At 40.9% G+C, this 107,800-nt stretch overlaps 1 long non-coding RNA gene across 15 annotated transcripts; it reads right to left on the reverse strand.

Moving 5' to 3' along the window:
* Positions 1-31,953: 31,953 nt before the first annotated feature.
* Positions 31,954-104,886, reverse strand: LOC111931644 (uncharacterized). Of its 15 annotated transcripts, XR_015289925.1 has the most exons (12): positions 103,816-104,886; positions 83,071-83,187; positions 80,146-80,374; positions 79,974-80,034; positions 78,828-78,882; positions 49,636-49,809; positions 47,649-47,864; positions 47,123-47,264; positions 46,012-46,115; positions 37,137-37,204; positions 33,801-33,946; positions 31,954-33,425 (listed from the first exon to the last, which is right to left on the reverse strand). It is a non-coding gene; the product is annotated as an uncharacterized LOC111931644 (long non-coding RNA). The 15 variants fall into 15 exon arrangements; XR_015289934.1 differs by lacking the exon at positions 46,012-46,115; XR_015289936.1 differs by lacking the exons at positions 47,649-47,864; positions 49,636-49,809 and having other exon boundaries at positions 33,852-33,946.
* Between the last annotated feature and the right edge of the window lie 2,914 nt (positions 104,887-107,800).

Raw genomic sequence — 107,800 nt, forward strand, 5'->3', positions numbered from 1 at the left:
TTCACGGAAGGAGTAGTAAAGTACTTGAATGGCCTGCCTGAGAAGGTGGTAGAATCACCATCCCTGAATGTGTTCAAAAAAAGACTCAGTACCATGATTTAGTTGAGGTGTAAGGGTATGGGTATGGACTTAATGATCTTGAAGGTCTCTTCCAACCTAGTCATTCTGTGAATTCTGTGGGCTTGGATAAACATCACACAAATGGTAACTCCAGGAACACACAGCCCTGATTCTTCAGGGCTTGACAGGTTTCCTTCCAAGCACCTGGTTCATTTACAGATGCTTTAACTGGATCTAAGGCAGAGGCTGGAAAGGCCCTTTTTGGGTGGGCTGTGGCCCATGGGGGAAGACCTGCCAAGGATGTATCCTAGCTCCATCCCTATTCACATGCCCATTCTCATTCCCATCCCCCTTTCTGTTCCCATGCCCATCACCCTCCCCATTCCCTTCTGCATACACTCCCTATTCCCATCCCCATCCCCATCCCCATCCCCATTCCCATCCCCATCCCCATCCCCATCCCCATCCCCATCCCCATCCCCATCCCCATTCCCATCCCCATTCCCATCCCCGTACTGCTCTCCATTCCCATTAGTATCCCTTTCCCCCTTCCCACTCTCACTCCCCACCACCTCCATTCCCCTGATCCTTTCCTTCTCCCCATTCCACTCCCATCCCCATCCCTTTTCCCAGTCCCGTTCCCGTCCCCGCCGGGCGCGGAGGCGGTGCGGGAGCGCCCCCTGGTGTCCCGCGGCCGCAGTCCAGGTGAACGCAGGGGGAGCAGCAGACGAGAGCCAGGGGAGCACCAGGGGAGCACAAAGAATGTGCCAGGGGAGCACAAAGAATGTGCCAGGGGAGCACCAGGGGAGCACAAAGAATGTGCCAGGGGAGCACAAAGAATGTGCCAGGGGAGCACCAGGGGAGCACAAAGAATGTGCCAGGGGAGCACCAGGGGAGCACAAAGAATGTGCCAGGGGAGCACCAGGGGAGCACAAGGATGTGCCAGGTGAGCACCAGGGGAGCACGAGGTGTGCAGGGTGCATTTCCAGGAATTCCCTGTCCCCATGTATGGCTGGAACTTAGCCACAATGCCATTTTCGTCCCTTCCCTTCCTGCTTTCCTGTTCCTCCAGGGGCTGAGAAAGGCTGAGCAAGGTGTGTATCACCGAGTTCTCCCTGTGCAGAAACCCCCCGTCTCTCCATCTCGGTGAGTTCCTGTTAAAGAACTTTCAGAAACGCAGAGATCTTGAGCATGCAGCACCCTTAGCATGGTTCCACCCTCTGCCCTCCAACTCAGTGGGCACACGGAATTTAAGCCTCTCCTCCCTTTCCTCACCCCCAGCCAGATAGAGGGGACACACATCCAACACAGCTGACACCTTCCTGCTCTCAGGAATCCAAAGTTTTGCAAGGAAGTACAATATTTTCATAGTCAAATTCTTATAAAAGAAGTTCATCTTATGATTCATTCTAAAATGTAGAAATCTTCTACTGAAACTGTAAATTTATTGAGAAAACAGCTAAACCGTTTCAGAGTGAAATCCTCAGCCTGAGTCTCTCTTGTTTCTATTACACGGATGAGAAAGTGTGACTGTTGTGCATAAGTAAAAGGTAAGTCATCTTCATAAATATCTCCAAAAGGCCTTTTAGCTCCATCAGCAAATGAGGGAAATGAGCTATTTAGCATAATTTAGTGAGTGAGTTTTCATTTCAAGGTTGAATAATGGCTTAAAAAAGAAAAACAAAAGAGGCTTTGAAACTTCTCCTAACCTTCAGCTCCACTAAACATGAAAACTGACTGATGAATTCAGTGGAAGTGACCTATTTCTCAATACTTCAAAAAGCTTAAAATTGTGCAAATGACATTGACAAAACCATGTTACTAAGTTTCCTTTACACAATGTGGTGAAAAACAAGTAGAATATTAATTCTATTATAGACAAAGGGCCTAAAGAACAGAGCTTCCAGAAGGAATGCATTTGCCCTAAACTTATTCTTGATTTTATTTCTTCTTTTATAGCATCTCCCCAATGTATGTTATGAAGAACTGAGCCTCGTGTAGTCAAAATACGTCCATTTGATGGTGGGGTCAGTTACAATTACAAAATGAATTCAGAAGTTTTCCCTGATCTTGCACTTCAGTCAGAATTTTTCACCCAGCACTGCCACCACCAGGAGAAAAAGAATGATACATTCAACATTTTACCTCATGTTGACTTAAGTAAAAGCCAGACTTGAATACAAAGTGCAGAGTTCACACCGAGGCACTCAGGTTATCTGATGCTTTCCTGAAACACTAAAATACCTGGGTTTTCAGAAGCCCCTAAGAAACTAACCCCAAACCATTATCTACACTATTGGTCTTCTTAGCAATGTTTTGTCAAAATCAGCCATGAGAAGTGATGGAAATTAATTGAATTAAAGTACTTTCTATTAAAAGTTGGCTAATTTTCACAGTAACTAGCAAGCCTTTCTCCAATTCAGGCTTAGTACCACACAAGATCTCTAGCAGCTCCAGTTCTCTAAAGATGTCCAGGGATATTTTTTAATTTTGAATGAAATAGCAGATACAATCTTCTTACCCTAAATTCCCCGGTATTCTTTTTTTCCCATCTGATATCACCCTTCCCAGGTCTTATTCACAGAAAGAAACTCTGGAAGCTGGAGTCTTATCGAAAACACAGTAAAAATGACTGAGAGTTAGAAAAAAACAATGCAAGCTTGAAGTCAGTGCTCAGAACTGGGTTTTTAGAGGTGAAACATGGCACAGGCAGAGGCAGAGAGTTTTGTGTGATTCCCCTTTTCCTGCAGCAGGAAGGTGTGTCTGTGCAGGGTAGGGAGTCCTGAGTTTGCTTTTTTTCCTTCCCCAGCACCACTCATGTTTTGCTCAAGCATAATTTCTCTGGTAACCACACAGGCTAGTGCAGAAATTGTCAAATTTGGCTTCCTAATGCCACCCTACCCTTGTTCACAGCCAAAATAGTCAGGATTAAAACCCGAGAGCTCTAGGTTCTCCCCAAGAAGGCAGATCTGGGAGGAAAGAAATGCAGCTGCAAACCCAAATCTTGGGCTTCAAATCGTTTTCTGGGACATTCCTCCAGGGGAACTCTGAGCTCCTCCAGCTGGGGCCATGTCCAGTGGGGATTCCCAGCACTGTAAGGATGGTGCTACTCAGGAAATCACCTTTCCCTCATGTTCAAACGACAGTCCTGATACAGCAGGATGAACTCTTTTTTGTTTACTTCTTCATTAGCCTTTAATTAGAGGTTAGACCTGTAAGAAAACTAGCGTTCTCTGAGCTTTAGTTACTTTCTAGAGCTTTCAGAAAAAGAGTTTATTAAGATGAGGCTCAGATTGGAAACATTGTTGAGTGTTGCTTATAGCTGTGCCTTACCTTCCTCAGAAAGATGTCTGAAGAGAAACGCTTTGGCTCTTCCAAGTTTGTTTTGATTTTATGTAACTGCTCATTTTAATGAGCTTTCTCCTGAAAATACAATCGGATCACACTGATGTCCATAGCCTCAGGCAGTCCAAATTTCCTGGCACAACAATATTACAAGATGGAGAGAAAAAAGCCGTAAGTTCTTTGTCACCTGCAAATGAAAGAGCAATCATAGAAACATGGAATGGTTTGGGCTGAAGGGACCTTAAACCCAGTCCAGTGCCACCCCTGCCATGGGCAAAGACACCTTCCACTGTCCCAGGCTGCTCCAAGCCCCAAAGTCCAACCTGGCCTTGGGCACTTCCAGGGATCCAGGGGCAGCCACAGCTGCTCTGGGCACCCTGTGCCAGGGCCTGCCCACCCTCCCAGGGAACAATTCCTGCCCAATATCCCATCTGTCCCTGCCATCTGCCAGTGGGAAACCATTCCCTGTGTCCTGTCCCTCCATCCCTTGTCCCCAGTCCCTCTCCAGCTCTCCTGGAGCCCCTTTAGGCACTGGCAGGGGCTCTGAGCTCTCCCTGGAGCCTTCTTTTCTCCAGGTGAGCACCCCCAGCTCTCCCAGCCTGCCTGCAGAGCAGAGGGGCTCCAGCCCTTAGAGTAGCTCGATTACCTCCTCCAGGCTCACTCCAACTACTCCAGGTCCTCCCTGTGCTGAGCCCTAGGGCTGGAGACAGCTCTTCCAGGGGGTCTCACCTGAGCAGAGCAGAAGTGTAGAATCACCCCCTCCCTGAGATCCCCATGTGAAAGACACAGGTTCCACTTGGACTGAGATGCCCCTCAGTGGCAGCTGAATCAATATTGTTGTCATTGAAGTGTATAGACCCCCTCAGTGGAAAAGCATCAACTGCTCTGGTGCCCTTCAGCTCCCAGCTGGCACCTTTGAGACACACAGCTTCTGGGATCTGTGGATAAGTGAAGCACAGAACCAGGAAGAGCTTCTTAGCCTGTTTTTCCCACACTAATTTCTTAACACACTGATGATTTTCCATTAGATTTGCCAGAGAGACTGAGACCTTTAATGCAGTTACACTCCTGCAGGATTCATGCAAATCACAGGCAGGTGAGAGACCCTTTAGCCCTTAAATTAAGTCTATAGAACTTTGATAGTACTCAGAAAAACAGAGGTCATGAAGCTTGTAAAATGACCACACAAGTTTAAAGAAAGTCAATTATGAATGATAGGAAGAAATCAGGAAAATATTTTGTTTCTGTGCATAAATTAATTCCTTCATTTTTTCTTACAATTATAAAAATGCACTGTTTGAATATTTACAGAAAGCACATTTTAGTTGTACATTCAATAAGCAGATCATCCCAATTTAATTAGGAAGGGTAATGCACACCTTCAGAGGAGCTCAGCAGGCTTTCAGAGAAACTGAGGAGAAAAGCAGCTGGCATTACTGATAGTTCTAGGATAAATTAAAGTACCCTTCTTTGAAAACAAACACTTTGATAACCACTTTTCAGAGCAAAGAGCATCTAGAAACCTCATCACTTTTTGACAGACTGTTTTGCAAAATCCCTTCCATGTCACTTGTTATATGATGTATGTACATATCTCACCACAGCCAGTGATACATCATCTGTATCACTGCAGCCAGTGCTGCTTTGTTTGTATAAAAGCTTGGTTGTGGACTGAAATGATAAAAAGATGAACATTAACCACTGTTTACAGATAAGAGTGCAACAGTGCTTCAGAAGAGACAGAATGTCTTTGAAGTTGCTGAGAAAGTTGAACAAATGTAAAACCAAAACCCAGAAGCCCCCCAGCCCCACCTGCCACACTTTTTTTTGTCTTCTCCCCTGCTGTGTACACAGAGAAAAATACAACAGTTCAACAATAAGCAACAGTCCTTTCACATCAATCAACATTTATGCTTTGAAATCGTGTGGGAATATTAATTCCTCAAAGCCAGACATTAGACCAAATACTCCTTGCAAAGAAAGCTGTGATGTCTTACAGACGCCCTTCAAAAGCCAAGAGCAGTGCATGAAAATAAATGAATATTAAGAGTTCAAAACTCCTCATTCTTGTAGACATGAGGAGAAAGTACATGAAATAAAATGTTTAGAGTTTTTAGGCTGCACTTGCAAACACACAAGGTGCGAAGATGAATTTTTCATCTGCTTAAGGAAAGAATGTGTTTGACCATTTTCTTGGAGGATGGAAAAAATTTCTTTCAATCAAACTGGAAATGAAGCCATTGTCACATTACAGATAAAATATGCATGTGATGCTCTGAAAGAAGAGTTTGCCACGTCCTCATTAACGATCCATCTCCTGGTGTGACAACCACTCAAAACAGAAAGAGGGAGCTGGATTTCTTTTCTGATTCATGAGTGTAAATTTCTAAGGGCAGAATAAGGAGAAGATCCACTGTAGAAAATACATCCATTTTGGCAAAGAATATGTTTCAAAAATCAGGATTTTATTCCTGTCTGGATGGGGCAGCCTGCTCTAGTGTATAAATTCTATCATTCTCTAGTGTTATCATCAGGACTTCCCAGGATTACAACAGTTTGGAGGACACTGTAGAATCCACAGTCACTAAATTGCAGTCTGGGAAAACTGCTTCACAAAATGCACTGATCCTGTTCGCTTCAAATGTAAGCCAATGAATAACTCATTTTGGCACATGTTTGACATGTGCTAGAAAAGTAAATCCTATTTTCCATTCCTGCCAATGACTTTCACAGCCACCTCAAGAGCCTGAGCTCCTTGTTGAGCGTTGGCTGGCTTGTTCTCAATGTCCATCACACCTCATCCTCAATGTCCATTACTCTTCATCCTCTGTTTCAAGCAAAATGAGATCAACCTGACACAAGCAGGACAACTTAAGTGAGGCCAAATGTTGTGGGAATCTCCTCCAGAATGCAGTCAGGAAGCATCCTTCTGCTGACTGTCATCAGAACAGTATCAGAACAGACCTTGAATGCCTTAATTCCTGCAGGAAAAATTTCCTATATGACCCTGTGCTGGTTTTACACTGATTGACATTTAGGGAAGAAGAAAGAAACCACCCACAAAAATGAGTTTTCTGAGAGAGTCTCCTTTATGCATGGGGAAAGGCCAATAGCTGGCTAGTTCTGAGAACTGAAACATTTTGCACCTTTTAGAAATCAGATCCACCTTTGTGAATGCCACATTTTAAAAACAGCAAGCTCAGAAACTCTCTGTTTGCTTCTGGCCTCAGAAGGTAACTGAGCTCTGGTGAGGCTGGCCCTGCGGCCTGTGCAGCCTGGGGGCGGCAGGCTGGGTCGGACCCCAGCAGCTCCTGGGTGGGGGATGGAGGCCAGGGGGCCTTGGCCCCAGGCTGGGCCAGGCCATAGCTGCTGACATCTTGCCAACACTAAGCTTCCCCACCCTGGCCCACACAGATGGCTCCACGTGGAACCAGGACTGCCCACCCTCCCCCAGTGGCTGCCAGGCAGAGGGAGAGGCCCAGCACAGCCTGAAATCCATCATCATGACTGCTGTGGCCGCTGCCCATGACCATCTGCAGGCCTGGCAAGATTTAATTCTTTCACAACACAGATGAGACCTGCAGGTGAGATACCCACAGATGAGAGAAAAGGACAAAGTGAAGACATGTAGAAGATGATGTGACAACACTGAGATTGGTAAAGAGTCAAGCCCTAGATGGTAGCTGAATGAGGTGATGCCTTAGTGTTGAGCTGAAAAATTCTTTTGATAAGGCTGTGGAGATACACTGAAATATGATACAGTGATACACTGAAATATGCCCTTTAATTAAGGAGAGAGTATGGGAGGATGAAGAGTTCAAACTGTAGATGTGAGCAGAGGCATCCATTGATGAAGCCAAGCAGATGTTGGAGTAGCTGTGATCCCATGAGACATTTGAACAGAGAAAGTTGATGAAGACCCTTTGCCCCAAGGGAGGGAAGAAGAAAACCTCTGTTCCCAGAGATGATCACAGAGACAGATGGAGAGAACCTTTGCCTTTGAACAACTCATCCTTAAAATAATACCCCATGAGTTCATGGCCCATGGACACACTTCTAGGAGGACTGTGAAAATAGGAAGAATTTCACAAGTGCAGAATTTTTTCTGGGCAGCTGCCATGCATGGAAATGAAAAGCCACGAGAAAACTGTTTCTTGTGGAGAAGTCTCCATGGCATGGCAAGAGAAAACTCCTCTCCTTACAAGAACTGATGAAAGACTATTGTAGAGGTGGTAACTGATTGAAAATCCCGGGTTTTGTCCCTACGTTGTCAGCTGGGAAATGAAAGAAGTTGGGCAAGGGGAGGAAAAGCGTTCTAGAAATTTTATTCTGATGCTTCTTATTCTTGTAGTCCTGTTAATAAAGTTTCTTTATACCTTTTAAGGTTTGAGCCTGTTTTTCCCTTCTCCTAATCCATATCTCACAGCAAGAAATGAGTAAGTGTACTGGTGATTTTTGGCCAGCGCTGAAATCCACATTATTTGGTGCATTGGCTGGGAAACCCAAACTGGTGAATGTAAACCACTATAGATCCTTGGCTCTATAAACAATTCCTTCTAGACATATGTCTCACCCCAGAGATTAAACTTTTACAATTCTTTATTTTCCCCTGCTTTTTCACCTGGATTACAAATATAATTTCAGTTTCTATTTGAGTTCTCTGAAACCTCAAGGACACCATGGAAAAACATCTCCCTCCCACAGATTGTTTAGAGCTGGCTCCAGAACTTCCCATCTTGGGTCAGGGGACTATTTGCCAGCCAGGTGACCATTACTGAGGTGTCTTTAAGAGCATTCTTTGATTTCTGATACTCCCCTGTCATCTCCAATTCCATTTCACATAGCACAATCTATTAGTAGCATGACAATCTTTTCTGTTCTCCCCACTGTACCTTTTTTGCATGCCTTTTCATTTAGATCAAATTAAAGCAGGACTATTCCTTTGTATCTGGGGTTTTTGACATGTAAGAAAAATGTATCTTCCCTTTATTTTCATAGGATATATATAAATTTAAAGTGTAAATTTTACTTACTTGCTCAAGTATAGTGAGTACCAAAACTAATTATTTCTCTTACACATTCTATACAAAGCACAGAGAAAAAAAAAAACAACCGAAAATTCCATTTATTCATGTAAATTACACAGAGAAAATTTATAAGAATTTGGTAAATATTACCAAATAGAACCATAGAATCACAGTTTTACTTAAATAATTTTAATAGGACAAATTCAAAGAAGTGGTATCTAATTTATGAAAACAGATTCAATGGTAGCTGACACTGCTACCTCAAATTCACACTTGCAGATTAGTCACTTTACCAACTTTGTTCAATAATGTCTGAAGGATTCCATGGACTCTGGTATGATTCTATTATGCCATGACTCACAGCTGATGAATGTTCTTCCAATTCTCACTTCTGCAGAAATAAAATTCATGAATGAAGTGATTAGTTCCTAAAAAAGATTTTTCTTTCTAGTATTGTGTAATCATTTTAAAACAGACCTCAATTAAACTGTCAATGAGCTAATAAATACGGTTACTTTGAATTTATTAACTAGAACCTGGCTACACAAAGTAATTAATCTTGGTTATATATATATATATACAGACATATAGAAGATATAGCATATATTCTATTGAATTATTTAATTAACTTAACAAGGAAGGAGAAAAAAACACAGCTACCTCTACCTTCTACCAATCACAGAGAAAATTCTTCAAATGTTATTTGAACAGCCATAGAATTCTGTGAAATAAAATCCTGAAACATGGGCAGTGGGCTACCTATCCATTTTGGGAACACACCATCAAGTCCAGACAAACAAGGTTTCTTAGGAGTATTTTTGCCAGATTCCATCTCTGTTCAAGTGCTCCAACTTCATGGGATAAAACTGTAAAAAATAATAATTTTTTGCTGTTCTGATAGAAAAGAAAGAAAAGCAAGAAAAAAAAATTTCTTACTACATTTTAAGGCTTAACCTTTGTCAATAACTCAGTCAATAATAAGATTCAATCCAAACTGTATGACTGAGGGGTGAGAATATGAGTTTTGTTTTGCTTCTGAGCGCTTCCATTTTTCGGTCATTACTAAGAGCTTTGTTAACAAGTGACCTCATCAGAGGATTTCCTGTCTCTCCAGATGGCTCATACACTTCCCAGAAATTCCTGCAGCTCTCTACCGACTACAGACTTTTAGTATCACTTCAGTTTTTCAGTCCACCAAATCCTGGTTTTTTCCACCAGCTCAAAGGAAATTATCAATGCTTCAGTGAAATCAAAATACACAAAACCTGACAGTTAAAAAAACCCCAACCAAACATCTCCCTATGCCAAACACACTTTGCAAATTACTGAATTTGTCTTTATTTCCAGTTTCAGCAGCTGAATTTTCCTCTGTGCTTGCCAGCCATGTAGAAAACCCCAGCACCACTGCTTCATTTCTGCACTTAATTAGCAGCAAAAAATCGAAAATCACCTCTCAAGCTGCTCTTTGGTGAACTGTTTTTATTGTGAATACATTCCCCTAACAAGTACCAACAACTGAGTTAAAATTTCTGTTCTAAAGCACACATGTATCCCCTGTGCACCTGCACAAAGCCTTTTGAAAAAGTTAAAAATTAGCAATATATTTTGTTTTAATTACAAGAAGCAGCAAAACTATTAACTTTTTATCAAATCTGCCACAAATAAGTCTATTTTTTATTTTGACAAGGCTTAACTGAGCTATGAAAAGTCCACTTTGCCCTACATTGCCCTGAAAGGTTTAACCAAAGAACATTTGTGTAAGTAATAGCTTGGATGGACTTAAACCCCTACCAATTTGCAATCCAAATGCAATAATAACATCCTTTCCCTGTTTATTTTAATTAAGTATTAGAATATCCCAAAATTACTCCTAAAGTCACTTCTAGAACACTGCAGTAGGAGCATTAATAACGTTTAAGCGAAGTTCTGTGTTGCCAAAAACACTGAAGTAACATTTTATCACCAACTTTCTCTACAAGAGCAATGGGGGCAATTATAATTCAATTACAGACAAAGGCAGGATGGGTACAAGGGACATTCTGTTTTGTTTCTTCTAGAAGAAATCAGATCTGACTGTGGAGGCCTTGTACAAATGAGAGAAAATTACATCTGTGTGTTACTTGCTTTTGTTTTCTTCATCACCACCACACTGAGCAGCCCCTGACTATGTGCTCTACATAACAGGCAGAACTTCCTTTTTCAATCACATTTCCTAATAAATCCCCACATAAAGTCAGTCTGCTGTGCTGGCAGACTAGCTGCTTTCCAGTGCCCTTTCCATTGTACAATGACATGGGTCTTGAATTTGTTGAAAAATACTCCACCTTGAGAGTGCAGAGAGCTCAGTGCCCAGCCCACAGTGCAGGGAAATTCCTGTGGCATAGTCCTTTTCCCAGTGTTCCTACACATTTCCTACAGCCACAGGTGTACATGGGTTTGTACTATTACCACTGAGTTGCTTCAGAGGATTTTGCTTCTTCTGCTGTTTTTCATGAAGTAATATTACACTCGTAGACTGTGTGTGTTATGAACTGTTTCTTTACTGAATACCTACCCCTCCAATCAAAATTATTTTCTCCGTGATCTCATCAGCATCATTAGAAATACACCAGACTGATTTTGTCCTTTGTAAGGCCCCTGGGATCCCAGTGCTCTCCTGAGCTGCAGGATGTACTGTTTGTGCTGGCTGATGCAGGTGCAGAGGACACAGGGTAACCAACACTCAGCTGTCAAAAGGAAAAAAAAGGTACCTGCAGAATTCTGATGCCTGGAAAAACAAACTGGTTACTGGGAAAAATTGGTCACCTTGGAAGACTTAATGTTTTGTTGTTAAAATGGATAATACTCTCACAGGGCTGAGATAATTCTCACTATTTTTTGACAGTGAATTCACCAAGATTTGATTAAGTTTAGTAATCATTTCTCCAGAATTAATGAAATTCTTAAATGCAGGAGATTGCTGAACAACATGTTCCAGCAAGAAAGAAACTCTCTCAGTCTTTCCAGCAGAAGCTGAACTGTACAGCTCATTTTCCAACATTTGTGATAAACCCGTTACCTTTTCCTCATGACAATCAGACAATGCCTGTATGTGAATGAAGCCTAGGACAACCTCCCCCTCCAAGGGAGAAGCAGCAATGCTGGATTCCCACCAGAAAAGCTCCTTAGGTCAACTCTGCTCAAGCAGAGAAGAGTTTCACTTCCAATTCACTACAATTTCCAACCTAGTTCATACCAGCAGAAGATATCTGGGATGTTCTCTGCAGAAAAGCCTTTTTATGTGTATTCCCTGCTAGTAAAAACACCAATCCACCCAATGCCAGCTGTACTGACAGCACAGAAATGTTCTGCAGACAGAAATGAGACCAAATGAGGTGAAGCACTGGAGGCTTTCAGGGAGAAAAATTATAGGATGTTATTTCTGCAACAGAAACAACTTCTTTTCAATGAGAATAAAATAAGAGTGAGAAAAACCCTCTGTTTCTAATGACTTTCATCACAACTGTGAGACATATTCATTTGTAAGGCCATCTTTGTAAAAACATGTACTTTAAAGCATGCAGAAGACAGTCAACCTTTAAAGAGAGAGCAGTTCAGAACCTTATCACAGTGGAACTGGTGATCTGCCTGTAATAATCACAAATTTTTCTTTGCTGGCTCTGAAAAACCAGAGAAAGCTAATTATAAGGATGACTGGTTCTTTGGTTTCTGTGCTTAAATACCTAACTGAAGAAGCAGTTTGCTAACCAAGGAAAAGAGTACTACTTCAGGTTGATACACACACTATCAGGCATGGCAGGGTGTTAGGGAAAGCAAGATTTTTATTATGACCCTGATCAATTCAACGAAACCTGTTAAGGACTGGACCTTAAAATATCATTACAAAGTATTAGCATAAGTTTTTGCAGTAGCTACTTTTAATTTAACTTCAAATGTTAATTGTCATCATATGTTTTTATGTCAAAGTTATCACTGGCTTTCCTCATTATTGAAATATTGAGAATATATCTATATATGTAGTCAAACTACACATATCAATTTGAGCTATCTTGTTAAATACATGCCTCTCAAACCTAATGACAGAAAAACAAAACCCCACTGTACAAATACATTAATCATACACAATAACAAGTATCTTCCTTAACAGCAGGAAGGAGAGGTATTAAGGAGGAATGAGTAGAGGGGAGCAGCAATACCTGCTCTTACTTGTAATATAAGAACATCTATAAAACACAAAGACTAAGTAACTGGCAAAAATACTTTAACACTTCTGAATTAAATAAAATTTTTCTCTTTATTGGCTTCAACAGTGAAAGAGATCTGCCTAATTTAAACTCAGGCTTTTTTGTTTTTTATAAAGCCAAATCAGTGCCATAAGTACTGGAAGCCCTGGGTTAGCACTCTGCTTGTGCTTTTCCATGTGGCCTGGGTGCAATGAGGAAGTCTCTGTCTTCCTCATCTGATTGCCAGAAGAACTGTGCTGACATCCTGAGGAGAAAGAAAAGAAATCAGACAACACAAGGCTCTGAACACAAACACTCATAAGAAAGGCAGAAAGAAAGAAATACAAGGAAAAAGTTTCCCACTCTCTCTGTATCTCTCATTCTCTCACTTCAGCTATTTTTGCTTTTACATCCAGCCCTGTGACTTCTCCCTGCAACTTCCCAATGAGGCTCATCCATCCAGTGGTATTTTCCTGCCTTTTGACCAAATGCAGCTGGGATAAGACATCACTTTTTCTTCCTCTTCAGTCAGTTGGTAGCACATACAGAACAATTCTTTGTAAATTTTCATTGAAAATAGAGTGGATGGCCTTCAGAATAGACTTGCTGTGAGACCCTGAACAGGGCTCAAGCACAACCATAGGCTCCACTGAATATACAGCAGCTACAATCAAGGCAAAGGCATTTTTATTCTTGAAGGGACAACCTTGTAACAACTGAAATATCAGGGAGTATTTTAGACCTTGCTTGCTCAGACTTTCTCCTATGCTGTATGAAGCTTTGTATGGAGAAAGTTGACATAGAAAAAAATGGTACAGTAATCTTTCTTTTGAGAATGGACAGGGGAAACTTTTGTCTTGTTTCATATTAATTGGGTTGCTGCATTTGAAAACAACACAGTTTTGTGCAGTGTACTCAAAATGGTTTCATTTAATTATCACACTACCACAGCAAAGCCCCTCACACCTTGTGAGTGAATCCCTGTGAAAGTCTTACAGACTAATTTCAATGTATGATTGAAATGCAGAAATTGTATTTTGTTAGATCTACAGAGCCTAGTGGTTCATGAAAATCAGTGAGTCCAAATTGAAACTGGAAGGTATGAACGAAAACTGCACGCTAAACTATAAATGCGCAAAACACAGGATACTACAAATTATTTTCCACTGATGAAACAAGGCACCCAAGTTTCTGAGTCAGAAGCACAAACTCATGAAAAAAGGGTAGGTTTTCAATTTGGCAACTAAAAAGTAATTAAAGAATATCCTAAAATCTAATATGGCATAATAGCTACCAACTAAAGAGACTACAAATGTTCTTTTGCAGTAAACTCCTACTTTTAATGATCATGAAGTTATAAAATCCACAGTATTCTGCTGCTTATGCTGCAGAATCAAATCTTTTCTTGGTCTCCAGGTGATGTTAATGAGGAGAATGTATTCTCTTACTGTCGAGTTCAATTTGAAAGAAATTCCATCTTTACTTTAAACCAAATCAAATTTTTAGTTCTTTCACTGTTACTTCCTCCTATCAAAACCAAGGAAAAAAAAATAGCTTGTTCACAGGGGCCAGAGAAGAAAAAGCCCCACAGAGCAGTCAGCCTCACCTCGATGGACAGAACTAAAAATTAATGCAGAAATACCAATTGCAGGTCATTACAAAAAAAAAAAAAAAAATAACAAATAAAACCGGGTCTACAGAAGATGAGTCACACAGAAAAATCAAATCCCTTGATGGGAGAACCACTGGGGTAGTGGCTGACTGCAGCCATTGAGACATAAAGTGCCTTGGCTCTTCTGGAAATGTGTTTCTAGCCTACAGCAGTCCAGAGGATCTTTGGAAATCTTTAGAGTTGATGTGTAATAGTATAGACAAAGAACAAATTGTTCTGATGAGCCTGTTCACTTCTAGTACAAAAGTTCAGGCTTCCTTAGAGGTTAATAACAAACGTGATATTCTAGATGTGGCATTTTATACAGAAATATTTTTAGCTTAAAGAAAAACAGCATTGCTGAAGCAGATTGTTAAAAAGAAAATTCATCCACATTTTTGTAAGCTAAACCAACAGCAATGAAATGAAACAAAGTGGTGACTCCAATCAGTTATTTCAGAGCAGGGTGCCCAAGGAAAGGATTATCCCTTTCAATGCTAATGGACTGATCACACAGGTACATGGACATTCTGGCAGGTGACAAATAAAAAGGCTTTGTATATTATGCATTCCATTTAGGAATATTTTATACACACATATATAACCCCAGGAGGTTCACATTTCCTATTGGTAATTTAAAAGCTTTTCCCTTTTAGACAAATTATACTGGGTAGAAATTAAGATTTCAAAAAGAGAAGAGAGCCATAGGATGACAGCAACACTTTCCCTCAAGGACATAGCAATCAGTCCAAATCAGGTCACCTGAAGATACATACAAACTGCACGTGTAAGAAATTACTTATTTTATTTCTTTCTTCACTACTGTCACCAAAACCCCAGAAAAGGCAAGAAGTGCAATCACTCATCACTCTTCATCACTGTGCACACCCAAACCCCAATGTACAGAATCCTAAATGAACTGAATTAAACACAAAAGAAAATAATGTAGAGAAGTAACCAGGTTTTAACTACATCCTTGAGAATGAAGTGAATCAATCAGGAACTTTCACCAAAAGAGGCAAGTCTACAGAATCTTACAGAAAGAGAATACCACCAATATAAAGTACCATGTACACTGTCCCTCGGTAAGATAAGGTTTATGTCCTGCTTCCTGTCCACTGTGACACTGAAAAACTCCAGGGACCAAAGCTGAAATGTGGGCACAGAAAGCACTGTTCCTAGCAATGAACTCCCAGTTCAGAACAGTGAGGCTCCCAGGTTCCTAATGATGGTGATCTGGACAGATACATCCCTCAGACAGTACAGGACTCGATCCTGGAAGGTCAAACTCAAGCAGGAAAGATGTGGCACTTCCTCATACATCAGCCTGAGATGCTCTTACAGAGGAGTTCATTGAGTGAAAATTTCACTACTAAATGTGAATGGATTTCTGCAATCCATGAGTCAGAGTCAGGAATGGAAAACAGATTTACTTTGGAACAACAGGAGTTAGACTGAGACACCTTTCAGTCTGCACGAGCCACCCACCTATCTCTCAGCCAGGAATATCTGAGGAAGAAAGGAAAACCATGAATTTCCCCCCAGTTCTCAGGCAATGTTATTACTCTACACTGACTCAGGGGAAGCTACAGCTTTTCTACATGTCTCATGTGCATGGTTGGAAAGCCCTGAAAAACTATTAAGCACCAGGAGGAGAGCACAGACTGACAGAAATTAAATTCCTTCCTTTTTTTTTTTTTCCTTCAATTTAGCAACTACCTCCTCCACTGGACAAATAATGTTCCTTCAACACCCCATCTGAACAGTTAATATCCAGCTTGGCTTCATGTGGTCCACCCTGTCTAAAATCCTTTTGCCTTGGGGAGTCTATTTCCAGAACAAATAGCATCTTCTCTTCAGAACTGGGTTTCTTTTCTGCAACACAGCTTCTCAGTCTCTACCTGCCAGAGCTTCCCAGACTAATTAAGGGGAAAATATTAAGATTTTAAAGCACAAAATGAAGACCTGGGTGTTCAGTTGCTTGCTATTGAATTTCCCAGGTTCCTCAAAGGGTCTGTAGGTGGCTGTGGTGGGTGGGCTACTGCATTCAAGAAGAATCTCAACTTCCAATTCAAAATCTTTCAGGACAATTATTTTCAGGAGTAAGCACAATTCCTAGGGAGCCACAGAAGAAAGTTGCACGGGATTTCCAAGAGTTCAGCAGTCATTTTCCAGACAGACAGCATCTTGTTTACCTGACAGCAGTGAAGGGAACATCTGTACTGTGCTCTGTGTCCCCAGTTGTCTCCAGTCCAAGATGCTGCAGGTGTCCCATTCCGATAATACAGACATTTATTAGCTGCTTTTATAACACAGAAAAAGAGAAAGTCTCTGCTGAAGATGCCTGACATGCAGAAAATTTTCTTTTCAGTACCTCAATTAGAACACGTTTTAAAATTTCAGTCCATAACACACCAGACTGTTACAGTAAAGAAAGTCACTTCTACTTAATATATTCCCCAAAGAAAAGACTTAAAATCAAGGGGGAAATAACAAGGTAAATACAAAAGTAATCAGAAAGTCAGGAAGTGTTGCTACCTTTGAGAAATATGGGGACCATGGAGAACCTCCCAGGGTATTTTACCATGGGTAGAAGATCCTTAGGCAATTTGGTCCCACAGAAGGACAGATTCAGCTCTCTGATGAGAAGAAGTAGATGCATATCCTGCCTGGAAAGCTGGAAAACTGTCTGTAGCTTTGTGTCTTCCCACCTGATTTTAAAACCTGTTGCAATGTAGAATCTTCCATAATTTTATTGAAACTTTTATGTCTCACAAAATATAGATCAAGGAATGCCTTACGCTTAACCATACTGGGAAAACTGTAATGGCACAAAAGCAGTTGAAATGTTTTAAGCATTATTAGAAGATTGTTTTTATCAAAAAACTCATGGAAATGCAGAAAGCTGGTGGTTCTTGGGAATTAATTACTACAGAAAAAAACCTCTGGCTGTTTTGCAAAGGTATTCAGAATAAAGTCTCCAATTCTTTCCTTATCTTTGCTCTGTGGCTGAAGGAATTACCATGCAATTCTTAGAAAAAGAAAAGTGTGTTCGTGAAGAACATTTCACACACTGAGGTCTTTTTTGTAAATTATATTTTTCTATACACCAGGAAAACAGCTCACTTGACTTGAGAGCATTTGATCCCACTTGTCCCAAATATCACGACGTGGTGCCTAATACCAGAATTTTGAATTGTGAGTAACGGACTTTTCGCTCATTCCCATTCAGACTTTAATAACAATGGAAAATCTGGTATATTGCTGAAATATCAAGATGTGAAACACAGTGCAGAGGCTTTTTGATGCCTAACTAGGGATAAACTAAATAGGTTCTTTTTGTGAGTTCTCTTAAGTGACAGTAGAATCACACATCTGATTAATACAAGCATGAAACAATGTGATAATAAACAAGAAGACAAAACAGTACCTCAGAAGACCCAAAAATCTTTACAGTAGTGACTGTGATGCTGTTGTAATCAAAACTTGGCAGAGGTTAATAATATAATAATATATAATATTATAATAATAATTCATAATTATTATAATAATTATAATAATAATTATATTATTATAATCGTCTCATAATTCAGAACGAGCACCAAAGATGCAGTGACCTGAAGTAGAATTAATGTCCCAGACAGACAGAGGCAGTCACAGGCAGGACCAGCTGCTGAAAATTCAAGTGAAAGCCTTCTGCAACCAGGAGAGGCCAGAGGCCAGGCCATGGGCATAGGCCAGCACCTGCTTTGCAGGGAGGTTTAGTTTCAGACACTGAGAGGTGAAGGGCTTGGCAGCAAAATCTTGGGAATAAAATTTAATTTCAAGGCAGCCTCCTGACCAATCTGTCAGAGTTGGACAGGGAGGGCCTGCACAGCTCTCTTTAATATGTGAATGCTCCTGAAGAAAAAAAAAGCTAAAATAAGTGTGCATATTTGCTTAGGAATTGGGATTAATATACATTACTGATTTACTGGTCTTTGCAGCTTAAGGTAATTGTAATGTCTTTAAAAGATTGAAACAAAATTCTTTGTACTGAATAACTTATGCAAATATTGTAATAGAATTTAATTTCTATGCTAGTCAAATATAAAAGACTAAGCCAGTATTATGCTACTTCTGTCAACATGTTTATTCTTCAAAATTACCAATACAAAAGCATTCCCAGTTAACCAACCTGGTGTCCCAGGATCACCATCCCTCCCAGAGGATGTTTACTAGGAGTCCATAACATTGAGAGAAAATACCCTTTCACTGACCCCAGTCACAGAGTTACGGACATTTTCCACTATCCTAGCAACACATAAGTCACAGATTCCAGCCCTAAGTTTCTTGGCCATTTATGAGATGTAAAGCAAAAGGCACAGCACAAATGCTGTTGGACATGTTGAGTGTCCACCTACCTTAGTGAGTTTTCATCACAAATAGTGGAATTATGGAAAGCTAAGAGAAAAGGAATAGTTGGAGAAGCAAAGCCAGAAAGTGCAATGCACGTGATATCCCCACTCAGACATAACAGGGACTCACAGGCAGAGAGTCACCAGGAATCATAAGGGACACAGAAATGGGTACTATTAGAATATTTTTTTCCCTTAAACACAAGGATTGATGTGGAAAAAAATTTTAAATAAATAATTTATGAGTGAAGTGGCTGAGGAAAAAAAAAACTCAAGTGCAAGTGGGCTTTACAGAGAACTTTGTGTAAGGGGAAATTACTCTTAAAGCTTCACGCATATCTCTCGAGAATGAGGGAAGACAAGAGCTAAAGACAAAAGCCAAGATGGATAGAGCCTGGAGCAATCTAAAAGGGTGGAAGGTGGAGGTGTCCCTGCTCTAGCAGAGGGTTGGATTTACGTATTCTTTAAAGTCTGTCCCAACTCAAACCATTCTGTGATTCTATACAGGGGCTGGAGTCAAGATGATGTTCGTACAGTGGGAAAGAGAATGTACTGAAGAGTCCTGTAGAAGTTAAATCTGAGAACCCAGATGAGTTTGAATGAAAGAAGCAGGGACAATTCCAGCACAACAGTACTGCTCCTTTCTCCTGTGTGGAAGAGACAGGAAAGGTGATAAAATAATGAATGTAGTAGAGGACTGGAAAGGTTGGTGAGTGCCACCTGCAGTGACAGGTGCTTGGAGATGAAAGCAGCAGGATTTCAGGAAGATTTTGCCTGGGTTAATGATGTAACTTTTAACTCCTAATAATTATTTAAATTAGGATAATTTTCAATAGCTCCAGCAGGGTAAACCCAGAGCAACTACGATTTCCACTCCTCAGTTTCTTTGCCTCTGCCTTACTGTCCTCTCTCCCCCTTTTCTGTTGCCCTTTAGTTTCTCTCTTTTGCCTCACTTCCCTTGATCAGCCTCTACACAATCCAGTCAAAACACCAACCACCACCACCACAACCTCCGGGTCAGAAGGCAGCACATCAGTTTCCAAACCTAATCAATTTTTATTGAACTCTAGAAAACTGTGAGTTGTCAAGTTTACCTTCATTAGAGGAACCTTACCTCAGCATCCTCCTGAGTGCTGCAAACATCCTGCAAAGAGTTCCCCAAACAAGACTTGTTCTGCAGCCCTCTGTTCTGCAGTGGGAGAGGGAGTAGAGAGATTTACAACAGCCATAAACACATCTTTAAAAGGCCATTTTACATGTGACCTGTGGCAGTTCAGAGACTTGCTATGCCTCTGGTGTTAGATCCAGGGAAATAAATGGATGTAGTTTGTGGATGAAGCAGTAAGTGGCAAGTACAAAAGCATAAAGAATCGCTAAAGGAAGAGAATCTGGTAACTGGGTAAATACAGGGCTCGGTGTGGGAGCTCATGGCTTAAATAAATGCTGAGACACCCTGGTCAAACTGAACAACCCACATCTGGAAACAGATGTGTTTGCTTAATAAAATATCAGTGCTATAAAATGCCTTGAAAATGTATTGATTTTTTGCAGAAAACATTGAACAATAATCCCAAACCTTTATTTTCCTTTGGATTTCATATTGACAGATGAACTTTCCGTGTGCTTTTGCAAGTGACAATGGATAAAACACTTCCTTGTGCAAACCACATGAATTTATCTCTTCACTCACACTTAGTCTGAAGTAACACCAACCCTGTAAAAATAAAGTAAAATATCAAGAGAGTTATTTTTTTTTTAAGAGTACATTTATTCTGTGTATAGTAAATATTGAGACTCAACAAAATATGAGGTTTCTTTCCTAAACTTAAAAAATGGTTTTTTGTAGCTTCATGGCTGATGGGTCACAAGGCACCTTGTACTTCAGGACAGATGGAAAAACCCACAGTGCTCACTCCCTGCCCTGCCCAACATCTTAGCAGCATGAAGGACAACTGAAAAGCTGGGAAATAAGCCCAATGTTAAACTAAGGGTGGGTTCAAAATGCAGCTGCAATCAATGACGCAGACATGTGGCCTCACGCTACAGAATTCTGTTTATTCGCTTCAGAAGGAATATTGACTTAATTTATTTGACTAATATTGACTTAATTCATATGACTAGATGTAAGGCAAAGCATGACTTCAGCCACTGTCATAGTTTAACTCCAGCCACCATGCCCCCCACAGCCACTCACTCCTTTTCCCAGGACAGCAGGGCCTCATCCCATGTAACAGGGACCTGGGAAGACAGACAGTATCACTTAGAACTTCCCCCCTTTCTCCTTTGTCCCCCCAACTTTGTCACACTGAACACAATGTCACATGGTCTGGAGCATCCATTGGGCCGGCTGGGGTCACCTGCCCCAGCTATGTGGAAGGCCCCAGGCCTTCCAGGCCTCCCAGCCCCTCCCCAGCAGGGCCAGACAGAGAGGCAGGAGAGGCCTTGGTTCTGTGCAAGCTCAGCAAGATGAGAAACATCTCTGTGCTATCAGCCCTGTGCTCAGCGCAAACCCAAACACAGCCCCAGACCAGCCATTGGGAAGAGAAAATGCCCTATCCCTGTCAAAGCTCAAAAACAAGCAGCTTCTGGATTTACTCTCCCTCCAATGGGAGCACTGAGTGTAACATGTGGTTGTCTTCAGCCATGAGACTCCCTTTTACTTTTGCAAGCCAGGGAACACCAGTATGAACATCCTTTCTCATCTTTCGAGTGGATCCTACTTCTGTGATCACAGAGAGCTGTAAAGCTCACAGGAATACAAGCCATGGATTTCCAGTGCCTGGATGTCTCAGTTTGGAAGACAGGTGTCTGGTAGGGAGGGCAGGAGCCTCCCTTGGAATGAAAATGTAAACCCCCTCCCTTCAAATTACTGTAATTCTGAAATCAAGGGGCTCTTAGGGAGAGGTCTGGGGATAGGAATAACAGTTCTTTACTAGTATGTATAACGAGGCAAACAAACAACAATAACTACAGCATTAACAACAAAACAGAACCAGGGACAGCCTTCTCAGCCGAGATGGGAAAGGATGGAGGAGAGGTTTTGCTTCATGTTATAAATTAAATCAGCCAAATTTTATCAGTAAGGATTTTATTGAAAAATTTGTAATATCGAATTTTGGAGCAGCCACAGTCAAGGTCAGCGTTGAGCCCGGGGTCGATGCTGGGTGAACTCAGAACCAGCCTCTGTCACACTGGCTCCCCCAAGTTCACTTGTTATCTTTCGGAGTGCTGAGTTTTATACAGTTTTTTCGGTCTGAGGCTATGCAGCTTCAGTTTCTTTCTCTTTCTTGTGTTGTTACATATTCATATTTCTGCTGCTGGTCTGTTGATGAGTTTTCCGAGAAGGGAAGAGAGTTTGAGTAGTTTATGTGTGGTCCTGAGGATTTCGACTAGATCAGTATCAGGCGTTATTTGCTGGGTCCTTAGTAGGCTGGTCTTGCTTGGGTGGACCCATCTCTTCTCAGTGTTATCTTAATTGCTGGGTCGTTCTCTTGCAAATTCCTGGGTTTCCAGCTGTTACCGCTGAAAATGAACAGATCATGAGGACACAGGTTGAGGTGTGGTGCAAGAAAGAGCAGAGTTTATTTTTCTTCCCAGGATTTATAGGCTTCTGACCATGGCCAGGGATTGGATGGTCAGGATAACACTTTCCCCCTGCACTGGCCCTGAGAGATGCCCATCACAAGACGTGGAACAGAAAGAATGTACACATATCTATGTTTACAGTTACTGTCCTGGGAAAGTCCTTAGAAAACTATGTTAGCAAGCTCAGAAGCTGAGTTTTCAGGGCGATATCCAGCAGCTGCTTTTGCAATCTCAAGTTGTTTGTGTTTTATACATAAAACATGCTTTTATACTTGATCTTATATGTGTACAATAAAACGTGAATTATACCAACATATATTACACTTCACAAATTCCCTCGGGCAGTCAGTCCCAGTGCTCCTGCAGGACTCAGCAGATGAGTGATTAGACCCAAACCTTTAGACTCGATATTTAGATAGCCATTGCATTTTTAAAAATGTATTTATTCTTAAAATAGTGCAACAAAATGTTTGCTATTGTCTGTCAAAAGAAATGTAAGTTAGATATGTTTTTCTCTTCTCCTTTAAATCAATTCACTAAAAGGTTAATATTTTTAGTAGCAGTTCATGGTAAGAACTTAATAGTTCTATTGCTGTATCTCTATGTGAAAAAAACAAATTGTTTAAACCCTTTCTTGTAATAGCTTATCAAGACAATTGGTTTCCATGTCTTTGCATTTCCAAGAGTTTCCAAATCCACTTTTCTACTAACAGAAAAAAATACAAGTGCAGGAGAGAAAGTGAGAGAGCAGGTAAAGACTTTAGAGCTCAGCTGCACTGCAAAACTGAGTTCACCACAGTACAGGTTTTGTTCTCCATATTCTCCAGGGGCAGCTGATTTGTGTTTGTCAGTCTCTGAGATCTGTAGCTGTCAAGGAAAGGGAATGAAATTCACTCTACCCTGGATATGGAGGCTGGTTTGTACAAAGATTGGAGCCTGTTTTTCCAGCCAGGGTCTATCCAGAGCTATCAGCACCTCGGGTTTGACCCAACCCAGCAATTATGCTCTGGTTGCATTTCAAACCCAGACTGGACAATTTCCATCCTCAGATGCAGCCCAGCTCCACAGCTGTGCACATCACCCACATGCAGTCACAGCCACAACGCTGTCCTGTGCAGGGACAAGGGTGACAGGAAGTCACAGCACTGCCTCCCATTCTGGGAGGGAGTTCAAACAGCTGCAGACTTGGGGGAATTTTTAGGCTCTATTTTGCAACTCACAAAGATGCCTCAAAGAAAAAAACTGCAGGGATGCAAGACCTATACTTATTTAGAATGTCAAGAAAAATATGGGCAGAGCACCCCTGGGACAGACCCTAATGGCTGTGCATGACTGACCAAGGTTATCAGTCACTCCATTTTATTCATACACTAAATAAATTTCATAGCTATCTTTAACAGGTTAAAACACAAAAAATCTCCAATAGATAAAGAAGAGCTCTTTCATGTGCCAGCTCAGATAATTATTCTTTTCAAAATCTGAATTGTCACGTATTTCCCGGATGAAATAAATTTTAATGTATTGCATTTAGAACAATCCCTTTACCATACCACATTGCAGCTCACAATATCATCCACATTTTCTTTATTCAGTTTTCCATAACCCTCCCTCAAATGCACAAAAAATCCCTGAGATGCAGAGCCTACACGCAAAATGTTCATCAATTGCAAAGAAAAAAATTAGCAATAAATATTTATACTTCTGCTGTGGATTCAGTACAGATCAGATTAAATACCAACAGATTCCACATGTAGCAGGAAAGCCACATTAAACTCGCAAACTGGAAAAGCATTCCCTCAGCTGAAGCCAACCTTTCAGAGCAAGGGAAGGACTTTTAGAAGACAGATGCAGCAGAGACTTTGACCTCTGTGTCTCTCTGCTGGAAAGAACAGATGCAATAGCTAAAAAAAAAAAAATAATTGAAACTTTGGAAATATTTGACAAAAAAAATAAATCCTTCAAGGGGAAATTGTTTTTCTCTCTGCGAAAAGCACAGACTGTTCAGAATGGCAGTGATCATATGCGCCTGTCACTGGATAAACCCTCATCTCAGGCAGGATGATGAATTCCTGTCTTCTTCATCTTTCAGCTGCTTCTTGATAAACAATCTGAGATTCCACCTCCTGAAGGCCCAGGCAGGAGGAATCAGGGGTGGCTCTTAGGTCCCTGCTGAGCCCTCACCCCTGTGGACTGTGCCCAGGGCATGTCTCCACCAGAGTCGAGGCACTCCCTGCTGTTTTGTCAAAGCCTTGGCTATCTCTGGCCATCCCCTTGTCACCAATGCAGCCATGCTCCTTGAGGTAATAAATTTATTGTGGCAGTAAAGGAGTTAAGAAACTTTTCCAACAAATTATTTCTTGGTTTTTTTTTTTTTTAAATAGAAGTAGAGCCATCTCTACTGTTATATTTAATTAAAATATCACTTTGCCAGAGCTTCCTTTGCAACTTTAATACTGAACAATACAACCACTATTTAATAAAGCTGAAAGAATGACAGTGCAGAGAAGCACCTGGAAAAAGAGGGTCTGTTGGCAAAGGCGTGAGAAGTAGGAGCAAAAGGGGCATAAAATAGGCTGAAGTTAGAAGAATTGCAAAGGAAATTTAATATTACCATAAGACAAACAGAGCCTGTATTTATTCAAATCTGATTTGAGTTAGTCACTCCCCTTTTGACAAGACCGAGTTATATTTAATTTCAGCTTTTTAGAGCCCGTGTCTTCTCCCACTCTGTTCTGCTGAGGCAAAGCTCATTAATCTACAGCTAACTCATTACCTTTCCTGGGAAGTTTTAGGTTGAGTATCAGGAAAAAGTTCTTCCCCCAGAGGGGCACTGAACAGGCTCCTCAGGGAATGGGCACAACCCCAAGGTTGCCAGAGCTCCAGGAGTATTTGGACAATGCTCTCAAGGATGCACAGAGTGGGACTGTTGGGGCCAAGAACTGGACTGGGTGATCCCAGTGGTTCCCCTCCAGCTCAGGATATTCTATGATTCTGTGATATACCAAAAGTTCTCATGGCAGGGAACAATGACAGGTAACTGAACCCCACAACTTCCTCCCCATCCTGCCAGCAGTAGGACAGCCAATATCTACAGACCACCTGAGCACCTGCCAAGTCACAGAAATCATTCTGGTTTAACAAAAAGTACCTTGCAGTAAGATATTTGTGAGGAATGCAAAAGTGAGCACAACTCAGATAGCCTAAAATATGACACTGCTGCGTTGACAATCAATAGCCCAGCAGAAATCTTGTGCAACAGCCTGGGGAGGAGGGGTGCTGCCACTGGCTCTGCATTCCCATGTGGACATCCATGCCTTAGCTGGGAAAGCAGGAATCAACCACAGAGCTGCACCTTATCCAAACATTTTGTTTCCTGTGCTGGAATCCAGTTGCCAGTGTGATTGGCCTCCTCCAGCCCTGGGGACTGAGCGAGGAACACTGTCTGGAGTGATTTGCAAAGGAGCAAAGAAAATCCTACCCTTAGAATACTTTGCTCCATCAAATCAAGCCCCACTTGATAAATAAGTGACCAGTTGCTCTGGGAGACTGAGTAGAGGTTCAGCACACAATGGGGGTGAAATGAAAAGCTTGAAGAGAGGTTGTCTTGGCAACACTGTCTGATTCGTATTTAAAGATACAATCACTCTCCAAAGCTAATGTAAAGTGGATGCCAGAGATAAGAAAAAAAAATGTAGACACTCATAACATCTTCATAGCAGAAAGTTCTGCCTTCTGCCAGTTGCCTGAATTGTTTTGGGACTGCTTGGTAGGGTTTCCTCTGTTCATTGTAAAACATTCTTTTTATAGAAACTGTTAAGGCAAACGAGTCTGGAAAAACACAGCATAAGCTCCTCCAAGACACCATGTGAAACAGCATGGTGCCTCAATAATGAAAATACCACCTTTTTTTTACATATATTAACACACAAGCAGACAACCATAACATTGCTGCATAGACATATTCCTACTATCTATTGGAGCAGGCAACTTGCACCAGTAGTCACCTTATAAAAAATAGAGACTGGTAAAGATTTTTCACTTTTTATTTTTTAACCACTCTTTGTATAGTGATTGATTTTAAGAGCCCTAAGTGTTGTGTGATTTCTTTTGTAAGGAATCTCATTAGCCCAGGGTCTGATGAGATGGGCAGGAAAACCCATGAAACCCTGACACAGAGCTGTCAAAACACAGGACAGAGTGGCAATGCCCCAGTGCTCCCTGCTACATCTTACCAGGTGTCTGGGAAACCCACCCAGGTGCTGCCTTCCAACAGTAATCTCTTAGGACAGAAATTCCAATTATTAATCATGTTCAAGAAATAACTTTGTTGATAAAATACTTTCCCTCTAATTTAATAAGAGTTCTACCTTAGAAGAATATAGACATTGATTGATGTTGCATTCTTTCTGTACTTCTGCCAGGATAATGAGAACAGAGCTAAACTGGAAGGTCCCAGATTATCTGTCTCTTTTTCAAGTAGTTAACACCAAAGGAAAAGACAAAGGGAATATAAAGGTAGCAAACCCTACATTTTTCTACATTTCCTTTCCTTCTGTTTTGCTTTAATGGATCATTGCACTCAGCCTAAAATTCAGCATGAAATCAATTCCAGCAGGAAATAAAAGAAAACTGTTTATAAGGTTTTGCTGCACCCCTTTAATCTCCCTTCTCAAAGATTTCAGAACCCAGTGAGGCTGGTGAGTTCCATCTTCAGGTCTCCTTAGATTCCCCCTTTTCTAGCTCTCAACTTGCTCCTGTGCTGTAAAGGACCCAGTGCCTCCCTGTCCCTTCTGGTCTCCACTGACCTTCCACCACCTTGTCCCCAGACAATAACAGCTGAGTGATTATCATTTTCTCATGTCATGAGCTTAAGACACTCTTTTTGTAACTTGACAGCCTCTGCTATTCCTACCTAATTACAACTTTTTCCATCCACCTGTCTCTCTTCTCCATTATCCTCCTGAACAGCCTCTTTAGACAACTGCTGCTGAAGTTGGAAGAATTGAGGTAAATTGCTGGAGAAGATTGATTTAAACACAGGTGATATCTTCATCACATCTTCCAGTCTATGAATAATAGATATTCCTTAATTCCCCTCCTAATGACCATTTCTCATTGCAGAGAGGCTCAGTGATCCCTCACTCCCAGGCTCAGCTGAGCACTACAGAAATGCCATTTTTCTATCAGCCACTCAGCACATTTTCAAAATGTGGAGACCTTTAGAGTAATTTCACCATTCTGACTTGAATTTCTTTTTTTATTAGCTATCTTACTTTTTTCAGTTCTGGCTTGTATCACTGCTCTGTTCCCTCACAAAGGACAAGTCACATTTATGAAGGATTTTCTTAATGGAAATAGAGAGGTGGCAGAGCAGGAGGATGCAACAATTGCTTTAGCTGGCTGGCAATAAAGAATGATCCCAAATACTGCTGTTAATGCAGTCTAAGTCTCAGCCTATACCTGAAAAGAAAGGGGGATGAATAAAAAATTTGAAAAAGGCAAACTCTGAAAGCTTTACCTGTGCCTGATGTAAGTGATACATCAGGCACAGGAACAGGTAATTAATTACCTATCTTAGTATCAGCAAAAATAGGGGATTTCAGGCCAAAACATTTCAGCTTTGAAGAAGTGAAAAGACTGAGAAGGTTACCGTCCTTGTTTAGGGCAAATGTGGGAGAAAACTTCTGAATAGGGTCCCTCCAGAAATCAAATTCAAATGGCCCCTCCCTTAACTGGTTTGGGAAAAATATTTCCTCGGAGAAAAGAGGAAAAAACTGTTTATTTAACAGAAATTGAGTAATATTAAACATAATCTTAACAATAATAATATTAAACGATATCTCACTGTTTGATGAGATGGCAAATCCAGAAAAGTCTTTTTCATGTGGAGTAGCTCGGCTCGCTCAGGTTCTTATCAGTCCCTGTGGTGCTGGGAAGCACCAAGCCCAGGCCCCAGTGGGCCACAGGCCTGAGCTCTTGGGGTTTGTTTGGGATTTCAGTCCAGAGCAGGTTTGAACAGATCCAAGAAAAAAGGGGAAAAAAGGCCCAGGGAGCTCCTCTGCCTCAGCTAGCTAAAACTAACTAAAAGCCAAAGAGAAGCTCTGTCCCGCTGTCTGTCCGTGCCGCAGACACCACAGTCCAGGAGCAGCATGCGGGGCAGTGAGTATCTTTCTCAACACAAACTGCACACTTCTTCCCCCACTTCACTCTCAGAACCAGTCTTAAAGGTGCAGAACCTAATATCCAGCATAAACAGAACAGAAGATTTGGGATACAACCATCACAAAGTCACCCCAGGACAGTTAGAAAGAAAGAACCAACACCAAAGTTTCTTTTGTATATATTTCAGAGCTAACAGCACTGGTTTTAGCTGCAGGAACATGAAGCCTACCTACGTAGGTAGGCAATATAGTGGGTTTTTTCATCTTGCCTCAGGAATATAAATAATGCATTAAAAAAGTCACTTACATATTAATTATGTCCTTTACAGAAGGGATGATGTCTTCCAGGCACAGGAAGCAGAGCAGGATTCCCTACCATGGCCTTACCTCCTCCTTTACACAGAGAAAAGTTCTGTGGAAGGATTTGGGACAGGAGTTCCTCAGGTGTTCAGATTTTTAATATTGCAGACATGGGTCTAACAGGACCCTCAAAAGAGTTTTGGAAGGGTAGAGTTTGTTCAGCCTGGAGAGGAGAAGAATCCAGGGAGACCCTAGAGTCACTTCCAGTGCTGAAAAGAGATCCAAGAGGGCTGGAGAGGGTCTTGGGACAAGGGATAGAGGGACAGGACACAGAGAATGGTTTCCCACTGCCAGAGGGCTGGGATAGATGGGATATTGGGAAGGAATTGTTCCCTGGGAGGGTGGGGAGGCTCTGGAACAGGCCCTGACACAGAGCAGCTGTGGCTGTCCCTGGATCCCTGGAAGTGTCCAAGGCCAGGCTGGACTTGGGGGCTTGGAGCAGCCTGGGATAGTGGAAGGTGTCCCTGCCTTTTGATAGGTGGGCTTTAAGGTACTTCCACCAAACCATTCTGGGATTGCTGATTCAATCTACAAATTAATGGGACTTCAGTGTATGTCCCACAAAATTGCATCTTCAGTATAGTGCTGTGGTCCAGCTTTGGGATTCAGTGCTGTCTTGGGATGATTTTATGATTGTACTCTATTCCCTAATGATCTCCTTTATATCCAGAAATGGGCATCATTTGTAGCTTTGAAGTGGGCCCAGAGTAGGGACAGGAGCCTTGGAGCTCCTGCCCAGAATTTATTCAAAGACTCTGTCCTCGGGTGTGAGGATTGGATGGCACTTTGTTGCTTTCTCTAGATTAGTTTTGTTATCTTAAGCAAGAGGTTTTCCTTTTTTTTCCCTTCTGCTGGCTTGGAGGCTGTACCAGGAATCCTTTTGGCAGCATTTTGGTTTCTTCTTTAACTATTTCGGGTTGGCATTTGGTTGGAGATCTGAATCACCAAGACTGTGGACCAGAAGCCTGCAGGGGGGCTGCTTCAAGCCTGAGACTCTGGGGAAAAGAAGCTGAACTGAGAAAGGACACCAAAATCCACCAACTTCATCTGCTGTGAAAAGGAGACCAAGGCCAGAGGTTCAGCAGGTTCCCACCTGTTTTGCCCAAGCCGCTGCAGGAAATTTTCCCTTCCCTGAAACAAAGCCAGCCACCATTTTTGCCTTCTCAGCCAAGCAGCCAGGTGGGGAACGGAGAGTAAAGTTCCGCAATTTCAATATCTAGCATTTATTCAATTTTTCTCCTTTCTTTTTATTTTTTTCCTGTGCCTTTTGGGCACCATGCTTTGTTCATAAACAGGAGTTTTTTCGCTTTCACGCACTGGTATTAATTTCTCATTGTCAAAAGGGATTACTGAAGCCCTTCTCTTTAGTAAAAACACTCATTCCAGGGTGTTTTTCTTCTCAACCTTGTCTCTAAACCAAGACACTTGCCTTCCCAGCAGAGCTCAGTAAAACATGGCACTTTCATCCCATTTAGGGGTTTTTAATTTGCTGTAATGAGCAGCTGTTTTCACCTTCAGTATGAAAAATACTCAGTTCTGACACTTTTCCTTCAAAGAATGGCTCCATCCTCCTTCCCTTAGGTCCACTGAGGCAGAACTGCAGCTCCTCCCCTGCCCTGAGTGCTGCCTGTGGGAGCAGCTCCACATAAATGGATGGCTCAGTTCTCCCCTCTGGCCTTGGCATTGCTTTCCAGGATGCAGTGTGGAGCTTAGCCCCAGGGAGGAATCGCACTGCATTAGGAGGGAAGGGTTTTGCAGAGAGCTCAGCTTAAGGCAGTACACAGGGGCACAAACTGAAGCATTGGTAACAAAACACTAATAGACAAAAGCTGTTCAATTGATATGACAGGAAATGTTTGTGATTTTCACAGACTCAGAAGTGAAAGATTGGAATTATGTTTTAAAAAAACCCAAGCGAAAATATTCTTACATTTATCTGATAAAAGAGTCCATGGTGGAAAAATCTCTTTCTGTGACAGAGGCTGCAGTGGTGCAGAGCCATAAGAAAAATTCTTCAACCAGCAGCCTTGGAAAACTTTTGAAAACTGATCTGTTTTATTGAAGGGTACATTAATTGCCATCAGAGCTTTCCAAGCCCTTCAGGGACAAAAGAAACCCAAACATACTCGTGTGATCAAGGATCTAAAACTCAATCCAGTGGGCAAGGTTTATGTACTTTGTCCAAAGCATGACTGTAGATAAGCTTCAGTATTCCTCTCCCCAGTTTCCCTTCTACAAATGGAAATAACCTGATTAAGGCTGGACAGGTTAAATGGAACTTAGGTTAAATTTTTCTTTTGAATCCTACATTAATCACCAACTTTCTCCTCGATTATGGTGGAGCGGTAACGTTAAGCAGGTACAAAACAACACATGCTGGACTCTCTGCTTGGGCTCTCTGACACTGACAGGGCTAGAGAAGGGACCCAGAGGCAGCTCCCAAGTACCCTGCTCACTCTCTATGGCCTATTTGAAACCTCACAGCAATGGGGCATCAGAAAGATTAGGAAAAACTTCTGGACTGCATTTACAGCATTTAAAAGGACTGGCAATTTTCTTTCCAGAAATAAAAATACTTAGCTTGTTCAATAAATAAATCCAGCGGTCAAATGATGGACCAAATTCTAAACTCTACAGCCAAAATTTTGTAATGATGCCAGTATTCTCTGTATACGCGCACATTTTCATTTTACAGAGCATAAAATGTTCTGTCTCAGTAAGCATATGAAAGGAGAAGTGTAACCAAACAGCACATCCTTGCCTAAGTTATGTAGTCCCCATTTTTCTGTGAATATCTGGATTTTTATGCATTTGGACTGGGGAATCATTGCGGGTCCTTTCCACCTGAACAACTCTGTTCTGTTTTAACTAAATTCTAGCTCATGTTCTCTCTTTTCATTTCCTGAATGACCACTGCTCTGGATTTTTTAAAATAAATTCCACATTTGAAACAGATTTTGGATGCAGAAATTGATCTCAGTTATCCCAGAAGGAAATTACTAAAGCAATGACAAACATCAAACACATCTGTGAGTGTCCCATATTGATATTCATTCCACAAACAGGTAAAAAAAATTGGTAAATAAACTCAAACCCATAGCAATATTCTTACCAATATCTTCAAACAGGAAAAGGAGACTGATGTTCACTTAATTAATTTATTATGTCTTGTGTATCTTAAACCACAAATGGTGTTTTAGTTTCATTGTGTGCTTGCCTGAACCAAGGATTAATCATCAGTAATAAGATATGGAACTGTCAGTTTAAACGTTGTCAAGACTCCAAGGTAGCAGGTTATTAAAAGTGAAAATAACTGCAACTGGGCAGATTAAAACACCGGCCTCATTCCCAGCGGAACATCCTTCAAAATATCAGCTGCCTTTGGAACTGAAAGATGCCGATGTCTATATACAATTTTGCTACAAATTAATCCAAGAGACAAACCAGTAGCTTTTTAATGGTTTTAAAAAATACATAAAACACTGCCCAGGGATATTTTATGAGGAAATGAAGAGGATATTTTTTATATATGCCAGCTTTATGATTTTGGGGTGTTTGCTCAGTGTAAGTATACAATAAAAAATAGGATGCTTCCTCTTAAGCAGACTCATGAAACCAAAATGTATGAAAATAAACCTCTGAAATTCTAGCACATTTCTGCCTAATAAATACCATTTGTGAAAGATAGTTGTCCAAATACTTTTCATTTTGTAGATACTTTTATGCAACATGTTAAACTAAAATACAGATTGTTTAGACTCAATTTAATAATTTTAACTTGTGTATTAACAAAATAACAGGATGAGAGAAAATGGCCTCAATTTGCACCAGGGAAGTTTTAGATTAAATTTGAGGAACGAAATTTTCTCTAATATTCAACCTGAGCCTCCCCTGGCACAGCTTGAGGCCGTTTCCCCTTGTCCTGTCCCTGTTCCCTGGCAGCAGAGCCCGACCCCCCCTGGCTGTCCCCTCCTGTCAGGGAGTTGTGCAGAGCCAGAAGGTTCCCCTGAGCCTCCTTTGCTCCAGGCTGAGCTGACATGTGTGGGATTGCAGGATTGATGTTTGGGATTGCAGCACAGCTGTGTGGGATTGCAAACACTATAGTTTTAATTTAAGCCATTGCTTCCACAAACTCCCCACTGAAGGTCCTTCTTTTAGCAATTTCTGTTTGGGACATTTGTATGGGAATGTCCATCTGAAAAGCCTTCCTCCACAATTAGGAGAACCAAGGAACAAAACACAGCTTTGCAAAGCAATACTGCACAGCTCTGAGCACAGATCAAACATTTTCCTGATGTGTTACCAAGCTCAGTCCTAGGTGTGGAAAAGACTACTCAGATTTTCTTGGTTGGCAATATTTTCTCACAAACAGAAAATAAACCTGGTGGCTCAGCTTTTCACAGCAGCTAAATCTGGAGACTGTGACACCATCATTGGCTTTCCATGCTGAGATGACTCCACTCCTGTCCCAGACAGTCCCTCACTCTGTCTGCTCTCTCATCCTTTTCAGCTGAAAATGCAGAAGAAAACTGGCAGGTTTTCATGACTGTTGGATGACTTCTTATATTTTTGTTATTGACCTTCTCCGCTGGAATGTATTTTCAATTGCAATAAACCTAGAGTTGACAGTAAATATTAAAATTTATTAAGTAACTAAGTAATGGTAATATATCATCTCTTAAAGTAACTACAAGACAACAAATAGATCACACATTTCTAGTAATCCTTAACATCACCTTACTTTCATTTCAGCCCTCTGTCATAAATTTTGCCTTTGAATTGAATCATGGACTTACAGAATTGTTTGGGTTGGAGGGACCTTAAAGATCATCTTGTTCTACCCTTCTGCCATATGCAGGGACACCTTCCACTATTCCAAGTTGGTCTAAGCCCTGTCCAACATGACCTTGGACACTGCCAGGGATGGGGGCCCACCAGCTTCCCTGGGTAACCTTTTCATGGTATGAAAAATTACAAAGTGATTCAGTTACCCGAGTACATAACCTGAGTGGCTCTTCAAACTTGAAAAAAGTCATAAAAACCTCACAAAAGTCAGTTCACATGTTTGCCCATGGTGGTGCAGTAATTCTGATCTGCCAGTCCAATAGGTATGCAAAGACTTCAGCCAGAGGATGAGCTGAAAGAGAACAAGAATCCGTTCAGTTTGTTTGTAAAAAAGCAAACAGATGCAAGAAGACAAATGAAAATAACATTAACTCCACGATTCAGGTATATTTGCAGAAAAGCCTAGGAATAAGTACTTCTAGATTAATGTTTCCCTCTTTGCTACACTGAAAGCTCTTTGGTATCACTTTCCCAAAGTATCATTTTTTTCCCCAGTGGTCAGTCATATTTCCTAGGATATGCCATTCAAATATCTTCTGCTTAGCTCTCCATTCATCAGATGAGAATCTGGCCCAAAACATCCATCTCCTGGAAACGGAGCTAAACAGGTTCAAACACATCCACTTCCCAAAACACAGAAGATCCTGTATTTTCTCTTTCTTCACTACTCTTTTGAAGTGAGATTTTGCCACTCAAGTATGGAGGAATAAACATATATTTTAGTTGGTCAAACATTACCACTAGAAAAACAAAGGAAACCCAAACATAAACACCTGCCAAAAGTTTCCAGACATGCATAACACAGAAAATGCCCTCCTGTGTGAGAGGCGGTGTTGAATGACAAGTCTTATATCACCAGAGTTTAGTGGGTAGGCTGCTCCTGGTTATAGTTAATCATATATTTAGCAGCATTAGCACATGTACTGTCAGTGATTGCCTGCCAAGGGAAGCAGTATGCAGAATCTAGCTGGGTGTTAGGAGCTGCTAACCAAACAATTTGAGACATCAACTATGGAATCACCCAAAATGTGGCAAAAAGGAATGGGCAAGGCAGGAACCCAGTGCAGACAGCATGAGAGGACATCACTCTTTTTGAAGGGCCATTGTTGGGTAGCTCTGTAGTAGCTGCAGAAATCTCGTACAAGCTGTGTTAAATACATTCCACTTTCAAAGGTAAGCCACAGCCTGGACTCCCACAGAGCTGACTGATAAAACCAAAGTTCCTAACTGCAGGGAACAAATTTTCCTTTCTTTCCTCACAGATCCATGGGCTCCTTCATTGCAACACAGCTGCCTCCCTGAGGAGCTCCACACTTTGTAAAGATTCAGCACACACCTTTTGCAGCAAAGTGGTTCACAATGTGCTGCCAAAACCTTGGAGAGGAAAGATAAAGAGGGGAACGGAGATGTGGTGAGCATGAGCTTGGCTTGAGGCCTTGAGCATTCCTCCTCCCAAGAGACTGACACATGAATGTGAAAACCAATCCTTCTCTCTGCCTTCCTCATTGTACCCTGAAACAACCATGCTTCGCCAGTGCTCTCCCCTGTGGTACAGACCTGCCTAGCTGGGGAAAATAAACTTCTCTCAGGAGATGCACATGGCACGTGAGTGGATTTCCTGCTGCTGGAAGCTCTTTAGAACATTTCAGTGTGTGTCCTGTGTCTACCTTCACCAAAGGTTACAGTCTTACTACAACGAGAAACCAAGGCAGGACCCTTGGTGTACCTGCTGCCTACCTAACAAAGCCTAAATGAAGGCACTGATGGACTTAAAGCACTCAGTGCTCAAGAGAAAATCCCTCACCTTTGAGGCTAAAGTAATTACTAGTAAATTTATTCTATTGTGACCTTCCTCTTCCTTGCTTGAATCTCATCAGATGCAGGATTTGTTCTCAAAGCTCTTTTCTGACCTTATTGATTCTTGATGATTAGAACATGCTTAAGTTTTAAGTTGTTTAATAATTTAAATGTTGGGCTCTTTTAAAGAAAATTTATATTCTGTCACTAAAGGAGGAGCCATAACATTAGCAGACTCTTGCTTATACTCATTTGTGCCAGGAAATGCAGCTTTTGCAACTTTCATTTTGATTAAACTTTTACAGTTTATTTATGAGAAGTTTCAAATGTGTGTGTTAGTTACTAAGACTTGCATTCTGTGTTTCAAAATGTCAATTACACTTTCTAATTAAAAGTCTTAAGTGACAAATTTTAACCCACTGCTCTATAAAGAGGAACCCAATAAATGCTCCTCAACCTGCAGGCCTTGAGAAGCACATCAGCAATGCCTGTGAGCACCGGTGCTGCTGCCTGTTGAAACAGGTCAGCTGCTCATGGTTCTGCTTCATTCCCCCTTCTTATTCTCCTTATTGGAATGTAATCCCTGGCTAGAGGCATGTTGCTTCCCAGTGTATATCTTCTGGATTATGTGTCGGGGCCAGGGATCATCTTGAACTCTTGAGAAGGGTGCAGGACAAAGCTAAACTTCACAGCATCCCAGAATGGTTTGGCTTTGGAGGAACCTTCAAAGTCATCTCATTCCACCCCTGCCATGGGCAGGGACACCTTCCACTGTCCCAGGCTGCTCCAAGCCCCAAAGTCCAACCTGGCCTTGGGCACTTCCAGGGATCCAGGGGCAGCCACAGCTTCTCTGGGCACCATGAGCAAGGCTCTTCCCTCCCTCCCAGGGAACAATTCCTTCCCAATATCCCATCCATCCCTGCCCACTGGCAGTGGAAAGCCATTCCCCTTGTCTCATCAATCCAGGGCCTTTAAGTAGTCTCTCTCCACTTTTCTTGTATGCTCATTTCATCTGCATTCCTTTTTTCAGGCTTCTCCATCAGTCTCCTCCTATTCCCTCCTATTCATCCCTTAAATTCCATACCACCAAACAAGTGCTAGTCTCCTCCTGGAACCAGCATGCTCACAGTGTAACCAAAATCCCAGAGCCCAGCTGGACAATTAAGAAATCAGAAAGTGCTTGTAGCCCTCTGAGCAAAAGAGGATAGTGATAGCATAGGATAAAACACTTGCTGACACTTCTGCTGCCAAATCTTTTCGGACTTGCCAAACCTTTCCTACAAAGAATTCCTAGTGAGTTTTTTTGGGTTTTTTGTTTTGTTTTGGGGTTTGGGTATTTTTTTTGTGGGGGGGGGGGGCAGGGGTTGGTTTTGTTGTTGTTTTGGTTTGGTTTTTTGTTGGTTTTTGCTTTCTTTTGTGGGTTTGTTTTCTTTTTGTTTTGGAATTCCTTTTCCCCTTCCCTTCCCTTCCCTTCCCTTCCCTTCCCTTCCCTTCCCTTCCCTTCCCTTCCCTTCCCTTCCCTTCCCTTCCCTTCCCTTCCCTTCCCTTCCCTTCCCTTCCCTTCCCTTCCCTTCCCTTCCCTTCCCTTCCCTTCCCTTCCCTTCCCTTCCCTTCCCTTCCTTTCCCTTTTTCTTTTTTATTGTTTTCAAGTGGATTGCTATTTTTTGTAGCCATTACAAATCTACCTGTCATATCCAGTTTACTGCATGGTTGGGTTTCTTTGTTGGACAAGTTTCTGAGTTGCCCATGTCAACTGTAAATAACAAGAGTATGCCAAGAACCTCAGAACCAAATCATCTCTGCTGCTAAAATCAAAAGACAGCAGAAAATGCAAACACCAGACACTAGTTCTTTGAGAAGGATATACTAAACTTCAAGAATTGTGTAAATTAAACACAACAGAAAGAGATAAATTATTCAACTTTTAAAAAAAAAAGACATTTAAGAAGAACAGGCCAAAGGGTGTCTGAACACATTTGCTGCTTTACCAAAGTTCATTAGTCCACTATAAATAGTAGGCTTGGATTGAATGGCCTACACCAGGAGCTCCTAAGAAGCACAAAGGGCTTCCTCAAGGCAGCCAAAAATAAGCCATACCTCCTTTTTTAAACTCTTAAAATTAAAATCAGTTTTCAGGTATGTAGTCCAAAGTTTGTATGAAACTTCCAATACTGTTTTATATATTATATATAGAGTGTAATATGTTAGATCCAGTTTATGCTCATATAAACTGTTTATATACTTATGAAGGAACATTTTTCAGAGATGGTGTTTCCATGAAGTGTATTGGATCCCTCTGATTAGGTTTTATACTATGTGAAGAAAACCTCTGATAGTACAGGAATTTTTCTTACAAACCATGGCACTGAAACACTAAGATGTTTCAAATATTGTGAGCATTTTTGGCTTTGATTTATTTGTAATGTTGTCACACCTGATATACAATGCCTATAAATAAGCAGTCTTTCAAAAAAAACTCACTACAAAAAGAAAAATCATTCTAATCTCTTAATCTCCATGAAGTCTTGAAACAGCTAAATTGTGGCCAAAACATGGAAAGAGTAAGCAATTTCCTTTTAAAAAGGTGTAAGGTCTCTCATTTTAAATTAATATCTCCAGCTCCTGCTACCATGGGAGAAGGAGCAAAGGCAAGGGGCCCCTCTGGGCTTCACAGTAACAAATGGTAAGAGACCTTTTCAGATCTGTTCTTATTTGCTACTTCTCCGTAGTGAACAGCATCAATCCCTTTGCTCTTTCATAAAGAAGTGTTTCCATATCCCTAATCTTTCTTGTTATCCCTCCCTGCTTACTGTGCTTTAACCTGGCAGAAAAACCCATGATATGCTCCAAAACTAAGTGGAATAACTTGGAAGTGCCCATTTTACACCCTGAGAGCAGACACCTGCCCAGCATACAGAGGGATGTTCTTGCTTTCTGGTTTCCATCTCACAAATGGGTACTTTTAGAGATAATTCAGTTCAGCATTATCAGATAAAACCCTTTAGCCATGGCTATAAAGAACATAAGAAAAGATTGCTATAATGATGCCTGAATATCAAAAATCTGTGACATCATCCTCAATCCAAGGCAGTTAGCAGGAAAACCTGCACATGGCATCCTTCTCCTGCACCCAAAAATCTGCCTGGCTTTTCAGAGGAAAAGAGGGAGACAAGCAGAAGAGTTTCTGCCTGGCTGCAAGAAACACAGTGATTTTTTAAATCTCAGTGTGGTGTCTTTCTGTACAAAATATTATGAATCAATGTGAGGGACATTTTTTCCTGCTTTCACACCTATTAGATTTTCTTTGCTGCATTGGTGCACACCTGGAAGAACTGCCCTGAACAAGCTGATGCAGGAACATGAACACAGTAATGATTGACATGGATGCATCAACCTGCAAATGCATTAGTATGAGGAAAATACAGAGCATTTTCAGTGACTGTTTGAGGGAATAAACAGCAGAATGACATCATTAGAAACAGTATTTCCCAATGCACAGGTACGAAAGGAATGGTCTTAAAGGCATTGACCACTGCAGCAGAGGAGGGAGAACAACATTAGCATTTTGAATAATGAAGAGTTTTTGAGGACTGTTGCCATAAGGCAGCTTAGCCCATTTGTGAGATAAGGGCAGCCTCTTGCCTTTGAAAAACCTCCTGCTGATAGAACCAAGAGTAGAAATCAAGGGACTTAAAAGCACCCTGAAGTGCTTTACTGAACAGGGACAGGCTTGTGTGTGCCTTAATGCTTCACACAACCCTTGTTGACAGGGACTGAAGAGTGCCAAAGTCCCTTAAATACCCACTTAGATATTTCCAACTAGTCCACAGTGATTATATTCCAGATTAGCTCTCCAGACACAGTTCCTCATGTTTCAGGAGGAAAACTGGGAGCCAAATCCAGTGCCCAGAAGTGGAAGAAGCTGCAGTCATGCTTAGGTCACAACCTGATTTTTCAAAATGCCTTCTTAGTTTTTCCCCCCACCACTCCTCTGCTGCCATTGATTGAAACAAATGGATGGAAGGAGGCAGATGCTGGATCCTTTGGGACCTGGGCAGGTGATCCAAGCACTTTGCTTTCTGACCATTTAAAAAGGCAGCTTCTGTAGCCAACCATAAACAGGGAGGTCAAGAAGTAATGTGGTTGGGTATTTCTTAACTTGAGGTATCTGCTGTATGCTGTTATCCCTCCTACCTTTTGTTTTGACAACATAGAATGGTTCAGACTGGAAGGGATCTTGAAAATCAGCCACACAAACATTTTGGACACCATCATTGTTAATGATGCTTCACAATTAATTACATTTTTTTTTGCTTTAAGCTTTTCATAATATTAAATGCTACCATGACTGTTTTAAAGAAGAGACCTCTATATGAACAGTAGCTTCATTTAGACAGAGATTACCTTCTCTGAATTTGTAAATAGATTAGAAGATAAATATTAATAAGATTAGTCTATATGGGGATTAGAAGGATCTATGAATAATGTTGCCCTGTATAACTGAACACACAGACCTGTCAGGTTATTAAGGGAACCTGATTACATCTGATGTGCAAAACTCCAGAGAGTAAAATAATCAAACTGATTAATAAATGAAGTGGGGCAAAGTTATCTGTTCTAAGCTCCTTGCTCTGTTCCACCAAAGCCTGGCATCCCTAGCACCGACATGCACAGCCACCTCCTCCTCCAATGCAAATATCTCAGTTGTGTTTACCCCTGCTCAGCAAAGATGAACAACATGCAACACTGTGGGATAGGCCAGGCTGACATGGAATACTTCAGTTCAGGGGAGTTATGGCACAGGATCTTTCCCATGTGCTTCAGAAGGGTTATGTAGCAGACTGCAGCAGAGCCAGAACAGGCCAATGCCAATGGCACCCATGCATGCAGACTTTCCCTGAATCCCACCAACTCGGGCATTAAGTGATCCTCAAGGCAGTAAAAAAGACCACTACGTATCTGTAGAAAACTGAGCAGTGTCTTAAGAAGATGTTTATTTCCTTTACAAGGTATTGACTGTTCAAGGAAACAATTAAAGTGTGCATGACTACAGCAGCAAGGAACATCAGAATTTTCCATTATCTTTATAATGAATTTAATTTCCTGACCTTGGTTTGGGTTTTTTATTTAATTTACTGACAGACACAATAGTCAGTGATGCCATCTTCATGTTCCTAAAAGTGAAGGAATTATGGCAGTTTTGCCATACTCTTTACCAGAGGCTGTTTATTAAGCATTTCCCTTTCAGGGACTTTATTTGCTACATGAAAGAAAATGAAAATGTAAACCTTGAGGGAAAAAAACAAAATAGGTAAGAAAAATGTTATGGTTTCAACTGCCATTAGCAATATCCTGGAATCTGAGCACTAGACCCATAGCAATGGGAAGGTCTTTAAGCAACTATTTTTTTAAATTTTAAAAATTTTTATTTATTTATTTATTTATTTATTCCTCTTTCTGAGATCCCTATACAAAGGTACAAAAGAGATCCTGCTTTGAAAGAAGTCTACCCTAAATGACCCCATTGTTTGCCTGTAGAAACCCTGTCTGGCTCGTTCCTGGTGGGTGTTGAATGATGCAGATGAGGCCGAGAAGGCAATGGTGCCTTGCTGTGAATGCAGCTGTGGAATGATGAGAAGAGCACAGGGAGGAATGGCTCAGAGACCTTTTTACAAAGGAGACTTTTCACAGAGGGCCACAGAGTTCTCTGGGTCTTGATGGGGCAAGTGGGCTGCTGCACAGCCAGTCTGTTCCTGCAGAGCTTACTTGGAGTATTTACCAGTAACCTTCTTCTACAGAATTATCCTGGGGACTCTACAGTATTAATATTGGTACTTTTCGCTTGTGCTTTTCATATCAGAAAATTAAATTCATAAAGCACTTCCATTTCATAATTGCTTGGTATCCTAATTTAGCAATCTGCAAACATCTACAAAGGGTACTATAATCTCCAAATATAGCAAAAGGGGTTTGAGTATTTTAATAAAGGCCCACTTTGAGCTAAAACCAGGCAGTTTAGAGCCATTAAACAAAGCGCTACAGCTGTTACAGAAAAATAGAATAGCAGTGACAAACATATGTGGCTTATGTTACTGAGGAGTCCTGTTGTGCACTTATCCTCTAAATTATATGCAGGAGTTATCTCTACTCTTAGGTAACAGTGTTTGGATTTATAGGTGGTACTCTGAGGCCACAGGAAACTTTCTCATTGCTTGCTCCAAAATGTTAAAGCTGACTGGGAGAGGAGGAGTGAGGTAGGACACTGCTCATACCAGTCATGACCCAAACCACAGGGGAGGAGACTGTCATATTTTCTTCTCTTCAATCAAACTAGATAATTTCTTCTCACATTTTGGTAGCCTTATATAAAGTCCTTGAAGAAGTCTAAACCATCACACAGAAATTAAAGCTCTTTGGGATACATACCACATTTTTTCATTTACTCAGGCTTTGTAAGTGTTGCCTTGACTAGACTTCGATCTCCATGGTGTTTTTGAATGTTACAGCAGCACAAACAGAAAATTATAACAGTCACTGCTCAAACATTGACTACAAAAGCAGAGGAATGGTAAAGTGAGACCCTGTGAGATGGGAAAAGCTACAACTCAAACTGAAAGAGCTCAATATTTCTGAGGATCCTGGCAGTTGCTGGATTCACAGAACGAGATGAAAAACCCCAAGCTGAATGAAGAGGGAAAGAGATGCAGCAAGACATCGAAATGAGACAGAAGCAGGAGGGAAAGAATTACACCAATAATGTGGAGCAATGCCAGTGAAACTGAGAGAAGGCGGATCTCCCTTACTGAAATCATCATATACAGGTTCCATCATTCAGCCAACTTTGCTTCTAAGAAAAGAGCTTTCTGTTCTTAATGTTTCTGGAAGAAGCTAAAACACAGATTTCTGGGGATATGACTGCAAAGACTGAGGATAACTCAAAATTTCTTTTAAAACCTGTATGTGTCACCCTGGTCTGGCTGAAGTTTGTAGTAGCAGCTTCACTGGTCTCCCAAGTGCACAAATTTTATCCAGTGATAGAAGAATCCTCACTGAGCCCTGAACTGTAATGTCCTAAAAAGACCCATACCCTTCCTGAAGCAGGAGATCTGGGTCTAGAGGGCACTGTTCTGAGCTGCACTGCCATGTTATGGAGAACATAAAATCAAGGACAAGTGCTGCTGTGGTCACACCCTGCACAAACAGGATATGGCATGTGGTGTTTGCCACTCTGCCCAGAGTCTTACAAAGACCTCCTGATGCAGATTGCTCAGGTTTCCATATCTGACATAATCTATGCTTTTCTGTCCCTCCTCATTCTGCTGAAGTTTTGCTTATTTAAATACATTTATTGTATGCATAAGGCAAAATCCATTCAATCCCTCTCATTTTGAAGAGTGTGGGAAGAAAAAAGAGTCAAGAAATAGAAGAGTGGTCTGCTGGAATCTACTGAAAAGGAGGAATGACAAAGGGAAAGGACAAGCTGGCCGACATTAACATGCTTGTTTTCATGAGTTTACTAAAATATATATATATATATTTTACAGACAATAACACAAATATATAATATAGTAGAAAATTACTTGATAAGGTATGAACTTACCACAAATCACCCACACATGTCTGTGTGCAGGCTCCTCCTAATCACAGCCAATAGCTTTCAGCATCAGGGTCAAAAGTCAAGAACCCAGAAATCTGAGGGGGAACCTTTATATAAATTCCTGCTTTCAAGTGTGAGCTGGGAAATGTTCCGAGGTCCCTGGTCAGTCAGGAGATGCTGTAACCTCTGAGAGTTACCTGACCTATTGCTAGGAGCCAAAACTAGAAAAGATGCTAGCCAGGCTGAGGCAGCCAGGTAGAACAGTGGGTGTCAGGGAGCAATAAGGTGTCATGAAACAAAAACCTCACAAAAACAGTTTAAACCAGGCAAGCCTGAACAATTCCAGGCTGCAGTCAGGGAAGAAAGCAGTTAGTCTGCTTCAGCAGATGAAGGTGCACTGGAAGTGCAGTGTGTACAAAAGAATCAGCAATGTCTGCTACTTTATCTGCCATGGTAAAATCTACTGCTGCCCTCCAGGGTAAATCTTTTTGCCAAGTTAATTTGAGCATTGTCATGGAGTTACTTTACCTTTAAGGGAGGTGGAGTTGCTGGGAACTGCCTGGAGTCTTTTCTCCTGACCAATTATCGGTCACTGCTGAGAACTGACAGCAGTTTAGGCCATTGAAAAGTGGGATCAACTTGTGAACCCTACCTTAAAGTGTAAAAGCAGAGCTCTCTGGGTTCTCTTTGTTTTCTGGCTGTGGAGGGTGGCGGAGCTCCAGGCCTCCCGTCCCTGCCCAGGCCATGTTGGGAGATTTGAAGCCTTGAGAGGCAATGAGAAAACTGTTGGGAGATTTGAAGCCTTGAGAGGCAATGAGAAAACTGTTGGGAGATTTGAAGCCTTGAGAGGCAATGAGAAAACTGTTTTCTGGTGAAGCTCACAGAAACAGATGAAGAAGACTTTTTTGCCTTTGAATAACTTATCCTTAAAAATGCCATCCCTAGACTCATGGCCCATACACACTTCAGAGTGATGTGAAAATGGGAGGAGTGAACTCTAATAATAGCAGCTCTGAGCAGCTACCATTAGGGCAATGGAAAACTATAACAAAAATAGTTTTCTTGTGAGAAACTCCATAAATTAACAGGAAGAAACTTCTGTTTCCCTACAGAGACTGGTGAAAAGACTGTGGCAAGAATTGGGACTGTTTTAACCATCAAAGTTCCAAAGTTTTTGTCTCTGTTGTCATATGAACAAGGGAATAGTGGGTAGATAGGGGATGAAAAGGTTTTTCTGGAAGTTTATTCTGGTGTTCTTATTATTGTAGTTTGTCAAGAAACCTTTTTTTTTCCCTTTTAAGTTTTATGCCTGTTTTGCTTTTGTTCTAATCCATATCTCACAGCAAAAAATAAGTAATTTTCTTAGTTATTGGTTTAAAACCACGACAAGCATGTAAGCACAGCAGATGAACCTATTGCCAGAGACAGAGGGGTTAATTTTCCTTGGATTTTTAGGCATAAGCTGAGCTCAAGCAGTCACAGAGCTGACCCAGTCTGAGCTCTGGACACTGCACACTGAGCACCAGCACAAAGCCCACCCATGCAAGTGCTCCCAGAGCACCCTCCAGCACTGGGGTTTTGCTTATTTTCCAGCTGGAGAGTTGGAATAAGGGATTTTATAGAGATCCCCACCCATCTAACATGATTCTGTTGCTGACAGCCACAGCCAAGCAGCAGAATACAAATCAGAAATGAGGAGAGGACAGAAGAGATGTAATTTTTATTTTTTTTCTTGAGTCTTAAGCCTAATGTTAGAAATCCAGACCTTTCTCAGAAGGTAGTGACTCCATGTCAGAAAACGGACTGCACATTTTTATAACAGCCATCCCACAGGAGGATGCCACAACTTTCATCACTCTTATCACTTCTCATCCTTTCCACTCATTTCTGCTTTGCTGCCAAGGGAGCAGGTGAATAAATTAGTTCCATTTTCAAACTCAGGCTGTGTAATTTTTCTTGAGAGTGTTAGTTCCTAATAGTATTTTCCTTTTTGTGATACCACTATCAATTTCTGTCCCAATTCTGAAATCAGAGAGAAGCACTCTTTACTGAAGTGAATGAAGCAACAGAGATGTATAATCCAAATCAAGCCCATTAAATAAAGAAGATAGAATTTGGTCTTTCCTCTGTCCCTTCTGAATAATACAAGGTACCAAATGGAGGATTTGGAGTGTCTAAAGAAAAGTTTGGTTCAATTGCAGCCCTGGAAGAGTTTATGGCATACAAAAACTCAATTGTACTCTGACTCTCACAGATGTGGATTTCAACCTCCTGTTTGCAGATCAAAACAGGTGAACTGGGGTTCACCTGACTATTTTCAAAAGATTCATTAAACCTTAAAAAATTGCTGAGGGAAGAAAGCAGAGAAGGTGTGGAAGAATATGTACAAATCAAATCAGGGGTATGTACAAACCAAAACAGCTCAACAATTACTTATTAATTCTATTACCTCATTTTTTTCACAATTTCTGTAAAGGTAACAGCTATAAGCAACACCTATATAAATATAAATAATATATTTCTATATCTTTATATTATTTATGTCTATTTATTCTGCTATTGTTTTTTGCTTTTGGAAGCAGGCATATTTCTAACCCATGGGACAGCAGTGTGGCAGTCATCCAGAGTGAGATCCAGTAAGGATGATTGCAGCACATAGCCACAAGCACTGCAGAAGCTGGATATCATAAAGCCACGCAGAGTTAAATTAATCCCTAGCCTGGGAAAAAAAAAAATGTTCAGCAGTCAGGAAATGTAGTGTGGAGTCACTGCCAAATCCTATTCTCCAAGATGCCATTCCACCCAATTCCAGTGATTCTACATGACTTTCCTCCACATTCACTCTGCCAGATCAGGGATCAACACTGACTTTTCAGACATCATCCAGTTCATAGTTTAAGCATAACATGGGTAACAAATTTACTGCCAGAGGCCAACACAGAAGCAGAGATCTCCTTTCTCACCTCATTCTGTCAAATAAATCTCTAGAGGAGATTTCCTGCTGCAGTGTTTTCAGATCAGAGGCCATCAGGCGCAGCTTTTGTGTGGTTGTGGTATATTCAGGAAGCTGCACATAGAGAAATAACCAGAAAAGAAAGCATAACTTCAAAACTTAACATAAAGCATAAAACCAGTCCACCAAGGCGGTGTTGCCTTGGTTTGGCTCTGTGTGTGTTTTTGGGATGGCTTTTAATAAGTATTTCTCAAGAGTTACATGTAAACCTTCCACCACAAATGGAAATTAGATTTTTTAAAAACTGAAATTATTACTCTACTCTCTGTAATAAAGCTGTGTTGCTATGCCAGATTTATGACTCGACTAAAGCCCATCCTTTGAAGAAAAGTTGTAATATAAGGACCTTCACCAACAACATTAGTTTTTCTCTGAAGCTATGTGGCCCATAAGGCTAAAACCAGTTTCAGTCCAAATCTCTATCACGTGTATGTTTACACATTAAAAATAGGTTTTCTGCAGAACTCTATTTGTATTTCTTTGCAGATATGCAAATTCATTAAAAAGCAGATGGAGTCTGACTCTACTTTCCAGAGCTAATGTTTCATTACAATTTTAGTACAGATCAAAATCTGAAAAAATCTCCAACCCCTTCAAATACTGCTCATGTTTCCCTGTCACCAACTCTGAGGAAGTTTTAGATAATTTTTTATGCAATCAGTGCTTTTTATGCTGTCAAATGTGAAGACAGCGTAGCTCCATTGATGATACTTGCTGAGGGGTGGTACAAGATTTGATTTACCAAGGCAGGTGCATTCCTATCACATACCCACCTGCAATCAGAAGAAGCAGTAAGAGAATATTCCAGAATCTTTCCCAAACCACACAAACAGCAAGCAACAGGAGACAGAAGGTAAATGTGTCATGAAACTTTGTTCACAAACCCAATACAATCCCTCAGCCAAAGCATCATTAGACACTCCAACTGAAGACTAAAGAGCAGTTTGGCATCTAACCCTGAGATAGACCTGCAGGGAAAAATCCATTTCCGTGGGTAGCACCCACTCAGAGAGCTCATATGACTCCTGCTCCTGGGTCTATGCAGTGAAGCCAGGGCTCACCTCCACTCATTTTTTTTCAAAAGGTGATGTGGAACTTAGACAAGTTCACAAGGGAAAACCATCCGAAATGCACATTTTCATCAGGCTGTGACTGTCATTACATTGCCAAGAAACTTGAGCTTTCAAGCAGCATCAGTAGCACCTGTTGGAACAGCAAAAGTATTGGCAAGGCTGATGCCAAAATGTTTTTCTTTTTATATATATTTTATATATTTGTAGCTCTGTAGACTACTATTGCACAATCATATAGTTTCTTAAGCTAAGTCCAGTACTTTGTTAGACAAAACACATTGCTGAAATCTTATTCTAATCTTGTTTCTTCAGCAAACCAACAACATTCCCATGTATGTAGACATAAACAATGTGGTGCTAGAATCAAGGAGGCTCCAATAGGGGTCTGAACCAAGAGGGGAATTGCTTCATTAACTGTACTTCAAACTGGGGATTCTTGTCAATTATGCTAATTTGCTAAATGTGTAAAAGTGCTGAAGCCCTATATCACATGTGCACTCTGCCATAAGCATACCTGGAGGACCTTCAATAAACCACTTTTCATCATTTTAATCTTGTCTGGCTTGTGATTTTAGGGCTGAAAAGGCATCAAGTCCACAGGCAGCTTCTTATGGTACAAAGACAGTGATATGAGCAAAATTATGGGGTTTGACAGTCACATTCAGACTCTGCATCTTGTATGACCTTGCACGGAGGTAGCCAGCCCCCATGGGAAATGCCATGGGACAACCTGTAATGGAGCATGAGAATGATGACTGTGACAAGCCAGGGGAAGGCAGGGAAAATGAGCTGGATTTGGAAGAATTATGTACACCTGTATCCTGGTTTAGGGCAAATTTTGGGAGGAAAACTCCAGGAAGCAGATTTCAGTGGCCCCTCCCCCAAGCAGTTCAGGAGATAATCTCCATGGAGAACAGTGGAAAAAACTTTATTTAACAAGCAAAGTGCTCACAAACATAAGAAAATTAATAATATTAAACAATAAAGCCTCCTGTTGCTCCGAAGAGATGGCAAATTCAGAAACTCCTTCAGTGGTTCAGAAAGAGTCCTTTTGTGGGGTGTGTCCCAGTTTGCTCAGTCCCTTTCAGTCCCTCTGGGGCTGGGACCTGATGTCCAGGCCTCAGAGCAGCTTGGAAGGCAGGCAGCCAGTCCTGGTGTTCTGGACTGAAGCCGAACAGTTCCAGAAAAAAACAGTCCTGGAAAAAACTTTCTAGCTATAGCTAATGAGGGAAACCATCAAAAAAACTCCAGGAAAGCTCCCCATTTCTCTCTGTCACTCTGCAGCAGAGAGCTCAGAGAGCACTGCCATGAGCTCTGAGAAAGCTGAACTCTTATCTCTATGTTTTGAACACAGCATGAAGCTTAAAGCTACGAGACACATTTCTGAGCAAAAAGACAGGTTATGGGAATACCAGCATCACAAAGTCACCCCAGGACAACCTGACATATGGACTGCTAACCTTCTTAGTCCTTGGCAAATTTATTTCCTTTTGAACATCAATGTTGAGCGTTCTGTTATGTCATTTGTTAATTAGAACTCTTTCCTACAGGTCCCCTTCTCAAATGTATGATACAGCCATCTGCACAGCCACTCAGCTGTGTTCACCTAACAACACACTTGGTTATCACACAACCTTTCTCAGCTAACAGTCTGGGGCTGTCACATACTCAGTACTATGGAAAAAGGCTTTCCTTGAACTATTACTAACTGTTTGTATAAGTGCCAATATTAATGCCATTATTAAATGTCAATATTAAATGTGATAAGTGAAATCTTCTTTAACAGCTTGCCTGGAGGTGCACTGTATAAACAGGGACTTCTCTGTATTTCATTACCTCTATAAGAGGCTGACCTTCCATTATCAGACAGGTGTTTGCTACTTAGAGCAGTATTGGAAACAAATTTTAAAAAGCACTATAGAATTTCAGAAAAAACTGTGCTGAATTCTAATGAAGTGAAACTAAGCAAAATTACTCTTTGCCTTAACATAGCTTGTGCCTGTCTGTTCAAACTAGTTGCCTTCTGGTGCAGGAGTTCAGGACCTCTGAACAGTGAATCAATATGATTTCGCAGAAGCTATTTATTGTTTACATTATGCACTTATTTATACATTCTAAAACTACTGTTCACGCATCTTTTCATTGGTGCCCCTATCCTGTCCACGCTCTCTGCACGCACCCCTCAGGGCACAGGATTGGTTACAGTCCAGGTGTACAACTGTCCTCTGTTATCTGACCCTTGTGGTCTTGTTTTCTTGTTTCTCAGCCTCTTCTTTCTTATTTTTAGAACAGCTTGTGTCTGAGCAACCTTGAGAAATTCCAGAGGGTCTGCTAAGAAACCCTACAGACAGTTTGGCTGGTGCACACTATGACTCAAGCTGTTCAGATGCATTGCTACATTTTGGGGCAGGGTAAAGAAGACAGTCTGAGACACCACTAAGTGTGCAGGTAAAGGACAGGGATCCAGAGGCACAAGGTAGAACAAGGGAACCTTTTTTTACCTCAGGTCATACACTGGAGCAGGGCTTCAGACCAACAGAGGAATTTCCATCCTTGGATATTCAGAGTTCACCTGGACAAGATCCTGAGCAACCTGAAGTATTAGGATTGCTCTAAGCAAGGGGTTGGAGAAGGAGCCCCCAGAAGTCTCTTCCCACCTCAATTATTCTTTAGTCCTACAATTTCAACAGAGGAAAGATTACCAAGAAAGAACACGTTGACTCCTTCATTCCCTCTTCTCAAGATGCACCTGAAACTAGGCAATGGAAATGGACTGCTTCCTTCCAGAACAGGTTTGAGTCAAGTTGTGATGTCTTTTTCTCTGGACCTAGAATCATGAGCCAGACACTGTGGAGGCTGTTGAGTTGGCCAACAGTGTAACCACTCTTCCCTGGAGAGAATGCCCTTAGGCTCCAGCTTGCCTTTTTCCCCCTAGGGGAGAAACCCTAGCTAATAGCCTTTGCAGTCGTGAAAAGGAGAAAGGAGTCAGCCCCTGCCCCCCCAACATGTCTTGCAGCCCATGGGAATTTTGTGTACCCCATGCAGATTCTATGAATACCACTGGTTCTCGTTTGCACTGCCCCTGAACCCTCAATTGATATATACCCCTCTTTCCTCTGACTCCCCAGAGACTTTTCATGGCTTTTCATCACAGGACTCCTCAGAGGAAGGAGCTGAATAAAACCTCCCAAGGGATTCCCTATGAAGGCTCTGTCTCTTTCCTTCCGTGTCACCTGAAGAGCTGAATTCACTCAACAGCCCTTTTCAGGGCTCAGAGCTGAAAATGCAGAGCAGCTGCAGACGTGCCTGTGCCTCCAGGATGTCCATCTAAGGATGCTTCTCTAGGAAGGTTGTGGCACCCAGACCACTGACCCAAGCTGCTACAAGACACAAGTTAGAGTGATAAAAAGGGGTTACCTTTATATAAGGATCCTTAGGTGTGCAATTTGTCAGGCAGAAAGTGCCAAAGATGCCCACATAACACGTGTACAATTTTCATAGACTTCACAAGTTAGCATATTTGACTAGAGTCCCTCATTAGAAGAATGCCCAGTGAAGTAATCTCCCCCAGCTCTAGCACCTTCTAAATCCTCCCCCCTCACATGGAGTCTAAGATCTCTTTATAAAAAATATGTCTCAAAGAGCTGGTTTCAACCTTGGTTTCTAAGGAGAACCAAGATAGCATAGGGGTCCTGGTACGTGTTTTGTCTTTCTGCCTAGGAAAATACTGAAGCTAAGTTACAATAAAAGACTACAAAGCTACAAATATAGAAAGTGTAAAGAATACAGAGAATATATAAAAGAAAAATACAAAATTCAAGATAGCATTTGAAAAACTATTTTTCACTCAAAATACTTTATAGAATGTACACATGTGAGGATGGGGGAAGAAAGAAGACAGAACAAAGTCTGTATATTGGTAACATTGAAGTAAGACTGCTGAAATTCAGAGGACAGAAAAGGAATGAAAAATATCTGGTAGAAATCTGAGAGCAGGTGGATATTTTCAAGAAAGCTATTACAGGACAGCTGTTAATAAAAGAGAAAAGTTTTCTGGACAGTTTTTATACAAGAAAAAAATGTTTCATCCTCTTTCATTACTACAGCCAGGGATTAGAGATGGACAAGATCATCTGTGAAACAGCAACATTTTAAACTGGATTCTCAGTGTGAATTGGAGCATTGCTCTTCTAGTGGAGACTAAGGACCAGCCTAGAAATATCATCAGGTGCCTTTGAGTGGAGAGAAGGGTTTCTCAAGGTTTTAAATGCCCCATTCCTTGAAATTAGACTCCAAAATACTGCAGATCTTTTAGAAGATTTTTAAAGGTGCTATTTTCTTGCTAGTCCCAAAGACCACAAATTAAAATACGCACAAAAATCTGCTCCTATGGACAGAAGCTCAAATACATGATGTAAAGAACACAATACAAAGTGAAACAGCTAGAACACATCTCTTTGATAAAACATATTCTTTGAGGATAACACTGTCTTTCCAAAGATAAAGGAAGAAGTGCAACAACTACTGAGCTTGAGAACAACCGGGAGCAGGTAAATGAAAAGGTCAATGAGCTACAGCTTCATTTAAAAATCATTTTTAAACCTTTACTGTTTCTGGAATGGAGGAATGAGAATTAACTGCTTCTCAAAATACCAAAATGGAAACCAGCTCCAGCCATCAGCACATCTGAGATGTTTTTAAACAAAGTAATGGTGGATTTTTAGCCTAGTTTTCCTGGGTTCTTCCTCCATTTCCTTTTTCAGCAATTTCTTTTTTTAACTCTCCTCCTCTTATTTGTCAGCATACAAGTGTGAATACAAGCCACTGGCAGGTCTGATGAAAGCATAACTCTGAATAGTATGGGTACTTTCTACAAACACAATTCCTTTCCTATGCTTTCATTTGAAAAAAAAAAACAACACAACAAAAAAAACCCACCAGCTGACAGCAGAAGAATACACGAGCCTGGTCTTAAACCAGAGGTGATGGCAGAATAAGACAAACTCCTTCCTCCCTGGAGTAACTCTGGCACATGGTTGGATAACTCCTTTGGTGAAGACAATGTGTGCTCACTGTGTAAGAGCCACTGCTCACACACTTCAGAGCTTGACAAGCAGAGTCTGTTTGCCACATACACCCACAGATTTCAGGCATGTCAAATAACTCAACATAAAAAGAAAGCAACTTTCAGCCCAGCTGAAATAATATAGCTCAATCCATCTCCTCTCCCCCATATAATCTCACTGAGAACAAACAAACAAAAAAATAGCCAAGGAATCGATTTTCTCCTGCTGTTGCTTCTCCAGTGCTATTGTCCTTTTAGCAACACCTCTGGAGACCTGAACAGCACATTCCTTTTTCAGCAAGACCTCTTCAGAAATCAATAACACCTATTCAAGGGATTTATAGCATGATTCTGCAAAATCCTTTCACAGTAGCTTGTGTAGCTTATTAGGGAAACTGTGTGCAGCATTATCTGTACAAGAGCTCTTCTGAGATTGAAAAAATAAGTCAGTGAAGGGATTGTAGAACAAGTACCACACAAATATGTAATGAATCAATACAAGATTTTAAGATAACTTTTAGAATGACAGAGGGGGCAAATTCTTGTTTCTTTGGCTTGGGGAAAGGCATTGACATTAAAGGCAAGATACCACTGCCACTTTATGTGACTAAGAACCTTGTATTTTTTTTAAGTTCTGTGTCACTGTATCAGAGGAAGGATGAAAAAACACTAAGATTTCTGATCAACAGCTGTCATCAGCAAATTCTCAGTGTGATGCAACTGAAAGGGATGAAACTGGTAATAAAACATTTAACAATTTGCCTTACTGAAGAACTAAACATGACCCAAGCACAGCAAAACCACAGACGAGTCCCAATTAGAGCACACCTGTTAATCAGCTCCAGTTCTTGGGCCATGTGCAGCACTGGAAAATCTCATCTGCAGAGCAGAACTGTTCTTGCTCTGCCTTTGACAGCATCCACAGCAACTGATGTTTAATGTTCAGTGTGCAATTGGAGGATTCCTCTGTTCTGAGCACAGTGACTGTTTCAAGTTACCTTTCAGATCCGTCTAGGTGACACCACAGAACACAAGCACAGAGGCAGATGCCATTCCCTCATTGCTGTGAAGCAATGTGAAGCACTGAGCTGGGCTACACCAACCACACAGGAGGTTGGTTTCTGTCTTCTTGTGCTGTTATATTAATAACATTTTTAACTCTGCCTCATGTGCACAGGCAATGCTGCTTTGACAGAATCAAGCATGGAAATTTATTAGGGGCTTAGTACAAAGCCAGTTAAAACCAAAGTCACAACATCTTAGTCACAGTCAGGATATTCAGCTTATTGCTGAGTGCTGGTGAACAATAAAACTATAGCTTGAGATAGGACGAAAAAATATCCCAAACGCCATAGAAACTGACACAGCCTGAATAAAATCATGGAATAAAATACTATTGAAGAAGAAATCTGAAGGGTTAGTGAATGCTGAAGGTCTTAAGAACACTTGTACCAGCAAAATGCTTTACTGGTGACCAAAGGAATTCTGATCTACAATGGTTCCATCAAGCTCAGGAAATAATCAGTGTTTTGATCTAGGCACTGGTTTCCTTCACTTCTAGCAATGGGTGGGAAAGGAAAACCTGCTCATAGACATATCCAAATTCTGAATGCCTCTCCTTGAATGAAGAGCAGAAAACCCAGGCCCCATCAGCTTCGTATTCTCAAATCTTGAATTTGCATGATGAGTCCAGCATTTGGAAATTGGAAGGGCTAAGACAGGGCTGTGCCCTGTCCTTGTGACCATTTTTAGAGGCTGGGACTGGGGGCCTGTCCAACCTCCAGCTCTGCCACCAACGATCCCAGATAGAAGTCCCAAGAATGAACAGCCATCCAGAGAGCTTCAGGCAGTTTCCAGCCAGAGGTTACCCTTAGGAGTGGTCTGAGACTTCACCTGATCAGCTCTTTTAGAAGTGGTTTTGGCTCTGTGATCAGCTCAGATCAGCCCAGCTCTGCTCATGGGTTACCCCAGCCAGCACACAGACAAGAGGCAGCAGACGGTGCAGCACTCCACAGAGTCTTTATTGTCAGGCTTCAGTGAAGGGGCCAGTGATGGTCACATCCACTGAACTGGGCAAAAGCCAGCCTTTTTATAAGGAAAGGGAGAACTGGGAAAGGGACCAATGGTCTATGACTGGGATAAGGTGACCAATAGTTAACAGGGAGATAACATGGGGTCCCAAAGCAGGAAGGGGTCCACAGCTTAGTCACCATGACTAGGTGGTTTTATCTTATCTTAGGGGATAGATCTCCAAGGAGGAAGCCTGTCAGAGGACTGGGCCTCCTCCACAACCATTCACTGGTCAATATAGAGGAAAGGGTCTCTCACAGGGCTCCACAGGGGTCACACATGGCCTTAAATCCCTGCTAAAGGCATCTCTGAAACATCTCCTGGGTACTGACCCCATGCTCAGCCCAGAGGTTCAGTGTTTTCATATTCCCTGCCTGAGAAAATGCTGGAGATGGAAGAGAGTAATCTGGCTAAATACTCTCCAAAAAGATAGGGTACAAGTTCCAGGCACAATCTTAAGCTGGGTGCTGATAATAAATACAGCTTTTGTAAACTCTATAGAAAACACCTTTCCAAAACTTGAATTGAAGCAATGACAGCCAATGCAGGGATCCAGTGCCAAGGGGATATCCACTGCAGAGCTTTGACAGCAATACATTCTTACTGGAGAACATCTGCTTCCATGAGAGGGTTCACTTTAGATGCTGCAACAAAAATCCCAGCAAACCTCTTTTTCAGGCCACTCACAACCCTGACACCAAACCTAACTAGTCAGGAGCAAAATTCAGACATCATTCTCTTCTTTAGCAAAGTACACCACATTTATTTAGCTACTGACAGCTCTTCTCCTCACCTGGATTTATTCTGTAAAATCTTACCTTTTCAGATTGCACCAATCACAAAGCATTCACAGTACCCTTCAGGTCTACAAAATACAACATTATTTTTCTAAAAAATACAAGATTACAAATGTATTATAAAACTATCAGAATTTATCATTAAGTATGATAGTTATTCCAAGACTGTTTTCAAGCAGAATAGAGCATGTTTCCAGGGTTTATTAAAAATATTTAGTTAATATTTAATTGTTCACATGAAGGAAACAAAACTTGTCAGTTAACTGGAGTTCCTCAGAGATACTTGGATGCTGGAATCATCACGTAATTTTTGATGCCTGAAGAGCTGATGGGCTAATATGTCATTTCCCAAGTCAAATGCTAAATCTAGAGGATGTCTTTTCCCTCCTTAGCTACCTCATCTCTTTTACAAGCATGGCAGGTTGCAAGCATCCTTCATTGCCAAAACAAACAAAACAAAGCCTAAACAATATTCACACAATGCTCTTTACTAAGTGCTTAAATAATTTTTTTTATAAAAAACTACCCTTAAAATAATGTGATGAGGAAACCATGGCAAGATCTGTTGACTTGGCTCGAAAAATAAGTGAATTCTGCGTCAAAGCTTGTGTAGGCATGGTGCAGCAACTGTGGAAATAGAAACACTTGCTAAATTTTAACCTTCAGCTAAATTAGCTAACTAAAGTTTAATGTATACATCATGAAGACAATATCTTGCATGAATAATTATTCTCTCCTCCTCCTTTTCAGTGTTCACACTGTGATCTTAAAGGTCTTTCGCAACCTCAACAATTCTGTGATACTCAGCAGTCTTGGTATTAATCAACTCAAGAGAACAGTATTGAGGAGGACAAGTAAATAATTAAAGGAACAACCAACAGAATTAGCAATATATGATATGATAAAGAATTTGAGATATTTGGCATATTTTCTGGAAGGATTTAAGCCTTAATTTGTAAAAGACTCTTCAATTTTAAAAGTCACATAAACTCACACAGCTCCTTTTTGTGTGAAGATAAAAGGAAAGTCTCATTTCCAAATATAAAGTAAACCCTTTTCATTTTCCAATCAAAGTATTTCCTTCCTTTATGGACATTTTAGAGAGCTTTGGGTCCAAGGACACATTGAACTGTTACCCAAGAAAGAGGGGATCAAACAAGACTCTGATAGATCGACTGCCTTGTTTAGAAAACATTTACTTAACAATTAAGACAGATTCTGCAATTAAGGCAACCATGTCTCTTTGAACTATGCTTTCATTAGTTTTGATGAGTTTATTCTAGAAACCACAGCCATTACACTTGGCTTAATGTATTTTAGCAAGAGAAAAAGTCTCATCACTTTTTCACAGGTGTTTTATTTAATTTTGATCAATTACTATTCAAACATCTTCACTGGCAGCAATTCCAACAAGGAGCTCCTGTTAGCAGTGACCACACAAACTCCCCTTCTTCTTCAAATAGGAACTTTCTGGTAAGCTGGGATCGTGAAAGAATCAAAATCTGCCTCAATAGTTCTCAGAAATTACCTTGCCCCTGTGCCCAATTTACCACATTTTAGAAGACATGCAGTGATATGTCTTCAGTGTAATTCAGGGAAAATAGAAAAAAGAATACTAGGACTCTTATTTTGGAAATAGGAGTTTTCAGGGGAATTCCCCTTTTAAATGAAGGTTTGGTGCCTTTGATGGAATCCACAAATTAAAAGGAAGCTGCCATTCCAAGCTTAGCCCCAGCACTGAGGCTTGTACAGTGTCGCATGTAGGTAAAACCTTACAAAAGGAAGGCCTTGTAAAATCATGGTTCAGATCTTGTTACTTTGGCTAAGTATAGCTAGCAGATAGCCTGATAAGTTCCCATGCAAGAACATCTTGAGAATGAAAAGTTTGTTAGCATAACAAACTATTCTTGGGGAGAAAAACAAGTGCACCTGTAATAACAAGGGACCTGTCCCATGAGAACCAGTAGAAAAAGTATTTCAACACTGTTGGACAGAAAAGTTTGGATTGACATGTACACTCACCATTACCAACCAGTGAACTGAGTTCCTAACCAAACTGGAATTAAGCACAGTGCCTTCTGATAACCATATCAATGTAACCTGTGTGCAGATTGGGCTATTGTGGAAGAAGAAACAGGTGTCCTTGTCCATCTCTACTGTGACAGTATAGAGCAGTCATATGGGCCAAGCAGGAGAAACAATACATTTTAAAACTTACTGTTGTTTTTCACCAAAGCACTAGTTCTTTTGTTCAGCTTTAATAGTTTATTATACCTTTAATTGTAACAGTTATTCCCATACCATTTTAACTTCAGAAAATTATCCTCTATGATGGGTGACTGAAATATTTAGTCACAGAGAAAACACTGGCTGAATGAGATTTGGGAATTCATTGTTGTGTAAATGAGGTCATGAAAGCCTCAATAGCTCCCTGCAGGAGGACTTTATAGTAGAATTGCTATTTTGAAATATACGTGCAGGTGATAATTCTGAAGCCACAGAACATTAGACCCAAAATACTGTCATGGTATTGTGATGGAAGAATCTGGTGAATTTACTAGAAGATAAACAGAAAGAAACTGCATGCAGATTGGTGTAATTACTCAAGATACAAAGAGAACATATTTTTGAAAAACATTGCTATGGAAATGTTTGTCTTAATGTGTATATTTATTTATATAATATTTATTTATATATTTATAAAGTAACATTTGGACAGTCTTCTTCAGACACCAATTTTTAATACAGTAAAGCTTCAGGACTGCTTTTCCATCTCTGATAGCAAGCTGAAGCACAGGTAGTGATTCCACCTAAAGCATGAACTCACAATTATACAAATGTTCTGCTTTTGCCATTGCTAAAGAGCCACAGGAGTTGATTTCTCAGGCTAATAAATCTCAGCACAAGAAATGCATTCAGCAAGCTACAGAATGGATCTAGAGTTGTGGACTATCCCAAACACAGAGAACTCCAGACTCTGGGCTCCTAGTGGTACTTTACATTGAGAATATCCCTATAACATCCCATTTCTTCCACTGCAGGTAGCATTGCTTCTGAGACTCCAAGAGCTTGGATGAACATTTCCCAAAGCTACAAAGGTCTTCCCAGGCAGAGCAGCTGAGCCTCTTTGTATGTGAACATATATTTTTTTCCCTTCCATCAATGTGATAAGCCTTGATCTCATGATCATTTACACTTGCCAGGAAAAACACACAAACCTTGGCTGCGAAGCTTCCTTGACCTTATGTAATCACTGTCACCTCTTTGCTGGTAGAGAAGGAATGGGCCCCAACTGCATAAAGACTCTGCAGGGAAAGCTCATTTTATTGCCTGTCCATAGGCCTCAAATACATTTACCCTTCAACCCCACCCAGACAACTATCTGTGACAACTTCTGCATCATCTTAATCAAATAACACTCCATGAAGACAAAGGTGATTGACTCTTTCCAAATCAAATACAGGCAGAGCTCCCTTTCATTTAGTGGGCTCTCATTCCTTCCAAACAGGGTAATATCTGGGAAAAAAAAAAAATCAGGGAAGGATATAGGAATAAAGGATAAAATCAATATGGATTAGGAAGAATTGAGATGGAAAAAAAAAAAAAAAATTGCGGCAGATAACAAGGCACAAGTACATTTCAATTGCAAGCTGCATGTCCTGACTGGACAGGAGCTCATCCTGAGCTCCAGATACTCAGTCTCTCTGACTCTCAGAAACATTTTCTTGTGTTCCTAGACAAAGACTTCCCTCAGGGTGGGGAGGGGATTAATTGTAGAAAAGGACTTTGTAGTTTGAGTGTAAGGGACAAAAAATCCCTTCCTGTGGGGGGCACAGGGATTCCAGGGACATAGAGGAATATCCAACCCTGGAAATACTCAAAACTCGGCTGGACAAAGCCCAGAACAAGCCAGTTTACATTTGAAATAAGCTGTGCCCTGAGAAATGGACTGGACTTCATTATCTTCAGACTTCACTTAGATTCTGTGACCTGACTGAGATGCTTTGGACCCATGGTGGAGGGCTGCCACCAGTATTTTCTATGGGCTGTGTGCAAATGGAATTAGAAGGAACAAACTCATTTTTTCAGGACAAACAAGATAATCTTTCCCAAACCATAAGGTTTGTACATCTTCTCTCTCTTGTCTCTCTTTTCTCCTCCTCTCTCATGCCCACAGTAAGGAAATGAGTTTGATTCTCAGCATCTAGATGGTTTTTGTGCTCTTGAGGGGGATGTAATTCCAATGGATTACTCTAACTCTTCGTCTCACGCTAACAGAAAAATATGTCACTGCAGTAAGGACCTGTTCATGTGCCCATTAACCAAGATACACAAGGTCACTGAATGAAGTAAACAAGTGATTGAAGGACAAAAACTCTGTATTCTGCTGCTGCTGTTTCCTTGCTTGCAAATGAGTCAGCAAAGATGACCAATTATTTTTATGTGAAATCAATGACAATCTCCTAACAGGCAGTAAAAATTTCACAAAAGAATATGAGACACTAACACTAATAAAGGATAAGAGAGATCCTGAGAACACGACTGTTCCAAATCTCAGTTACACAAAGAACTTTTTAACTACCAAATGAACTGAAAGCTAGATCCAATGTCTTCAATCAGCCAAGAGGGACACAGATCTCACCTTTGTGTTGCTGCAGACTGGCTGCCACATATTCAGCTGCTGCTGAATGTGCTGCAGCAATTTCTGTGGGACCCCAGATCTTTTAATGCCCACCAATGTAGTAGCAATTCTGGCAACCCCCAGATTTTCTGGAAATACAAAGTTGACACTGAAATAAAATGCTTTGTAACTATTTTTTTATCAGAAAAATCCAGAATGATATTTTAAAGGACAAAATGAGGTAATCTTACTAGTTCAGTGGCATCTTTCTTTCTCCCTCACTTTTTCATTTCCAGTTTAGGGTTTCCTGCCTGTAAGTCCAACAAAAAAGCATAAAGGACTTTCAGTCTATATACCAAATATGGTTGTGTTTATCTCCTTCTAGGCATCTTACACAGGAAGAGATAAATGATATTAAAGACAAAAGCTGAATATTGACACTTCAGGGAAGCAAATTTTTAACATTACTTGTAATTAGCCTGAGCTGCTCACTGACTTAAAGGATCAGTGGGGTCAACAGTTTTACCAGACCTAAAAGGAGGATTAGCCATTCATACAGGCACTAAGAATTTCCATGGTTCTTCTGAAATCATTAACATTTATAAAATATATTAATATTCGTATTTTGAGTATGACATAGCCACTTGCTGCCAAGGGTTGAGAAGGAGTTTGAGGGCCCTGAACACCAGAGATAATGAGCTCATGGCCCAGCTTTCTCTCTGAATTCCAGTACCAGAACAAACCACCTTTCTGCCCTCTCTGAAGTTTGTTTCTGCAAGGGTTTACCTTGATGGCCTGTAAGACAGCTTGGGAGTGTAAGCAAGAGATACCAACAGCAGTCAAAGTGGAAAAGGCATTGCAAATCACCCAAATGTTTGTGTGCACTCAGAGAGAGGAAGGTGACAATAAACTATCACTGACAAAGTCTTTCTAACTTGTTTTCAAAAAAAGCCAAGTCACAAAAGTGACAATGGAAACCTGCTGACCAAGGACACCAGAGGACCAGACCATTGTTCACACCAAGAGACAGAGTAAGAGGCTTTCCAGAACAAACCAACAAAGGACACTCCGTGGGTGAACCAAATTAACATAATCTTCAAAATCCTTGGAATACATTAAAGACATCTAGGAAGTGACAAAAAGGAAATTGAAAATGAAAATTTACCTGTAACACAAGGAGACAAGCATTTCTCACTCATATAGAACAATAATGTGATGGTTTTTGAGTCAGGACAAAAAGTAAAAAAATACATATTCCACATTTAGCAGTGAATGCCATCACACTGCCATTCATACAGCACAAAGAAGGTAACTTCCATACTAGGCTGTACAAAAAAGAGAATAAACTAAATAAATCTCATTCTTCTAACATCCAAGACCACTTACAAAATTCCATAGACCCACATCTGTCTGACAGTGGGCAGATTTCAGCACAAAGGCTGATGACATTTACTAAAAGAAAAACAATTGCCAAAAAAAAAAAAAAAAAAAAAAAAAAAAAAAGCCATGGCAAAAGAAGTCTTGCTTCTTAAGTCAAAACAGTGGCATTAAATCTCCTCATTGAGGAGACACACTGCTTCTTAAATAAAATCACCTGAAATTGAATGGGACTGAAATGGCTGGGCCTGTAGATGGTCAGATCCATCCTTGGATCTGACCCCAGTTTTGGAGCAAATAGCAATTTTGAGAGGTTCTAGCTGCTGAGGCCACCCACAAGAAGAGCCCTTTGGTCCTTTCTGGGGTAGGGTGGGCCAGACTGAGGAGGAAATTAAATAAGAAACCCTTACATCATTTCAAGGTGATTCCCAAGCTTAAAACATGGAAGAAAAAATGTCATTTAGCTTAGCAAGAGATAACCAGCATGAACAAACAAACTGAAAATTAACACCAGCAACATCATGTCCAGATACACATCAGAAAGCAAAAGAATTCAAGGCAGAAGTCAGTCTGTCAATCTACTCATCTCATTACTGATGTAAAATGTCAGTTTTTGTCAACAAATAATGGCATCTGTTACTAAGGCAGACAAAACACAGAAATTCACCAAGAAAAATTTCCTTACAGCATGGTTATACTGTATTTGTGGCCTGGCCTGAAATCCTGCTGAGTCTGCCAGCCCTTTCCTTTTGACAAAGCAGCTCCCTCTGTGCAGATCCCTGAGACACAGGGAAGGGAGAACAAACTCATTATTTGTGTCCATTGACAAAGACAAGCATTTACAAAAACAAGAAACCTATAAAGTATCTGATAAACACTTTTAGCATTGTGCTACAATTCACTTTATGTCTGTCACAGCTGCTGCATGAGGCTCTCCCACAACACTGATGGCTGAATCCAAATGGCCAGGTATTGCAATCCTCCTCCCGTGGGACCCCTCTGTCCCACCTCCGGTGGTGAGAGCCCTGCTCCTCTCAGAACACAGGCTGTGGAGGGGGTCCTGGAGTGGATACAACACAGACTCAAGGTATCTAGACACAGGAGGCTCAAACTTGCTGGAATAATCCCGGGTTTATTGTCTGTCATCCATCCGGGGCAAGAGAGAGAGCGAAATGCTCTGGGTCTTATCTCTTATACCAGGGGGCAGGGGTGATCAGGGGATGCAGGGAGGTCACAGCCATGGGAAGGTGGAAGGGAAAGAAGGTTTTCAGGTAGGAGCTAACATTACACAAACCAGAGGTGAGTTTTACCCTTGGGAGATACCAAGATTTTCAGATGCACTACAACAGCCAGGGACTCCCTAGGATAGAGGGAAAGGGCAGAACCAAGCAACAGGACAGTGCTAGGTAGGTCAGAAAATGGAGGTAGGAAGAAAGTTGATGACTCTGAAATTATATTCCATTATTCCATTTGAATTTAAAATCTGAGCTATACTCAGATTTAAAATATCAATAAGTTCTTCTAAGAAATCAAATTATAGACTCATGGTCCTACAATCCCAGAGAGTTTGGGTTGGAAGGATGGGTTGGATGTAAAGATCATATGCTTCCCACCTCCTACCATGGGCAGGGACACCTTCCACTATCCCAGAGTGTTCCAAGCCCTATCCAACCTGACCTTGGACATTTCCAAGGATCCAGGGGCAGCCACAGCTTCTCTGGGAATATGTTCCAGGGCCTCCCCACCCTCACAGGGAGCAATTCCTTCCCAATATCCCATCTATCCCTGCTCTCTGGCAATGGGGAGCCATTCCCCTTTGCTCTGGTACTGCATCCCTTTACTGTAAACAGTCTCTCTCCATCTTTCTTGCAGGGTCCCTTAAGGTATGTGATTATTATTTATACCTGAACACTCAAAAAAGCTGGAAATCTACTGGAAATAGGTGCAAACCTGAATTTTATCATTGATTCCTAGACCTACAACAATCTGTACGTTTGGTCACAAAAATAAAAAATATTGGTATGTATGTTAAATCCTCATCAAAACCGTTTCTGTCTAAAAATTTAAGCATTAAAATAATCTTCCTATTATAGGACAGATACTTCATGCAAATAACTGCATGGATTAAACATTGAATTGAAATAATATTCTGAAGTAACAAAATGTTTAAAAAGAAGTTACATAGAACTTCTATATTAATCTATAATTAATTTTATTAATTTCATAATTAATCTATATTAATGCAATAATTTCAATGCAGTTCACATATCTTCTCTCCAGATGCAGGCAGTATCGAAGACACAGGAAATCATGCAGTTTAAAAATTACCTACTTCCTAAAGATCTTTCTTCTCCAAGTCAAATAATTGGAGGCTGGCCAATCTTCAAAAAACAAGAACTACTTTTAGTCTTACATCACACTACTTAGTCTGAGTAAAAACTGGTAATATTATGTGTTTCTATTCCTTTGGTTGTTTTTTTCTCAGAACAAAAGGATTACATCATTCAACAGGTAGTATCAAAAAGCATGTGAGAAGATCCGTAGTATAATACAAGATACACACGAGGCTGAAGTGGCTGAAAGCAATAAAAGGGAGATTCTCTCTGGGAAAGTGACAAAATAGGCAACTTTCTGTTGCATGTTCAATGCTGGTCTTCACCCCTTCTGACATTAGATTAACTCAGTGTGGGGGTCTACATCTCTATCAGTGTTTTGGAGACACTGTAGAGTCAGTGGTATAGGTGGATTGCTTTATTTTGTTTTGTTTGTTTTGCTTAGTTTTTATGGTTTTTTTAGTTTTTAAACAAAAGCAACAAAAACAACAGGAACAACAAAAACAACAAAAAGCATATCACCCTTGTGATTCAAATTCTTGTCTTTGGTTTTTGCATGAATCAGGAACTGCAGAACATGGCAGCATTATCACTTAAAGTCACTTATAAGCCGCACCTTTAAATTGTATTTACAAGACAATAGAAAAGGCTGGTCTATAGAATGCAGCCCCTGGTACCACTCCACGTTCTAGGCAAATCAGAATTTACCCTCAGTAACTGAGTGCACTAAAACAAAACCATCCAAAAAGGTTGTTCCACAAATTTCCTTCCCTATAGTTACTGATTTATCTGCAAGAAGGAGCAGGCCTTTTATCAACTTTGTGATCATTTACAGGGTAATTATCAAGTAACTTAAAACTAAATCCTTTGAATATCTTTGCATACAAGACATTTTCCCTTTTTGCTCAGTAAAGACTTACGAACTATTGCAAGAAAAATCATTATTATAGTAATTAGGAATTCTCTATGGATTAAAATTTCTGGAACACCCTGTAATCCTTTTGTGAGCTAAACAAGTTTTCATTGTGTTGCATTCATATTTTGACTCATAGGCAGGAAAAGAAACCCTTCATCTCCTTGTGCCCCAGGGATGCATCCTTGTATCCTGGTACTTAGAATGGGCTCAGTCTGTCTAAGCATTTTCAAATGTATTAGAGAATAAAGTCATCTGATCCTAAAACCAGACTTCACTGTTATTTACAGGTAACACTGGCAGGATAAATCCACATACATCCTTCACCAAAAAAGGTGCTCTTGTGTCCCCAGCCACAATTACACTGAGAATTCCTTGAATCACCAGTGAGTTCCCTCAAAACATACATTTCCCATTCTCTGCTCCAGCTATGCACTCTTCTTCAGGTGATTTTTCCCACTGTATGACAAGAGGTAGAGTCTGCTAAGAGAAACTTTGGTGCAGTTCAATAGCTGAAAGCATCTTTTTAGATTTATTATATGCCATAGACTGTATGGCAACACTCCATACATAGAGATGTGTTTGGTCACATCACAACCCCCTGGGAAAGAGTGGGAAGGGGTTGTGATGTGATCAGCCTGCTTGTCCTAACAGACCTTACGTTAGATGAAGAAGAAAAGCAGGGGAACTTCAGCTTCTAGCAGGAACTGTGATTACAGCGTCACACCTAATAATTATTTTTGTTATTGGAAAACTCTCAAAAGAAGCAGCTTTTCTAAGATTTCTGAGTCAGATCATTTCCCAATGTCCCTGTGCATGATACTACAGGAATAAAAACATCTGACCATTTCATTTTGTTCCACTGTCTTTTAAACATTACAAACAAAATAGCATTTAACTACTTCCTATGAAGGAGACATTTGTGTCCTCAGCTCCCTAGATGCTGGCATGAGTAAGACTGACCCAGGAAATCTGCACAGTACTGGCCATATGTCTGTTCAGTGGCACTGTGCTTCATCCTGGTTGAACATTACAAAAAGTCTGTCAGTGAAACAGCTTCAAAAGGACCCCTCCTAGGGGTCTCAGTGTCTGATACATGTGGTGGGTTTTTCTGGCTCTCAGCTGAAGCCATACATATGTATCTGAGGACAGAATTTAAGAGCAACAGCAGATCAAAATAAAAGGTTTGAGAAGCTCCCTGGGAAGTCATACAAAAAGGAGAGTAAAACAAACCAAACATCATCAGCTGGATACCTTTCTTTATGTGCTGTAAATGCAGAGCAATCCACAAACCGACAGGTACCCATGTGGGGAGAGAGGCTTGAGGACTGCAAAGGAAGCTCCTTGAAAAATGAGTGCTTAACTGAAATGATAGGAAATGCCAGAGCACATTAAACAATGTTCAGGTTATAAAGGAAAAGAAGAACCTTAATAAAAACAGATTCACATGGATATAAAGCAACAGTACTAGGGAGCTGGATGAGTAGAATATTCAGTATCTACAAACAAGTCACAGCCACAGCAGAAAAGCACTTAACTCTTTCCACCTGAAAGAATCACCCCTGGAAACACCATCAATGAAACACCTGCAACCAAGACAAAGGACCTGAAACATCTCAGTTTCTCACACACCTTCCCCTTACACCAGGCTGATTCACCCCAGCAGAACTGCTTCCTGAAAGTGTAATAACAAGCCATGACCTCTCAGCTTCCTTCTTAGGTTTCCCAGGGACAAACCTCATTTACTGGTGAGTGACATGTAAATGTAGGAAAATGACATTATAAAATACAGAAGATACACAAAACAAATTATTGGAGTGTAAAAACGCTTGCTTGCAGTGAGAGATTTCTCCAGGGTCAAGCTGTTCAGGTATAAGCAGTTTATTATAAGGGTAAAAAGAGGGGAGACCCGTGTCCACCACCAGCCTTGGCATCCATGTGGTCCAGGGGAGGAGAGAGAGAACAGGTAGAGCAGGGGAGGTGAGTTTGGAAGGGGGAGGGAGGGAGTAAGAGCAACAGAGGGAAAGAGGGAAAAACCAGAGGGAGAGAGCAGGGAAGACGAGAGGGGTAGGAGCAGGGAGAGGGGGCTGAGAGTTAAGAGTGGGGGAGAGGGGTAAAGGGGTAAGAGGTAAGGGAGAGGGGTTCAGAGGTAAGAGCGGGGGAGAGGGGAGCTGAGAGAGGGGTAGGAGGGAAGAGGGAAGAGTTAAGAGCTGAGAGAGTGAAGTTCTTGTTACAATCCAATATATGCTTTCCTATAGTGAATATTCTAATTCTTAGTAACCAATCACCATGAGACACACCCACTAAAGAATTGACATCCAGCCTATGCGCTTCCCTATATTAACATACAGTGTTGCATTTTAGGCTCTACAAGCTTTACAAGTTCTTTCCTTGCTTCTTTACCTTTGGACTTTGTTTTATCAGAAGGACATTGTGTTATCAACAGGGATCCTCCTCTAGCTGGCTAGGCTATTGTTCTTTGGTTAACCAGTACTCAGTATCCTAGGACTCAAAGCAGGCTTTCATTTCTACTTTGATTCTAGCCTTCATATTTTCAGAATCTAGTGCCAAACAATCACATTCATAAGGTTTCCCTGTTTCATCCTTCCCCAACAACAAATGGTTGAGGTGTCTATTACATAAAATGGTAGAGTACTGCTTAATAATTAATTTAATAACTAATAGTTAATTGTGGCTCAAGTCGCATCTGTGATTTTTGCTGTTATTCCAGTCAGACACTAAGTTTAAATGTACTACACTTAAAAATCATAACAGGCATTTACATTTTGCCCTGTCACTAATCAATCCCATTTAACTTAAAGAGGCTTTGGAGAATGCTATCATTTGCCTGTGATGGAGTGGTCAGTCATCTGAACAGAATCCATTAATAATTTGATGAAATACAAAAAGCTGCAAGTGCTCCCCAGCCATCACTCTGAACTGTGCAAGAAGATGTAAAAGCAGCAGTAACACCCTGGCAAGAACAGGAGCTTAATAAAAATACAAACTCTGCACTAGGTATTACAATGAATAATCCAGAATTACAAAGTATAACAAACACAAGAGTATAAGAAACATGTTCAATATCCACTTCAACCCTCAACTTATTTTCATTGGTGATGTGTGACTTTCGGTATTAAGTAGAACTAATAACTAATACAGTAGGCATATCACACAAGGATTCCATGAAAATTTTCATTGTAAATGGAAAGGGGCCCAAAACATAATAACTAAAGAGAAATTAAAGTTACTTGATTGATTTATTTTCCATTTATAATTCATCTCAGAAGCTTCAGGATGTAAGACACATCCTCTTGGAAGTTTTATTCCTGGAGAAAGTTGTTAGTTATGCTGTTGCCTCCACCTGTGGTTTTGATGGTGAATTTATCAACAAGAGTTTTCCAGCTCCCTGGTAATTTTGCTAAAACCCTTTGCTTCCTCTTCTTCATCTCTTGCCTCTGCTCCTGGTCTACTCTCCCTTTTCTCTCTGATGCCTCGTGTTTTGTCTCTCAGATAGACTGATCATCAGACCAGGACACAGTAACCACAATGTTCTAGGATTAGTGGCAAGGCAGAGGGTACCTAAGTGTCAGCCAGAAAACACTAATTCAGCCCTGGGTCATGGCCAGGAAGGAAGCTCAGGCTGGACCACGGCACTGGCAGAGTAACGAGGAGAAATACAACAGAACTTCACAGCAGTGGGATGATGCACAAATTTCTGGTTTATTCAGTGCTTGGATTGGAGTGAAAAAACAGATACTTCTAATCCCTCTTCACATTTCAAATTTAATGCTGTCATAGCCATCAGAGTACAAGTATATAGCCATCATGTAAGAGTCGTGTGCAGTAGAACAGACACATCTCATGTTACCAGACCAACAGTCAAATGTATTTTCCATGTAAACCTCACTTGTCTGTCAAAAATATAAGTCCATGTCCTGGTCACACCAGAAAAGTCCACAAATCATATATTTACAGTTATTCTCTTCTCCCTGTGCTTCCTCTATGTACAGGAATTCTCACGAGGATGTTATCCAGCATCAAGAATTTATGTACCTGGTCATCACCACTCTTCTGTGTGGCACCAACAACAAACTTCCCTGAACTTCTGCAAGGGGTTTAATGCCACCAGATCTATGGAACACCTTCAGTCAGATTTGAATGGACTCTGCTTCCCTCCAAAAATACAATCTCTGGGTGCCAGGATGGCCTAACCACAGCTAGAGGCACTTCCTTAAAAATCAGGTTCTTTACACTGAGTTCTTTGTGAAGGTTGAGGGAGTTCCCTGATCCATTAACCCCAAATTCAGATGGACAGTACAGTGGATGCACCCTAGAAGGGCAACTCCATCAATACGGGAACCAGTACAGCAGTGGTCTGATCAACATGGAACAAGTTAATCTGAGGGTTTCCCAATATCTCAAGACAGATACTGATTTAAAAAAAAAAAAAACCACAAGGATTTGAGTTTTATCCACCTGAAAAGCACAAAATGTGTGGGGAATGAAACAGAGAGCACAATGGAACTGATGAAGGAGCCGACTATCTTAGGCCTAATCAAACAGAAACCATGGGAAAGACACACAGATAACTGCTCCCTGGGGCAGAAGTGACAAAGAGATATGTTGTGAAACTTTGTAAGGATTACCAGGTAACTGATGTCATGAAGAATGTATAACCAAAGGGAAATTGTTAGCAAAAACAGAACCCTATGTAAGTGCCATACAAGTAAAACCCTATATAAATGCCTTGTATGCTCAATAAAATTGGCTTCTGATCTTGACTCAGATGCCCCTGTCTCTCAATTGCTGATAAAAATGATTTTCAGTCATGTCTTCCAAAACCAACAATATAGCCATTTTATTTTCCACCTTTCCTGAAGAGGTACTCTACAAGTCCAAAGAAACATGCAGATACAAATAAAAGAACTCCTCTTTGCTCATCTCAACATTCAAACTGCCATATCAAAAGGAGGTTGGAACTTGCTACACTGGCCATTTATCAGAATTTTTCAAATTTTTGGTGAGAACATTGTGAAGTGTTTTCCATGGCTACTTTTCACAAACCACTTGCAACTTTCATCAAGTTTTCATGAAAATAACAAGAAATTGTTTTCTCCTGAGATGCAGCTTTGAATTGCTTTACACTGTCTTGATCATGTCCTCTGGGAATGATTTCTTTTATGGTTAGAATAACATAGCACGGGTATTCAATAGGGATGCCAAAATGTAGGCAATCAAGTAATCAGCCTTATTTTTCAAAGGGCTATGTACCAACAGCTCCTTTTGAAGTTACTTCTGAAAAATGTGACAATTTCAGGTCATAGCAATGAAAAACAGTCAGTTTACTCCTATGGAAACAGAAGAGGTCTTTATTTAGCTACATGCATTTTAACATTGTAACTGAAAATTGCTATCTGTGGCTGAACATCTATGTTATATTATCTATGGCAACAAATACTTAAAGCACTATTAAATTTATTTTTCACAAGTTTTTATTTTTAAACAGGCATTTTAAAGAGGATGGAGTAATTTTAAAGTGTGCCAACTATGCAATCAGTAGTACTCTACAGTGAGCTTTTTAATTTTAATTTACTTAAAATGGCTGTTGAACTCTGCTTTACAGATGAAGTAAATGTATTTTTCATTTCACTTGTACCAAAATGACTTTCCAGCTCCTTCATGTCTTTACTTCCACAAGTCCTACTGCATCAGCCTAATATCAAGCAAGGACCACAGCTGCCTCTTGACCATTTAAAAGCCACAAGATGATAGCAGTGCATGTAACCTTCAGTCACCATGGCTGGCACACAGGATCCTCTAAGCTGCACAGGATCATGGCAAGAGACCATGCAGGGAGTATTTGAAACAGGCTGATAAATTGTCTGCACAGCCTCACTTCCATTTAATATCATCTTCTGCTTTTTCAAACAGATTATCAACAGTTTGATACTGTCCAAATCTGCTGAGGGGTTTTGTTGAAAGAATGAGGGTTTCAATACAGTCCAAGAATATAAGTAATATTCAATTATCCCAAAGTGTCCAAGACAGAGGATAAAAAATATGTGTGCCACTTGAATGCCTTTACAGCTTCTCCTGCCAGTCCACCAGTCATTCTCTGACACTGCAGGGCTCCAAGATCCTGTGCCTACATATCCTACTCATAAGACAGAAAGCAGTCACTTAGAACCCTGCCAGGACAGGTTATGACACAGAATTTTTAAAAACAGTATAATCTGGTAATAAAATACTACTCATTAATTTCCTTCCAGAGACAGAATTCCATATACTAAGGTGCAACTAGAGGAATAAATCTTCAGAATTGTTGAAGATAAAATAGCTAAAAGTCTTTAGTATCTCTGCCAGTGTTGCAGTGTGTTTCTTGTTAATGGTATGTTCTGTTATTACCTAAGTTGATGGTTTGGTCCAAATGAGACCCTCCCAGTCCATGTTGTCAATCTACCCTGAGTCTCCTGTCAATCTGTCTTAGGTCCACTGCATGCTTGGAATTCCTTTTCAGAAATCCCCTAAACTTCAATGCTTGATTAGTCTGTGTGACCAAACTTTCCCCCCCTACCTCCCTCATTGGATGATGATTTTGTGAACCCTGCCTTTTACCCTCCCCAGTATATCTCTGATCAGCTGATGCTTTGTACCCTCCCTTGAACCACCTCCCTATTTCAGCTGTTGCATGCTCGCATTTTCTGTCTTTTGCCCCCAAGATTCCCCAGAGCAATAAATGCTCTGTTATCCCATGCAAAAGACCTCCCTCCTGTCCTTGTCTCCTCAGAGGGCAGACTGACAGCCAAAAAGCCACAGAGCAAGTGCTCCAGTCACAGCTGGGGTCATCCTGCTCCTGGGTGTGACCCACTCCTGTGCAGGCCAGAGTGACAGAGCCAGATCAGCTCCGGTGAGATGCGATATGCCAGATTCCTCAGTCTCATCTGTGGGTGCAGAGGAGCCTGCTGAGCCCGAGATCCTGGCTCTCCCCTGGAGACAAGATACTTCTCTGTAAGAGAGAGAAAATGTGTCACTCCCAGGGCTCTTTGAGTTAGTTATGTTAAATTGTTGTGCCCCATTGGTGTTCCCCCCTGCTGTCCCACCCCAATACAGGTATCTCGGGCTCCCCCTGCCCTTCTCCTCCCCTATAAATATCCCGGGTTTTCCCCTGTTCGGGAGATTAGCTGTTGCTGGCTCCCTTCACCAAAGCTCTGCCTGAATAAAGGATTGTGCTTAGCAGAACACTGGCCCAGCTTTCTCATCCCTTCTTGCCGTGTCACCTGCCCGCTGAGCTGAGCTGAGCTGAGCTGAGCTGAGCTGGAATCCCTCGCCTGCCCAATGCTGAGCTGAGCTGAGCTGGAATCCCTCGCCTGCCCGATGCTGAGCTGAGCTGAGCTGAGCTGGAATCCCTCGCCTGCCCGATGCTGAGCTGAGCTGAGCTGAGCTGAGCTGAGCTGAGCTGAGCTGAGCTGGAATCCCTCGCCTGCCCAATGCTGAGCTGAGCTGAGCTGAGCTGAGCTGAGCTGAGCTGAGCTGGAATCCCTCGCCTGCCCGATGCTGCTCACACGCGCTTCGGCCCAGCCCTTCTCAGGGCTGCTTCTCCAGGGAAGTCATGGTGCTCCGGGCCCTCCATCACCACGGCACTCATTAATCCATATGCAATATAAATTTGAAAATAAGATTCCTCTGATATTTTTTGCAATTGTGTTTGCTGAAGATTATGTGAAACACCCAGAATTTCACCAGCCACAGTGAGAGAGACACAGACTCCGAAAGCACACTATCTGCTGGTGGCCCAGGTGACTGCCTCCCCTGCCAGCTTCACACCAGACCCAGAGGGGCTTACCCAGCTGGCTCTGATCCTCCAACTGCCCCCTCATCTCAGGGAGATAAGACTCCCAAAGGCTGTGTGTTTTCCTAGATTCTTCCCAAGAACAAAGTAGGAAGGCAGATTGCAGATGTGGGGGGGAGATGGAAACATTCCTCAAGCTTCAGCTTCCTACCCAGCACAGATCTTTAATGAGGAAGGAAGACAGAGAGGCCACTGGGAATTGTTGTTCTTCTTTAATACCTCCTCTGAAAGGTTCTGCCTGAGCTGCTTCTGAAGAATTATTCAGAGGATGAGGGAGAAAAGAAAAAGGAAAGGCAAGATGTAGTGCAAGATCCCCTGTGTGATTTTAAACTGGGAGCTGGTTATAGGGAAAATAAGGCTCCCTTAGAGAAAATAGGGCTCTGCCAGAGGAATCCCTATGACAAGCTTGTCCCTAAGCCTGTTAGGACATGCCATGAAATACTGCCATTCTGAAAATGAGGGAATTCTCAAGGAGCCCAGCAGAAACAGACTTTCTATGGTGGCTAGCCTGGTTGTTATTCTCTCTAGCAGCAAAGCCAGCATAATTAACATTGCAAGCAATGCATTTCTCAGAAGAAGCACTTGGCTCAGAGTATTTTTCTATTTGAAATATATATATGCTTCACTAAATTTTTAATGAACATATTTGGGCCAACTCAAGAAAAGCTGAAATTTTTTGCCCAGAAACTGCAATTAAAATTCAGTCCATGTGTTTGATGGACATGCTATCCATTTCTGCTCCTTGATGACTGACAGAGCTCCTGAAGAAACCTATCAGTCAGACAGACAAAGAGGTTTGGAAAACAGTTGTACCTTCTTTGGTTCCAGCCCAGCCATTGATGATCAGAATTTATGTCTTGGAGGTTTTTCTTCAGCTCAAATGATGACATAACCCAAGCAAGCATTTGTTGGCTGTTGCCATAGCAACAGCAGGCAGGGAATGTTCCAACAGCTCAGTGCTTGGCACAACGTCGCCTCTTTATCTTGCTAACAAATGTCTGACTAAACATTCATGTTCTCCCAGACATCCAATCCATAGGGATGACTGACTTCATAAACACTTGACCCAAATCCTGCTTTGTTACATGGGTGAGGTAAGAGTGAGATGCTGAGGAAAAGACCTGTCACAGCACAGCTTTGCTGCTGCCAGGCATGGCTCTCATTTGGAAATTAAATGGACAGTAGGCAAGGGATCAAGGTCTTCTAGCTACACATACTATTCAAGTGGCATGTGTCTTAGAGTCTTCATGATATTCACAGCCAGCCACAAAAGGTGCTGAAATCACCATGAATCACAAGGAAAATATCTTTTGGGAAGAGTCATAACTTTTTCCTTTACTTCCAATGCAGTCTCTGTCCCTCACTGATTTCCTGCTCTACAAAAGGGCTTAAGATCTTTCTCTGCTGAAGCTGCCAGAACAGGTGCTGCTTCTCCACTTTGAACAGTTCAGATAAAGATATCCTCCTCATCGTCTTCCTGTTTACTCTCGCACAAATCTTCCCACTGTGCCTCCAAGGATTACATATCCATCTCCTGCCCCATTCCTGTGTCCTGCTGTAGCATTCTGTGAGAAGGACAAAAGCTTTGGGCAGAGAACTGGAATACCAAGTACAAGATCTTGTCCCTTCCTGCCTGGCAGGCTGGAATGAGGATGGCATGCAGGAACTTCAAAGAACACACATCTCTGTGCTGGAAACTGGAGATTCAGCTGGGACACAGTGAGAATGTGTGGCACTGTGGGAAAGGATCAGGGGCAGCAGTGCAGAGGGAGAACAAAACACCTTCTGGAGATACTAAAATTGGTGCCTCATGACTTCAGAGGTTGGTGGTGGTGGGTTTTTTGTTCCTTTGTTTTACTTTTGGGATTTCATGTTAGTGATGTATTACCCTGTGCTCGGAGGGGCTGCACAGGCCTCTGTAAAGACACTCCAAGAGCTGAACTGAAACCTTGATTAAGCCACTGAACACGCTTCCCTGGAATGCAAAAAATGTTCTTTTGGCCCTTTCCACAGTAACAGAAAACATACTTGTTACCACCTTATTTCCTACCCAAGCACAAAAGAAGTTTAAGCCACACAGAAGAACAGAAGAATTTGCTTATGGAAAATTCATCCTATGTTCATGTACAGTATCCAGGAATAACTCACAGAAGCAAAGATCTATAAGACATTTCACCTCATTTTCATCTCATCTTGTTTTAAAACTCATTCTGTCCTTTTCTGCTAGAAGTCATGCTACCAAGCCTTGGCTGTGACACTGTGATGATATCCAGGGCTGCTAAATCCCAAACCTCTACTCAGCAGCACGCTGCGGGAGCTAGGGTCTATGTGTGGCAGCAGAGTGCCAGAATTTTTCTGATGAATTCCTGTGGAACACCGGCTGATGGGACTTTCCTGCCTGGTGCTGGGCTCTGACAGCCTCAGCTGCAGGAGAAATGTCTATAAATATGGCTCATGTGAATACTCACACAATAATCAGCATCACAAATTAGAGGCTGGTTTTTTTTTTGTAGTGGTTCTAAAACCAGTATTTATTGAAGTCGACTCCTGTGACTCTCAGTCGTTTCTCACAGCCCCTGTGAAGCTTTAGGGCAATCTCATTCTCAGTGGGATACAGTTGTCCATTTTGGCTTGGGCTTTGCCAGAGTAGACTGAGCATTCAGGCAAAGTGAGTCATCCCACTGCCTCCAGCCCAAGGAATTCATGGACATCATAAAATGATTCACAGCAGCAAAGCTTATTGACAAACTGTGACTCTGTGGCAGCCCTACACCTAGAGGACTGTAGGGTAGAACAGTTTGAAACACATGTTGTTTTTCCCTTCAAATGGTATTATTTTTTTCTGGATGGATGTAAGATTTGAAATTTTTTAGTCATACAAATGTCTGGTGTTATCTGTAAAAAGCCTAATGGTCCCTCTTGCCTCCAGATTGCTTTTGTAAATACACCAACAGAAGTGCTTTGTCTCATATGTGAAGTCACATAACTTTTCCACTTCTTCTGTAAGAGGTTGTAATTGAATTCATTTAGTACCAAATAGTTGAAGAACACTGAATACTTTACAATCACTCATCAAGTAAAGCTTCTGTAATTTGGAATGAAAATATGGCAAGCCAGGAATGGAGTACCTCAGAGACAAGAAATAAACCATGGTCATGTTCAGTCACCAAGAACTATACAAGCCAGAGAATTAATAAAAACAGCAGCTTTTAGCCATTTGGGGATAGCCCACATAGGGATTTTTAAAAGCTGAAATTCAGCCACTTCAGTAATTCTTAACAGAACACTAATTCAGATAAAATTAAGCTTACATATCAGTTCTAGACATATTTTTAAAAATCTATATTTTTCTATTATGTGTGTTTCTGTCTCAACACGATATTAAAGATAGGAGAGCACTGAAGAAAGTGGTTGACTCTAAGCCCATTCCTTCAATGCATATACACATCCTGCTCATAATTATTTCTGCCAGTTATATATTCAGTTTTTCTGAAGTGTCATTTCTGACTGGTTCTTCAGGTTTCCACACCTGTACTGGCAGGTGACTCTTTCTTCCCCTTTTCTCCCTGAAGGTCAGAGACTCCATCTGAAGAATTTTAATGAAAATAAATTTGAAGAATCCACATTTCTCAGTGCTCCAACAGCTCTTGCTCTCCAGCCTCCTGCCAATAGCTGGTATTAAAATCCTGAGTTGCCTCTCATGTCAGGCAATTGAGAGGCAAGGCAGACTCAACAACCAGAGCAAGGAGTCAGAAGCAGTTCTGAAAGCATTAGAAATCCCAGAAAACTCTCAGGAGATTCTGACTAGCAATCAAAACAAACAAACAAACAAACAAACAAACCACAGAGTTTTCAGACAGGTCTCAGGCTAACACAAGTATCTGAAGAATGCTAACAATCTGCTACCCCATCATCTATCAGCAAACATAGGGGACAGAGCTGGGGGGGAAGTGAGGGTGAATTTCATAAGACATAATGATTTGCTAAGTGAAATATGACTGAAATTCTGATGAATAACTATGTCTCCTGCTGGCCTCTTTCTTTCCTGTATTTAGTCAACAATCACAGTGTGAAGGCTTATGCTTGTTTTTCTCCTGAGCCATGCCAAGAATAATCCCAGCAGTGAAATACTTGTTCCATTCCTTGTGCTCAAGACCTGTAGTACCTAACCTGCTCCCAGAACTAACTGGACATTTCTACTTGGACATATATTAAAACCTCACTTATTACAAAAAAAAAAAAAAAAAAAAAAAAAAAAAAAAAAAAAAAAAAGCCAGGTTTTCTCCAAGGATTAATGTTGATGGAGCATAGAGCAAAACACAAAATAAAGACTCAACTTGGGCCAGACCAACAGGCATCCAAATGTCCCAAGAACACAGAGATGACAAACAGCAGCCCTGAGAGGTCCGAGCATTTGACAGGCTGGGAAAGCTGGGGGTGTTCAGTCTGGAGAAGGCTCGGGGAGGCCCCAGAGCCCCTTCCAGTGCCTAGAGTTGTCCAAGAGAGCTGGAGAGGGACTTGGAACAAGGGATGGATTGTTAGGACAAGGGGAATTGGTTTTCTACTGCCAGAGGGCAGGGTCAGATGGGATACAGGGCAGGAATTGTTCCCTGGGAGGGTGGGCAGGCCCTGGCACAGGGTGCCCAAAGAAGCTGTGGCTGCCCCTGGATCCCTGGAAGCATTCAAATCCAGTTTGGATGGGGCTTGGAACAGCCTGGGATAGTGGAAGGTGTCCCTGCCCATGGCAGGGAGTGGGACTGCGTGGGCTTTAAGATCCCTTCCCAGCCAAAACATTCCATGACTGTGATTTCCTTCCTACGGTGCAGCTACTTGAGAACCCCACACCACCCTTCCAGCAGGGCTGCAGCGGAATCATCACAGGCTGCATTCCAGAGAACTGAGAGGAGAATCAAAATCACAGCACAGGAATGGCACTAGTGCACAATTTAACAGGAAGTTTAAGCCAATACAATGGCCAAAGCTGATAAAGAGTGGATGACAAGGGGGTGTTGCCACTACTGCCTCCTTCCCAGCAGATCCAAACACACCTGCCAAAGGAGCTGCTCCATTTTCCTAGAGATTATTTTTGTGAACTAAAACAACAAAAAAAGGAACTATGCCAAATATTACCTCAGCCAGCTTTCCTAATTCAGGTAAGTGTGAGTGCAAGGAAAAAATTCTGGGAAAAATGTTTAGGACAAGTTCTGGGCTGCCTGTTCAATGGCAGCTGCAGTGGTTCTTGTACCCAAAGGAAGCAACACTTGTATTGTGAGATACAGTCTTTCCCAACTGGAGCTGTCTTTTCCAGTGCTTTTATCTTCCCTGTTGTTTCACAGGAAACAGCTTGTTCCTACCAGTTCAGACCGCTTCCAACAGGGACACCCCAATATTCCTACACATGACCAGCCACTTCATACCATCCTCGTACAAAGCAAGGAGGAAACAAGTCTGAAACACGAGAGCTGATTGTTTGCTTCCACTGGATGTATGGTAGTCCTCTCATAAAATTTTCAGAAAACATCAGGATCTGCTCCATCTCAAGACAGAAGGAAATGCCATCATATGAATTCCTCTTTAGCTCACCCTGCTTACAGTGAACACAAGTGATATCCCTGGGATCTGCAGGGAAAACTGAAACCCCTCATCCTTTGACACACCCCCACCTCCATGGTATCACAGACAATCTTTGATTGCAGGTATCTCAGGGACCACCTATTAGGTCTGCTTCCTGAAAGTCATTCCTCTAGGTCTCAAAAGGATGTGGGTCATCTGATAAACCCCCTTTTGTTGGGCTGCCAAACCAGGAAGCAGCTCAAAGGTCTGGTCTCTTCTCATCATCTTCTCCCAGATGCCGCAGAAAACCGAGAGGGCCAAATGCCAATTTTTTATTCCTGAACTATTTTACAATTTCTATCAACATATGTAATGACTCTCTCAGCACAGCTTTTGTGAAGAGTTAACCCAGAGAGATTGAGAACTTCATCAAGCAGAGCTTCTGGACAAGAGGAGGAGTTTTAGGAAATAGACAGTTTTAGGAATAGAATGCAAACTTCAGAAATGGGGGTGTGCACAGGTGTTTCTGTGTGTGTGTGTGTGTGTGTGTGTGTGTGTTGTGCATACATCCTGAGCACGATCAGGAAAGATGTCAACACCTTACCCCAAAGCCATCCAAACCCCCCCTGAGGCTCCTATAGCTCTGAGTTTATTTCTGACATAAAATACAAAGGTTCAGGCTTTCCAACCACATGGCTGACACCATTTGAAATGCTGTAGCTATTTATTTGGATACATTTTAAATTTCTAGCTCCTCTATCAGTCATCATAGGAGGTATTTGTCAATTAATTAAGCAATAGAACAAACTCATATTGGTAACATTTTTCTGTGTTTGCAGTGTAGATCAAGTGTTAAAAGTGGCTTTTGGGTTAGTTGGGTTACACAGAAAGATTTCATCATTCCCTTCCCAAGCAGGGCACCTCAGCATCACAGCCTTTCTTTCCACTGTGCACCCTAAACTTAGGCTCCAGATTTATAGTGTGTGTCTTCTCCTACTCTTTGCCTCCCTAGCCTGGGATTCCATCCCTGCATCCTCTGAGCTCTCACTCTCCTGTCTCCCTGCTTCTTCCCCTCCACATCAAGACACAAACAAGAAACTGTTAATACTCACCATAGAAGGCACTGGTTGGCAGCAGGATAGAGACATCACCTTCCCAGAGAGGGGTCTAAAATGGGAGCAGAGTTGGACATCTGTAAAATCAAGGCTTAGTTATGCTTACTCAGTTACTGGCACCTAAACCTATGAAAATGCATCATAAACATTGATACAGCTCAAAATACAATCCACTTACACTGCCAAAGAGGACTTTTGGAAACATCTATAACATATCTATCCATATTATCTATCTATAAATTCATCATTTATTTATCTATTAATTCATCATCATTATTATTATTATTACTAATGCATATAAATTGCCTTTCCAACCCTCAAAGTAGTTCAGTAAAAATAAATTAGACATTAGCATATTTCTTACAATTAGATTCTCATCACATTGCTAATCATAGTCATTCCAGTGAATAGGGTTATTTGAATAATCTTAGTTGCATTTTTGTATTGAAAGAGACAGGACAAAAGAGATTTTCTGTTAGAACTGGGGAAGCCATACAAAATGTATAATTAAGTATTTTGCAACTCAGTATAAACAAAAGTAAAAATAAAATGATGGGTTCTTACTTGGAAGTATTGTCAAAATATGATGGTATTTTAATTAAAAAAAAAATCTATCTGTGTGAAGAGAAAATTGAAGGAAACAGTGTCATAAGGCACTAGGACTAAAAGACAGAAGTAAGTACATAAGTTTGCAGTAAATCTTCTACTATAACATTATATAAGGTTTTAAAATAATTCAGCAATCTCATAAATATGCAGCTGCAAGAACTAGTTCAATATTCTCAAGTAATTTTTTCTCCCACACAGACATTCTATCTCTCATTTCACATTACTTTGGGAGAAACCCATCCTCTGACTTTACAAAAACAAGTTCCTTGCTGTGCCTCAGCCTCACTGAGCAGGACAGTGCAGGACATGTAATGGACACATCCATCCCCATGTTTAGGTATCAGCAGGCATCACCTGCACACTCAATCCACAGCAGCACTGAGCCTGTGCTGTTCAAATCATTCCAGTGCTGGAATTGTGTCATCCAAATAATTCCAGTGCCTGCGGATGGCCCAGCATGCTTGACTGGGAAAGAGCAAAATCCAGTGGCACAGATAAAGCCTGCCAACAAAAAATATTGGAAGCATAACTTACGTGTGCATAAATCAACAGTTCAAAATTTTATCTGATGGGGGAAAATCCGCTCTGTGAATCGCTGCAGAAGGAAAAACATTAACAGTGAGCTGGGGCTGACTTTAATTCAGTGCCCTTTGTAACAGCTTATCAACAGTCTGATATATTTTAAAAGGAAAATGTCCCTTCCTACCTGTGTGATTCACCAGCAGCATCAGCATATGCCAGAAAAAAGGACTTCAGGTGTGAAGTGCCAAGTCCTGCCATTGGCAAGGCCTGTTTGGTGTTGGCACAGGGCATTGCTCTGGCAGTAACGCTGCTCACTCATCTTTGTGAAACTCCCTCACTGGTGTAGCTTATGCTGACCATTTTCACTGCTCTTCAAAATGTCAAATGCCAATAAACAATGAGTTATTCTCCACCTACATGGGCAAAAAGGGATAAGAGAGAGGTAATATCACCAGTCACCAGTCGAGTTGATCATTGGTCCAGCTTTACTGAGGGACAAATCAACATTTTCCAACCTTGCACCAAAATTCCCTCTGCTTGTCCCGGGGCAGCCTATTCCAGGACATGCAATGTCACCTAAGCTGCCTTAATAAGGAAAGCCATTTCAAATAGAACCCTGCTTCTGTTCTTAGTTTTGCCAAAGGCTTCAGTGTTGAAATATAAAATGTATTTCTAAACCTATGGACAGCTCCGAGCTAGGATGGGCAATGAACACTCTGGGGTACGAGAACAGAATTCAAAATCACAGGTAAGGGAAGCACTCTAAAATCAAAGAAACTAAATTCAATGTGAAACAAAACAAAACAACCAAACCCCCAAATTTCTCATGAGAATAACCCATTTGGGGGATGCCCAAGTAAACTAAGGACTAGATGGTGAATCTCAAAACTTGACTTGGTATAATTATTATACCACTAAGCAAATGAATGCAACATGATGTTGATAAAGACAATGTTCAAGCTACGATGCACTCACCGAAAAGCTGGATTCTCTTTCCCTTACTCTATTAGGGCTTCAAAAACCCATTTTGGAGCACTACACAGCCATAAAATTATAAACAAATTGGTCCAAAGGAACCATCTAGAATAAAAAATTATTAGGAAGCATGATGCATGACAAAAAAAAAGGATAATAAAAGAAAATTTATATGACTACCACCTTCTTCAGATGCTTAGAAGATTACAAGAATGCTGGCGATCTGTGATGACTCTGCTAAGGATGGAGAAAAAGTCTCAAAGTACTTAAATATGAGCAATGAAAACATTGTTAAACCCAAATGGTGAATCTCTCAATCCAGAAAGGTGGTGAGACTTCCTTTGCTGCAGGATTCTAAAAACAAATTTGACAAACACCTTTATTAGGAAGAAATTCTTGGCTGTGACAGTGGCGAGGCCCTGGCACAGGGTGCCCAGAGAAGCTGTGGCTGGTCCTGGAAAGTGTCTAAGACCAGTTTGCTTGGCTTGGAACAATCTGCTTTAGGATTCCAGGATAAACAGAAAAAACCTAGGACACAGTTTCTTAGCCACCAGTTCACAGGGTCCTGGTATTGACACAAACTTTTAAGGAGCAATCCAGAGAGTTAAGTCGTCAAGTAATAAACTGACTACAATGGAACGTTCTTCCATAACAAGAAAGTGGCTGGTAGCTGGAAGTAGAAGGACACCTGGAAACCCATGGGGTTTTACTTCTTTTCATTAACAAAAAAAAAACCAAAAAAAAACCAAAAAACAAACAAAAAAAAAAAGTGCTGATCTAAATTAAGAACCTCAGAGGTTTTTGGGCCAGTGAGCACTCCTGATTCTTAAGACACCCAGGAGAATTTTCCTTTTTACAGCTATTAAACAACAGCGTAACAGGATTGTGTTAAGCAAGCAGGGACCTTTGTATGGTTTTAACATAAGAGGGGATTAAAGTCCCTGCTTCTGCTCTGACTAACACAAGGCTTAAATAAAGGCTTAAATATTTAGACAGTGTTTTTTCTCAAGTAATTTCTACTCTCCACTTTTATTCCAGCCCTTCAGTATTTTTAGAAAACCTAAGTCTCAGAAAGAAAAATCTTCGCCTTCTGTGCCAGTGTAGATGCAGGAGCTTTAATATCATACTTTCTAGAGGGAAATGGTTGAGAGAGACAGATGGCCCGTTCTGCCAGAATTATAAACAAAAGATCAACTCTTCTACCTGAGGAATTTTCAGCATCTGAAAGTTAAGCCATTTCAGCTACAAGTGAATGTGAGCTAGGAAATTTTTATAATGTTTAACTTCACTTAAAGTGAACACATCATTTATGATCATAAAATCCAAGCATAATTTGGAAAATGAGGATCAAGCTAAGGGAAAAATCTTGTCTGACTCCAAAATGGGGAAACAGATACAAATATATCAAGGGGGTAGGATGAGAACCTAGTGATCTGACCTCTCAGTGCGTATTGATAGAATAACAGATGGGTTTGGGTTGGAAGGGACCTTAAAGCTCATCCAGTCCCTCCTGCCATGGGGAGGGACAGATTTCACTATCCCAGGCTGTTCCAAGCCCCAAAGTCCAGCCTGGCCTTGGACACTTCCAGGGATCCAGGGGCAGCCACAGCTGCTCTGGGCACCCTGTGCCAGGGGCTGCCCACCCTCACAGGAATAAAATTTCTTCCCCAGTATCCCATCTAACTCTGGCAGTGGGAAGCCAATGCCCCTTGTCCTGGTACACCAAAACCTTCCAAACTGTCTCTCTCCATCTTTCATGCCGGCTCCTTCAGGCCCTGGAAGGCTACAACTGGGTCGCCCCAAAGCTTCTCCTCTCCAGGCTGAACAATCCCAGCTGTCCCAGCCTTTCCTCCCAGCAGAGCTGCTCCATCCCTCTGATCATCCTGGTGCCTCCCCTGGCCTCTCTCCAGCAGCTCCAGGTCCCTCCTGTGCTGGGCCCCAGGGCTGGGGCAGCTCTGCAGGTGGGGTCTCACCTGAGTGGGGCAGAATCCTCCCCTCTCCTGCTGCCCACACTGGAGGCTCAGCATAGTGCAGGGGGTTTTCAGTCAGGTACTGTTTTCAGTCTATACCCATAAAATTTATTTTCAGCTCTTTAACACTCTTTACAGAACAGCATTAGAGCTGAGTTACTTACCCCACTGCATCCCCTTTGTATCTGACCTTCTCTCAATGCCCAATCCAAGTGCCAGAATTTCTTGTTTCAAGTGTTTCCTCTAAATCTGTATGGAGGGGTTGGTTTTCTTTTTGCAAACTGCAGAGATTCAGAGGGGACAGAATGAGAAGAAGGCCTTGATTACACATATAAACAGGAAATCACCTCCATTCTTACGATAAATGGGAGAGGATCAGTCCATACTGTTACCATCAGAGAACATATAACCAGCCATGCAGGGCTTGCAGCTCCCTCTATCTCACTCCTCTCTGCTCAGAGGCATAACCAGCTTTTCTTGCTGCTGGTTGATCTGGTGTCACCAATTCAAATGAGTGTTTGACTGCTGCAAAGGGTGTGTAAATGCAACATGAAATCAGAAGAGTCAGCACTTAACTCAACACTTACTTCATGGCAAACTTGACCAGAATAAAGCAAAGGAAAATGCAGTCCTCTTACAGTCTCCCAGGCTTTCTTATTATCTAAAGGGCAAAGAGGGAAATCTAGCAGTAGTTTTACAATGACACAGGGTTTGGCGGCCTGCAATTCACAGTGACTTCCACCTTTCCCAATAACACAGACTATTTTCTGTGAGAGGATACTTCTCAATGCCATTTGTTTCCTAGCAGAAGGGAAGGCAGACTTAGTGGCATTGCCACTGCAATGTCTGCTTCCCAATATGAGCAGATTCCTTCAGCAAGGAACCATTCACGTAAGTTCTTGTCCTTGCTTTTGCCACTATTCTGTCTGGAAGGTGACTAATTGAAAGAATTTCTTTTATTGCAATTTAGATCCCTTAACTACCAGCAACAAATGTAACAGGGTTTTTTTGTTTCATTTTATGTGTGATACAGCTCCATCTACAGTGAAATACAGCTGAGACTCAACTAAAAATCACCAAGGAAGATGGTACATCTGAGCAGAAGGCTGTTGTCACAAAACAGAACATATTTATCAATTGTCGCAATACTGTCACATAAAGTACCAGTAAGCATCTGGATTTGTTTAACTTCTGACTATTTATTAAATACATTAAAGAATAGAAAAAACTTATGTTTTATGAGAGGAATTTGCATGCTGCTAACAAAAACAGCTTTTCAGACCTGTCATGAAACAAAAAACAAATCCACAATTTCAGAAACAATATGTAACTGCTGAAATTTCTTCATCATACCTATCCTGGAAAAATAGCTTTTGCTAATAGCTTAGCAGAGCAAAAACTTTATTTTCAAAACATTAAATCATACAAGTGATAGACTGGCAAAGAAGGAAAAAATCTCAGCAGGAAAATTATAGATTGTTTAGTCAGCAGAATTACAGAAAATAGATTTTCCTTCTTCAAAATATCATTGTTTCTTTTTCATTTTAATGGGATAATAATAATCATAGGAAATATGAATTTAGATAAATGGAGAGTAGAAACCAACAGTTAAAACAAAATCAGAAGTTTGCTAAAATATCCTATTATCTTAATTAACTTTCTTTTTACTTCTGAGTTTTGAATAGCTGGAAAATCGCTTTCAACAGTGAGTGATAATATTCTACTAACATAGAACATAATAAATATATAGTTCATTAACAATAATAAACAATAACATGCAATCTGATTCCCCTCTTCCTAAAATGACTAGAAAAGGTTAAATCCAGAAAATAATTGTTATATAATAATTCTATAGCAAAACGATCAGTGAAAATAACTACTGAGCACACACAGCGATAAGAGCACAGAACTATAATAAAGCTTGATACTTTAACAAACCAAACCAGATTGAATAAGAGCACTAAAGCAGAACTAGTTTGTCATTTATGGCTCTGGCATAGAGGGACAAGCTGAAATACAGGAATTTTCTTTCCACTCACATCCTCCTTTGTCAAAGGGCTGGAGAATTTGATTATTCCCCAGGAAAACAGCCCTTGGGGATTGGCTGCTGTATGGCACAATCTCCCTGGTCACATCTCATGCTGAATAATATTACCCCATGGCCTATTCCTTTCCCAGTACGGTTCAGCAGTTCTCCCTCTTCCCTCCAGACACAACCACAGCTCCTTTGAGGGATAAAGGAGGATCATTTCCCAGCATCCCTGTACTCTGATCTCCACCCAAAGGATGTGAGCAGGCAACAGTCCCTACTCTTGGCTTCCCTAGTTCATGCCATGCAGATGGGGGAGGTTGGGAAGGACATAGAGAAAGAGTCTCCAAAATGCTGTAGTTGGAAAACTGCAGCCACAAAACACTCTTCTTTTTCCTGCATGTGACGTCCTCTCAGAGAAGTGCCCGTGCACTTCAGATTTGGCTTGCTTTTTAGCATAGGCTTAAATCCCCTCCATGAAGCAACATAAAATTCCTGAAAATCTCCTCCAGGTTTTATAATCATTCAGAAAAATGCAATTTGATATTTGTAATTACAGATACCAGACATAGCAAGCATATTGGTAGATACCCTTCCACTTAAGTTAACAGAGATGGTGATATAATCACGTCATTAAGCAAGTCTGGCTTCAGCATTACGGTGCTTGGATAGAGAGTTACACTGTCTCAAAGTCACGACCTGTAAAAATGCTGCACAGCTTGTTTAAAATCTACTGAATGTATTGATACAAATTTATAGTAGACCTGGATGACCCCTGATTATCCTTTGATTAAAAAAATAACTTGAAAAATTATGGGGAAAAAATCCTTTCTGATTTTTAACACTTCACATTAAACAGCAGGGAACTTCCTGATTTTTAAAATTTCCGGAGAGTTGGAAGATAAAACAGCTCTTCACCTGGGACTTCCAGTCATGTTAGAGGTTGTGTTCCATCTTTTCCCACTTTTGTGGGAATACTGGTATCCCTGTGTCCCTGTTACAGCTCTGACACGAATCAGCTCTCCCTTAGGGGGAAATGCTGAGGGTGAATACCCTGAAGCTTCTAAAATTCCCATACATGACACTAATTGAAGATACTAGTCTGCATAAGGTGAGGATTTGCATGGGCAAGCTGATTTTGGGCCAGCGTCTCTAAGTTCCAGGTGCTCCCAAGAGTGCAGGACTACAGCAGCCTGTCCTGGGATCCTAAATCAGGATGAAGTGGCTTAGGAAAAGAAAAATCAAACAGCTGCCAGACACCAGGTAATATAAAACCCAGGTAATACAGCCTTGTCTCAGTTTGCTCAGGAACACAGATGAATTAAAGGCAAGCCCTCCAACAGTGTCCCATCACCTACTGCAGGTGCATCATCTCTCTCAGGAATTTCTGGAAGTTAAAAGTCATATTGCTGCATTCTGTCCACTCCCACGCAAACACAGGGGAACAAATGGATCTGATGCATGAACATTTGTGACACCCTCCAAGTAGAATTCAGCTCTTCTTGGCTCCTGGAACATGCATTTTAAAATTAAGGGGAAAAATAAACATAGTTCGCTAGACTACAGAGAAAAAAAGACCTGTAGGAAAAGGAACCAGAGGCAAAAAAAGCTTCTGAAATTCTTGTAACTTCAGTCTGGGCCAGATAACTTCCTCTGCCTTCAAAATTCAAATTACTTTGAAATAGGTTAATTGTGATTCTTTCCAAATTACTTGGGGTTTTGCTGTGACATCAACTGCAAGCTCCCAAACAATTACAAATCACAATAATGTCTGCTCAGTCTTAGATCAGAAAACATCTATATTTTCATCTTTTAAATTGTACTTTCCAATAAGATAAATTTCATTTCTAGTTTTAATACTGTATTTCTTAGATCTAGACTACAGCACAGTTTCAGAGCTGCCCCCCCAGTCAGCTGAAAACTATTAAAAGAAAAACTAACTCAAGAAAGAAAAACAAACCAACTCCCAAAATTTTCGTTAGAGATATTACATTTTAAGGCAGAATCAAGTGCTGCTTGCACACTTCTCCATCTCTTTCCTACATTTACAACAGAATTTTCAGAGAATTTTTGTTCTGCCATACTTTCATTTGGAGATTTCTGTACATTTCTCTGCTCCTAATACCAGGAGCTGCTGAGGAATTACCTTGAGCCCCTTCACAGGGAAGCTCTTGCACAAGATAAACAATGATCCTCCAGAAAGTGTATCATGAAAAGGTTACCAATCTAATCTGGTTTAAGATAGTCTGTTCCTTACAGGGCACCCCAGCCCCAAAGCTTCAGGTGAAGATCACTTCTAACCTTCCAAGAAAAGATACATAACACCTATTAAGAGATTAATTAATGTGGTTTTCCTTTGTACTTATTACATGAATTTAAAAATACTTAACACACAATATACTTTGTGATTAATTTTCTTCTTTTTCTGTACTTTTTAAAATCTTTTGACTGTACTTATTGAAAACATCTCTTTGTAAACCACCCCTTTGAGAAATATTCATACTCCCACATGTCTTAAACAGGACTTTCATCAACCTTGTCATTTAGAAAATCACTTTCTTTCTGTATTTTAAAAAAAAAATTAAAAACTGGGCTTTTAAAAGAAGAAATTATCTTATGACAAGGTCAGAATATCTTGAATACCATAGAGAAATTAATAAGGAAGGCTATATAATTTATTTTAATAAGAAGCTTGAAAGAAGCTGAAATATTCATTTGTATTAAATAGAAAATATAAAACTAGCTATACCCTAGAATTAACGTCTTGGGAAGAAAAGCAGCAGTCTGCCTCTCCACTTCTCTCATTCCCCCATCTGACATTCTGAATTACTGGCAGACATCACCTTTATGGAGTCTCCAGCCTTCACACACAGTGAGTCCTGCACTTGCAGCCTCTATGACAAAATCTTCCCCACAGAGCCACTTTGAGCTCTCCTCTAGGACCACTGGAAACAATTGGAATAGCTCCAGGGTGAAGCCAGAAAAATTGGTCCAAGGCAGTTAAATTATCCAGCTTTCTGGTGCAGACTGCTAATCCAGGCTCTGTAACACCAAGGTGAGGCTTTGGGGTTCCCTGCACTTCATCAGCACTCAAGGGATAAACTGGAATAAGGTGACCCTGCAAAATGTTCTGCTTGACACCAGCACCCAGGATGTGCATAGAAACAACCTTAACTCACACACAGTGCCCTGGCCCCTCACATCCAAGGGATAAGGACTGTGACAGAAAACTGAAGGAAGGCAGATTACACGGCAACCTCAAGGCAGGACCATCTGGCTGCAACTTCTGACGTAATTTCTCCCAAAAGAACAATTCACTTGGGACACAGTGACCTCTTGGAAGAAGGTTTTCTGTCACATCAGCTGCTCCCCACAAAGAATTCCAGCCTCAGGGGGCATCTGGAGGATTCCACTAAGCAAAAGCTGAAGAAAGATCAGGCTCAGATCACAGGAAATCTCAACAGAAAGAAGTTAATGTGATTTGTTAAAGTCTTGGCATGCAGTTTTCAGACTCTACTTTCTTATACTGTGCTGTTTAATTAAAAATCCTAGTAAACTTCAAAAAAAATTTAAAAATCTAACTTCTATATATACCCTTGGAGTAATCAGAACCCTGTAGTAGTTTCTTCCAGATGTAAATTCTTTGATTCTTGGGAAAAAAGCATTAGTTGATGGGCTATAAAAAGGATGCAGGCAGCAGTCCCATCCTAGAGTGAATCAGCCCAAGGTCTGTCTTTCAGAATAAAAAAATATTAAATAAAAGTCCTCGACCTCTACATTAGCCACAAGGACCAGGTACAGCCATAACATGCAAGAGTTTTAGAAGATTAATCATTCATCCTTTATGATCACTATTTTTCTGCCTATTTTTATGGTTTCTGTACAATCATGTACAAATTGTGTGACTTAGGGACTTTAAGTAAGTCACACTCAGGTAAGCACATGAATTTACATACTTAGTAATGTAGGCCTCACACAAGTCAGACATTTAATTTCTACATGAGCCTGCATGACTAAAGAGGAATAAAACAGTGTCTGTTTACAGCAGGACTGGAACAGAAAGTAGTTTCTCAAATTTCCTCAGCATCCTGTGGCATGTATAGGCACCATTTCACACCTGTGAAGTGCTATTACAGCTAAAAAATTTGACATATATATATATATATAATTGGTATTTATTATTCCATATCTGCTTCATACCACCAAAATGAACAGATACTCTCATCTAATCCCATTTGATTTAAAATGAGATTTTTTTTAGTCATTTCCTTACTCTTAAATACTGTCTGAAGTACTACAGGAAAATTTTCCTTTCTAATTTCTTCTGTGGCTCTTAAAATGCAGAACAGTCCTTTTCCCACATTGCCACCTCCTCCATGCAGAGAATTTCCATTACCATGACTGCACGTGATGAGTATGTACATGTCGCGTATCATTAATTATATTTCTCATGTAGAGACACCTGAGGGAAGCACACTGCTAGCAGCAGTGAAGCAGGACTGTGATCAGGCCAGAGACCATGGAATTGTGGGGAGTGGAGAATGGTAGCCAGGGAAATTGTTGTAGTTTCGGAGACAGGCAAGGGACAAGCACACACCAAGTTCATTCAGCAACAGCCCCTTTTTACAGGAGCTTTGAATTTCCCACTCCCACGCACGTGATTGAGTAAGGGTGTTAGCACCACCCAGCTCACTGGGCAATGATACATCTGCATTCAGGGTTCAGAGGGATTGGCTGGGGCCCCTTGTCCGAGGGTGAATTCAGCCTACCACTTTCATACCTGGAACTTGGTTACTTCATTTCGGTAACGAGCTTAGGCTGGTCGAGCTGGTGTCTGTAATGCCAAATTATCTGTGCAGATATAGGTTATCTGTGCAGATATAGGTTATCTGTGCAGATACAGACCAGCTGTAGCTGTCACAGGATATGGCACTGGTTAGGAGGGAAGAAGGGAATATTAAGTCTATATTGTATCATGTTCTTCTGTACATAACTAACAGCAATTCCTGTCTGTATTTCAACCCCTCTTTAGCAATCAGTAAGGTGTCAATTTTCATTCTCCTCCACACAGACACAAGGAGCCAAATTTTCAGTGAGAGGTTAGCAATAAATAATTTAAAACTTTGTCAGGAATGGATGGGCTTTGACTGCCAGTGTAGTCAGACTGACAGCTATAGAGGAAGGAACAAAGCATTGACAAGGGTGAGAAATCTTGTGGCTGCTGTAAGGAATCAAAGAAGCTGAAAAAGCAGTCTATAATGATCTAAAACCAGAAGTACATGAAACAGCCTTCGATAAACCCATCAAATTCATTTATACTGCACAGACATGAGAGAGAAGGCTCAGCTTGCTAGGCTGATGTTGCAGAGCCATGAGGCTCAGGATGCAGCCTGGAATCTTGGGATCAGCCACAAGGGTAACACTTATTGCCAATGTGACTTTTGTGTTCTACAGGAAAAAATAAATGCTCAGTTGAGTATCTGCTCCCTCCAGTAATTGTAATACAGGTTCTCTCTCAACATCTGACATTAAGCACATCAATCCCTGCCGATCTTGGCACAATTTGTACCTCTTTTGGAAGGTATTTGTCCTGGATTGCTTGAAGCTGGGCTTAGCTGTGGAACCATCTCAGATATCAATCTCCCCTTATATCAAATTCCAAATTACAGCCATACTTGATTGAAATGCCAGGGATTTAGTCTCTACTATGTCTCAAGGCTTTTCATGCAACTGTCTGCATGAGATCTGCTTCTTTCTGCCAAGTGATTCATGTTTTGTATTGCAAGTGATTTAATCCCTTCCTATTAATCTATGGTTTATAAACACAGGGCACCCCTGATGAGCATTTCTAGGGTCCCAGGAAGCCTGTCTTTAAAGAGAGATTCAAATATTCAAAATCACATCTTAATGGAAATGCAGAGAAAGACTAATCATGACATCTACTCCTATATTCTGTTAAATTAAAAAACTTGGGATTTTATTGGAAAGCTTCAACATCTTCTTTATTAAGAAGGACAATGAGAAGGGATGTATTCTTATTTAGGATTAGAAATATCCTGCTAAGCTTTTCACATCTCTGCATCCTAGACTATGCTCCTCTGACACAGGATATGTACCAGGATTTTAAGTTATTTTACACACAAACACGCCCCCCCATATTTTTCTACTTAAATACCAAATAATTTTCTATTTGATATTTCATAAAGCAGAAGTTTTCTGTCTTTTCACACAGTCTCTGGACATTACTTTCCCTCCTCCTCCATCTTCTAATTCTGTTTCAATCAATTTTAAACTCAGTTTCAAGATGGTTTTGTGGCTAATAAAATCACATGTACAGAATCTGAATCTTTAGAGGTCTGCAAAATGACAAAATCTAACAGTAAAGGAAGTTCAGGAAGTTCAGTAGGAAGTTCAGCATAAGCTTGTTTTCATTACAACCAAATTAAAGATGGGCAATTGACATTTATAAACCACTGCTTATTTTAAAAGTTAATTGAGAAGAACTTTAATGAAGTAAAAGACAATTGTCTAGTGCTTTCCAAGCCAGTCAGCCTCAAAGCACCAAAACACTGCATTGGTGCTCTTTTTTGTTAGTTATTATGGCCACAGCATCTTCCCTCTTTCCTCACTGCTCTGGACAAAAGCCCAGTAAGCTGGTAAACCCTGGCAACACTGAAAAGGCTTTTCTGGATAATGTAGCAACTCCTCGTTGTTTCTAGTCTAGCACAGCTCTGAGATTTTGAAACATTATTTAGAGGACAACCTCTACAACTTCATCCAAGAGAAGAAATTTTGAGGCAAGTATCTGTGTATCACTGCATCAGTGTGTGTTATAATGTGCATTTGCGTATTAAATCTAATACAATACTGGCAGTGGCTCAGCAGACTACTTGTTGTTCCTGACATGATTTAAGCCATGAATCACTCAAAGATTATGAAAATCACTCAAGTAAGGATAAGGGAAAAGAACCATTCTTGGGAAAGGAGTAAGTCATGATGCAAATACAGGGACAAGAACAACTGGGCAGGCAGCAGTTCGGCAGAAAATAATCTAATCCACCATAAACTGAATCTAACTCAGCCTGCTGCAGCACTGGGAGGGTCTGTGGGAGTTACTTACACTCCCCTGTCTGATTTTGCAGGATGATACTCAAACAAAGGTCACAGTGTCTCAGCTGGGAGATGTAATTACCAAAGGGACTGTGCCTTCCCAGACTGCTTTTGGCAGCTCCTGAATACTTCAGACCTGTTGCTCTTTCAGGGTAAAAACAAGGGGGGAAAAAAAAGCAGCAATATCAAGCTCAACTATTTGCTATTGGCCCATTTCAGTTCCAGTCATTCACAAGGTGAAAGGTGATCAAGCAATTTTCTAAAAACTTCTTGATTCCAACTGCTCAGCTACATTTGAAGGTAGGTCCACTCCAGATTCAAACATGAAACCTGGGATCAGGATTTGGAATCCACCAGTCTGACTTTGCCATTAAGTGCTGTAATAGTTTTCATACAGGCTGGAACTGCTCAGAAACTGGTTAGAGTTTAGCTGCCTCTTGGGAAGATTCCAAACATGGCCTGCCCCCCTTTCAAACCTGTTTGATATCAGGGATGACAATTCACAGCAATCCAGCTGCTGGGCCAGCTGACACACACTGGAGTGTCTCTAAGTATGAGTTACAATGGGTTTGAAGTTGCATTGAATCTATTTCTAGACTTACTGCCTTTTTCAAACTGTGGTCCTTTTTTTGATATGTGTCTAGGTGCTGGTCCTAAAAATGGAAAAAACATAGAAACAGTACTTTGAGATCTATTGTAAACTTTGTGAGGATGCTTCTGAACTGAACATTACATTCTTGTCCCTAGAGTAATTTCATCCCAACCAATTATGAAGAAGTAAAAATTTGTACAATTCCATGATATAGGATGGGGGTTCTGTGCATTAGTGATAAAAGACCCCTCTGAAAGAGTTTCACCATGAAGATCAGCAGTTTCTAGATGACCACACACAGATTCCCAGGTACTAAATTATGACATCAGTACATTCACAGTTAGGATTACAACAAATGCCTTATTCTCATTTTGATTCCCAGTGAAGCATACAAATAGTCAGTAGTGTCCAGCACCTGGGATCCGCATACAGCCCACAGCAAATTCTGAAATTGTACTCTGCACAGCTGAACATCCAGGCTTTGGCTCTGCAAATTCCTCAGACTTCAATTTGGGATTGCCAAGAAACCTCAAATGACTCCCCAGTTATGTGGGTAGGGTTAATTATCACTAATAACTTCACTGAATGATTCAACAGGGACATTAAAATGAATATTTACATTTACTGTTAGAGTTTCCAGGTTTTTCCTCTTAAAAACTGCATTTACAGTATACAACCTCATTAAACAGAGAGCTGTATATGTCACACTGGGGATGTATCACACCAGCTTTACCTATTCTCAGCCATCTTTCTGGGAATTCAGGGTACTCCTCTTTCTACAGGCATCAGGAGTGAAATAAAACTACTTGGATGGGCAGAAGACATAAAACAAACATAATAGACAGAAATAAAGCAACATCAAAATAGGTGTGCCAGAACACTTCTGCTTGAACAAAAGCCTCCAACTGGCACAAAGTGCCCTTTCCAGCACCATGGACTGAGCAGGCTGTAAAACCTTCTGCATGGGGGTCAGATTCAGACTCTAATGCAAAGAGGGGTTGTGGTGTGCTGCAATGTCACATCATTTATGTGATTACAAAATACTCACTTTGAAGGATAAGGTAAAAACTTTAACTTGGTCCTGTCCCAACTTCACTCACGGAAACTCACAGTTAAAAATCCTGAATCTGCATTTCTTCATAATATAGATTTTTTATCCCTAGCATTTGTATTTTCTTGGTTGGCTTTAATTAACTACTTGCTGTGCTCATAAACTTGGAGAATATTTGCTTTAAGGTAGGCTCTCTAGCATATATTAAGATATTTTAAGCTTTAAACCTCTAGAACATTTAATGGATTTAAACAATTTAAGAAAGGAGGAAAAGGTGCTAGCAAAATGCACCCAAACTGAAAAATTTTGCACGAACTTTCTATTCAGCACAACTTAAAATTTATCTTTAAGATGGTCTAGAAACACCTGAATGGACCCCATCACAACAGATACATATTTTATTTATCATGAAATAAAATATGGCTAGCTGGGAAAGAAAAAAATGGGGAGCATGGGGATAAGACAAAAAGAGCTAACATAAACTGAAGCATAAAAAATACTGCAGTAAACAGGAACTAAAAAAGCTGCTTCAAGGAAGCAGCCTTTTAATTAATTAATTAATTTTAATTTAATGTAAACAAATATATTAATAAAATTAATTAATAAATATTAATAGATATTAATTAATATAAACATTTTTATATTTTATATTAAAATACTTATAAAATATAATTAAATTAAGAGGTTGGGCTTTCAAAACATGCTGGGGGAAATGGAGTACAATACAGAAAGCAAATCTAGAAAGAAAAGTGAAAGGTAAATGTTATGGGTGACTGTGAAAAGAAGCATAGTCATACAAAAAGAGATGCTTCTTGTAGTACATGGTGGACATGACTTTAAAAATGCCCCTCTCTCTCTCTCTCTCTCTGTATTATTCATATTTCCAAATATTTGTTTTATCTACAATAACAAAGCAGTTTTCTTCCATTTGCTGTCTAATAAATACAGCATTAAGGGTATACCTTTAAGCACTGCCTCCGCTCCATAAAATACCAGTCCTTCCAGAGTGTGACAGGAATAATTCCTGTATGGATGCTAGCTTTGGAGCAGGCTGCAGGCCCACGGCCTCTCAGTCCTGCCTGAGAAGCTAGCCTGGGAAATTCATAGGAGGATTTCAAAACAATCCTCAGAGACAGAAAACAACTGCCAGGTGCTGTTTGTCTGTCCTCTTGTTTTCCCTTGCAGGAGGGAGTCAGGGGGGCAGTGTGCCCCTGACCAATGATGGTGATGTAGCACTTTGCTAACCAATAAGAGTTTCTTTTCTGTACTTTCCACGTATCTGTCTATAAGACAGGCCTAGAGCAATAAACTAGAGAGGATTCTCCTGTTGTGACTCCCTTGAGAGTCAGTGTCGTTCTTTATCGCCGTTCCCAATCAGAACGACATTCCTGCAGATAATTTTCTCTTTTAGTCTGACCATTAGTAAGAATAGAAAACATCTTTTCTGCTCATCTCATTTTTACTCATATGGAGAGCTTCAGTTAGATGGAGAAACCTGGCTGGTATTGATATTAGAGGAATTGATGGCATGATGGACAGAAGCCTTTCCCGCCCCACATGGGACTGGTAGAAGACCTGTATCTTGAAGTTCAACTAAACAAAGATTTTTGAGTCCCACTCGTCCTTCAAGTGCTAATTCAAGCTCTTTCCCTCCTATGGAAGCAGTGCTCTCCCTTGCACGCACACCAGGGCTTGACTCTCTTACCTGGATATGAGCTGAAGAAGCACAAACAATGCTGGAAAGAAGTGGGATCTTCAGCATGGCTGCTCCATGAAGCAACCACAGACACAATTTCTGTTTTTTCATTCACCCGCTATTTAGAAAGGAGCTATTACTTGGATGATTGCTCAGACAACTGAAGCATCATGAAAAACACCATGAACCAGTCAGACACAATGATCTTAAAGGTCTCTTCCAACTTAAATGATTCTAGAAATAAAAACACGCACAGGACATTTTCCTGACCTTAGTTGCTAGTACTTATGAGCCCCAAGATCACTGCAATTAAAAATGCTGTGCTACACAAATCATAATGTATGATTAAAATTGTCACCTTCCTAAAAAATGAATTACATTTTCAAGAAGGGTTATCTTCTAACATTTATAGGAATGGTGTGATTTGCACACTTGTGAATTGTGTAATTTGCAGAAGTTCATTGTTGTAAATGCACATGTGACTGAGTGGCCAGGCCAGTGGTGGCACAGAAATCAGGCCAGAGATACAGTAAGTGCCACGTCAGAGACTTGGGGGATGCTTCTTCCAGTTTTGTGTTCCTGTTATTGCTTAAGAGTTGCCTGCTGCATCAACTGATTTGAACAAATACTTTAGTTGTTTAAATACCACTCCCTGAGAGGTGACTCTTGCATTAACATGGCCGTGAGTGGTATACAATCTCTCTGTAGATAATACAATGCACAATAGAAAGGGATTGGTAGAGGATACACAGAGTCAGTAATCTGTAGGTTCTGTGAGTCTGCATCGGTTGTTTAGAGACACGTTAGGATGCCAGTTTGAATAAAACCCAGAATCATGTGATCTTGGTGTGACACTGTCAGATACCATCTGGGATCTCAACAGACTGGAAGTGCTGCCCCACTGCTTTTGCTGAGGCTCTTACAGCTCTTGACTTCCAGCAGTACACTGCACCAAGTCTGCAAAAAGGAGGCAGGTGCTCCAGACCCTTCTCTCAGAGTAAGCAGGTGAAGCTCCAAGCAAGGTGGGTGCTTACAACTGCAGAGCCTGTAACTCACACAGAAGTCTGCTGCTGCAAGGACCAGCTTTAACTTCCACTTACTTCTCACTGGACCTTGGCTGTGCAGAGTGGAAAGGAGCATAATAAATCACCACTTATATGCCCTTCTTACCTTACTTTTGTTTCTCATAGTGAGTTTAAACTACTTCAGCATTTCCTTCTTTTCTTTTTAAAAGAGGTAGCGACAATGTCATTATAGTCCTGTTCCAAGCAGACCTTTGAATGGGTCCTGACAGCTTGCTAGTGTGAAAATAATGTAATTCACTCCCTGAACAAACAGTTAGGGCTTTCAATCAGAAAGATTTAAAAGCTGTAATGTTTCTGTACTCTCATTTTAAGATCTCATTTAGAAGACATACATAATTTTGCTCTGAGGGACATCTGGGCTGACTTAACAAGCCAAGAATAGCTGTCACTGGCCTATGCTGCCAGCTAAGGTTCCTATATCTGGAAATACAAGCCAGTTGTAAGCACACATCATTTCCACAGTTCCTGCGGTGACTGTCCCACCAAGGATACTAGAAAAAGGCCACAAGGAGAACCAAAGGGAAAATAGAGGTAGATGTGGCACCTTGTACGCTGGCTGTTGTTCACTGGCTGTGCCTCATCAAAGCATTCCTTTTCCCTGATGATCTGGGGACAACAACTACCACAAACTACCACAGTCTGTCACCATTCTCAGGAGCAGTGTTGCAGTTTTGCTCTTACAGGTATTTGCATGGGCATATAAAATCACATATCCAGCCAACATAAAGAATATATGCTTGAAAGTAGAACATTTGCATTGTAATCTGAATATTTTAATATTAATTTTTATATTAAATTTAAATTTATATTTTTATATTTTTATATTTTTTAAATTAAAAAAAAATTTAATTTATATTTTTTATCCGTAAGAGGCACTCCTACAAATTCCACACAGCCCAAAAATCCTGAGTAACTGGTCCAACATTTATTTACCACACCTTGTTTTATATTCTTGTTTTATCTTGATATCTCTGTAGTTGATGTGTACAAATTCACATTGCATAGAGCTCTGCATCACCCAACAATATTTGTGATAGCTCATTCACTTGTAACTGTCAGATCCCTCAGGCACTGTCAGTGACTGGGCACAGAGTGCCTTTTGCTTGCTGAATGCTCCTCACAGCACATGGGCTGCAGAGCTACAGGAAAGCACCTTCTGCTGCAGGAGAGACACTTGGTGTAGGCAGTGCCTGTGCCGCAGCCTTGCTCACACACCACACTCTGGGAGGCCCCTGAGCTCCTACAGCTCTCCCTCCACATTAGCATCTTGTTCCCAGGGCTCTAGTTACTAGAAGCACTCAGAAAAGCTGGAAAATTTTCACTCTTTACCTCTGTTGGAGAGGTCTCTGTGCTCTTGGCATGGGAGTCTTCTCACCTATATAGAATGCACTGAGTTGGAAGCCACCCACAAGGACCATCAAGTCCAGCTCCCGTCCATGCACAGACCCCCCAACAATCCCATCCTGTGCATCTCTGGGAGCATTGTCCAAAGGCTCCTGGAGCCCTGGCAGCTTTGAGGACATGACCATTTCCTGGGGAGCCTGGCCAGCACCCCCTGGCACTCAAGCACTGCTCCAGCCATTCCCTGGGTACTGTCCCTGGCCACCAGCGGGGAGAAATCAATGTCTAATGTCATTAGCTGTCCCTTGTTATAAGGAACACAGTGTAATATGGGCAAATATCCCCAGTTTGATATTTTGTCTCACAGGAACACAGGACTTGTGAGGCTGAGTACATCACTGTAGCCTTCCATACAGTAAGCCAAGTTCTGACCCTCCCAGCGTGCTCAGATGCTTGCTTGTTCCAATCTTCTTCTCTGATGTGTTGATCTGTGGCAGCACCCTCTGCCTGTAGGGATGGAAGGTATTTATAAACCACAGCTGCTAGGATTGTGTCTTTGCAGAGTGGCTGAGGAAGCTGAGTTAGGAAAACTGAATAGCCATCCTCAGCCTTCAAACAAAAGCATTGTTGTGAAAGATGAGATATATATGTAACACCACACACAGCTGTTAAAAACAGCATCTCTAGAGAGCACAGCTCAGTTGTGAAATTCTACACAAGTTCTAAATGAGATTTAAAACAAAACAGAACTTTAAAACACTAAAACAACATTTCTCTGTTATGCTACTTTAAATAAAAATATGAAAGATATAAAGACAATATTAAGATATACAAGAATTACTAGTAATTAGTGGTAATATTAATTATTATGATATTAAGATATAAAAAATAAAATGTATTTAAAATAAATCAAAAAGACATCTAGCGTAAGAAAAAATTCAGCAAAATTCACATCATTGCATAACTCAAATGTTATTTATTTATTTTAAAATATTTGAAATATCTGACACTTGCCTACTGTGACAGAGAGGATCCTCAATTACAGTGACTAATGTTATTGCAAGTCACTGTACACACACATGTTTTATTTTTTCCTATTTTTTGTAAAGTCACAATAGTTTTCACTTTTCTTTCTAGACACAGAACTGACATACACTGGCCCAAAGAGCTTAAAATGACAGAGAAGTGGGAAAACACACACAAAAAAAGAAACAAATTCTCTACCCTGAAGAAAGAGTAATGAGTTATACATTGTAGGCATACCTCAGAACAAGTCAAAAATCTGTACTTAGAGCAAATTTTCCTTGAAATACAAAAAAAAAACTCTTTTCATTTTTGTAAACTACAGTCATGAAGTGAACAGTGATACAGATTCTGTGAACAAATAGGGAGTAAAAGAGTCCATATCCAGCCAGCCAGGAGCCCCAGTGACAGACACAGCCCCTGAGCTGTGGCTGGACAGAAATATTTTCTTTCCTGTGAAATACTGTTTGCTTTCACCTCTACAAGCTTATTTAACCAGTGTGCTGGTGCACTCTGTGTTGCAGAAACATCAGAAGTACCTCTTCCTACAAAAACAGATTACAAGAAGTCACATTCAGAAAGTAGTGAGACTGTTTATAAAAAACAAATGTGCAACATATAAAGGGGGAATTTTAGTTTTAAACTAAACACAAGTTTTAGTTTTTGTTTTATCATCTGTTTAGTATGTACAGAGGAAGGTGTAAAACCTCAAGCCCTGCTGCAATTATGTCCCCACTGACTTGCAGCACACACTGGGCTACAAAGTCCCCTTAGAAAAGCTCAGATCAAAATTCTCAGCTGTACAAACATCTGCTCATTGCTGGGAGCTTTAAACAAAATTGCAACTGTCCAGACAATCTTCATTTGTCAATGCATTTCTCCTCAGAGATCATATAATCCCCAAATTTTTCTTCTTACAAGAGTAGGCAGCAAATAATTAATGTAGTTGCTAACTAAACACTTCAATGTTATGGATTCCCACCCCTTACAGAAAGAAAAAAAACAGCTCCTTCCATATTTCCTGTGCCAGCTGTCAAGTATTAGCTATGGGCTAACATGGCTTTCAAAACTTTATCATCCAGTGCTGCTAATTAGCCCTAATGGACTAAGCAATATAAAGTTCTTTGATTGGTTTCCTTTGGACATTATTTCCCTTGAACAGATTTTAAGCCGTGGGCAATACTGTTCTCTGTGGCTGTATCCTTCTGCTGAGCTCCCACTGGCTCAGTTCTGTTGTTAGAAAAGCAAAGCAAACCCACAAGGGTCACTGGCTGGACCATTTCACAGAGCAAAACACAATCTCCATTTCCCAACAAGAAGAGAATCCAATTACCTCTAGGGTGTCTGTACTGCCGTCTGCAACCAAGGCGTTCCAAATTCCACTCAGATCACTTTTTGGAAATAATGGATAGAGAACTGTTCAATGAGATTTTATTGCCAGACATCAGCATTTATTTCCTCCAGCATATCCTAATTGTTCATCTGACTGCACCTGGCCTTTGTTTTGTTCTTTTTCTGTTTCTTTCAATACCCTGGCTTTAACGGGATTGCAAAGGGTTCCCATTACAAATCTAGAAACAGAGAACAGGATGGCCAGGCTCTGTTCAGGTCTTTGCACACAGAGCACAAGTGGAGCCCACTGCAGCTCAGGGAGCACTTCCCCTCTTGGCACCAGCCAGCACTGCAGAACCTTACACAGCATCTGAATGTGGCCAACACAAACATTCCTGCTCTCATTTTTTGCCTGATCCAAGCTCTTTCCTCTCTATTCCTCCTCTTCCCTCCCCAAACAAGTGCATCAGATCAGGCCTCACCTGTCATCAATGGACCTGCTCCAGTGAGTCAACAATGTCAACCATGAAGCTCATGCTTATGTTGAAATGGACAGAGAAATAAAGAATAGTGTCCATAAAGAAAAGAAGTATGGACAGAAGTGTTCAGTGGAATAGTGGAATCTAAGCAGAAAAACAATCATATTTCTATCATGACAAAAACATAGACAGATAGCAATGGAGCTGGAAAATAAACCTGTAGGTGGGGGCTGTTTTCTTTATCCAACACCAATGATTTATTTTAGAATGACAGCACATCAGATTTCACATATTCCTCAACAGGCTTCTGTGTTCTTATTCTCATTTGTGATACATTATTCAAAAGATAAAAAATTCTGATTTGAGAAATTCCTGCAAATGTTCTCTCCTAAGATTGCTTTAAAGATGCCACAGGTAACATCTACCTGCAAGAAATGGCATCCTATTGAACAGTTCAAAAAGTAAAACCTAAAAGATTCTTCAAGAAAATTTGTGAATTTATTTTGAAAATGTGTTCTTTAAAACAACAATAATGAGATCTTAAGATTGTAACTAAGACGTGTTGGAAACTGCCTGTTCAATATGAATCAAACCTCAAGAGTCAAAAATGCAAAATGAATTAATGTTTTAAAACCTAGAAAAGGAAGGATTTCCCATAAGTCAGTACTTATGGTTCTGACCCTCTTACCTCAAGGGAGTAGAGCAGAGTTGGAAAAGTATGGAAAGGGTGACTAGAATGATCAGAGACAAGAAACTATTCCAGACCATGGGATGACTAGATTAGCACCTTTCTGCCAGGAAACAGAAACAGAGGTGGGAGAGGTTCAAGGCCTCTAAAATCACGTTGCGCAGAACAAATAATGTTCACTGCTCACTGTTGCTTCTTTCTTGTGAATCAGAGGCTTTTGGAAGAAAAGGGAAGTTGTCATTCCTGACTATGTTGTGAGAAAAACTCCAGCAGGATGAGTTAGTGAATGGCAGGTCTCCATTGTATCTCGAATTTTAAATCAGTGGGTGTCACCCTGAAAACTCAGCTTCTGAGCTTGCTAACATAGTTTTCTAAGGACTTTCCCAGGACAGTAACTGTAAACATAGATATGTGTACATTCTTTCTGTTACACATCTTGTGATGGGCATCTCTCATGGCCAGTGCAGTGGGAAAGTGTTATCCTGACCATCCAATCCCTGGCCATGGTCAGAAGCCCATAAATCCTGGGAGGAAAAATAACCTCTCTCTTCTCTTCACCACACCTCAACCTGTGTCCGTGTTATCTATTCATCTTCAGCGGCAACAAGTGGGATCTACAGCTTTAACTCCCTGAATACCTTAATGCAAATTGCCCTGCAGAACTCAGCAATTCTTAAGAATATTCCTTACTATTCCTTACCTCTTGTGTCATCTGCCAATAACGAGGCAATGGCACTTGCTTCTAACAAGCATTTAACCCAAGGAGAAAGAAAACAAGAAGAATATGCAAATAAACTAAATTCTTGGGAATTTACCTTTATTTTTCAGACTGTGATGTAAAATTTTAAATTCTTAAATTTGAATAGTTTGGTGGTCAATTACATATCTCCAGCATGGTAATCAAAATTGTCCCAAAGCTCAGCTCTCAAACAATTTTCAGATCTAAGCATACCCAGAGTCATGTCAGTTGCAGGAGTGGAAAGGCGGCAGCTCCAGCAATACTGGATACTCAGGGATTGCCTTCACCCACCTGGCACAGCCAACCTTTGGCATCAGATTTCCTCCCAGAAGCCAGGGTATTCCCAGCAGCTCAGCCTCCAAAGGACTTTCTCATTTTCTATATCCATCTCACCCACCCAGATGTAGCTACACCGAAGGGTCAGGAAAAAAGTTAAGTATTTTTTCATCAAAGTACTAAATCTGCTGAAATGAAAACTGACACCAGGATTTGGGATACACAGGTTGCTCCAAAAGAGAGAAAGCTACAGGAAATTCCTGAAAATGCCAGAATAGCTGCCACAGGAGTGCTCTCATTCCCAAACTTCTTCAGGAATGGTTCCACCCTGGACACAGTGAAGAATGAAAACTGCAAAACCCAACAGATTATGTCACTTCAAGAGGCCCATGACCATGGAAAAAATCCTCTGTGGGGCAGAAGGAAACTTAACGCTCTTAAGTGAAGGTCTCTGGTCTCCTGCCATCTACTTTAAAACCTGCTTAGAAACAGAGTTTTGCTACAGCCTAAGCTTAAAAGGTCAACTTTTCACAGCACTTCATCTTAAGGCTTGCAGTGTTTTAGCTTGGCTTTGAGCTGGGTGAAGGAACATCATTTCAATTTCTTAACACCTCAAGTGCCTTATAATCAGATTAAATGCACAATATCAACAGCAGCAGTTGACAGCTGAATTGATTTACACTTTGGGAAAATTCAGAAGGGCAGAAATTAAATGAATGTGCAGGGACATACCAGGAAAGAAAGAAAGAAGAGATGATTTGTGATCCCCATTTTCTGTACTTAGCATCTTACATCAGGAACTGGACTTTTAACCTCCAAATCATGATGTGAGGAAGGGTAACTGCTTTTTGAAGGGAGTGTTTCCAAAGACATAAAAGTTATAATTTAGGTTATAGAGACAAACTGAAACTTTTAAGAGAGTAAAGAAAGTAATGGAGAACAATTTCATGCAGCTGGACAGCTTATTCTGTTACTACAACAGCAGTCTACTGCTAATGAGGAGCTTTACATTTACCATTAAATCTTACTTCAGTGAAAATACTAATACACTGGTGAGAAAAAATATTCCTCCCCCACCCCCTGCCATCCCCCCCATTAATCCAACATGCTATTTCTTACATGACAAAGGTTTCTGAGATTAAATACCAGCTAAATCCTAAAGCACCTATTTCCCAAATGGTAGCTTAGGCTACACAAAGCTCATGGTCCACCCTTCAACATGAGCATCTAGAAAAGCTTTACAAATGGTATTTGGTATCCACAACAGGAACCCCACCTTTGAGGATGTCCCGGTTGAGGGCAAATTTTGGGAGGAAACTTCAGAATGGGGTCTCTCTAGAAAAAAAGTTCAAGTGGCCCCTCCCCAACTGGTTTGAGAAAAGATTTTATTGGAGAAAAGTGGAAAAAACTGTTCATTTAACAAGCAAACTATTCACAAGCATAAAAAATGAACAATATTAAACAATACCTCTCACAGTTCTGAAGAGATGGCAAATTCAGAAAGTCCTTGTCGTGGTGTGTAGCTCAGCTCACTCAGTCTCTTATCAGTCCCTCCTGTGCTGGAATGCAGTGAGCTGGGCCCAGGTGTGAGCTCCTGGTGTTTTTCTGGGTTTTCAGTCCAGAGTATGTTTGAAAAGTTCCAAGCAAAAGAAGTACCACAGTCCAGGGAACTTCTCTGCTTCAGCTAGCTAAAAACTAATTAAAAAGCAAAGGAAAGCTTTCTCCCACTGTCTGTGCTACAGACAACACAGTCCAGGAGCAGAATGTGGAGGAGTGAGTGCAGTTTCTGAAAACAAACCACACACTTCTTCTTTCACCCCTTTCACTATCTGAACCAGTCTTAAAGGTGCAAAACTTAATATCCAGCATAAACAGGACAGACAATTGGGGATACAAACATCATAAAGTCACCCCAGGACAAAAGTTCTGGTCACTGAACTTGGAGGCAAGGTGCAAAAGAAAACTTCAAGCCCACTCCCTGAAATGTCTTGAAAAAGCTGTGCTATGGTATGCTATGTTGTGCTATGCTATAGGTAACTATAGGACTATGTTTCAGAATAGTTCCCAAAATTCCTTATACCATAAGCAATTTTGGATTACCTCCTATTGGCACAGTAACAAACAAATAGTGAGTGTTGATGTTCACCAGGAGTTCTGGGAGGGTGTCAGTGACCAAGGAAAGAAAGGTAGAAAGGATGCTACACCAGGACCCAGGGACTCACAGTTCTTTCTCTTTCTCCCTTCATTAACCCCTCCTCACCGGCCAGTCCTCCATCCCTAGCAAGGTGTGCTCCAGCTCCCTGAGGACTTGAGGAATAAGCTCAATCATAGAGCTGAGCACAGAGTCAGCTTTGCCTGATCTTCTCCAGCCTCCCTGCTCCTGTCATCAGGACTCTCTCCAATCTTCTTAAGATGTACTCAGGCTCGTACATTGAGGGGAGAGACCTAAGATCCTGAGAAAAGCTGCTTAATTCTCTACCATGTCTCAAAAGATGCCTCAGATCAAGTACTGTTGCTTTCCTTAGTTTTCTGAACTTCCTGCCTTTGCTGATATATATGCAAACAACACATACTGGTGGATAAACAGCTCCACATTTCCTCCTTCCTCTGCATACCAAGTAATTCCAGACTTTGTGGGTGTCCAGGCAGGTGCACTAAGCATAGGGATGAAAAAGCTGCAGTGGAAATCTTCAGAAAATGAACAAGGATGAACTTCCCATGCATAAGAAAGATATGCAAGACTCCTTTGTGGAAAATTATGCATGTCAATATATACCTACTTGTATCCTTGGTAGTAAAATTTGTGCTTGATAATATGTAGACTGGTTCCAAAATAGTCCTTATTTACAACTATAGGACTCCTGAAATTTATAGACTGAGTGCATAAAAAGAAAGATGTATGTTCTAGAAATGCATCACCACAGCTGCAGTTTAACTATCTTAGCTGGATGGAAACTTCCATGGTAATTCCTATTGTAAGATATTAACAGGGATGAAGGAAAGCGAAACAGTAACAATATTAATTCTCTACTAAGTGTGATTCTAGAAAGGATTACCATGAAGAGTTAAATATTATTTCTTAGTTCTAAACCTCATACATAAATTCCTGTCACAGCAAAGAGCACAAGCTGGGAGGACCTGAAAAGATAACCAGAGTCCCCATCAAATACTGTGCTTATTTCTTGTATAATTTAGATTAAGATAACTTTCTCATCACTGTAGCACTACTGGATTGTTTTCTGCTTCTGGCTTGCAATGTGCATAAACCTGAGTGCTGACTTTTAACAACAGGCTACTGAATAACCACGGGAACGAAACAAAAAAATTCTTATCTAAAGCTGGCATGAAATTAAACCACTCAGTGTAAAGCTGCTATGACATTAGAATTTGTGTTGTAGAGATCCGTTCACCACAAATTTCAGCTGCAGTGAACAAGACCCTCTAGGCTTTTGCATACAAAGCAGTCCTCATGTCCCCTGTTCAGCTTGTTGTACGAGGCTTGTGAGGAATAGTTGAAATTCAATTTTTCCAGCTTTAAACTGGAAGCTAAGGATACTGTTCTTTTTCTCTGCCTACAGCTAAGAGCACATTGAGAACAAGCTTATCAACAAGGAGGTGTTCCCATGCCTGCCTGCTGTGCACTGGGGCAGTAAAGAAGATAGCAGGCAGGATGTGACAAAGGACAGCAGATAGAGTGCCTCCACAAAAACAGGAAGTTCAAAAGGGATTGTTGTAATATTTTGGTGGTTAGTTCAAGCATATAGATTGGGTTAACTCTTCCACGACAAGACACTGGCTCTCTAAGCCCCTGGGAACCTGGGGAAACAGATCTTTGCCTGCAGAAAACAGCAACAATGGAAGAAATCAAATCATTCCAGGGTTATTATTGGCCACCTCACTGCAAAATACTCAGAACTACAGAAACAGAGACCTGCAGTGTGCAGCTTTTTTTTTTCCTAACCATCCAGGGCTGACAGGGGAGAAGCAGTCAATATTATTGCATGGCTCCCCTCTTTAAGAGCTGTTTACCTGTTTACTTCTCTTAAATGGGAAAGGCTAAGATGCTCTGCTTTAAAATCCTGGGACAGGTTAAAATCCAGATTAAAATCCTGGGGCACAGGACACCCCAGAACATCCTGCTCTCTGTTTCTGAAATCTGTCACTGGAAAAACTTTCCTACAGATTTGTGTGAGCTTTTTCTAAGGGAAAAGGCAAGACAAGTACTGGCTGGAGCACAAGACATTTATGGGACTGAAGGAGGCAGGTGAGAATGGTTACACTTAAAAGAGTAAGATGAAAAATGAGAAATGTGAGGACTACCATCAAATAGAATCTGCCTTAGTAGGAGGACTGAGATCAAAAAACCTCAGATAATCTGGCACAATTGCACATACACAATCCCAGTTTAATCTGGAGCTTTCAGACATTAACTACAACCATGTACCAGAACAGATACAACAGAGAAATATACAATTGATCTGGAAATCTAAGCAAAACATTCTATTTAGTTCAAGCATAGAGCCCCTAAATCCAATATTTTTATTTTTAATATCTTCTGAAAGCTAAAATCATCAAAATAATAAATTCACACAACGGATGCTTCACTGACAGCATGAAAAATCCTTTGAACCCCATTCCAAACTAAGTGCTCCCTTTATATGAAAGATAACTCTTAAGAATTTGTTCTACTACAAAGAACCTTCTTAGTTCAAGTCCTTCTGCTTCAAACAATACTCTGATCAATAAAAATCTCACACTGTGTTGGTTGTCTCACTGTGAGCTCTCAACAACCATGAGGCAATTATTTAAACTACACTTAGGATTATTTATTAAATAACTGAGGATGATGAACCATTTGGAGAGGGAGGAATCAACAACAGAATGAAAACATGCATCAAGACCTGCAGTCTCTCCCAGACAGAATTTCCCAACTAGACAAATGTACTTTACATAATTGTGAGGACTGTGCACTCTTCACAGAGCAAACTTGCTCTTCATTGAGCATTTCTGTAAGGAAACTCTGTCATGCCTAGCACAAAATGAGCCCAGACCCATATCTTCAAAACATGCCTTGCTGGTCCTTCAGAGCACTGTGTAGTGGTCTTCCAAGAGAAGGCAGACACAGCAATCATTGTCTTTAGCACTGCATAACACAGGGCCAGACCCACACTGCTAAAACAAGTGGCTGATATTCTATACACGCTATTTTAGTCCTGCTGCTCCTCTGGGGCTGTGTTCCACCCAGCCACAGGCCAGAGCGGGGAGGAGTTATATCTAAATAGCAAGGATTAGAGGTAAAAACGAGGCTCTTTCCTTCCTGGGACAATGTCCCAACCCTATTCAGGGGATCTCGAGCAGAAAAGAGGAAGAGACTGACCCCACGCTTCCTTTTGAATGGAGGGGAAAGGGGACAGGGTTACAAATTACAACCATTAGAAAACATTACAAGGGAG

This window comes from Cyanistes caeruleus, chromosome 8, assembly GCF_971803275.1.
Source record: "Cyanistes caeruleus chromosome 8, bCyaCae1.hap1.1, whole genome shotgun sequence".
NCBI classification, from domain to species: Eukaryota; Metazoa; Chordata; class Aves; order Passeriformes; family Paridae; genus Cyanistes; species Cyanistes caeruleus.